The sequence below is a fragment of the Myxine glutinosa genome, chromosome 2 (assembly GCF_964187855.1).
Source record: "Myxine glutinosa chromosome 2, kmMyxGlut1.1, whole genome shotgun sequence".
Taxonomy (NCBI): domain Eukaryota; kingdom Metazoa; phylum Chordata; class Myxini; order Myxiniformes; family Myxinidae; genus Myxine; species Myxine glutinosa.
In genome coordinates this window covers 126,204,337-126,348,515 of record NC_136262.1, presented here as the reverse complement: position 1 = coordinate 126,348,515, position 144,179 = coordinate 126,204,337, and the positions used below count along the sequence as shown (strand labels likewise).

At 47.1% G+C, this 144,179-nt stretch overlaps 2 protein-coding genes and 1 non-coding gene across 7 annotated transcripts in view; 1 reads left to right on the top strand and 2 right to left on the bottom strand.

Moving 5' to 3' along the window:
- Positions 1-2,960, bottom strand: part of LOC137421287 (uncharacterized) — a 153,159-nt gene extending 150,199 nt beyond the window's left edge. For both annotated transcript variants that reach the window (XM_068107182.2, XM_068107183.2), the window contains exon 1: positions 2,785-2,960. The gene's annotated coding sequence lies outside the window, so the exon portion shown is untranslated. The remainder of the gene's footprint in view (positions 1-2,784) is intronic.
- A 33,169-nt stretch (positions 2,961-36,129) lies between these two features.
- On the bottom strand, positions 36,130-94,475 carry LOC137421288 (leucine-rich repeat-containing protein 39). 4 transcript variants are annotated; one of them, XM_068107188.2, is made up of 9 exons: positions 94,424-94,475; positions 81,374-81,739; positions 79,653-79,758; positions 79,176-79,332; positions 72,933-73,069; positions 66,692-66,837; positions 65,776-65,928; positions 54,849-54,982; positions 36,130-37,586 (listed from the first exon to the last, which is right to left on the bottom strand). In XM_068107188.2, the coding sequence occupies exons 2-9, from the start codon at positions 81,556-81,558 to the stop codon at positions 37,324-37,326; spliced, it is 1,281 nt and encodes a 426-aa protein (XP_067963289.2). In that variant the 5' UTR covers positions 81,559-81,739; positions 94,424-94,475; the 3' UTR covers positions 36,130-37,323. The 4 variants fall into 4 exon arrangements, with proteins under 4 accessions (XP_067963289.2, XP_067963288.2, XP_078627748.1 ...); XM_068107187.2 differs by lacking the exon at positions 94,424-94,475 and adding an exon at positions 83,300-83,419; XM_078771622.1 differs by lacking the exon at positions 65,776-65,928.
- Positions 83,507-83,578, top strand: TRNAG-UCC (transfer RNA glycine (anticodon UCC)). The gene has a single exon. It is a non-coding gene; the product is annotated as a tRNA-Gly (tRNA).
- Positions 94,476-144,179: the final 49,704 nt, after the last annotated feature.

Here is a 144,179-nt window from a genome sequence, read left to right as displayed (position 1 = left end):
AATGAACGTTTAATGTTTAATGAACGTTTAATGTTTACTGAACGTTTAATGTTTAATGAACGTTTAATGTTTAATGAACGTTTAATGCCCTTCGATGTCCGGGGCCGCACGCGCGCTACACTGGACGGGCCAGCGTGTACCTTGCCCTTCGCCGTCAGTCTAGGGTAAACCGCTGAGCCCCATCCTCCGTGATGGGGACTGGGGCTTGAGACAGTGTCCCACGAACGAGGAATTCCCAGTAAGCGCGAGTCATCAGCTCGCGTTGATTAAGTCCCTGCCCTTTGTACACACCGCCCGTCGCCGCACAAACATCACAATGAAACAATCACAATTCACATATTCATGCAATTCAAATAAATACGAATAAATAAATTTGAATGGTAAATAAATAAACACATCAGTGATGTGGCTTTTATTGAAATTCTAAAGATACTGTTTTGATTTTGGTGATTTACGTGTGATATGATTTGACAGATGTTTATATGAATCGTTTAAAATAAAAAAATTCTGCCTTCAATTTCTGATATTTTGCCTTTTCATTTTGGCTTCCCAATTGAAGTTTGAGGTTTGTCTGTCTGTCTGTTCCCAGGTACTGCAAAAACGGCTAAACGGATCGCAACGAAATTTTGGGTGGGTAATCCTGGGACCCACTGGAGTAAAATAGGCTATATTGTTTTTCCAATTTTCAAATTTTTCCAATTTTCCAGTTTTTCCAAACACGATGGAATAATATTGACCGATATGAACAGTGATGTGGCTTTTATTGAAATTCTACAAATACTGTTTAGATTTTGATGTGATATGTGTGATATGATTTAACGGATGTTTATATAAATCGTTTAAAATAAAATAAAAACCCTTCAATTTCTGATATTTTGCCTTTTCATTTGGGCCTCCCAATTGAAGCCCCACCCATAGGGCGGGTACCGTTGCTAGTATATTATAATTTAATAGTATAAAAAAGTCACCATCTACCTGTCTGCAATAAGAACAATACACCACGTGTTTCGGCCTTATAGCGAGAGATGCCAATAACACCGAGAGCTTTAAATTCGAGCGTCGAGAGGCTTACCCACTGCTCAGGTTGATCAATAGTGAAATCCTGAAGTTTTTTTTTTTTAACCAGGTTGTGCTAAATCTCAGCTGTTATCAGATACAAGTTGTGTAATCAGGAAACTACATCACTGTGCAACACTACTATTGTCAGAGAGAACACTCCGTTTTTGGTGCGTCAACATAAGCATTACAACATCGAGATCTCCTTGATCATTAATATATATATATATATATATATATATATATATATATATATATATATATATATATATATATATATATATATATATATTACATACGTACAAACTAAAAGCCCAACACACGTCGCTCATCGATAAATGGTGGGAACAACCATCAGCTCTGGCATGATGAATCATCCCCAGCTATGTCTAGGACTACAGTATGTATATGTATATGTGTGTGTGTGTATATATATATATATATACACATACACATACACACACACAATCATTTATTGTGAATGTCAGATTAATTTGTTTGCTGCAAACAGCAACGTAACAATATTATGATTTATTAACAAACAACATAATGTCCCGTAAACGTGGTTGAAATCTTTCAATACCTGAAAACAAAAAGGTTCCATCACAATGAATAAATAAATATATATTACTAAATAGATAAATGAATGAATGAATGTTTGCGAGTGGGAAAATGAATCGTCTGGATCTTCATCGCCAGGCCACCTTCAGCCCACATCAGCAGTTCATTCTTTATTCATTCTATTGCCAAAACAGAAAGTGTTGCAGCAAAGTTCAGAATTTTACTTCTAGTTCTAATCGTTCGGTGTGATCAAAATAGAATTTGGCTTTTGATGGTCGAATGAAAGAATAATATGGATTTTCCAACTCAAAATTCGGTCACGTGACCAATTCTGTAGTACAGTGTCCTCAACCTTGAAAACATTGAGACTTGTAGTTGAAGCGTTTTTCTCAAACTTTTCTGAACGCCCAACCATAGATGGCACCCTGACCTGTCGTGGTGGCCTTCACACCCGTGTGACCTTCATACGAGGCCAATGAATTGCAATGTGTGACCTATCAGTATCACTCACACCTTCTGGAAACCCCCTTCCTTGCGAGTGGACTAATGTCGGACAACGTTATGCAAAGCCAGGTCGCCTTCCTGTACGACTCAAAGAGGAACGGGAACTTCGGTAATCTCGGGCCACAGACCCCAACGAGCGGCCCGGGGTCTCCGGGTACCGGGCGCGAGTAACGGGGTCTTCGGGCATCACATGCAAAGATGGAATGGGATTAGAGCAACACAGACGTGGTGGGCAAGGGTAACCGCAGTGAAAGCACTAAGGGGTGGGTGGTGACGGTTCACAGGGATTACAAGACCTACAAAGGAATTCGAATTGGGTCTTGAGCGCCGGTGGTGCTTGGAACATAGATCGAGCTTTTGCATGTGATGGTGGATGAGATGTTACTGTTAGAGACCGAGTGCGATGCTCGATGCACAAGGCCTGGATGGATCAGCGCCAAGACAAGAGCGTGGTTCTGAAGGGACGATGAAGACACACGGGTAATTTATTCAGGTCGAACATTAGACACACGCATGGTAATGGCATCTAAAACTCAGGTAAGCGAAGAGCGACTATCAAAGTGAGTAAAAGCCATCGAGGTGGCAGCGCCGCCATCAGACCAACAAAGGCCTTTGTGTGGGCGCGGCGTGGCGGTCGCAAGGACATCGCCCGGACGGTCTCACCTCTGCTTACTGAGAGACCTGCTTTTCACCGGGAAGGTCAAGCGACACCGTCGACCTTCTCCCTCGGCCGAAGATCACGGATCATAGTGGGTTTACTCCAAATGATCTCGAAAGTCTCCCTTCGGTCGCCTCAACGAGGCCGCCGGGCGGGCGCCATGAGCCACTGGCTCCTCAGTACTGGCGCCGTACCCACTTTGGAGACGGGAGACGCCTTGCGGGCGGAAATGTGCCTGGACTTGGGAGAATGCCGCAGTGGGATTTAGGCCTCTAGGGCAGTTTGTATTTTTATAAAGTGTACCAAGACCGAACCTTGCTGCGTCCCCGCGATGTGTAGGGGGCGGGAGCTAGTGAAGTGAGGTGGAGAGCTAGCTGGACATCGAGGTGAAATTATTATTATTATTATTTTTAAAGCTAAAAGAAAGATTCATGTGCGAGTCTCAGAGCGGTGAAAAATCGCCATTTTTAATGAGAGATCTTGACAGAGTGCGACCTGAGAGATCTTCATATGGGAATCACGGTCATTTGATAGTAGAGTTAATGTGCACGCGGGTTTGGGAGGAGGTGGGGTGGGGGAATAGTGGGAGTTTGGGCGGCAGAAATAGGGTGGGGCACTCAAGTCGGACTGAGAAAAGGTGTGCGTGAACTGTTCACAGGTGATCACAGGTGAACTGGTTGAGAAAAGGTGTGCGTGGGCAGCACGTGAGCTTTAGGATGTTTGGGGGTGCTGAGACGATTGGGGTCTTCGTCCACCAATTATGCTTCTGGACAAAGTTCTATCATGAACAATTGTGAACCATTGTTCAAACTTTATTATTATTTCGACCAGCCCACATAGTGCTTTATTTATTAATAAAATAACTATTCGCTTTGGAAATACTTCAAGCAAAAAGAGAAATAGCAACACATGTTGTAACTACCATATATATATATATATATATATATATATATATATATATATATATATATATATATATATATATATATATCTGTGCAGTGTCTGTGACTGTGTTGTCACTGAACTACTCCCTCAAACTTTTGTGAAATCGTACCAAACTTCTGGTATGCACATATCTCTCCCGTCGGTATGTCCTAAGGGTATTGTTTTTGAAAAAAATTTCCAATATATTATTTTTCTTTTTGGAATTTTTTTGGGAAAGAATTTTTTGTTTCAACTTAAGTTTTCAACTCCAGTTGTTTATAAAAGGTAATATCACGTATATTACAAATACATTTGTGCAAAATAATTGTTTGAATTATGATTGGTGTAAACCATGACAAAACGGCAACTCGGGTACAGTCATTTATCTGTATATCTACATATCTGGGCAGTGTCTGTGTTGTCACTTAACTACTCCCTCAAACTTTTGTTTCCGTGGTTGTGAAGTGTTTTTAATAACGTGGTGGTGAGGTGTTTTTAATTCTGTGGTGGTGTGTTTTTAACTATGTGGTGGTGAGGTGTTTTGAATTAGTTGATGAGGTGTTTTGAATTACTTTGGTGAGGTTTTTAAAATTACGTGGTGGTGAGGTATTTTAAATTACGTGGTGGTGATGTGTTTTAAATTACGTGGGGGTGAGGTGTTTTAAATTACTTGGTGGTGATGTGTTTTAAATTACGTGGGTGTGAGGTGTTTTAAATTACGTGGGGTGAGGTCTTTTAAATTACGTGGTGGTGAGGCGTTTTGAATTACATGGTGGTGAGGTGTTTTGAATTACATGGTGGTGAGGTGATTTGAATTACTTGGTGGTGAGGTGTTTTAAATTACTTGGTGGTGAGGTGTTTTGAATTACGTGGTGGTGAGGTGTTTTGAATTGGTGGTGAGGTGTTTTGAATTACTTGGTGGCGAGGTGTTTTGAATTACGTGGTGGTGAGGTGTTTTGAATTACATGGTGGTGAGGTGTTTTTAATTTTGTGCTGGTGAGGTGTTTTTATTACGTGTTTTATGTCTGAGGTGTTTTAAATTACTTGGTGGTGAGGTGTTTTGAATTACTTGGTGGTGAGGTGTTTTGAATTACGTGGTGGTGAGGTGTAATCATCCCAAACTTCCAGTCTGCACGTACCCCTCCCGTATGTATGTGCTGAGGGGTTCTTTTTTGAATTTTATATATTTTTTCAACCTAAATTGCTTATAAAAATGTAATATCACAAACACTACAAATAAATTTGTGCAAAATAATTGTTTGTATTATGATTGGTGTAAATCATGACAACACAGCAACTCAGGTACAGTCGTTATCCTCAGCTAAAATAAGCCCGTTCCTAAGTAGCAACGCTTGGTGAGGCGAGCGCAGCGAGCTGAGCCAAGCTAGTATATATATATTGTCATGCAAATCCCTCAAGGTTAACACCAGGGACCGCAGAAGACCAAACGGATTTAACGGAGGCGACGACCAAAGACGGATATTGCTATCAACCGCGGGAAGAAGAAGGGAAGAGGAAGAGGCAGCAGTGCTTACCTATGGCGAACCGACGGCATCTCCGATCCTGCAGGGGAATGAACTCAAACAGGAATCCGGGGTGAAATGTACAAAAACAATGATTTATTTGACGGAACCCGAAACAATGAAACACGACGATGAATAAATAATGAGCCTAAATTGGGATCCCACACACCTCACTTCAGAAACGAGACGGGGGCAAATGATTTACGAAAATAAATGTTTCGTCGTGGAATGTTCTGTGGGGTGCGGCCTTATCTGTCTGTGGTATGTCGTCCAACGTGGCTCCCTCCACCGGCGCGAAGAAACCCTTCGTCCGCTTCGCCCACGCCCTCCGCCAGGTCCGAGCCAACGCCACACTCCAGGCTCCTCGTCGACCACCCACGAGGTCCGTGCACCACTCCAAGCTTCAGAAGCACCGAGCACCGCTCCAAGCACCACGAGCGAACCATCAGCACGAAGAGGAGAAGCGCAGAGACCAACAGATGTCGTGCAGCCCAAGAGACCAGCGAAGAACCCAAAAGCCGCTAAAATGTCGTGCAGTGCGCCCTTTTATCACCTTGCGTCCACTCTCCGCCAATGTTCCCTTTCGCTGGCGCCCTCTCATTGGCCGAGTGCCTCCCACCTGGTATTGCTCGCCCCTCTCCCTGCCCAGTCAACAGTCCTGGGCGTGGCGCCCAGCCTTGCCACGAGGCTGGTTGCTAGGCCAGCTGGTGGTGTGGCCAGCTGCGGCCCCATCGGCGGCGCCCCGTCCTGGCTTTCTGCCTGTCTTCCACAGTCTTTGTTAGGGAAGGGAATTTATTAATGTGTGCACTAAGGACCTAACTAAGTGTTTATAGGAGTGCGTTGCCACAAGGGACAAAGGAATGATTACCAGGTCTGACTCACAGGGGTTTGTCTTAGTCCCAACACTATTTAACACCTGAACATCCTTATATGCTCACAGGTATACTCTTATCCGACAAAGCGCCTAAAACACAGAACTTATTACAGGGTGGATTCCCTATCGCGACAGTCGAAGCATGTTACCTATACAGATCAACCTGGCTCTAGATATTCCTTTACCCCCCGACATAATATATTGTTGTGGTTTTTAGAACCCTCCACTTTGTAAATATTGGTAATAATCCCTTATAAATAATCTCCTGTAAATATTCCCATTTTTGTGTAAAGATCAAAGGTCGCACCCTAGTTAGGTCATATTGCAACATGTAGAACACCATAGTGAAGGAACTGCGCTCCAACGCGAGTCGAAAGAATTGACGCGACCAAAGACGGAATTCGTCCGAGTTGCTTTATTGAAACAAAACAGCTCAGGTATTCTGACAAGCCCGTTTATCGGGCAGCAATATATATACACATTTATGTCGGGAAGTTTGCCCGGCAAAAGCTATACCGGGCATGCCCGGGTGTCAAGGGCGAGCCTTGGAAAGGCGAGTCTGGACCTGCCCGGGCGTGTTTGGCTGCGGCCTGGCAAGTCGAGGCTGGGCGTGCCCGGGCGCTCTGGGCGAGCCCTGGAAAGGCGATAGCGGGCATGCCCGGACGCTCTGGGCGAGCCCTGGAAAGGCGATAGCGGGCATGCCCGGACGCTCTGGGCGAGCCCTGGAAAGGCGATAGCGGGCATGCCCGGACGCTCTGGGCGAGCCCTGAAAAGGTGATAGTGGGCATGCCCGGACGCTCTGGGCGAGCCCTGGAAAGGCGAGAGCGGGCATGCCCGGGAAAGACGAGACCGGGCGTGCCCGGGAGGTTCGGGCGTGCCCGGGAACAGTGAGTCCGGGCATGCCCGGGAGAGGCGCGTCTGGCCGTGTTCTGGCCGGTGCAAGGCGATTGTGTGCATCCAGCGGTAACCGCTACACACGCCCCTCCAGAATCGACCTGCACCGGCAGGGTCAATTTAAGGGGGGTCCGGATGACCCGGCCGAAGCAACCCCTGGAGGGTCGTGGGGAGGGGTCCGACGTGGTGGTGGGTGGTCGAGCGGGGGGAACTGTGGACGGGGGGCGGCCTCGCCGCGGAGGAAGGGCCAACCGTGGTGGTCGGTCGACGTCCATGTGCGCCGGTTTGAGGCGGTCCACAGAAATCCGGTCCGGCCGGCCGCCGAAGTCGACGATGAAAGACTTGTCTCCCCGTCGCAGGACCCGGAAGGGCCCGTCGTACGGCGGCCGGAGTGGCCCCCGGTGCGCGTCATGACGCACAAAGACGTACTCCGCTGTGCGAAGCGCCGGGGGGACGTAGGACTGGGGGCCACCGTGGCGGGACGTCGGCACGGGGGCAAATCGTCGGGCGGCCTCCTGGAGGTCCGAGCGCTGGCGAGCGGCGGACCAGGGACTGGTAGCGTCGGGCACGAATTCGCCCGGGACGCGGAGCGGCTGGCCGTAAACGAGCTCGGCGGCGGATGCCTGGAGGTCTTCCTTGGGGGCCGTGCGAAGGCCCAAAAGGACCCACGGCAGCCGGTCGGCCCAACCGTCGTCCTGAAGGCCGGCCATGAGTGCGGCCTTCATGGAGCGGTGAAACCGCTCGCACAACCCGTTGGCTTGGGGATGGTAGGCCGTGGTGCGGTGCAGCGTGACCCCCAACGAAAGGGCGACCGCGCCCCAAAGCTCAGACGTGAACTGTGGGCCGCGGTCGGACGAGATGTCCGCTGGTGCGCCGAAGCGCGCGACCCAGGTGGCGATGAACGCCTGCGCCACGTCGGCGGTGGTGGTGGAGGCGAGGGGCACAGCCTCCGGCCACCTGGTGGTCCTGTCCACCATGGTGAGCAGGTGGGTGAACCCCCGCGAGGGGGGCAGGGGACCCACCAGGTCCACGTGGACATGGTCGAAAAGCCGTTCAGGCACGGCGAAAGGTGCCAGCGGGGCCTGGGTGTGGCGGTGGACCTTGACCCGCTGGCAGGCCGTGCAGGCGTTGCCCAGTCGCGGATGTTTCGTCGAAGGCCGTGCCAGACGAAACGCGCCGACACCAGCTTCTGAGAAGCTTTCCGGCCCGGGTGAGAAAGGCCGTGGATGGAGGCGAAGATGCGGCGCTGCCAGGAAACGGGCACGATGGGGCGAGGCTGGCCCTGGGAGACGTCGCAGAGCAGGACGGTGCCTGCGAAGGGAATGTCGGCCAGGCGGAGGCCCGTGTCCGCCGCACGGAGTGCCTGCACCGAGGCGTCGGTGGTCTGGTCGGCCGCCATGAGCGCGAAGTCCACGCCGAGGTGGACCGCGTTCGCGCTGGCCCGAGAAAGACAGTCGGCCACGGCGTTGTCTTTGCCGGCGACGTGCCGGATGTTCGTGGTGAACTCCGACACGGCGGAGAGGTGGCGCTGCTGGCGGGCCGACGGGGGGCGGCCTCGCCCCCCGTCGCTTGCTCATGGACGGCGCCCACCGCGTAGTTGGAGGCGTCCGTAGTGAGGGCAATGGGCGCGTTGAGCACCGGGTGAGCCAGCAGCGTTGCGTCGGCGAGGGCCCGTTTGGCGCTGGCGAAGGCCGCGTCCAAGGCCGCGGACCAAACAATGTCATGCTTGGCCGGCTTGCCCCGGAGGGCCTCGTAAAGGGGCCGCATGAGCTGAGCAGCGCGGGGCACGAATCGGTGATAAAAATTCACCATGCTGAGGAACTCTTGGAGGGCCTTGATGGAACGGGGACGCGGGAACGTGGTGATGGCCTCGACCTTGGTCGGCAGCGGCACGGCCCCGGTCTTGGTGATGCGGTGGCCCAAAAAGTCAACGGTCGTCGCGCCGAAGTGGCATTTGACCGGGTTGACAATTAAGCCATGCTCGCTGAGGCGACCAAACAGTGTTCGGAGGTGGAGGAGGTGCTCGGCGCGGGACGTGCTGGCGACGAGGATATCGTCCAGATAGACGAAAAGAAATGGCAGGTCGCACAGCACGCCGTCCATCAAGCGCTGGAACGCCTGGGCCGCGTTCTTGAGGCCAAACGGCATCCGCAAAAATTCGAACAGGCCGAACGGCGTGATGACGGCCGTCTTCGGGACGTCGGCCGCCCGGACAGGTACCTGGTGGTAGCCCCGTATCAGGTCAATTTTCGAAAAGATGACCCGTCCCGCCAAACGGGCGGAAAAGTCCTGAATATGCGGGATCGGGTACCTGTCGGGGGTGGTAGCATCGTTGAGACGGCGGTAGTTGCCACACGGGCTCCATCCACCCCCCGGCTTTGGCACGATGTGCAGTGGCGAGGCCCACGCGCTATCGGAGCGCCGCACGATGCCGAGGTGCTCCAACGCGTCGAACTCGGCCTTCGCCACGGCGAGCTTGGCCGGGTCGAGGCGGCGGGCCCTGGCGTAGACCGGCGGGCCCGTAGTGGGTATGTGGTGCTCGATCCCGTGCCGCACCGCGACGGCCGAAAATGTCGGCCGCATGAGGGCCGGGAATTCCGCGAGCAGGCGAGCGAACTCGTTCGCTGCCGGGAGGGCGCACGCCAGTTCGGTCGGCGCGGAGCTGCTCATCGTGCATGCCAGGGAGCTGAAGGTCTCGGCGTTGACAAGGCGACGACATTTGACGTCGACCAGCAGCCCGTGCGCGCAGAGGAAGTCGGCACCCAGCAAAGCCATGGGGACGCAGGTGGTCACAAAAGTCCATTGAAAACGCTGGCTGCCGAAGCAGAGGGTGACGACGCGTGGGCCGAAAGTGCGTATGGCCGAGCCATTAGCAGCGACCAAAGAGGGGCCGCAAACGGCGTCCCGCCTGTCCTGCTCGGAAGCGGGTATGACGCTCAGTTGGGCGCCGGTGTCACACAGGAAACGCCGCCCAGACGCTTTGTCCCGAATAAACAGCAAGTTGCCCAAGTTGCCGGCGCTCATGGCTGGGAATGAACGCCGGCCCGGCCGTTTCCCGACCTGCCGAAAGTGCACGGGGGCCGGCACGTCCGAGCCTTGTGTCCGAACCTGGCGTGGTAATAACACCACGCACGGTCAGGTGGAGGCCCCGGCCGTCGTGTCGGAAGCGGGCGGTGCGGCGTGGCGGCCGCCAGTTGCACCGGCAGTTCGGCCTACAACCGCGCAGGGCGCTCGGGCGTCGTGGGCATCGCCTCGGACGACGGCGGGCTCCAGGTAACCGCGACGATGTGCTGGCCCGCCGAGGAGATCTTATCGGCTTCCCTGGCGAGGGCGCGGGAATCCGTGATCAACGTGCCAGCCAGGGCGAGGCGTACCGGGTGAGGCAGCTGGCGAAGGAACAGCTCGCGGAACAGAAAATCCGGAGAGTGCTCACCGAGCAACGAGAGCATATAGTCCATGCGTTCTGACGGGCGCGTGTCGCCGAGCTCGGGCAGAGCGAGCAGGCGCCGTGCGCGTGCTGCCGGTGAGAGGGCGAAAGCGTCGAGGAGGAGTGTCTTCAGTGCGTCGTATTTGTCAGCAGCCGGCGGGTGCTGGAGGAGGCTCAAGGCGCGGGCCGCGGTGGCAAAACCGAGCGCCGCCACAACATGGTGGAAGCGGGTGTCGTCCGCGGTGATGCCTCGCAGGGTGAACTGAGAGTCCGCCTGAGCGAACCAAACAGCCGCGTGAGCCTCCCAGAAGGTAGGCAGTTTAAGCGTCACTGCCGTATCCATGTCGGTATGTCACCAATGAAGGAACTGCGCTCCAACGCGAGTCGAAAGAATTGACGCGACCAAAGACGGAATTCGTCCGAGTTGCTTTATTGAAACAAAACAGCTCAGGTATTCTGACAAGCCCGTTTATCGGGCAGCAATATATATACACATTTATGTCGGGAAGTTTGCCCGGCAAAAGCTATACCGGGCATGCCCGGGTGTCAAGGGCGAGCCTTGGAAAGGCGAGTCTGGACCTGCCCGGGCGTGTTTGGCTGCGGCCTGGCAAGTCGAGGCTGGGCGTGCCCGGGCACTCTGGGCGAGCCCTGGAAAGGCGATAGCGGGCATGCCCGGACGCTCTGGGCGAGCCCTGGAAAGGCGATAGCGGGCATGCCCGGACGCTCTGGGCGAGCCCTGGAAAGGCGAGAGCGGGCATGCCCGGGAAAGACGAGACCGGGCGTGCCCGGGAGGTTCGGGCGTGCCCGGGAACAGTGAGTCCGGGCATGCCCGGGAGAGGCGCGTCTGGCCGTGTTCTGGCCGGTGCAAGGCGATTGTGTGCATCCAGCGGTAACCGCTACAATAGGATCTTTAGTTATTTCATTAGTATGTGTTTCAGGTAAGGATCTGTTTCCAATAGTTGAATCTGCGTTGTATTAATTAAATAAGAGTAGGCCCCAAAGTTCCTTTCAACATCAGTGTGAGTGGTCTTCTATCCCGCAAGCCGCCATAAGCCACGTGGCAGAGTTGGAGAAGAAGGGAGGAGCGCCAGGAACGGAGGCGTGGCCCCTCAACGCAACATCAAGGGGCCCTCACGACCAATGAGGGCCGAGGCAGCTCACCAATGGGCGTATCCAAAAAGGCAAGCGGCTTAATACGCGATCGGCCAATATAAGCGGCCGCGTGGGACTACTTAGGGAGATGAGTGATACGGGAGAGGACGGCAGACGCGGAAGACCCGAGAGTGGTGAAGGAGTCCCTGCTTGCCGTTGTCACGGACCATTGGAGGCACACAACTGGCCGAAGGCTAAGGGTCAATTTATTACGTACGCCACATCCCGGTCTTCCCCTCCCACCCCCCGCGATATAATTGTCCGCTCACGTTGAACGCCACGCGAAGCTGCCGGCCGCTCGTTGCCGCGGTACGAGTGAACAACCGGAGCGTGGACCGGAGCGCGAGGTCGGAGCCGGACCTCACCGCCTACCATCGACGCCTACCTACCACCTGCCCGGACCCTTCTCTTCCTTCCCACCACCACCACCACCCTTTTTGTGTAAGTGTGTTTGTTCCGTCCTGGGAGTGATAATATAAGAGTGTATAAGCGCCCTGTGTATCTGCCTCTTCTTCCCTGTACATTCCCTTTCGTTTCTTCCTTGGTTTTGGTTTTTGTACATAATTAATAAACCTGTGTTCTTCCTTCTTATTCTTTGGGTTTCCTCTCATCCGGTCGCTTTAGTGATTTCTCCATTGATATACGTGGCACGATTTGGCCGACCGTTGTAATCGGGTTTAGTCTTTTGTTAACGGCTCGGATTTCGGACTGCTAACCGCTCAGCAAACTCCATCTTGTCCGGGTCCGAGCAGGGAATTATATATCCCTGCTTTGCGGAGAGATTGGTGAAGGTATCTGGGAACCCCTTGACCAACCACCCTGGCCAATCTCACCCCGCAATGGAGCGTGTAATTTCCAGGAACGGAGGATCGGCCAGTGTAAAAGACAAGGGGATTACTCCCCCCCCCCCCCCTTGGTAAGGGGAGCGCCGACCCCCGGTTCCGCAACAATTGGTGTCGGGGAGTGGGATTTGAAGCCCGAACCAAATTTTTTAATCCATCTAAAAAATTTGGTCAAAAATTAGGAGCGGCCAAAATTATTTTTAACAACCAAATTGAGTCGTGCCATGGATACTCAAGGCGATCGGATGCCGGTGGGGGAGATAGAAGGGGTAGAATCGACCCAGGACCCCAGGGAGGCAGTGGGAGTAATGCAGGAGGAAAGCAAAGAAGGTGCGGTAGTGGGGGTTGCAGGTGAACAAAATGGCGGCGCCTCGCACATGGCCACGAGGGCCGCGCCCATTGCGCAAATGGGGGTTGGAAAGGGTGAGGTAGCTGGCAAAGAAAATGGCGGCCTCCCGTACATGACGGCGATAGCCGGGCCCGCAGTGCCAATGGACTGGGGCCTTTTGATGGTGCATTTCAGTGCCTCTCTGAGGGGTGACAGTAAGGGATTCGATGCAATGATGGCTACCCGAGGGATAGACATGGAAAAAGTGAGGCACGAAGCAAGGTACAACCCGGATGGATTTCAGGAGCAAATGAACGCACGCACCATTCCCCAACACTATTGCCATTCGTCCACTACACTTGAGCCTCTCCGTGCGGATATACATTGTCATGGCTCGACCTCGAAAGGCCGAGCGATCCATGTGGTTGGTTGGTCGCCTGTAGGTTGGGTCCGTCCGGCATTTTCGATCCAGGGGAGGAGGCATGGATGGGCCGAGGTTCAGGGGCCCATCTCGGCGCGGGGCCTCGCGGTCCCACACACGATGACCCCAACCGCCCACGGTCGGAGCACCGCACCCGCCAAGGTGCGTGGCTCCGAAATCTCCTACCTCCCCTTGAACCTTGCCGTTCGCCTTTACCGCCACGGCGCGGCACCAACCATACAGGGCGGGGGCCGGCGCAAATCGTGCACATCGGTCCTTGTGACACGGCCGTGGCATCGATCCCCGCCGGTCCCTGCCGCACACCACTCACCGAGGGCTCAGGTCGGCTATCCGTCGCGCTAAACGCTACCCCGGTCGGTGTCGATGCTTGAGCCGCGTTCTCACCACTCGCGACCCACTCCGCGCTCGCACACCGAGGCGTCCCTGCGCCTCCCATACATTCCGTTACCGCACACTCTCCATCCACGTCTTCTGGTGTGCATTCTCCCTCGCACACCGTACTCGCACCTGCACACCTAGGCGCACTCACACCTTTCACAAACTCCGTTACACACTTTTCTGTTACACACTCTGTAACACCCATGGGTGTGCACTCTCCTGTTGCACACCCAATCCTCACACACTTTTTCTCCACGCACTCTTCTTGTGCACCTTCCGTAACACAATCGGCCATCGCACACTCTTTTTCCACACTCTCGGGTGTGCACTCTCGCTCATACTTCGGTGTGCATTCTCTCTCACTCTCCTCGGCCATCGCACACTCTTTTTCCACACCCCCAAGTGCGCACTCTCCTGTTACACACTCCATAACACACTCTTCTCTGACACACTCCGGCGCACACTTTTCTCTCTCACACCCGCGCTCCGGTGCACCTTTTCTCTCACACACGCACCAGTCGCCCTCGTACACCGCACAATGGACCTTCCACGACCGCCCGGGTTTCGTTTCTTTCCCAAGCGCGCCAAAACCCTTTTCGTGCCAAACACATTCGTGCCATTATTCCTACTCACCTTGGGGACCTCTTTTCCCGTCAGCACCTGCAAACTTTCCATTTGGTTAGCAAGCCCGACATCACGATGCAAATACAAACTTTGTGCGCATTCCATCTCCTTCTCCCGTGATATATTTTCTGACTCTGCCGTCTCTTCGGCCCCAATTGCTCCTTCAATTTGAATTATTTCTTCGATTCTAATGATTTCCTTTTCTACCCCGACCGTCGGCGCCCATAAAATTTCTTTTTTCGATTCAACCCTCGTCGGTTCCTCTACACTCCGTGTCGCTATTTCATTATCCCCGGTCAACTTAGCTGCGCTCTGCCCAAGCTCGCTCTCCATGCGCTCCTCACACCGCGTCACCTTGTCGTGTCCCAATGCGACCTTTCCGCTCAACTTGCGCCCAATATCCTCCCCCATTGTGTCCATGTTGCACCTGGATTCGATTATTTTGGTGTCCATTTTTCCACTCATCTTTTTATTCTCCTCACGTCTCGCCTCCCTCTCCCTATCCATTCGATCACTGAACTCGTTCACGAGTGCTAATACTTGTCTCATGAATTCTTGCTCGTACCCTCGTATCGCGGGCTCGGCTCTCGCCGCAACGTGCGAGGCGCCGCCATTGTCTTTGCCAGCTGCCGCCCCCTTATCAGCTTCCACTACTACCACCCTGGTACGAATACAAAATTTGGATCTTAAATTAAATTTCGTCCGCTCGCAATTTGGAGAATTTTTGGTGTCCAAAAATTTTGTCCGGGGTTCCAAATCCCCACTCCTGACGACCAAATGTTACGGTTTTCTGCCGCCCTTCTTACCCTTACCAAGGGGGGATTAAGCCCCTTGTTCTTTCTGGACCTGGCGTAACCGAGAGACTTGAAACGCCTCTTCCGGGCAAACGCAAGGTAGGGTTTTGGGACCAAGTCTCGCTAGTACCTAAATACCTGTGCCACCACGGAAGTGGGGAACCAAGCCTCGCACGAGCCACGTGTAATTTGAGTAGACCGAGCAGATTGCGTACCACGTGGTCCGTGCAGTCACCGTTAATATTGGACCCCGATTAGAGCGGTTTTACTCGTACCACGCTTAGTCAATGATGGAAATCACAAAAGTGGTAGAATCAAAGGAAGAACACAGGTTTAATTATTATTTACACGTATGTACAATTTGGTAGAAAGCAGACACAGAGCAGAACTTAAGCAGCCTTATCCTTAAAGCCCAGACTCGGGCCCGGTCACACTCACACAGGGAATTGCAGGCAGGATGATGTTCAGGCCAAACGCGCCGACTTGGTCGTCCAGGAACGGCCCCGTCCGGCTCTCCTCGGTCACATCACGTCCCGCGATGATGGCAAGCAGGCAGTGGAAGGATCCTCGTAGCGCGTCTCTCGGCCAAAGGGCAGATGATGAGGCAAGAAGGAAACGTACGCGTCTCTCAGTGCGGCTGGGCAGTTCCACAGCGCGTTTAGTAACCAGCGCGCTATCGCTCGCGTAACCCAATGCAATATAGCGGCTCGGCTTCAAGCTCAACCGAGCGTCACTTTAATATGAGCGCGTATCATGGTTCATGCGCATCTTTCTCCGATCTCGTATCTCTCAAACTCTACTGCTGACCGCGCTCCTTCAACTCCTCTTCTCTTCTGTCAGTCCTCGTGGCGGCTTTGCGTGACGGGTTATATTTGCCACGCCCTGAGCCTTCTCGAACGTTCCAACCACGCCCTGTGACGCAGTGCTGCAGCCACTCCCTGTGAGCCCTGATTGGCGGCTCGCGCTTACCGTCAGCTTCTTCGCCGCCCTCATTCGGTCCCGACCCGACCTGCTAGGCCTGCCTCATGTTAATTCGCGCCAAAAAGCCAAAGACAGCACAAAGAGGCATAAGGCAATGGAGGCGGTATAAGGCAAGGGAAGTATGAGAAGGACCTACTCTCATTATTCTACTCAATGCAAAACTAACACAGGAAAAGGACTATTCTCACACATACGTAGTGTGTTCAAAAAGTATCCGACCTTTATTTTTCGTGCGTAAAAAAAAAAGAAGCTAGGGAGGCGTTGATTGGTGCACGTATGTAGGCGATCCTAATGCGCACGCGTGAATTTTTTCCCTCCTACAGAAGCTGTCATTCGACGGCAGACCGCCGATGAGTGAGGACATGTAAGCGAGCGCCGTCGGATTTTCGTTTTTGACAAAATGACGGAAAAACTTGAACAACGCTACTGCATCAAATTTTGTGTAAAGCTTGGCGATTCCCAAGTGGAAACGATCCGCAAGATTCAACACCATTCATTCCATTATGAAGGAGGATTTGGGCTTCAGGAGAATCTCAGCGAAGTTCGTACCAAAGCTGCTAACGATTGAGCAGAAGCAACTCCGTTTGGAGATCGCACAGGACATGCTGGAGACTGTGAACAGCGATCCCAACTTCCTCAACACAGTGATCACTGGCAATGAGTCCTGGGTTTATGGGTACGACCCAGAAACCAAGTTGCAGTCATCACAATGGAAGCATCCAACATCCCCGAGGCCAAAAAACACAAAATTTGATGCAGTAGCGTTGTTCAAGTTTTTCCGTCATTTTGTCAAAAACGAAAATCCGACGGCGCTCGCTTACATATCCTCACTCATCGGCGGTCTGCCGTCGAATGACAGCTTCTGCAGGTGGGAAAAAATTCACGCGTGCGCATTAGGATCGCCTACATACGTGCACCAATCAACGCCTCCCTAGCTTCTTTTTTTTTACGCACGAAAAATAAAGGTCGGATACTTTTTGAACACAGTAGTACTATGAAATAACTGAACTATCACGAGGCTAGGTGTTGTTGTGTGACTAACTATGAGGGGGAAATTCAACCTTTATTATACAAAACTCAAAACCGCAACTATATATATATATATATATATATATATATATACTGTATATATATATATATATATATATATATATATATATATATATATATATATATATATATATATATATATATATATACATACATACATATATATATATATATATATATATATATATATATATATATATATATATATATATATATATATATATATAACGATGAGAAATAGTAGAAACTCCACAGTACGAGCAGGGCGTCTCATTTGCATTAAATAAATAATCGGGAGCTTAAATCAGATGCGACGTAGCTTCAGGATGGTCGATCTTTAATTTTCGACAAGCTTTCGTTCGACCAACAAAGGTCTTCTTCTTAGTCTACAGAAACAACAGGCATGTATATCAGACAAGTATGTATAGTGATATGTGTGTAAGATGTGTGATATGTGCAGAAAATGCATACAAAAGGAAGAGCCACGCTAAAGCTCTCACCATCCCCAAGTTCAGCGAAAGTGAAGCGCAACTTACAGTTACCGTTCGCGTTACAGTTGGTGCATGTGCAAAAAACAAATATAGAGATACATACATACATAAACACACAAGCATATATTCATATACCATTTATATTCATATAATATATTTATATATTTATTTATATATTTATATAAATGACATATAAAGGTAGAATGAGTGAATGAGTGAGTGAATGAATGAATGAATGAATTGCGGTTGGCCAAATCGTGCCACAGGTACTCGATTGGAGACAGGACAAAAGCGATTGGGTGAGAATGAATCAAAAAGAGTAAAGGAAGAACACAGGTTTATTAAGGTTGTACACTAAACACAGGTTGTACACTAAATGAAGAGGAAACGAAAGGCAAATAATATACAGAAGAAGAAGAAGCAGGACACAGGGCAGCCTTATACAGTCTTACTTAGAAAACGCCCCAGACAGAACGAACACACTTACACTCAAAGGGATGGAATGGCAGGAAAGGCAGGAATGGCAGGAATGGCAGGAAAGGAGGAGAAGGTCCAAGCAGATGGCACAGGCATCGAGGTCCACTCCAGGTCGCGCTCCGGTCCACGCTCCGGGCTTGAGCAAAAACCCGGCGGCAGCTGCGTGTATGGTTTGCACGTGGTCGGACAATGCCAATATATTTCTCGGGGAAACTGGCCTCCTGCTTATGTAATAGGTCAACACCGCGCTTCTCTCCTCTTGCTCGAACCTCTGGTGTCGCCGCCGTGCTCAGCTCTTGAAGCAGTCCCTCTTGGCCGCTTTTATTGGGCATTGTTAGATCAAGCCGCCGGCTCCCAGGACACGCCCAATGGTGAGCTTGCCTCGGCCCTGGTTGGCTCCAAGAGCTTACAGGTCCCGCCCCTCGACGAGACGTTGACAGGGCCACGCCTTGTTCTTGGCGCCCAACTTACTCCTCCCCATTTTTCCTCCAGAGGACCGAGTGCGTGATGGCGTTTCCACGGGTTGTAGAAAAGCACTCTTACTGCCATTGAAGAGATTGGGGCCTATTCTTATTTGATTGATGCAACGTAGATTCAAACTATTGGGAACACAGCCTTAATTACACACATACTAATGAGATATCTATAGAGATCCTAAGGTGTGCTACGTGTTGCTCGTGGACTAGCTATGGGTGCGATCTTTAACGTTAGGCAAATGGGGGTATTTACAGGGGATTATTTATAAGGGAACATTTACAAAAATTTACCAAGTGGAGGGTTCTAAAAACCGCAACACTGCACCCTCATTTCCTCACGGGACGTGCCGGCCCGAAAACTTTACTTTAGTGTGACACTCAGGTGTGGTAACCCTCTACTATTAACTTCACCCTGAGTGCGACATTTTTAAAACAGTTAAGTATGTCCCGCCTGCTACGTTGCATCCTACCTAACAGATTCACACCGACAGACTAACCAAATTGCGGAATTAATTTTCAAACGAAACATATACGGTGGGGAGCATGTTATTTACAAAGACTATTTGGTATTTACAATGCGAACCTGGGACCTGTCATTTTGGGAGACAAAAGCAGAACTTTTGAGAAGAGGAAGAGCATGTACTGCACTGCACCGATACACCATACCCACATGCCCGGGGATGCACAATTGATATTGCAGTGCACCCCCGAGCACGAAAGCACCAAAAGCACCAATCAGCACCAAAAGCACAAAAAGCACCATCCAGTGCTCAGTCATACATTGCAATAATAACAAACTGATGACTCTTTTCCGCTCTGCTCCTGCTCTGCTGGGCCGATGTTTCTTGATGTCTTACTCTTGATGTTCTGTGCTTGCGGCCTATTTGATGGTAATAAGCACAAAGCGCGTCCGCTGTTCTTATGGCCAGCAGGGGCCAACTAAAGGTGGTCTGCCTGCATGGCTTAAATGCCACCTCACCGTGGTCCGCAAGCAATGATTTTCTCTGGCCACAATGGCCGGTTCCATCAGAGGGGTCAGGCCCCAACCCGTAGGGTCCATGTGTGTGGTGCTTGGCCACAGAACCGTGGTCCATATGGCGGTGCTAGGCCGCAAGACGTGCGGTCCATATGTGGTGTACCAGTCCAGGCAGGCAGGCAGGCAGCGGCGGCTCGGGCACACAACTGCGGCTACCTGCGTACTCCCCCCGGGCCCAAAATAATTTTGGGAGACATTTTGGGAGATGTCGGGAGACATTTTGGGAGCTTTTGGTTATGACTAACTTCCCTGCAAATGTCTGCTGCTCTTCTTCTGCTCCAATCGGTTCTTCTGATCATGTGCTTGTTAAAGTGGACATCTCACTGGCCATTCTCAGAGAGCCTCCTCAGCGCCGACGAGTCTGGCATTTCACTCAGGCTGACTGGCACGGTCTGCAAGCAGCCATCAATCAACTGGACTGGTCTCCCATCTCTAATGCCTCTGACATCAATTCTTCCTGGGAATTCTTCCAAAGCAAACTGCTCTCTCTCATGCACAGATTTATCCCATCTCGTCTTCAGTTGTCTTACCCTTCCTCCCGTCCATGGTACACTGAATCTTGTGGTGAGGCAGTTGCCCTGAAACAACTTGCCTTTGCGTCTTGGAAGGCAAATCCAACTGAAGGCAATCTCAGTTCCTTCCACCAAGCTCGAAACAAGTGTGTTTCTACCCTCAGGAGTGCCAGGAAGCAATATCTCTCCACACTCAAGATTGAACTCTCAAACCTGTCTCCTTCCTCCAAATCCTGGTGGCGTCTGGTCAAATCCGTTTCTGGTGTTTGTTCCCCCTCAATCCCCTCCCTTACCTCAAATGGCTACACAGTTGACACCGCACGTGACAAAGCCGAATGCCTCAACTCTGTGTTTGCCTCAAAATCTTGTGTCCCAAACCCATCTCTCTCTGTTCCCACCTTTCCCAGTCGAACCCAACTGCTCCTGCACTCTGTGTCCTTCTCTCCTGACAAGGTGGAGAAGTTTTTATCAAACCTCGACTCTGATTCTGCAACTGGACCAGATGGCATCAGCCCTCGGGTCCTAAAATCCTGCTCTGCCTCTCTATCTCACCCTCTCTCTGTTCTTTTCACCCTCTCTTTTGCTCAAGGTCATCTGCCAGCATCTTGGAAATCAGCAAACATTACTGCTTTACACAAAAAAGGTGCAAAAACAGATCCTTACAACTACAGACCAATCAGCCTGCTCCCAATTATCAGCAAAGTCATGGAATCCATCATTGCTTCGGATATCAAATCCTTCCTGTTCTCCAATGGCTTGATCTCTGATCATCAATTTGGATTCAGACCAGGTCATTCTACTCTGGACATGTTGCTTCTGCTGTCTCAACAATGGATGGAGGTCCTCAATGCAAAACAGGAAATCAGAGCTGTCTCACTTGACATATCATGTGCCTTCGATACGGTCTGGCACCCAGCTCTGCTCACCAAACTCACCTCCTATGGTATTCATGGAAATCTCCACTCATGGCTTGCGGACTTCCTCTCTGGTCGTAGGCAACGTGTGGCCCTGAATGGATTTCTCTCATCTCCCCTTCCTGTTCTGGCTGGAGTTCCCCAAGGTAGTGTTCTGGGCTCTGTGCTATTTCTGGTCTTCATCAATGATCTCTCCGACTCTCTGGAAAATCCTCTCTATCTCTTTGATGATGACTCCACTATCTGCCGCTCCATTCCTCATCCCTCAGATCGGCAGTCTGCAGCCTCCTCACTCTCTGCAGACCTGGACAAAATCACAGACTGGTCAAACAAGTGGAACATGTCTTTCAATCCTGACAAATCTCACACTCTTACAATGTCTCTCCGAAAGGACCGACTGGAAAACCCTCCCATCTACTTTCTCAACAATCCTCTCCAAGAAGTTCTGTCGCTCAAGCTTTTGGGTCTCACTATCTGCCATGATCTTTCTTGGGAAAACCACATTTCCAAGCTGGCCTCCAAAGCCAGTCGCCGACTGGGCATCCTCCGTCGTGCGAAGTCCTTCCTTGGCACACCTGAGCTACTCACCACATACAAGGCTTTCATCCGCAGCTCAATGGAATACTGTTCCCCCCTCTGGGCTGGTGCTCCTGCCTCATACCTTGCTCGGCTTCATGCTGTTGAGGCCAAAGCTTTCAGAATCATTGGAATCTCCTGCAATGAAGTCAACTCCGAGGGCCTTTCACTCACTCACCGCAGGCAGGTTGGTGGTCTTTCTGTCTTCTACCGACTCCTCTCCGGCCTTGCTCCCCCAGCTCTCTCTGTGCTCTGTCCCCCCAATATTCCTTCAGGTCGCACAAGATCTGCCTGCAACCCTCTTATGGTTAAACTGCCAAAGTCTAGGCTCTCTGCTCACCTTCACTCTTTCATTCCCCTTTTCTCCCACCTCTGGAACAAACTCCCCCACTCCCTTCAATCCCACTCCTCCCTCCAGGTCTTTAAAACAGCTGTTCACCACCATCTCTTATCTTCCCCCATAGAAAACCTTGATCTTATCTACCCCCGGTAATTCACCCCAGAGTCCTTGCAGTGTTCATATGTTTTATTCCTCTCCCACCTCCCCCCAAGTCCTCCCGATGTCCCTGCTCTCAAATGTTGTGTTTGTGTCCTTTCCCTTCTCTCCCCATATTGTCTGCCGCTCCCCTTGTTTTTTGTGTTTTGTGTGTCGGTTTGACTTTTTGTGTGATTAATGTTAGCTCTTTCACGAGCCTCGATCTTGTATACAAAAAAAAAAAAAAAAAAAAAAAAGAAGAAACAAGCCGTGAGTGGGGAAGGAAAGACAAAGCAAGCATCGGGGCAAGGTCGCAAGGGTACACATCATACAAGGTAATGCAGGCAGGAAGGGCACTGGAGAGCGAGCGGAGAAAGCTCATCCCTAGCGTACTTTCCCCCCCTGTCGCCTATCCTACCCTTGCCCTTACCCCGTATTTATAAAATCTACACATTTACAAATCCGTCGCTACTGCCTCGTCTTCCCCATATCTCCCCTAATCCAAATTGGTTACCAATCCCTCTAAACCAAATTTGCCACCAACCAATTCATCATCAATCCCTCCTAAGGAGGAAGAGATGGAATAAAAACAAGCACAATGTCACCCCACGTCATGATGCGTCTTACATCCAAACATTGCAAAAATCACATGGTGTGGAGTCTTATCACCTCAGTGAGTGGATGCATATGGTGCGAAGGGATTTTTAATCCTAACTACTTTCTAAATGACTTTAATACACTTTACACTACCCGGGTACTTTCCCTGCCAAACCATTGGCCATTTTACACTATGTGGTTCTAAGAACCGAACTCCCATTGAACATACTGTGGTGCTCTCCAATTTGGGGTCTCACTCCCCCGATTCTTCACCCTGTGCCTTCGCACAATTTCAAGGCTGGGTCGTGTGGCGCTCCTAACAGGCCTACCTACCTGTGCACCTCCGCCACTGCACGTTGCCACCCGAGCTTACCTGCTCCTCACCCTAACCTACCGACCTGGGGAAGGCCCTCCCTGGCACTTACCCACTCGGTGCCCTCTCTGGCACTGGGCTACCCGGGTCCTTCCCTGGATCCTCAGGCCCCATTGAACTCTACCTGGCTCCCAGAGCCTACCTGCGGCCTCACCTGGCCGACAGACTAACAGTGGCGGAGTGCTCATTTAACCATACCTCTAACAGGCCACACGCCCAGCCAATTTACTCCATTAATGCACCGAACAAGCAGTACTCTGCTACTCTCGCACCACAGATGCCAATATCCTACCACAATTTACCTACTCCCTCTACCTACTTTTCAGCTACCCGACCCGGGTACTCGTGAAGGGGTCCATCCTTCCCCATCCACTCCTTTCGCACCAACCACTCCACTCCACATATTCCACACTACTCACTCCACACCATCCAATCCATGCTCCATTCACTCCAGACCATTCATTTCATCCAACCATTCTCCATACACCTGTGCTTCACCTGCACTTGCACACTCACCTGGTGCTCACACACACCTGGTGGCACTTGCACCCTCCTTTACTCCCAGGCTTCTTCATTCACTACAATGCCATTCACCCACACTCACAATACTCTGCTCAATACTCTTTCTACACACACACACACAGCATCATCTGATCTAACTACTCCCTTCTGAAAATCGCGCTCCCCGTCTTCCCTTATACTAAGCGCTCCCACGTCATTATAATCCAACTACCCTACTCTACGTCCGCTCCTTCCTGTACCATGTTACTACTTAAATCTTGTCACCTATGGTCATCTTTCTAAATTCAATCATTTTATCCTAACCCTCCCAGGCTAGGTTTTCACTGCCATAACCCCATAAACTATAGCTCATGTGCCCAGGTCAATGTGAGGGATGGCAGAGCCACCATCCCCCTGCACTGGGTATCAATTTCCAACCATCACTATTCCCAATTTCGAATCACTAGTAATTTCAAGCCAATTCCCTATCAATTCCAAACAATAACACTATTATCATCACAGTCCACTATATCTGAGCCTCCTCGGTACGTCCATGCATTCTTTACAGCTCGGCTTCGCAAAGCCGAGCAATGCATATGGGTGGTTTGGGTCTACTGTAGGTTGGGTCCATCCGGCACTCGATTCAGGAGAGGAGGTTTCGTCGGGCCAAGGCTCAAGGCACCATCCCTACGCAAGGCCTTGCGCTCCCATGAGCGATGGCCCAGCCTTGCCTGGTGGAGCGCCGCCACCACAAGGGGGCGCCGTTCTGACCCCTCCTCCTTCCTCTCGAACCGGCCCACCCGCTTTGCCTGGCAAAGCGCGGATTCGGCCGTGCAGGGCGGGGCCCGGCCCAGATCGTGCACGGCGCTCCGAACAGGAGTGACGCGGCACCGATCCCGGCCGGCTCCCGCAGTACACAACGCCCGGCATGGACCGGGAGCTCGCGTCGGCTATACGTCGGCCTAAACGCTGCCCCGGTCAACGTCGATGCTCCCCGTACATGCTCACACCACGCGTTCCTTTTCCTCCTCACACATCCAGGTGTCTCAGCGCCTCTCATGCAACCCATACATTCCCTGCACTCTATCACCGCACTCTCTCTCTGTGCACACTCTTCTCTCGGCACACTCACACTCTCCGTTACACACCTTTCTTCCCCCGTTACGTCCTCCGTAACATTCACCACGGGTGTGCACTCTTCTGCACACCCAATCATTACCGCACACTCTCGTGCCAACTCTTGCGCGCACACTCCGGTTACATCCTCTGTAACACTCCCCCATCACGCGCTCCAATGTGCCCTCCCGCACACGCGCCACAACCAACTCAGGTGTGCGTTCTCGCACACTCTCTCCATCCATCTCACTCTCCTGGTCACACTCACTCCTACTTCCACACTCTGTATCGCATTCATCACTCATACACTCCGACGTGCGTTCGCTCTCGCACTCGGTAACACACTCGCGCCTCGACGCCATTCGCACACGCGCGCCGTTCACCTTCACACACCTTTTCCTCACACGCGCACCATTTTCTCTCACACCACTCACAAGGGACCCTCCATAAACGCCCGGGTGCCGTCTCGATCCCAAGCCCGCGAAAAACCCTCTCGCACCAAACACTCTCCTGCAAAACCTCCCCGCACAATATACAGCCCGACTCACCTGGGCGCTTCTTCCTCCTCGCTCCAACACCACCTGCAAATCTTTATTCGGGTTACGAAGTACAGCATCACGATGTGAGCACAGACGTTGTGCATTATCCATTTCTCCCCTCAATTCTTGGACTGCCTCCGTCGTCTTTTCAATTTCAACTATAATTTCTTTGATTTCTTTTTCCTCGACGACTGCTGGCTCTACTACTATAGAATTTTCCAATTCTGCGGCCGCCGGCTTACCCATACCCCGGGTCGCGATTTCTATACCGGTCCACCTGGCTGTGCTCTGCTCCAACTCGCTTCTCCCGCGCTCCTCGAGTCGCGCTACGTCGTCGTGCACCCCCGCAACCCTTCCACCCGATCTGCGGTCTGCCTCTCCCCAATGCTTTTATCTGGCCACCCACTCTGTCCTCAAAACCCCGTTAACCCGTCCTTCATTCTTTTCACTTGATTTTCCCGAGTGTCCATCTTGCTTTTCACCCTCATTAACCCCTCGTTCATTTGGCTACTCACGTCCTCCAATTGGCCCCCTAATCCTCCCAATTTGCCTTCTAGCCCCCCAATTTGGCTTTCTAATCGCTCCCCCTGAGTATCCATCTCAATTTTCAATCCCCCAATTTGGCTGCCCAATTCATTCCTCTCCCGCATGGCTCTGTCCCCCTCCAGTTTGATGGACGCCTGTATTTGCGTCATAAATTGCTCCATGAGGGCTTGCATGTCGCCCACCCCCATTTGTGCAGCGGGCACGGCCCTCGTCGCCATGTGCGAGGCGCCACCATTTTTAACGCCTGCAACCCCCTCTACCGCCTCCTCATTGCTCTCCTCCTCCATTGTTCCCAATTGTTCCCTGGGGTCCTGGGTTGACTCTACCCCCTCATTCTCCCCTACCGGCACCCGATCGCCTTGATCATCCATGGCACGATTCAAATTTCGGATCTTAATAAAAATTTTGGGCACTCAAATTTTGACCAAATTTTTTTTTCAGATGATAAAAATTTGGTTCGGGTCCAAATCCCACTCCCTACACATTGTTACGGATCTCGGAGTACGGCACTCCCGTTAGCAAGGGGGGGTTAATCCCCTTGTCTTGTTAAGCTGGCCGTCTCCGGTCCTGGAACTATCCCGCTCCTTTGCGGGGTGAGATTGGCCAGGGTGATTGGTCAACGGGTTCCCAAATACCTTCACCAATCTCTCCGCAAAGCAGGGAGATGAGTCCCTGCTTGAACCGCGGATGTGATGGTAATTGCCGAGCGGTTTAGCAATCCACGATCCGAGCCGTTAACAAAAGGACTAAACCCGATTAAAAGCGGTTGGCCAAATCGTGCCACAGGTACTCAATTGGAGACAGGACAAAAGCGATCGGGTGAGAATGAATCAAAAAGAGTAAAGGAAGAACACAGGTTTATTAATTATGTACACTAAATGAAGAGGAAACGAAAGGCAAAGAATATACAGAAGAAGAAGAAGAAGCAGGACACAGGGCAGCCTTATACAGTCTTACTTAGCAAACGCCCCAGACAGAACGAACACACTTACACTCAAAGGGATGGAATGGCAGGAAAGGCAGGAATGGCAGGAATGGCAGGAAAGGAGGAGAAGGTCCAAGCAGATGGCACAGGCGTCGAGGTCCACTCCAGGTCGCGCTCCGGTCCACGCTCCGGGCTTGAGCAAAAACCCGGCGGCAGCTGCGCATATGGTTTGCACGCGGTCGGACAATGCCAATATATTTCTCGGGGAAACTGGCCTCCTGCTTATGTAATAGGTCAATACCGCGCTTCTCTCCTCTTGCTCGAACCTCTGGTGTCCCCGTCATGCTCATCTCTTGAAGCAGTCCCTCTCGGCCGCTTTTATGGGGCGTTGTTAGATCAAGCCGCCGGCTCCCAGGACACGCCCAATGGTGAGCTTGCCTCAGCCCTGGTTGGCTCCAAGAGCTTACCGGTCCCGCCCCTTGACGAGACGTTGACAGGGCCACGCCTTGTTCTTGGCGCCCAACTTACTCCTCCCCATTTTTCCTCCAGAGGACCGAGTGCGTGATGGCGTTTCCACGGGTTGTAGAAAAGCACTCTTACTGCCATTGAAGAGATTGGGGCCTATTCTTATTTGATTGATGCAACGTAGATTCAAACTATTGGGAACACAGCCTTAATTACACACATACTAATGAGATATCTATAGAGATCCTAAGGTGTGCTACGTGTTGCTCGTGGACTAGCTATGGGTGCGATCTTTAACGTTAGACAAATGGGGGTATTTACAGGGGATTATTTATAAGGGAACATTTACAAAAATTTACCAAGTGGAGGGTTCTAAAAACCGCAACAATATTCATATAATATATTTATATATTTATTTATATATTTATATAAATGACATATAAAGGTAGAATGAGTGAATGAATGAATGAATGAATGGGTTACGGTTAATGATTTGATTGGGTTGATGTAGGAACATTCTTTAATCATCAAAATTTATGCCATGAGGGATTTTTGTCCGAAGTTTATGTTTCCAAAAGGACTCACGTTTCAGAATCGTGGTGTGTGATCGATTTGTGATTGATTCAATGGCAGAGATCTGAATGTCATTTATAGAGTGATCCGGTTGATTAAAGTGTATCGTGTAAGGTCGAGATTTGCCCTGACTGGTGTGGAAGTTATTGATTTCTGACCGGGTGTTATTAAATCGTGTGTTGAGTGTATTCTCAGTTTTTCCAACATATTTGGTGCACTTTTGGCAAGTGATTAGGTATATAACCCATGTAGATTTGCAGTTCATGTAGGAGGTGATGGGGAATTTTTGTCCAGTGCTAGAACTACAAAATTTGTTTCCTTCTAGTAAATGCTTGTGAATAATACATTTGTTTGCTGTGCATTCATAGAAGCCAGGGATCCTAGTTTCTTTGTTGTGGGGCTGTGGGTGCTTTGCTTTTACCAAGAGGTCCTTGAGTGTCCGACCACGTCGAAATGATGTTAGTGGAGGTTGAGGAAATGTGGTGCTGAGTGTTTCTGATTGATGGAGGAGAGGAAGGGCCTTATTCAGAATACTTGGCAATTGGGATGAGGTAGCAGACAGAGTAGGTGGTTACCAGTGGGACACGGTTAGTTGCAGGTTTGGGTTTGTAAATCAGAAGGTCTGCTCTCGGTATGCGTTTTGCTCGGTTTATTGCTTCTTTCACAGAGTGAGGATCATAGTTTCTTTCAAAGAAATTCTATTCTTGCAAAGAAAAAAATATCAATTATATTTACTTCACGAACTTAACGATGTATATATATATATATATTCACGATGTATATACGATGTATACATCGATGTCGATGTATATCGATGTATCACGATGTATATTCACGATGTGTGTGTATATATATATATATGTATGTATATATATATATATATATATATATATATATATATATATATATATATATATATATATATATATATATATACATACATACATACATACATACATACATACATACATACATACATACATACATACATACATACATACATACATATCGATATCATTTCTATTGGCTAAAAATTGACGATTTACTTTGACGTTGACCTCAAAGCTTCCAGCTTCCAGGTTGTTGTCACCTCTGGTACATGGTTAAGTTCGTGAAGATTGGAATGAAAAATGTGACCTGTTTGTGAAGATCGGAGTAAAAATCTGACCTGTAAGGTGATTGACATACAAAGAGAACAATAGACCAGAACAACAAAATACTTGTGAATATTCAATTTCGCAAATAAAAATGGCATGCAATATGACCCAAAATGTAATATGATTGTACATGCAGGGCCGAATTAACAAAAGGTGTTTAGAGAGCATCGTGCTAACACACGTCTAACCCTTAAACACTGACAAAAACATATTTGCAATGCACAGCTAATTACCCGTTTAAATCGCAATTTACGAAGGGAGATTAACATCCATTTAGTTGTTTGTGTATAAACAACCGATTAGCCTGTGAAATTGCACGATACTTGAACACGATATCTCTTTTTTTTTCATTCCAAACAACATAACTCCAATCACAAATTAATCACAAAATAAACTTTTAACAACATTGTTAGTGTTTCCTTCATTGTAAAAACTACCAAGTCAACAGTTAAAAGGATTTTGAACCGATAGGTATTACGGCCTTGGCAAGATCGATGGAGACAGTGATCTGTTTGCGTATACACCACCCAAATAGCTATGTGGATTCTCTCATGGAGAGATTAAACTCATGTCGTTTGAACTTTGGCTGAGGTCATTATTTACTTTTAATGATGTTTTAAACGAATCAAAAAGAAGATAATTGGTTTTGGGTCGTCCTTTCCGCATATCTCGTGGGATTGTGAGTTGGAGAGACGACCGAGATGGCGGGGAGGGGGTTGGCATTCTCTCAAGTAGGGATTCAACCCATTTCCTTATAAAAGGTCTTTGTCCGAGGTCACCGAGTCCGATCGGTGCAGCAGTGCAGCGATCGTGCAGCCGTTTGTGCGGCCACCGGGAAAATAACGTTATGCGGGAGTCCAAACCTGAAAATGCTGGAGGCCAAAGCTGAAATTGGAAAAACAATATACTCTATTTTAGGCCGAGAAAAAGATATTTCCGGTCTCTGGTCAGCGTGCGCATCGATTTTGACCCTGCGCGTCAACATTTTTTTTTTCTTTTTCAAATTTCCATCGGTACCTACAACAGCGCGTGCCTGTTGTTGTGGGGCCGGCGCGCTGTCTCGGGAAATACGGGTCTTTGAAGGTCGCCATTGGTATCGACGTTCGCGCACGGTTCTTCCCTACAAAGCTACGTTTAGTTTGTCCAAATCCAACCAGCCGTTCCAAAGATATGAGTAGTTTTGTGTGCCGTGCCATCATGAATCCAATCGGCTGGATATTGTCATTTATTGAAACGAAGACGTTCTTTGTCAGGTTCGTGTGAAGCAACCAGAAGGCGGTAGAGAGCTGTGGGTGGTCTCGTTAGTTAGGCCTGGATCCTATCTCGTTTGTCATGAAGTTGTAAGTGTCTGTGATAATCTGGTGGACTGGGAGAAGAAATCGTGGGAGACCATCGGCCTGTTGGACCACTTGCGCATGCGCAATGTTGACGCGATCGACGCATTGGAATGTTTGACGGTACAGCGAGGCGATCTCGAGAACGAAATGGCAGTCTATGATATGCTTGAAGAACTTAATGATTTTCAGAATAAATACATTTTAAAATAACTTAAGCTTGTGTTCATTATTTTTTTTAAAGGCCGACTTGTACCATTGGCTGTCTTTAATTTCTCTCTGGATGGCGCCATGGCAGATGAGGACGGCAAGGCATGAGGACACAAAAAACAACACATTTATATGTGCAATCCATGCTTTTCAAAAAAAACCAAAAAAAAACCGCATCGCCGCATCAATTCTGGAACTTTGGTCTGACCAGAGACCAGCAATATATTTTTTTCGGCCTTACTCCAGGAGATCCCAGGATTACCCACCCAAAATATCGTTGCGATCGGTTCAGCCGTTTTTGCGGTACCTTCGAACGGACGGACAGACAGACAGATGGACGGACAGACGGACGGACAGACAGACAGATGGACGGACAGACGGACGGACATTTGGTGAATTATCGTAAGATGAGATTTCATTATCAACAATTGTCCATTATTAAGGTGAAATGAGTTTATTATCAAGAATTGTTCATTATTAAGGTGAGATGAGTTTATTATCAATAATTAATTGTTCATTATTAAGATGAGATGAGTTTATTATCAACAATTGCTCATCATTAAGATGAGATGAGTGGTGACCACTTATTAATTCAGAGGGAGTACACATAGTTGCTTTAACGTGTAAAAAAATAATTGATCGTTTTTATTTTACAAAGTGCAAAAAAAACCATTGAAATTGTTCTATTTTTGGAATACTATTCATTATTGCGAAGGAAATAAAGGAAATGAAAGACGAGGTGAATTACCTGGCCAAAGGAAAAATCAAGGTGACAACAGCAAAGCCTTTGCACTTTCAGAATAATCATTTCAACACAAAATTCCCGACGGAATCTAAGCGCAACTTATATAATGGTCACCAAGGACACTCTGGAGGTCCAGTTGCGTTTATGCTTGTAATTCACTGCAGTTCCACCAGGGGGTGCTGCATCTTGGGGGCTGTGCAATTCAGAGAGACGTGGGCTGCCCGTCCCATTTGCGTTTGGGTATAAATCTCACATATAGTATTCACACAAAACGAGAAAAATGGAATCCTCATTGAATTAAATAAATATGTTGTACATACGATGCAACGACCGCTATACCTGCACTTACACACACCTATGAGCCATGTCGTCTGTGTTTGATTCCCAACTCAATTCCCGAATTCCCAATTCCACTCTCTGCCGCTCCATTCCTCATCCCTCAGATCGGCAGCCTGCAGCATCCTCACTCTCACTGGACAAAATCACAGACTGGTCAAACAAGTGGAACATGTCTTTCAATCCTGACAAATCTCACACTCTTACGATGTCTCTCCGAAAAGAGCGACTGGAAAACCCTCCCATCTACTTTCTGAACATTCCTCTCCAAGAAGTTCTGTCGCTCAAGCTTTCGGGTCTCACTATCTGCCATGATATTTCCTGGGAAAACCACATTTCCAAGCTGGCCTCCAAAGCCAGTCGCCGACTGGGCATCCTCCGTCGTGCGAAGTCCTTCCTCGGCACACCTGAGCTCCTCACCACATACAAGGCTTTCATCCGCAGCTCAATGGAATACTGCTCTCCCCTCTGGGCTGGTGCTCCTGCCTCACACCAAGCTCGGCTTCACGCTGTTGAAACCAAAGCTTTCAGGATCATTGGAATCTCCCGTGATGAAGCTGATTCTGAGGGCCTTCCACTCACTCACCACAGGCAGGTTGGTGGTCTTTCTGTCTTCTATTGACTCCTCTCCGGCCTTGCCCCCCCCCCAGCTCTGCCCCCCCCCCCCAAATATTCCTTCATGATGCACAACATCTGCCAGCAACCCTCTTCTGGTGAAACTGCCAAAATCAAGACTCTCTGCTCACCTTCACTCTTTAATTCCTCTTTTCTCCCGCCTCTGGAACCATCTCCCTCACTCTCTCCAATCCCACCCCTCCCTCCAGGTCTTTAAAACAGCTGTTCACCACCATCTCTTATCTTCCCCCATCCAAAACCTTGATCTCTTCTGCCCCTGTTAATTCACCCCAGATACACTTTTTGAAATACCAACTTCTTTCCTGGAAGTCCTAGCAGTGTCCATGTATTTTATACCTCCCCCACCCCCCCCGCCCCCCCAAAGCCCTCTCCCCCACACAGATCTCCCGATGTCCCTGTTCTCTACTGTTGTACTTGTGTGCTTCCCTCTCTCCCCCCATCTTGTCTGCCGCTCCCTTTATTGTATGTTTTATGTGTTCGTTTATGTTTTTTGTGATTAATATTAGCTCTTACAGGAGCCTCCATCTTGTTTACAAAAAAATACAAAAAAATAAAAACTGTCAAATTTGTGTTTTACATTCAGGCCTCAGATGCATTTTAAGTTTGGTGTCACATCAACGATAATTCGTTGGCGTTAAAGACCCAACGGTGTCTTTGACGAAGAGTGGCGGAGTTATCACTTGAGCCCTGAAATGTGAATGCGATGGTCGACTCTTTAATAGAGATTGTGTGAGTGACCTAACCCTAACTGAAAGTATGGAAGTTCACGTTTCTTCTACAACAGTAAGATTTACATCAGCACAAAGTGGTCCCAATGGATGTAAAGCTGCTTGAAAAAGAAAGGGAGAGACAAAGTTCGTGAATCAAGAACGTGTTTATGTCAATCAATAAAGAGGGGGCTGGGGAGGATGGCCTCGGCCCTGGAGGTATGCACAGTCACCTCAAAGCTGTCTTGCCCGGGTTTGAATCCCGACCCATCTTGCTAGAAAAAGGCATCGTCATAATTCACAGGCATGGGATTCATCAATGTGTGTGCCATCCCTCGAGCTATCTCCGGCACCATTAACAAATTCCAAATTCCTGCCCTAACCTACAGAGGGCACTGCAGAAATGGCACAGCCAGGCCCAATGACATGCTACTTTGTGGCCTCGTGTTGCATGCAAAAGAAGTAAAGGAGACAAATCAGAAAAATAAAGAAATGTAGGACATATTGAAGAGAATCAGCCCTGGGAGTGAGTAGCCAATGTGAGGACAAGTCTTCAACCTTGGACGAAATGAAAGGAGTTGATTTACTCATATTTGCAGCTACTCATCCACATTCTCCTGACGTGCCATGTTCCGATCAACCACCAAAAACCGTCCATCCACATAGCATCTGCTGGTTGTTTATTTTGAGAAATAGGACAATATCACAAGCATGTACACAAATATTGTACTGAACTTATTTGAACGCACACGTTGTGAGTTTTCTACAGTTAAGTTGTCTTTCCCATCACACAATTCTGTTATTTTTATGCCTTCGCCGAGTTCCGTCCGTACGGGCTAAACCTCGTTTTTCTCAGCAACCATATGTCCGATTGAGACGAAACTTTCAGGGTAGGAGTGACACCCATGCAGAATGTTTTTATAATAATTGTGACGTCATAGGTCACATGGTATGGCAGCCATCTTGGATTGAAAGCAAATTAAAAAATTATTTCTCAGAAACCACTGAATGGAAAAATTTGAAACTTGGCACATTGTCAAGTACTCCAATGGGGAACAAAAGCATGATAGCCGGCGAAGCCGGTGTTGTGAATGAACACGTACGTATTATGTTGAAAAGCCAGATGTTGCTGGATCCTTTGAGAATTCCAAGCTTTGACGCACCAAATCACTCAATGGAGGCCGCCATCTTGCGGATGCGGAAGTATGCATAAACATTTGAGAAAAAGTTCAATAGGAGTTTGTTTCACCCGTCTTTGTTTGATGCACAATCTTATGCACCTCTAATTTGTAATTAAAATACTTTAAGACCAACCTCGTTCCCTGGGCCCTGGTTATCTTCAACGAAAATCGTCACCAAACACCGGAACCAATGAGATTCGAGCATTTGAAAAAATGTTTCAAAAAAGCTTATTACCGCGTTTCGGACGCTGAAAACGGCGTCAAATATTCTAAAATTGGCTGAAAACGGCGTCAAATATTCTAAAATTGACGAAGAATTATTTTTTAGAAATCTCGCGGCCGTAGGGAATAGTTTTTCGCGGCCGGAAATATCCGAAGTTGAGACGGAATTCACCGAATTAATCAAGAAGTAAATTTTATTAATTTTAATCTCATCCAGAATGCAAATGGTGTCATTTTGAACTAGTAATAATGACATCATCGGTGAAGTGGTATACCAGCCAAAAATGTTTTAATCGAATTCCTTATCTTACTATAATTCACCAAATGTCCGTCTGTCTGTTTGAAGGTACCGTAAAAACTGCTGAACCGATCGCAAAGATATTTTGCGTGGGTAATCCTGGGACCCCTGGCAGTAAAATAGGCTATTTAGTTTTCCCAATTTCAGCTTTGGTCTCCAGCATTCTCAGGTTTGGACTCCCGCATAACATTCGCGTTCGCATGACGTTCATTGTGACGATGTTCTCATTGTGACGATGTTGTGACGATGTATGTGTTCACGGTAGCGTTTGATGTGACGGTGTGAACGTAATTTCGTAATGTTTTTCGTTTCGTAATCCTTTAATGAACGTTTAATGTTTAATGAACGTTTAATGTTTAATGAACGTTTAATGTTTAATGAACGTTTAATGCCCTTCGATGTCCGGGGCCGCACGCGCGCTACACTGGACGGGCCAGCGTGTACCTTGCCCTTCGCCGTCAGGCTCGGATAAACCGCTGAGCCCCATCCGTGATGGGGACTGGGGCTTGAGACAGTGTCCCACGAACGAGGAATTCCCAGGAAGCGCGAATCATCAGCTCGCGTTGATTAAGTCCCTGCCCTTTGTACACACTGCCCGTCGCCGCACAACCATCACAATGAAACACAATCACAATTCACATATTCGTGCAATTCGATTTTGATGATTTACATGTGATATGATTTGACGGATGTTTATATGAATCGTTTAAAATAAAAAATTTCTGCCTTCAATTTCTGATATTTTGCCTTTTCATTTGGGCCTCTCAATTGAAGCCCCGCCCATATGGCGGGTACCGTTGCCAGTCCTAAAAATCTGAAATTGCTTGCACATTATCTGACCCATTTGTATTGAAATATTAAATTTATGACATCATAGGTCACATGGTTTGGCAGCCATATTGGATTGAAGGAAAATATGAAATAATTACATCTCTGAAACTGCTCACCCTATCGATGCGAAATTTTACAAATATCATCTAACGGCACTGTTGCATATAGTTTGAAAATGATTATGTCATGGGTCACGTGGTTTGGCAGCCATGTTGGATAGAAAAACGAACCTTATCCGATCAACACAAAACTTCACAAAAGTGATCCCCTGCCCATACATATGCAGAGTGATGGCATCTACCCGTTGTGGGGGGACTATGCGGAGGCATATTGGCGACACAGTCACATTGTTCTAGTTCATATATACATTATACACTACTTTTTTTTTTTTTTTTTTTTTTTTTTTTTTTTTTTTTTTTTTTTTTTTTTTTTTTTTTTTTTTTTTTTTTTTTTTTTTTTTTTTTTTGTATACAATATCGAGGCTCGTGAAAGAGCGAACATTAATCACACAGAAAGACAAACCGACACATAAAACATAGAACATATAACATAGGGAGCGGTAGACAAGATGGGGAGAGAGGGGGAAGGACACAAACACAACATTTGAGAGCAGGGACCGAGAGACATGGAGACATCGAGAGATCTGAGAGAGGGCGAGGGCTTTGGGGGGGGGGGGCGTGGGAAGGGGGCAGTGGGAGAGGTATAAAACATATGGACACTGCCAGGACTTCCAGGAAAGAAGTTGGAATTTCAAATTGGAAGTTGGAACTTGAGACATCTTGTTCCTTTGCATGGCGTCGGTGAATAGCAATTCATATCCAACATCAAGAATGGTGTAGGTGAATTTGAGAGCAAATAAAATGGAACATCGTTTTCAATTGTTCATTTTTATTATTACCCCTCGCGTGACAACGCAAAGTGAGGTTAAGCAACTGGTTCACTCTCTGTCTGTCTGACAGACATCATTCTATGATCGAGGAACTTCTTCATTTCAATAATTGAATTTTATATTTTGAACTGCAGAACACGAATCGAAAGACAAACCCGCAGTTTAGAAGTACTTTGGCTCTATCAGCCTAGGAGTCAAGGAAAATTGGAGGTCATTCCAAACAGGAAACTTACTGTTTTTAGGGAGGTCATAAAAGACACAAACACTAGACAAGAACAACTAATTTAACGTGTTAAATAAGGTGGTGTGAAGGAAAGTGCATCAGTGGCGGTAAACTTCCGATTCAACGCCTTGTTTTTTTCTACAGCCTTACAAACTTTTATTTTATTTAAATTGAATTAAATAACTCTGTAGAACACAAATCGCTTTCCAAACACCTTCAGTTTAGTCATACTTGGGCAAAATTTTATTCCGTCTCAACCAATCAAATTTGCCACGAGGGCTGAATGTGGAGCAACAGTGAGATTCAGACAAAAATGGCGGCACCTAATGATGCAACAACAACCCTGACTAAGATGTTTGTGTAGTGCATATTTTTTCAAAGATCGTTTCGAAATCGGAAGTTTATCCGAGAATAGTTTCCAGAAGGTTCAGCTCTGGCCTGTTCCATTTGACCCATCGGCTTCGTAGGGTTGCCTTTGCGCGTGTTATTCAAAGTTCATGAACAAAGCCAACATAGATTGTGCTCAGAAACGCAAAGCAAGAGTTGATAAGCTCCTTCCCACGTCCTTTTTCTCAAAACTGCATGGGGTAATGTGTTCTGGGAACTCTCCAGGACTCCAGTTATTTTTTTGAATGCAGCCTGGGGATGCTGTTTGCATCGTTGGGGGGGGGGGGGGTTAGGGGGGGCGCAGCTGTGCTGCTGATGTTTCTAGTAAGCTGGTACTGATTTTGTTGATCTCGAGTCGGTCTACCTTGTGTTATTTAATGGCATCACAGGGGCTCAAACTGAAGACCCTAAGATGTTACGCCAGCCACCTTAACCGTCAAGCCAACACCAGGCTAACTCTTCCAGTTACTTGTGTACTACAGTCTGCAGTGGCAACAAATATTTTGTCATTCTAGTTGAACGTATCAGGCAGGTGAATGGGTCAAAGTACGGGTATATGGTACTCAAGCACTGTTTGCATTGCGTGGAACATGTGGCGAATTGAGCAAATAATTCTGCCGTAAAGCATCTCTGTGACGGATAGCTCTTTCTTCAAGGTGTAAGATACGATTGTGTTGATCCTCCAGCTGTTCGGAAAGTTCATTTAACTCTCCCCGGAGTTGCTCTGTAACATTGCTTCCATCTTCTTCTTCATCCACAAGAACTTCCTCATCTGACACCCCACTCTTCTGGTCATCAGTGTCTTCTATAGTTCTCTTTGTGCTCTCTGCAAAAACGAAATTCGATTGTTCTTAGGTACTTTAACAAGACCGAAAGTCTAACAACAGCTTAGCTGAGCTTGTTTGATACTTTAGTTGAAGAGGATAGTATATGACCTGGGAGGGGATACCAGTTAGCAAATAATGTAAGTGTTAATTTTTTTTTGACTTCAGGCATGGACAGTCAGTTCGTGAATGACGTGGGTTAAAAAATGGCGAATGGCAAACGATGAACCAATAAATTCCACATTCCTGTGCCATCTTCAGTCGAACGTCATGCATTGACAGCACGTTCTCTATATTTTCATTCCAAACAGCATCATTCATCATTCCAATCACAAATTAATAATATTGTATTAATATATCAAAATATAATGTTAAATCACGGTTGTATTGAGATATTATCAAACCAGCGAACCATCATCAACTGTTCACTTCCGGATTCGGGAGCAAGATCCGTGTCAATCATATTTCAAAATCATAATTGTATGGAGGAATTTCTGAAACCTACTACATACGACACCCGCTGTGACCCCAAAACATTCCACAGAAGGTTATTATATTTACCTCGTCCACCAAAGGTGGATGGATGTTATGTTTTCACCCCTGTCTGTCTGTTTGTTTGTTTGTTTGTCTGTCCGTTTGTGAACAAAATATCTCAAGACATTGTGGACGGATTCGGACGAAATTTGGCCGAGATGTATCTTATGTGACAAGGACGAAATGATTAGATTTTGGTGAAGATCCAGATTCGGATCCGGATACTATAATTTTTAAAGTGATTCTTCACCATTGGGAGATGGGGTCAAAAACGATACATAGCAGGATATCTCAAAAACTTGTGGACGTATGTTGGACAAAACTTGGTGAATCGGTTGGGTGTCTGACAAGGACGATTCGATTAGATTTTTGTAAAGATCTGTATATGGATTCGGATATGATAATTTTTTAATTCTTAAAGTGATTCTTCACCATGGGGAGATAGGGCCAAAAACGATACATAGCAGGATATCTCAAACAGTTATGTATGGATTTGGACGACACTTGTTGGACCGGTTGTGTGTGTGACGAGGAAGAATCGATTCGATTTTGGTGAAGATCCAGATCCGGATCCAGCAAGAAGAATTTTTAAAGTGATTCTTCACCATTGAGTGATATGGCCAACCAGGCAGAGGTATGCTCTCTACTGAGTGTCGTTCTCGTTCCTTTTAGTAAAATATGCAACTGTAATGGTTACAAAACACATCCCCCTATCATGTGACCAAATCCACAGCTCTGATTGGTGTACGTTTGTGGGGACATACGGACAGACAGACGCTGTTCTAGACGGCATTGCCCTACGGGCACTAGTCACTCGAGCACAATCCCCACAAGTCCATTCGGATTCGGATTCGGATCTTGACAAATCTTGACAACAAAACTGAGAAATGGTCTTTCGTATGTCGGAAACCACACGGCTGTATCCAATTTCATTGTGGTATGAATTTGGAATGGGAATTTGTGTATATATATATATATATATATATATATATATATATATATATATCTATATATATATATATATATATATATATATATATATATATATATATACACACCCGAGGGTCACTCCAAAATTAATACACCACAATGTTTTTGCAACACTATATTTATTCTACAGCATTGTTACTTATACTGTGTGTGTATGTGTACAGGTACATCCTTCTCGCCTCATAATATGACAATTACATTGTCTTCCCACATGTGGCGTTGCTGTAGCAGTCGTCAAACATGGCTGCCCCCATGGATGTCAAACATGGCAACCCCCACAGAAGCAATGTGCTGTTATTGAATTATTGGTGTGTGAGAAGGAGACTGTTGGAAACATCCATAAACGTCTACAGAAGGCTTATGGGGATGATGATGTCGACCATGGTACAGTTGGTCGATGGGCCAAGCGGATGATATCCGCAGGACTTGAACATGCCCATATGTGGGACTGCTCTCAGTGGCAGGCCAAGATCTGCACGGATGGATGTCAATGTTGAAAAGGTAAACAACATCACTGCAGACCTTTGCATAACCCAAATGTATCACTATTCGAATGATGTCAATGTTGAAAAGGTAAACAACATCACTGCAGACCTTTGCATAACCCAAATGTATCACTATTCGAATGGGAGAATAATAAGAGAAGATGGCAATGACACCTCTGAGCTGTCATGCTCGTTTTCAAGCGGTGCAAATCATTTTAAAACCGACATTCCTAGTAAAGGAGGAATCTGTATGCAATATCCTCTGTATGCACACCTTAGCTGGTTCAGCGACTCACCTATTCATTGAAGACGACGGACCCACTTCAACCCGCTGTGCGGTGGTCTATGGAGATTCAGCTTACCCGGTGAGGTTTTCTTTGCTGAACTCCCTCTACTTGTGGAACTTACCTGTTGCACATCGCACTGCTGTTACCTCAGCAATGATTTCAAAGCTTGTGTATGTTGTTGTTGTATGTTGCAAATCACCATCCTCAAAATCACCAACGACCTTCTCCTCTCCTCTGACGCTGGCAACCTCAACATTCTCGTCCTCCTCGACCTCAGCGCTGCCTTTGACACCATCGATCACACTATCCTCCTCACCCGACTTGAATCCACCTTTAACGTCACCGGCACTGCCCTCTCTTGGATTAAATCATACCTCTCTGACAGATGCCAGTTCATCTCCATCAATAACTGCAAATCCCCCACTGCTCCCCTCCCCCAAGGTGTCCCCCAAGGTTCAGTTCTTGGCCCCCTCCTCTTCATCCTTTACCTGTCCCCGCTCGGTCACTTAATCCGCCGTCATGGTCTCCAATTCCACTGCTTCGCCGATGACATCCAGCTTTTCATCTCCACCAAGTCCGTCTCCACCGACACCCACTCTATCCTGACAAACTGCATCACTGAAATAAAATCCTGGCTTCAAATCAACTTCCTCAAGCTTAACTGTGATAAATCTGAAATAATCATCATTGGCCCAAAAACGCTCACAAAATCCACCCATAACTTTGCCCTCAACATCGACGGTATCCCAGTATCCACCTCCCCTCACATCCGGAATCTTGGCGTCATCTTTGACCAAACCCTTTCCTTCGACAAATACACTAAACAGATCACAAAGTCAGCCTTCTTTCACCTGAAAAACATTGCCCGTCTCCGCTCATCCCTCTCCTCCACGGCTGCAGAAACCCTCATCCACGCCTTCATCACCTCCCGTCTGGACTACTGCAATAGCCTCCTCTATGGTTCACCCTCAAAAATCACCAATAAACTCCAATACATTCAGAACTCCGCTGCCCGTCTACTCACTCATTCCCGGACCCGTGACCACATCACCCCCGTCCTTTACAAGCTTCACTGGCTCCCCATCCCCCAGAGAATCCAGTACAAAATCCTCCTCTTGACATACAAAGCCCTCCATAACCTGGCCCCATCCTACCTGGCTGACCTCCTCTCCAGACACACTCCCACCCGCAACCTCCGCTCTGCTGGTACCAACCTCCTGACCCCCTCCATCCGGACCAAATTCAGATCCTGGGGGGACAGGGCCTTCTCCATCGCTGCTCCCACCCTCTGGAACTCACTACCTCACACCATCAGAGACTCCTCCTCACTCACCACATTCAAAACATCACTAAAGACCCACCTGTTCAACGCTGCATTCAACATTCAACCCACAGCATTTAACCCCTGACTATCTCTTCTCCTTCTCCCTCCTTTTGCTTTAAATATTTCCCTATTGATTCTTGTCTTGTCTTTTTGATTCTTGTCTTATATATATGCCGTATATCGCTGCTGTTTGTTTTCTTGATTCTTGTCTTTTTGCAATTGTTGTTTTCATGTATTGTTATGCATTATGTTTGCCACTCTGTCAAAGCGCCTTTGGGCTTCTGGAAAAGCGCTATACAAAATAAATGAATTATTATTATTATTATTATTACCCTCGTTAGGGTAATTTTGGATGATTTACGTGCCGTTTTCCAGAAGGAACACGGCTGATTGATTGGTGCATATTCACTGAGCTTATTCTCCCGTCGAACATCTCCTATTCTTCAAGTAATACATTGTCCTTTACAGCTTGGAGTTCCCATCTCCATAAATTTGTGATACAGCTTTACCTGTGGGCTCGGGTTCTTATCCATGCTTCAGTGATACAAGGATTTCACCTTCTGAGGACTTGTAAAACGTGACTATCCAGTCGGCTTCATCCTGTGTGCACCATCTGGACTAGATCCTTTCAACCGTGCCCACCGCTGACCTATCACCCATTTATAACCCATTGGGGTTACTGCATGAACAGCTTACTTGAGATACGTTGCCACATTGAGAGTCGTGAGTTACCTTATAGCTGCACTGTTGTCTGTGACTTTTGTACTTGTTTAATTTGGGGATCCTTAGGAAAGTCATTAAGTGTTACATTTAATTGGTCGACACGTAACAACATGACCCACAAACCAAACACCACCATGGAAGCAAAGAACTGAGACAGAAAGAACTACTCAGACAAGAGACAACACAAATACAGCAAGCCAAAGCCCAAAACTAAAGTGGAGAATGTAAAAAATAAAAAATAAAAAATAAAATTGAAGATAAAGACCTCGATTTAATTTGCATTGAAAACAAACTCAAAATATAAATGACAGCAAGAAGATTTTAAAAAACTACGATGAGGCTAGTAGCAGGAGAAAACAATGCCAGATGTTTGAAAACAACCCAAAAAGATTCTCCCGAGAACTAGTCAAATGGAAGCAGAATGGCTCCTGAAAACAGGAACTAGAACAACTCTGGAAAGGAACTTATTGAAAAGAACACAACAAGGAGGTGGAATGGATCCAAAACATGGAAGAGAAAAAGCAACATCTTGAGGAAACGCCCACAGTAACAATTGATGCTGTAAAGATAAGACAACAACTTGCAAAGATGGCTAACTTCAAAAGCCCTGGCCCAGATAGCATCCCAAACTTCTGGTTAAAGCAATTGGATGCTCTCAACGTTCACTACGTTCGAGCATTCAATTAACTTATCCAAGGGGATCAGGAAATGGATGAATGGCTCACAGAAGGTAACGTCTTCTTCATCCAAAAATCTGAAAAAACCCAACTACCTCACAAATATCAGCCAATAACATGTCTACAACAACATACAAACAATTAACAGGAGTCAGGAATCACCACATAAACAATGTCCCACCACCTAACACACCAAGGAGGCCTTGAGGCAGAATAGAAGGGATGCAAGAGAGGATGTTACAGAACAATAGACCACCTACTATTAAACAAGGCCAAAATTGAAAATTGCAATGCGAGCAGAACCAAATTGTCCACAGCACGGATAGACTATAAAAAGCTTTTGACAGTGTCCGATCCTGGTGTTGGCTTAGCGGTTAGGGTGCTGGCTTGGGATCCTAGGATCCTCGGTTCGAATCCCGGTCGATCGCTGAATTAACGCCAGGAGGGTTGACTCAGCCTGTCATCCTTCCGAGGTCGGCAAATTGAGTACCAGCTTGCTGGGATGAATGGTCACGGTGTGTATCCCGGCTTAGAATAGGTACACCGTATCCCTGCGCATCGTAAGAGGCGACTAAGGGTTGGTGTCAGGAAGGGCATCCGGCCATAAAAAAAAAAACATTGCCTCAAACAGGGAACCATGATTGTCATGGGGCCCGCAAGGCTAACCCCCGCTCTAGCGGGGAAAATGGCCTTAAAACGATCATTCATTCATATTCAGTGTCCGACATTCATGCATGATAAAGTGCATGCAAATTTACAAGATAAATCCCCAGTTAATCAAGCTGATTGAGAAAGCCATAGATCTATGGAATACTATACTAACACTGCAACACTCAGAAGGAAAGATTGAAATACTAGGAATGAAAATATGATGAGGGTTCTTCCAAGGAGACAGCCTTTCCACCCTCCTGTTTTGTTCTTGCTCTGGATCCACTAAATAACCTCATCAATAAACAAGTATCAGAATTACAGAAGGATACACCCAAACATCCAATAAAATAACTTCCAAATAAACAAGAAAGGAAATGCTCCAGATATGCATTGACAAGCCCCAGATATGGCCTTCCCATCGGAGTTATAAGCAACCAGAAATCACTCAAGCTTTTCGGGTCTCACTATCTGCCATAATCTTTCCTGGGAAAACCACATTTCAAATCTGGCCTCCAAAGCCAGTCGCCGACTGGGCATCCCCTGTCATGCGAAGTCCTTCCTTGGCACACCTGAGCTCCTCACCACATACAAGGCTTTCATCTGCAGCTCAATGGAATACTGCTCTACTCTCTGGGCCGGTGCTCCTGCCTCACACCTAGCTTGTCTTCACGCTGATGAAACCAAAGCTTTCAGAATCATTGGAATCTCCGGCGATGAAGCTGATTCTGAGGGCCTTTCTCTCTCTTACCGCAGGCAGGTTGGTGGTCTTTCTGTCTTCTACCGACTCCTCTCTGGCATGCTCCCCCAACTCTATCTGTGCTCTGTCCCCCAAATATTCCTTCAGGATGCACAAGATCTGCCAGCAACCCTCTTCTGGTGAAATTGCTAAAATCTAGGCTCTCTGCTCACCTTCACTCCTTCATTCCCCTTTACTCCTGCCTCTGGAACAAACTCCCTCACTCTCTTCAATCCCACTCCTCCCTCCAGGTCTTTAAAACAGCTGTTCACCACCATCTCTTATCTTCCCCCATCCAAAACATTGATCTTTTCTACCCCCGTTAATTCACCCCAGATACACTTTTTTGAAATACCGACTTCTTTCCTGGAAGTCCTAGCAGTGTCCATGTGTTTGAAACCTCTCCCACCCCCTTTCCCATGCCTCCTCCCCCAAAGCCCTCTCCCTCCCACAGATCTCCCGATGTCTCTGTTTTCTGCTGTTGTACTTGTGTGCTTCCCTCTTGTCTCCCGCTCCCTTTATTACTTGCAAAATCTAAGATTTTTAAAGTATATTGGTCGGTTGTGTTTGTGACTCTGTCTGTCTGTTTGTTTGTTTGTTTGTTTGTCACCGGCCTACAGGTCACAATTTTCAACCGATCTTCACCAAACTTCCCCAAATGGTAGAGTTGGTCAAAAGCCAGAAGCCTATTGTTTTGGGGTCAATAGGTCAAAGGTCAACATAGGCCAAAGGTCACCAAATTTGCTAAATTTCTAAAATCCCCAATTTTCATCCGATTGACTTGAAATTTGAAGACCACTTGCATATCTCGTCACTGAATTCATCCACCAAGTATTTTTGAGGTCAACATAGGCCAAATGGTCAACATAGGCCAAATTTCTAAAATCCTCAATTTTTATCCAATTGACTTGAAATTTGAAGAGGACTTGCATATCTGGTCACTGAATTCAACCACCAAGTATTCTTGAAGTCAACTTAGGCCAAAAGGTCAACATAGGCCAAATTTCTAAAATCCTCTATTTTCATCGAATTGACTTGAAAATTGAACAGCATTTGCACATTGAGTCACTAAATAGCGAAACTAACTATTTTTGAGGTCAAAAGGTCAAAGGTCAACTCAAGGTCAACCTTCCAAAATCATCATTTTTCATCTGAAAAATCGTCACTTTTCATCCTGTTGACCCGAGCTTTGATCAAGATTGTAAATTTTTATCTTCATGAAATGGACAATTTGCTGTATCAATGGTAAACCTTTGGGGGAGGGCGTATTTTGCAAGTATCGTGCTACGCATGATGTTTTCTTGTTGTATGTTTTGTGTGTCCGTTTTTTTTTTTTGTGATTGATGTTAGCTCTTACACGAGCCTAGATCTTGTATACAAAATATATGTTTTAGAACACCTCAATTTTTCCAGTTTTTATTGAAATTTAAGCAATTCAAGTCCAGTGAATAACCTGAAATGGTACAAAGGTAAGCAGGAAGACAGACAGACCATTATAACCCTTAAAAGTGTATGTCTTTCCTTTAGAGAAATTGCAAAGAAAGCCAAGGTGTCAGTGAGTACAGTTTCCTACACCATCAAAAGGCATGTGGAAACTGGAGGAAACTCTGACAGGAAGAGGTCTGGCAGACCCAAAGCCACAACAGAATCAGAAGACAAGTTTCTGAGAGTCAACAGCTTGCGTGATAGGTGGCTCACAGGACAACAGCTTCAAGCACAGCTTAACACTGGTCGAAGTAAGCAAGTCTCAGTTTCAACTGTGAAGAGAAGACTTCGAGCTGCAGGTTTGACAGGTCGAGTGGCAGTAAGAAAGCCATTGCTAAGATGGCAAAATAAGAAAAAGAGGCTTTCCTGGGCCATGAAGCACCACCAGTCGACTACTGAAGACTGGAAGAAGGTCTTATGGACCGATGAATCAAAATTTGAAATCTTTGGTTCATCACACAGGGTTTTTGTATGCCGTAGAGTAGGCGAAAGGATGGTTCCTCAGTGTGTGACACCAACTGCAAACATGGAGGACGAAGCGTGATGGTCTGGGGCTCTTTTGCTGGATCCAGAGTCAGCGACTTGCACAGAGTGACTGACACCCTGAACCAAAAAGGCTACCACAGCATTTTGCTGCACCATGCAATACCTTCTGGTATAGTATGCCTAGTTGGTCAGGGGTTCATCCTACAGCAAGATAATGACCCTAAACACACCTCCAGGCTATGTCAAAACTACCTTCGAGGAAAAGAACAAGACGGTAGGCTTCAAATCATGGATTGGCCAGCACAGTCTCCAGACTTAAACCCCATCGAGCTGGTTTGGGATGAACTGGACAGAAGGGTGAAAGCAAAGCAACCTACAAGTGCAACACATTTGGGGGAACTTCTGCAACAGTGTTGGGAAGAACTTCCCGAACAATATTTGATTTCCATTGTCGAAAGAATGCCACGGGTGTGTTCGGCGGTTATATCTGCAAAAGGTGGCTACTTTGCTGAGTCAAAATTTAAATTAAATTTTGTTAAACAAAATGATTCTATGATTTCTTTTTTATCTCCAATTGTTTCTTTGTTCTATGCTTCATTTCAGAGAACATTGAGACATTAAACTGCGTAAATTTCAATAAAAACTGGAAAAATTGAGGTGTTCTAAAACTTTTGACCGGTAGTGTGTATGTATGTATGTATGTATGTATATATATATATATATATATATATATATATATATATATATATATATATATATATATATATATATATATATATATATATATATATATATATATACATACATATATATTATATACATACATACATACATACATACATACATACATATATATATATATACATACATACATACATATATATATATATACATACATACATACATACATACATATATATATATATATTGTTGCGGATATGAGATTGGCCTCCATCCATATCCGCTTGTAAATATTCCCCTATTTCCCCAATACTTCCCAACTATCCCCAATCCCCCATTCCCTAGTCCCATTTTCTGTAAACAACACTCTGTAGACCCGACCTCCCCCTTTTTCCCCCATTAAATGTCGCATCCAGGTCCACCGCATCTCACGTAGACAACTATAGGACATCTTGCTAGTTATTCTTAGTCTATGTCAGTTAAGGACTCGTTTCCATTAATTCTGACTCTTCGTTGCACCAGAATGTGATTGTATGGCACCGTTAGAAAGTTTAGGACCTCCCAATACCTCCCCGCAGCTCTTCCTCATGGTACAACAACAACAACAACAACAAGAGCGGCGGCGGCGCGGGGAGTGTGCGTCCTCACTCCGGCTTGGTTAGCCGCCATTGAACATGTGCTCCGACGGGGTTACCACGCAGGGGCTCGCTGTCAGCTCCTCGTCAAGGGCGGAGCCCGGTAACCCCCCCCACACCCAATAGAAGCGGCGGACCGATTCCATCTGGGGCGGAGCTAACGAGCCGAGGGCGTGTCACTCCCCGCTGAGCATGCGCAGAAAGAGGGAGGTGACGTCAGATGCGCCCACACCACGGAGAGAGAAGACGCCACCTCCAAGCGCTGAATACCTCCCCGCATCTCTGGACCGGACCGCGTTTGATTCTGCCCCTGAGCCAAGGTGCACCTTGTGCTATCGACTGCCTGCCCTTCCTTGCCATCAATCCCTGTGTAAGTCAGTCTTGTCCCGTTTGTCTGTGGTCTGTCGGGGATAGATAAGACTGTGTCTAAGTGCCCATCTTTTCTGTGCTTTACCTCTTACCGTGTAATCTACCCGTTTCTGCATCACCAATTATATCCTCCTCCGGAGGTCTTGAGAACTGTACCCCTTGTGTCGTTGCATTTATCCCAGCCGTTGTGTCCTTTCCTTCATTGATTTAGCATAGCGCGATTCGGCCAACGTTCGAGAGTAATCGGGTAAACTGTGCGAACACGGCGGCCATTCCGCTCGGTCAAGCAACATCTAAGTCGTGTCCGTAACAATTGGTGTCGGGAAGTGGGATTGGACCCGAAGCGCGCTTCACGCGCTCGAAATTATTAACGGCGAAATTTGATTTTGTTTTACAAAAATAAAAACCCGAATTTTGAAAGTCGCGCTATGGCAGATCAAGACGGCTGGGTTCCGGTAGAGGAGAGTGAGGCAGGTTCGATCCAGGACCAAATTGAGGGACAAGAGGAGAGCGAAGCAGTGAGGGTGGCAGGTTCGCAAAATAGCGTCGTCGCGCACGAGGTTACGGGCGCGCAAAATGGCGCCTCGCACATGGCCACGGCGACCGCGCCCGCGACCGTAGTAGCGCCACCGGTGGATTTGAACCTTTTTTTAATGCAAATGAAGGCCCTTATGGACAAGAATAATGAAGAAATGGAAAACAGAATGATGGGGGCCCTTATGGGACAAATGGGAGACCAAATTGGAGGTTTGAAAAACAGTATGGGGGCAATGAGGGACGAATTGGGGGGCCAAATGGGGGTAATGAGGGACGAAGCGAGGGGTACCGGTGAGGGATTAGACAAGAAATTAGAGGGGTTAGACAATGGGATAGAAGGGGTGAAACATGGGTTAATGGGGGTGGAAAATAGAATGGCTGCCCAGGAGAATCAGATAGAGGGAGTGAAAAATGGGTTAGAGGGGTTAGAAAACAGTATGGAAGGCAAATTGAGGGACATGAGGGACCAAGCGGAAAGGGAAGTTAAAAAAATGGGGCAGCAGATAGAGGGGGTCAGAATGGGGGTAGAAACTAAATTGGATGCTCACAGGGAGGAAATGGAGCAGATGAGGGTGGCATCTGGGCAGGAGATGCAAGTGATGGGAGAAGAGATCAGAAGAGGTGTGAGTGAGGAGGTCGGAGGAGTGCGCGAGGAGGTGAGGCACTGTAAGGAGCGCATGGAGAAGGAGGTGAGAAAGGGGACTGTAAAATTGCAAGGTGGTATAGAGGAGTTGACGCTGGGAGTAGAACAACTGACAGTGGGACAAAAGGAGTTGGGGGACCAGGTAAAGAAGAACACAGCGGTAATAGAGGGGTTAAAATCGACACAGAAGGAGATGAAAAAGGACGTAGGGGTAATTAAAAAAGAGTGTCAGACGGTACACGAGGACCTGACGAGGAAAATGAACAAGGTGGTAGAGGTGATGGAGGTTAAAGAGCGGGAGGTGCGGGAGCACATAGAAAAAAATAAAGTGGAGTTAGAGGAAGAACTTAAAGGGGCGCACGAGGAGATGAAGGAGGTGAAGCAGAAATTAGAAGAAGTGGAAGAAGGGGTGAGCGAAATTAAGAAGCGACGGAGAGAGGATAAGAAAGAGATAAAGGAGGAAGTAAAAGAATTGGTCCAAAGTCTGTGTTCGGATCGTGATGATGTGCTCATTAACCGGATGAGGGATTCGCAGGTGATGGAGGAGAAGCGAAGAGAAAGAGGACCCGGTGTAAGTGGTGACCAATATGGTCGTGCGTATGATGCGCCAGGGGATTTAATAAGCTTGGGGGTCGAGATGGACCCGGGTGTTCGTGAGAGGCCGCTGGTGAAGTGTGCGACAGGTCTGGTGTGCGAAAAAGGAGGTGTGCGAGAAAGTCCGACTCTGGGGTGTGTGAGGAAAAAGTGCGTGCCAAGGAGTGAGGGTGCTGTCGAGAGTGAGTCGGTCGTAGCGCGTGTGCGAGGGAGCACATGGAAGCGCGTAGTGAGGAGTGTTACGGAGGGTGTAAAGGGAGAATGCACGCCTGTGGTGAGTGTTACAGAGGATGTAACGGGAGAGGGTGTGCGAGAAAGATGTGTGACGGACAGGTGCATGAGGAAAGAGTGCGCTGTCGAGAGTAAGGGTGAGTGCGCTGTCAAGCGTGGAGGTGAGAGTAGTAAGAGTGACACGGAGCGTGAGTTGGTTGTGACAGGTGAGAAAGGAAGCACACCTGGAATGGTAGAGCGTGTGTGGGAATGCACACTTGAGTTGGTCGTGAGGCACGTGGTTGGGTGTGCGAGTAAGAGCACACCTGTGATTGTCACAGAGGAGGTGACCGAGGAAGGGGCGCGAAGAGGTGTGTTGGTGAGGTGTGCGAGCGACGAATGTGTGCCAAGGTGTTCGGTGGTCAGGTGTGTGACCAAGTCGGTGAGCGGAATGAGTGTACCTGGGTGTGTTAGAGAAGGTACGACGAGGAGCATGGAAACGGCTGGATGTATGAGCAAGAAAGGGGTAGCGTATGCATGTAAGCATGCAGGTGAAGCATCGACGGTAACCGGGTTAGAGGTTAGAACGACTTATAGCCGAATCGGGCCCTCGGTGCGTGCCGGGCTTCGCGTGCCGCGAGAACCAGCGGGGATCCGAGCCACGGCGGGTTCGAAAGGACCGCCGTGCGCGATCCACGCTGGGCCTCGCTTTGAACGGCCGCGTCCGTGCTCCACTAGGCGGAGCGGGCAGCCCGATAGGAAGAGTCGTCATGGCGACCTCTTTCTATTGAGACGTGCCGGCAGGTCGAGATCGGGACATTGGATGGCTCCACGCCGAGGTGGTGCGTGGGATCTCGGCCCGGGTAAGCCCCCGTCCCTGCCACGAATGCGGGACGTATCCAGCCGCTGGCACAAAACAACCCGTATTCATTGCTCGGCTGTACGAAGCCGGGCTGTAGACGTGAATTGGCGCACCGAGAGGATGTAATAAGTAGACTGTAATGACGAGGATAGTGTTTTGGCCCCGAAATTAGAAAAACAAAATTTGATGATTGGCAAAGGATTGGCAGTAATGATTGGCAGATGATGGGTATTGATTGGCAAATTTTTGATTTGTTGAAATTTGATGTGCAAAATTGGTAGTGGGAGATGCCCGATGTGGTGGGATGGCAACTCTGTCATCCCTCACAGAAGGGGGCAAATGCGCAATAGTTTATGGGGTGTATGGCAGTGAAAACCGAGCCAGGGAGGGCTTGGTTATATTGAGAGGGATCTAGCGAAGATGACATTAGGTGACGTTAAGGTTAGATAGTGACTGATACCTGTAGTGGGGACGCAGGTAGTTTAGTGTGGATGATAATGACGAGGGAGCGCAATAGTTAAAGGGACGACTGGGAAGCGCAAGTTTCAGAGGGGAGTAGTTAGATGAGATGATGCTGTGTGAGAACTGGACAGGTGTGTGGAGCAGTGTATGAGTAGTGAGTGTTGTGGATCAGCGCGAATGCGCTTAGGGGAGAGAAGGGTGCAGGCGGCACCAAGTATGAGAGCACAGGTGTGCAAGTACAGGTGTGTGGAATATATGGAGCAGAGAATGAGTGGTGTGGAGAGAGTTGGAGTAAGTGGTACGGAGTGGTGTGCATGGTGCGAAGGTGTGGATGGGGAAAGAGTGGACCCCTTTCACGAGTACCCGGGGCGGGTAGTGTAAGTGTTAGGTAGAGGGTATAGGTAAATTGTGGTTGGATATTGGCATCTGTGGTGCGGTTGCAGAATGGTATTGTGGATGGGTGCATTAGTGTTGTGGAAATGGCTGGGCGTGTAGCCTGTTAGTGTGTGTAGTTGGTTTGGGCACTCCACCACTGTGAGGATGTCGGCCAGGTGAGGCCGCAGGTGGGCTCTGGGAGCCGGTAGTTGTGGATGGGGCCCGAGGATCCGGAGGACGGACCCGGGTAGCCCAGTGCCAGAGGGCACCAAGGGGTGACAGAGCCAGGAGAGGGCCTTCCCCAGTTAGTTAGGTTAGGGTGAGGAGCTAGGTAAGCTCGGGTGGCAACTGCAGTGGTGGAGGTGTGCAGGTGGGTAGACCTGCTGGGAGAGCTACACGTCACAGCCCAGAAATTGTGCGAGAGCACCGAGTGTTGAATCGGGGGAGTGAGACCCCAAATTGAGAAGCACCACAGTTTGGTCAATGGGAATTGGTTTTTAGAACCCATAGTGTAAGTTGGCCAATGGATTGGCAGGGAAAGACCCTGGGTAATGTAAAGTTGTTAAAGTCATTTAGGAAATAGTTAGGATTGATGAACCTGTCGCACCATACGCAGCCACTTACCTGTGGTGATGATGACTCCACACCTGTGTTTCCTTTGTTCTGTGTTGCAGGAAATGAGAATTGCTGTTGGATTTGTGAGACGCATCACGACGTGGATAAGACATTGGGGTGATTCCATCTCTCCCTCCTTAGGAGGGACTGATGATGAATTGGTGATGGCAAATTTTGATGTTGAGTTGGAGATGGCAAATTTGATTGGTTAGGAGGGAGAGAAGACGAATTTGGTTCATGGGAGGAACGGGGAAGACAGTAGGGACGTTTGTTAATGTGTAAAGTAGATGTTTATGGGTAGTGTTGTGTTTTGTGGATACAGTAAGGGGTAAGGGAGGGGCAATGTAGGTTACCTGGTGGGGGGGGGGGGCGTACGGTAGGAACGTACCTGTCTCACCTGGTTCCCATGTGCCCCCAGTGTGCATTACCTTACATTGCATGCACTTTTGCGCCCTTACCACCTTACTCACTTGTCTTCTTTTTGTCTCCCACCTCCGAGGATCTGGCTTTGGGGCAGAGAGAGAGGAGAGAGAGGTGCTGGCTCTGCAGTTGTGGGCCTGTACTTTCGCTGCTTGCTGCCTGGATCGATACACCATATGGACCGCAATTTTTGTGGCCGCCCACAATGGACCGCAGTTCTTTTGTGGGCAAGCACCACCCGTTGATGGACCTCTGGGTCAACGTGGCACCTATGCCATACAGGTGCACCACTTATAGTTGGCCCCCCTGACGGCCACAATTTAGAAATGGACGCGGTTGGCGCCTTTCTTTATTTATAAGGAAGCCAGAAGGCCAAGTGCTCCATGAAGGCAAGACCAGCGGCAGAACATCGGCCGGCTGCGACACCACCGGTGACGATGAACACTTTATTGGTGCACCGGATGGTGCTGACTGTGTGTAGGGGGTGGTGCTTTTGGTGCTTGGATGGGGTGCTCTGCACATTATTAAAGGCCGTAAGGCCACAGAGCACTCGTGGGTTGGTGTATCGATGCTGGCATGCGTGCTCTCTCTCTATGCATAACATCTGCATGTGTTCCTCAAAGAACAGGTCCTGGATCGTAGTGTAAATATCAGTCTTGTGTAAATAATGCTCCCTACCGGCTGTATGTTTAGTTTGAGGATTCTTTCCGCGATTCGGTTATCCTGTGGGTGTGTTTCTGTGAGGAGAAGGGTGCAACGTCGCAGGGGGACATATTTACTCATTTGTGAACATCTGTAAAACTGTCGCACTCAGGGTTGAGTTAATAGTAGAGGGAACTACATCTGAGTGCCACACTAAAGTAAGTAAAAATTTATCGGGTCGGGACGCCCCGAGGTAGAGAAGGGTGCAATGTTGCGGATATGAGATTGGCCTCCATCCATATCCGCTTGTAAATATTCCCCTATTTCCCCAATACTTCCCAACTATCCCCAATCCCCCATTCCCTAGTCCCATTTTCTGTAAACAACACTCTGTAGACCCGACCTCCCCCTTTTTCCCCCATTAAATGTCGCATCCAGGTCCACCGCATCTCACGTAGACAACTATAGGACATCTTGCTAGTTATTCTTAGTCTATGTCAGTTAAGGACTCGTTTCCATTAATTCTGACTCTTCGTTGCACCAGAATGTGATTGTATGGCACCGTTAGAAAGTTTAGGACCTCCCAATACCTCCCCGCAGCTCTTCCTCATGGTACAACAACAACAACAACAACAGCGGCGGCGGCGCGGGGAGTGTGCGTCCTCACTCCGGCTTGGTTAGCCGCCATTGAACATGTGCTCCGACGGGGTTACCACGCAGGGGCTCGCTGTCAGCTCCTCGTCAAGGGCGGAGCCCGGTAACCCCCCCGCACCCAATAGAAGCGGCGGACCGATTCCATCTGGGGCGGAGCTAACGAGCCGAGGGCGTGTCACTCCCCGCTGAGAATGCGCAGAAAGAGGGAGGTGACGTCAGATGCGCCCACACCACGGAGAGAGAAGACGCCACCTCCAAGCGCTGAATACCTCCCCGCATCTCTGGACCGGACCGCGTTTGATTCTGCCCCTGAGCCAAGGTGGACCTTGTGCTATCGACTGCCTGCCCTTCCTTGCCATCAATCCCTGTGTAAGTCAGTCTTGTCCCGTTTGTCTGTGGTCTGTCGGGGATAGATAAGACTGTGTCTAGGTGCCCATCTTTTCTGTGCTTTACCTCTTACCGTGTAATCTACCCGTTTCTGCATCACCAATTATATCCTCCTCCGGAGGTCTTGAGAACTGTACCCCTTGTGTCGTTGCATTTATCCCAGCCGTTGTGTCCTTTCCTTCATTGATTTAGCATAGCGCGATTCGGCCAACGTTCGAGTGTAATCGGGTAAACTGTGCGAACACGGCGGCCATTCCGCTCGGTCAAGCAACATCTAAGTCGTGTCCGTAACAATATATACATACATACATACATACATATATATATATATATAAAACCTTCCCACATTGGGCAATGTCCAGCAATATAAACCACTGTAGCGGTCCAATGAAAGTGATGGATGAACCTACAGGTACTTTGTGTTCCATCATAATACTCACATACGGTGAATGGTGTTGGAGAATAAGTGGTAATGCTGTGCCAGTTTATCACCGACGAATGGTATAAAATAATATGGGTATAAAACATAACATGACGGGTATAAACATGACACATATAAACATGATATAAACATGACATGGGTATAAAAAGGTGAGGTGTGTTTACACATTGACAACACAGTATTTAGTGTTTTTAACTTACTGTATTGCATAATACAATTGTTTTTTTAAAGTCGGACCACATTCTGTGTGTACATTTCACGTCGAATATGGAATGTTGTCAAAGACTCAATGTTACAATTTCACATACAGTACATGTATTTCATTCAAAATGAGCAGCGTGTTGCATCTACAGTTTACCGCTGTTGTAAAGTTCATCGAGATAGAGGGACAGGAATTCCATTCCAAACTCCTCTCTATCCATGATGTCTTCATCTTCTCGAAGAGGAAGCTCAACTTGAGGCTCAAGTGGATTGTCTGTGAGGTTTACAAACCTGGGAAGACGAAAAATTATGGGTAATCAGATGTTGTTTCGTATATGGTATTTGTTTCATATTCTGGTGTTATTCTGCAAAGCAGTTTCTTCGGCAAGGGTTATGCTGGGTGGTTTGCCTTTGCCTTCCCAGTCGTGGTTAGGGCATGAATTTTGAATTTGTTCATGGTGCCGGTGATAGCTCGCCTACTCTTTGTGAACGACACAGTGGGATCTTTAACGTCCATCAACTAATGTTGACAGACGGGCAACCCAGTTTAACATCCATCTGATGGATGGCACACACATTCATGAATCACCCTGACTGTGAAATACCGGGATGACAGTTTATAACTGAGTCAGGTTAAACTTCCAAAATCCAGCTGACTGCACACCTCAACTCTTTTATTCCTCGCTTCTCACATCTATGGACTGGCAGGATGGCATAAACCCTAGGGGTATGCACACCCACCTGTAAGCTGTTTCACCTGGGTTCGAATCCTGAGCCAGCTATAAATTGTCATCCTGGTGTTTTACAGGCAGGGTGCTTCATCAATGTGTGTGCCATCGATCGGATGGACGTTAAACTGTGTAGTCCGTCTGCCAACATTAGTTGGTGAATGTTAAAGATCCCACTTTGTCCTTCGCGAAGAGGAGGCGAGCTTTCACCAGCATAGTGAGCAAGTTCCAAATTCCTGCCCTAACTACTGCTGGGAAGGCAACGGCAAACGGCACCTAGTGCATTCCTTGCCAATAAACTGCTTCGGCAGCACCAACACCTGGTGACAGAGTACATCAGATCAGATCAGAGAGATCTTCCATCTGAAGAACCACCTTCCAGAGGCTGTTTTATCTCACTCTTCTCTCCAGGGCTTCAAGCAGATAGTGCACCACCACCCCATGTCATCCCACATCCTGATCCATGATATTTACCAACCCATTAATCCAACCCTTACTCACTGATTTCAGTCTCTCTGCGTCTCTCTCTCTCCGTCTCTCTCTCCGTCTCTCTCTCTCCGTCTCTCTCTCTCCTTCTCTCTCTCTCTGTCTCTCTCTCTCCATCTCTCTCTCTCCGTCTCTCTCTCTCCGTCTCTCTCTCTCTCCATCTCTCTCTCTCTCTCTCCGTCTCTCTCTCTCTCTCGCCGTCTCTCTCTCTCTCTCTCCGTCTCTCTCTCTCTCCGTCTCTCTCTCTCTCTCTCCGTCTCTCTCTCTCTCCGTCTCTCTCTCTCTCTCCGTCTCTCTCTCTCCGTCTCTCTCTCTCCGTCTCTCTCTCTCTCTCTGCGTCTCTCTCTCCGTCTCTCTCTCCGCGTCTCTCTCTCTCCGTCTCTCTCTCTCCGTCTCTCTCTCTCCGTCTCTCTCTCTCCGTCTCTCTCTCTCTCTGCGTCTCTCTCTCTCCGTCTCTCTCTCTCTCTGCGTCTCTCTCTCTCTGCGTCTCTCTCTCTCTCAGCGTCTCTCTCTCAGCGTCTCTCTCTCAGCGTCTCTCTCTCTCTCTCTCTCTCTCTCTCTCCGTCTCTCTCCGTCTCTCCGTCTCCGTGGAATGGTTTTATACTTTTATAATAAAAAGATACAAAAGTCTCTCTCCGTCTCTCTCTCTCTCTCTCCGTCTCTCTCTCTCCGTCTCTCTCTCTCCGTCTCTCTCTCTGCATCTCTCTCTCTGCGTCTCTCTCTCTCAGCATCTCTCTCTCTCAGCGTCTCTCTCTCTCAGCGTCTCTCTCTCTCTCTCGCGCCCCCTGCTGGTCGTTGGTGAGTCGTGCGTGGGTGTGACAATCATGGCTGCTGTGTGTGAGGAGCTGTGAGTACTGTGTTGTGTTGTTTGCCTTTCCCATCCCCCATTTCACTCCCTCTGTGTCCTTGTACGTGCTTGTGAAGTTTTCCCCGTGTTTTTCCTTCTTTGTTGAGACAAGAGAGAGAAAGAGAGCGCGCACGGTGAGTTTGGTGCGAGTCCTAAAGAACCTTGTGTTCTTCAGGCCTGTGCTCTGTTTGCCGTGTTCTTCATCATCGTCGTTTATCGGCTCCCTTATTCTATTTCTTTTCATTTTACCTTCGCCTGCAGGTTTTGCGCGCGACAGGTTCTCTTTTATTTCGAAACCGTTTCTTTAGTTTCATTTATTTTTAGCTATGGCGAACGTTCGTTTGCACAATAGCAGGTATGAGTCATTGACTCGCAAACACGGGCTTATTGCTTGCCCGCCTGACGGAGTGAGCGTCGAGGACGTGGTAACCAGTATTGGTAACATTGTCGGCCTGGATAATGTCCTCGCTGCCTCCAGGATGAACCACAGAATTGTGGTTTTTGTATCAAAGGAACACCTCGTTAATGAGGTGGTGGAACACGGTTTGTCCTTATCCCAGGGCATTTATTTAAGTGTTAGTCCGATGGACACACCGGCGGTCCGAATCATTTTGTCGAACTTACCGCCGTTTATAAAGAGCGAGCACATTGTCTCTTCGCTTAATCGTTTCGGCACCGTCGTGTCCCGGATATCGATGATCCCCCTGCGACTTCGAGCAGACGCCTCGCTCCGACACGTCATGACCTTCCGGCGTCATTGTTATATTATCCTCAAAGACAACGGTCAGACGCTTAATGCGACCATGACGCTGTCGCTCAATGGTCATAACTATCAAATATATGTGTCGACCGAAACGACGACCTGTTTCATTTGCGGGCAACACGGACATGTTAAAGGTGCCTGCACGAAGGTAACTGTCCCCGTGAGAACAACCGAGCAGGCAGAACCTGGTAATGCTGTGGACGATCAGCCGTCCACATCGGCGGCAGCAGCGAGAGATACCTGTACGAAGGTAACTGTCCCCGTGGGCACGCCTAAACAGGCGGCACCTGGTAATGCTGTGGACAATCAGCCGTCGACATCGACAGCAGCAGTGAGGGATTCCTCCGTGAATGATGAAGGTTTCACTGTTGTTACTGCTCGGAAGAAGCACAAACGGCCGAACGTTAATGACGAAGCAGCAACGAGGGATTCAAAAAAGATTGTGTTGACTGGAAGCGACAATGGACCCCTCACTGAGGTGGCTCCTTGTGTTACCGGCATAGCCTTACACAATAGATTTGCATCTTTAACTCCTGATGATGATAAAGAATTAATGAATCAGAGTGAAAGAGCTGCTTGTGATGACAATAATGGACCTACAGAGCCCATTTTAGCCTCCGCCTCTGCGGGGCGTGAGGAACCTGAGGAGGTCGTGCCTCAGAATGGCCTGGGCTGTGCGGACATGGAATGCACAGTTTCTGTCTGTGCGGGGCATGAGGCACCTGAAGAGGTCGTGCCTCAGAATGCCCCGGGCTGTGCTGACATAGAATGTACAGTCTCTGTCTGTGCGGGGCGTGAGGCACCTGAGGAGGTCGTGCCTCAGAATGTCCAGGGCTGTGCGGAATGTACAGTTTCTGTCCGTGCGGGGCGTGAGGCACCTGAGGAGGTCGTGCCTCAGAATGTCCCGGGCTGCGCAGACATGGAATGCGCAGTTTCTGTATCAGCTGGGCATGACGCACCTGAGGAGGTTGTGCCTCAGGATGTCCCAGGCTGTGCCCTCAAGACATATACAAGTTCTGTCGTTGAAACACCTCATATAATTCCGGAGCGTGGCATGACCATAGCGGGTCATGAAGAGGTGAATCTCGCAACACCTGTTGCATCATTGTCTGATTTGCAGACGTGTCCAAAACCTGCAGACATTCAGGGGATGGCACACACAGCATCTGCTGCACCGGCACCTGCTTTATCGTTGGAGGGTGAGACTCACGCTGATCAATTGGACTATGACTCCGATGGAGCCTCATCCCTCACGTCTGGCATCAGCATCGAGGCTTGGAACGAAGTGTTGTTGTCTCATGGGCCGGAGGGTGACCCGGGCATCACACCTGCAGAAATTCTAAAATTCCTGAAAGACACTTTTCGGAAGAGGCGAGTAAAGGTGAAAGATTTCTTTCCAGACCTAAAAATCTTCATAACATCCGCGAAATATCTCGTCCTGAAGTCCAGCCAGTTCGGAGTTGGGGAACGAGAAGTATTCCGCCTCAAGAAGTACATCGTCAAAGCGAAGGAAGAGCTACAAGTAGACCAACCTTCCGCTATATAACCCCTTCCCCTTCTTCTTCACATGACCTTTTCTGTAGCTACCTTGAATATCAATGGGGGGCGGTCCCCATTGCGCAAGACCCAGGTGAAATTACCCACTGAGGAAAAGCATATTGATGTCATGCTTTTACAGGAGACGAGATGCAGTCCTTCGTGCGAAAGCCAATGGCGAAGGTTGATGAACGGCCAATGGTTTTTCAGTAGCTTGGCTTGCCCTAGAGCCGGGGTAGCTATATTCTTCTCATCTTCTTTTTTCCTCCAAACTGACATTGTTTTTGAAGACATAATTAAGGGGTATCTAATTTCTGTGTCTTTCACCTTCAATGGTTACAGGCACACACTTTTTAATGTCTACTCACCCAGTGACAGCACTGACAGGGTCACCTTCTTCACACAGTTAGAAACATCACTCACTCATGCAGATTTTAATAATCTTGTTTGCTTGAGTGGGGATTTTAATTGTACTCTAGACTCTGCCATGGACCGGAACGGTAAAGAACCTCATCTAGCTAGTACCATCCCACTGGCAAGGGTTTTATCTAAATTCTCTTTCGTTGATGCGTGGAGACTTCACAACCCCCTCATACGCCAGTATACATGGTGTCGCTGTCTTGACGGTCGGCTTTCCTTCGCTCGGCTAGATCGTGTTTACATAAATAGTAACTTTCTTAACATGATGGGCAATGTGCAAATTTTACCAATCGGTTTCTCCGATCATCACATGGTCACCTTTTCTCTTCTCTCTCCGATACGGAACTATGGAGCTGCACATTGGATTTTTAATGTGGACCTTTTAGAGGATCAAGCTTTCCTTAAAGCCTTCCGGGTTTTCTGGGGTACACTGCTTTTGCGGAAACCTTCTTTTTCTTCCCTCAATCAATGGTGGGATAATGCCAAGGTGCAAATTAAAACCTTTTGTCAGCAGTATAGATTCTTTTGTACAAAAGATGAGTCTCTCTTTAAAAGTGTTATTGAAAAAGAAATTTTAGCTTTTTGCAAAGCCATCTGTCACCTTCCAACACAATGGAAACGAATCTTTCATTGGCCAAAAAAGAAAGCTATTCTCAACAGGCTATGTGTAAAACAAGCGAGAGGTGCCATGGTTCGTCTCCGTGTGGAGAATTTGCGTCATCTGGACGTGCCTTCTAGTTTCTTCTTTCGACTTGAACACACTTCAAAGGGTAGCGAGCAGCTCACCTTGTTACGGACTGTGCAGGGCAATATGATAAAGGATCACAAGGGCATTAGAACCCTGGTTAAAGATTACTTCTCTGATCTGTATTGTAGGAAAGACATTGATGACGAAATGGTGCATTCTTTAACCGCGTCCTTGCCCACCTTGTCAGCTACTGCACGTCAAGAGCTGGACAGAAAGATAACTATGGAGGAACTGTTTGTTGCACTACAAGCCTTGCCGAATGGAAAAGCCTCTGGCTTGGATGGACTCCCCGTAGAGTTCTACAAAGCTTTCTGGGATCTCTTTGGGACGGAACTGTTGGAAATATTTTCTGACAGTTTGCGACTCAACCAACTGCCACTCAGCTGCCGTAGAGCGGTGCTTGCCCTAATACCCAAGAAGGGAGATCTGCATCGGGTGGAAAATTGGCGTCCGATATCCTTGCTATGCGTGGATTATAAAATCTTTTCCAAGGCTCTCACCAACCGGCTCAGAGTCGTGATTGGGGAGATCATACACCCAGATCAATCTTACTGTGTCCCTAAAAGGTCAATTCACGACAGTATCTTTATTGTACGTGACATGATTGATATCTGCTCTCTCGAACAAAGAAATGTTGGTCTGGTGTTCCTCGATCAAGAAAAGGCCTTCGATGCCATCGATCACTTTTATCTTTTCTCTGTTTTACAGGGGTTTGGTTTTGGTGAATTTTTTATCTCTCACATACAGCTACTGTATAATAACATTTTTAGTTTAGCAAAAGTTAACAACATTTTATGTCAGCCTTTCCCGGCTAGTAGAGGCATTCGTCAAGGTTGCCCTCTTTCCGGCCTCCTGTACTCCCTCGCGATTGAGCCTTTGCTCGTTCGTTTGCGCGCACGTCTTCCCGGTTTCGTTCCTCAACCAACTGCGAACCCGTTCAAGGTGATTGCTTATGCAGACGATCTTTGTGCAATCGTTCACTCGGATGAGGACGTTTTGGCCTTGGTCCAATGCGTCCATGAATTCAGTTTGGCAAGTTCGGCAAAAGTGAATTGGAAAAAGAGCAGAGCTCTCTACCTTGGTCCGCAAAATGGCGCCACTCCTCCGACTCTGCCGGAGCAACTCGAATGGGCATGGGATGGCGTTCTTTACCTTGGTGTCTTTCTTGGTACCGAAAACTTCATTTTGAGAAACTGGGAATCTCTCATAATGAAAACTGAGAGGCGGCTGCTAAAATGGAAGGGCTTACTCTGCCAACTCTCCTATCGGGGCCGAACCCTCATTATAAATAACCTTGCAGCATCGATGCTTTGGCACGTTTTTATGGCACTGCAGCCCCCGGATTTTATTCTTAAAAAACTGCAATCTATTTTTATTGACTTCTTTTGGGGGGGGAAGCACTGGCTCAAACCTGGTGTGTTAAACCTACCCGTTGCTGAAGGAGGACAGGGTCTGATTGCCATTACCAGTAAAGTTATGGCTTTTCGCCTCCTGTCGCTTCGTCGACTGCTGTACACAGACGTCCCGTGGAAGGCATTGGCTCACTGCCTGCTTCGGCAGGCAGGGAGACTCGGCTACGATCAGGAGCTGTTCCTTATTGGCAGCAAGAAAGTCGATATGGCATCAGTCCCCCTGTTCTACAGGAGTGTGCTGGAGGCATGGCAGGCGGTTACCGTTCGCCGTGATAACAGTAATTATTCTCTTGAAATGTTCTTAAACGAGCCAATTTTTTTAAACCCCATTTTTGAAGGGGTCTGCAGTGATCGTACTTTTATGCAAAAGTTTATTGATGCTGGATGCACCAAGGTTAAAGATTTTAGAACCCCTCCTCCTTACAAGTGGAAACCAGCTGCTGACGTCGCTGTTGCCACTGGAGTTAGGTCCATTCGGGTCATTGGGAGGATATTCTCTGTGATTCTGCGCTTTTTCAAGCAAACCAAGCTAAAATGGGCTCCACAGGTGGAAGCTGGCCCTCTCTCATCCCAACACCCCTTTCCAGAGCTTTTGCTTCTTTTTCAAGGTTTCACTTCCTTTAAGTTGATGGAAAAATCCTCTGTTTATGGCATGTGTGTCAAAACCCTTGTTTCTGATAGACCTGCAGAACCACAAGCGCACTGGAGGAGAATGCTCCAGACTACTCATTCTACTTCGATAAACTGGCTTGTTATGTACAAGGTACCCATTGCCAAACGCTCCGGAGACTTGCAGTGGCGATTGGCACATCACATTTTACCCTCAAACGTTTTGATACACCGAATGTGTCCACATGTCCTTGAAAAGTGCCCTTTTTGTGATGCCCAGGAAACTCTTTTTCATGCCTTTGTTGGATGCCCAAGATTGACACCACTTTTTACTGTTTTATCGCATGTCATTCAAGGGTTGGGGTTGGTTTTTACACACTGTGTTTTTATATTTGGTTTTAGTATTAAACCCAGATGTAGGCACGAATGTTTTTTAGCCAACTTTTTAATTTCTGAGGCAAAACTTGCTATATATGTGTCCAGGAAAAGGAAAATCCGGAACAGTGTTGTTCCAGTGGATGACGCTGTAGTCTTTCTTAGGTCATTGGTGTCGTCTCGGCTGAACCTGGAATTGTCTTTTGATAACTGTGGGGACTTCCAGAAACGATGGTGTGTTCGGCGTTCCTTGTGCAGTTTAACTGACGGAGTCCTTACATTAAACTTGTAATATAGCATTGCTCTCTTATTTGGTGTAATGTGAAATGCTTCGAAATGGTACCTTTTTATGACTGTATATATCAACTTTATTTGCTGTCTGTTTTGATTTGTAACCATGGTTTTCTTTTTCTCACTGTCTGTATTTGTAGAAATGCTCTCATGACCTGTAAATATTTTTTGTTTTACCTGTCTGCATTGGTGGAAAAGGTTTTTTCCTTCAAAAAAAGGAATGAAATCTCTCTGTCTCTCTCTCTCTCTCTCTCTCTCTCTCTCTCTCTCTCTCTCTCTCTCTCTCTCTCTCTCTCTCTCCCTTTCTCCCTCTCTCTCCCTCTCTCAATGTTTCGCTTAATTTAATTAAACGCTTAATTTTGCTCTTGATGTGGTCATAGCTCTTGCATGAGCATTTCCTTTGAAATTGTTTGTGGTTTTGTTTGTGTCTTCACCTTTGGTTTGTAAAATTTTTATACTTGCTGGTTTCCTTTAAATATCCTTTGCTCCTTTTGGTGAATTCATGATCCTTACGAAATGTTTTTTTTAAACTGGTTGCTTTGCTTACAACCGCTTTGTGGAATTGCTTGTATTTTTATAATAAAAGGGCACAAAAGTCTCTCTCCGTCTCTCTCTCTCCGTCTCTCTCTCTCCGTCTCTCTCTCTCCGTCTCTCTCTCTCCGTCTCTCTCTCTCCGTCTCTCTCTCTCCGTCTCTCTCTCTCCGTCTCTCTCTCTCTCCGTCTCTCTCTCTCCGTCTCTCTCTCTCTCCGTCTCTCTCTCTCCGTCTCTCTCTCTCCGTCTCTCTCTCTCCGTCTCTCTCTCTCCGTCTCTCTCTCCGTCTCTCTCTCCGTCTCTCTCTCTCTCTGTCTCTCTCTCTCTCCGTCTCTCTTTCTCTCCGTCTCTCTCTCTCTCTGCGTCTCTCTCTCCGTCTCTCTCTCTCCGTCTCTCTCTCTCCGTCTCTCTCTCTGCGTCTCTCTCTCTCCGTCTCTCTCTGTGTCTCTCTCTCTGCGTCTCTCTCTCTCTCTGCATCTCTCTCTCTCAGCGTCTCTCTCTCAGCGTCTCTCTCTCAGCGTCTCTCTCTCAGCGTCTCTCTCTCTCTCTCTCTCTCTCTCTCTCCGTCTCTCTCTCTCTCTCTCTCTCCGTCTCTCTCTCTCCGTCTCTCTCTCTGCATCTCTCTCTCAGCGTCTCTCTCTCTCAGCGTCTCTCTCTCTCTCTCTCCGTCTCTCTCTCTCCATCTCCCTCTCTCTCTCCGTCTCTCTCTCTCTGCGTCTCTCTCTCTCTCTCTCTCTGCGTCTCTCTCTCTGCGTCTCTCTCTCTGCGTCTCTCTCTCTGCGTCTCTCTCTCTGCGTCTCTCTCTCTGCGTCTCTCTCTCTGCGTCTCTCTCTCTCTGCGTCTCTCTCTCTGCGTCTCTCTCTCTGCGTCTCTCTCTCTGCGTCTCTCTCTCTGCGTCTCTCTCTCTCTGCGTCTCTCTCTCTGCGTCTCTCTCTCTGCGTCTCTCTCTCTGCGTCTCTCTCTCTGCGTCTCTCTCTCTGCGTCTCTCTCTCTGCGTCTCTCTCTCTCTCCGTCTCTCTCTCTGCGTCTCTCTCTCTGCGTCTCTCTCTCTGCGTCTCTCTCTCTGCGTCTCTCTCTCTGCGTCTCTCTCTCTGCGTCTCTCTCTCTGCGTCTCTCTCTCTGCGTCTCTCTCTCTCTGTCTCTCTCTCTGCGTCTCTCTCTCTCTGCGTCTCTCTCTCTGCGTCTCTCTCTCTCTGCGTCTCTCTCTCTCTGCATCTCTCTCTCTGCGTCTCTCTCTCTGCATCTCTCTCTCTCTCTCTGCGTCTCTCTCTCTCTCTCTGCGTCGCTCTCTCTCTGCGTCGCTCTCTCTCTGCGTCGCTCTCTCTCTGCGTCGCTCTCTCTCTGCGTCGCTCTCTCTCTGCGTCGCTCTCTCTCTGCGTCGCTCTCTCTCTGCGTCGCTCTCTCTCTGCGTCACTCTCTCTCTGCGTCACTCTCTCTCTGCGTCTCTCTCTCTCCGTCTCTCTCTCTCCGTCTCTCTCTCTCCGTCTCTCTCTCTCCGTCTCGCTCTCTCCGTCTCTCTCTCTCCGTCTCGCTCTCTCCGTCTCTCTCTCTCTCCGTCTCTCTCTCTCCATCTCTCTCTCTCCATCTCTCTCTCTCTCTCTCTCTCTCTCTCTCTCTCCGTCTCTCTCTCTCCGTCTCTCTCTCTCCGTCTCTCTCTCTGCATCTCTCTCTCTGCGTCTCTCTCTCTCAGCGTCTCTCTCTCTCAGCGTCTCTCTCTCTCTCTCTCCGTCTCTCTCTCTCCGTCTCTCTCTCTCCGTCTCTCTCTCTCCGTCTCTCTCTCTCTCTCCGTCTCTCTCTCTCTCTCCGTCTCTCTCTCTCTCCGTCTCTCTCTCTGCGTCTCTCTCTCTGCGTCTCTCTCTCTGCGTCTCTCTCTCTCAGCGTCTCTCTCTCTCAGCGTCTCTCTCTCTCAGCGTCTCTCTCTCTCAGCGTCTCTCTCTCTCTCAGCGTCTCTCTCTCTCTCTCTCTCTCCGTCTCTCCCTCTCCATCTCTCTCTCTCTCTCCGTCTCTCTCTCTCTGTCTCTCTCTCTCCCTCTCCGTCTCTCTCTCTCCGTCTCTCTCTCTCTCCGTCTCTCTCTCTCCGTCTCTCTCTCTCCGTCTCTCTCTCACTCTCTCTCTCTCTCCCACTCTCCCGTTCTCTCTCTCTCTCTCCCCCCCGTTCTCTCACCCTCACTCTCTCTCCCACTCTCTCACCTTCCTGTTCATTTATCACCATGCCAGTTGTGCCCAATTGTTGTCTCGCTTGCTACCACATTTTCAATTTAACCTTGCTCTTCCATGAGCCCCGCTCTTGTAGGAAAGAAAAAGAAAATGCATTTAGAATACAGAAAAGAGACCTACATGAGGTTGGGGATGTGTCGAAGCGCATAGGGCAAGCTGGTGAGCCTATTGCTAGCTAGCACGAGTGTGCTGAGCTGAGGCAGGGTGCAGAGGGAAGAAGGAATTTCCACCAGTCTATTTCTCTGAAGCCACAGTGAATGGAGCTTTTGGAGCCTGGGAGAAGGAGAAAAATATATCAAACTAGAACGGCACTCAGTAGGGAGCATACCTCCACCTGGTTGGCCATATCACTCAATGGTGAAGAATCACTTTTAAAAAAAATGTATCATATCCGAATCATATTCAGATCTTCACCAAAATCGAATCGATTCTTCCTTGTCGCACACCCAACCTGTCCACCAAGTTTCGTCCAAATCCTTCCATAACTTTTGAGATATCCTGATACGTATCGTTTTTGGCCCCATCTCCCAATGGTGAATAATCACTTTTTAAAAATTCTAGCATCCGAATCCGGATCCGAATCCAAAATCTAATCATTTCATCCTTGTGAGATACGCTAGATATCTGCTAAATTTCGTCCGAATCCGTCCACAACGTTTTGAGATATTTTGTTCACAAACGGACAAACAAACAGACAGGGGTAAAAACAACCTCCATCCACCTTTGGTGGCAGAGGTAAAAAGTATTCTTAATCAGGATTTTGTTTCTTATTGTTGTACAATCATCTTGCAAATGCATGGTGCATCCTATAGGTCCCAGGGTGACTTTTGAAGCAGCACGTCATATGTGATAAAGCAATTTCACTAGGTAAAGTTGAAATTCTCTGTCAAGGGGCTAATCTCGCTTGATATTGAGAATTCCATTCCATTAGACCATTCTAAAGTTACTCCATTCAATGCCAACCCCAGTGGGTCCTCATCACGAAGCTCTAATGAGCGACGAATTTTAAAATAACCACAAAAGGCGTCAAACTCACTGTCCTATCTTGTCAGGCAGAGATTCCAACTGGTTGCTGCTCATATCCAACCACTCTAGGGCAGGCAAGTTGCAGATGGCAGGTGGGACGTCAGAGAACATGTTCACAGACATATCCAGATGGTAGAGTGAAGAAAGGTTGGACACCTGCAGACATCGAGTGGGGTGTATCAGGAAGGTGAGATCTGTACAGGCAGTTTGCACAGTCTCATGAGATAACAAAAGACCATCAAAATCCTGCCTTGAAAATAGTTTTCTCACACTTTGCTCACTGTGAAAGCCACATTGCAGGAGATTTTGTGTTTAATTATTTTAGCCTTCATATAATGCAGCTCTTCATACCTAGTCGACATAGTTTGGGGAATTGTTTACTGGAGAGAGGAGTGTTTGTAAAGACAGTCAACTGATTACAACGTTATAACAAGAAGGAGCAATCAGAGATTGCAGACCCTCACTAGGACGTGTTTGTATGGTGTATTTTGTGTGGTATTTATTATCTGCTGTTTGTGTGGTTTATTGAGGATGTCGATTTATGTTCAATCCAATATGGCTGTCAAAACACGCGACCAATGACGTCATCAATTTACTTCTCCCATACAATTTTAATGTAGATCATGCTCAAGAAATTTCAAACTGATCGGATCAAGCGTTTTACTTGTCTAATTATGATGACATCATCCAAAGACATCATCAGGAATATATGTTATCCCCATAGGCAGTGCTTAACAAGGAGCCATGTTTCAATTTTTTTCATGGAGCAGTTTCAGAGATATAGAGGTGTGAAGTTTTTCCAATATGGCACCCATACCACGTGACCTATGACGTCATAATTCTCACAAATTGTACAGGCCGAGGCGCTCCGACGGTGAAAATTTCGTGTCAATCGGATCAACAATTGCAGAGAAAAAAATTCATACCGATCAGATCAAGTGTACTTATCGAATTATGACGTCATAATAAAGGTACCGATGACAACATCATTAACATACCTTATTCCCCATGGGGAGTACTTGACAACGCACCATGTTTCAATTTTCTCCATGGAGTGGTTTCGGAGATATAGAGGTGCAAACTTTTTGGGGTTTTCCAAGATTGCGCCTGTACTAAGTGACCTATGACGTCATAATCATCATTAAAAAATATATAGGAGGAGGTGCTCCTATGGTGAAAATTTCTTGGCAATCAGACCAATAGTTGCAGAGAAAAGCATACTCACGTTCTGTGTGGACAAGCAAAAAGACAAACAAATGGACCCAAATGCAATACCCTTTGCCTCTTGGAAGGCAAATCCAACTGAAGGCAATCTCAGTTCCGTCCACCAAGCTCGGAACAAGTGTGTATCTACCCTCAGAAGTGCCAGGAAGCACTATCTCTCCACACTCAAGATTGAACTCTCAAACCTGTCTCCTTCCTCCAAATCCTGGTGGCGTCTGTTCAAATCCGTTTCTGGTGTTTGTTCCCCCTCCATCCCCTCCCTTACCTCAAATGGCGACACAGTTGACACCGCACGTGACAAAGCCGAATGCCTCAACTCTGTGTTTGCCTCAAAATCTTGTGTCCCAAACCCATCTCTCTCTGATCCCACCTTTCCCAGTCGAACCCAACTGCTCCTGGACTCTGTGTCCTTCTCTCCTGACAAGGTGGAGAAGTTTTTATCAAACCTCGACTCTGATTCTGCAACTGGACCAGATGGCATCAGCCCTCGGGTCCTAAAATCCTGCTCTGCCTCTCTATCTCACCCTCTCTCTGTTCTTTTCACCCTCTCTTTTTGCTCAACGTCATCTGCCAGCATCTTGGAAATCAGCAAAAATTACCGCTTCACACAAAAAAGGTGCAAAAACAGATCCTTGCAACGACAGACCAATCAGCCTGCTCCCAATTATCAGCAAAGTCATGGAATCCATCATTGCTTCGGATATCAAATCCTTCCTCTTCTCCAATGGCTTGATCTCTGATCATCAATTTGGTTTCAGACCAGGTCATTCTACTCTGGATATGTTGCTTTTGCTGTCTCAACAATGGATGGAGGTCCTCAATGCCAAACAGGAAATCAGAGCTGTCTCCCTTGACATATCATGTGCCTTCGATACGGTCTGGCACCCCGCTCTGCTCACCAAACTCTCCTACTATGGTATCCATGGAAATCTCCACTCATGGGTTGTGGACTTCCTCTCTGGTCGTAGGCAACGTGTGGCCCTGAATGGATTTCTCTCATCTCATTTTCTTGTTCTGGCTGGAGTTCCCCAAGGTAGTGCTCTGGGCCCTTTGCTATTTCGGGTCTTCATCAATGATCTCTCCGACTGTCTGGAAAATCCTCTCTATCTCTTTGCTGATGTCTCCACTATCTGCCGCTCCATCCCTCATCCCTCAGATAGGCAGTGTGCAGCCTCCTCACTCTCTGCAGACCTGGACAAAATCACAGACTGGTCAAACAAGTGGAACATGTCTTTCAATCCTGACAAATCTCACACTCTTACTATGTCTCTCCGAAAAGACCGAATGGAAAACCCTCCCATCTACTTTTTCAACAATCCTCTCCAAGAAGTTCTGTTGCTCAAGCTTTTGGGTCTCACTATCTGTCATGATCTTTCTTGGGAAAACCACATTTCCAAGCTGGCCTCCAAAGCCAGTCGCCGACTGGGCATCCTCTGTCATGCGAAGTCCTTCCTTGGCACACCTGAGCTCCTCACCACATACAAGGCTTTCATCCGCAGCTCAATGGAATACTGTTCCCCCCTCTGGGCCGGTACTCCAGCTTCTCACCTAGCTCGGCTTCACGCTGTTGAAACCAAAGCTTTCAGAATCATTGGAATCTCCTGCGATGAAGCTAACTCCGAGGGCCTTTCACTCACTCACCGCAGGCAGGTTGGTGGTCTTTCTGTCTTCTACCGACTCCTCTCCAGCCTTGCTCCTCCAGCTCTCTCTGTGCTCTGTCCCCCCAATATTCTTTCAGGTCGCACAAGATCTGCCAACAACCCTCTTTTTGTTAAACTGCCAAAATCTAGGCTCTCTGCTCACCTTCACTCTTTCATTCCCCTTTTCTCCCACCTCTGGAATAAACTCCCCCACTCCCTTCAACCCCACTCCTCCCTCCAGGTCTTTAAAACAGCTGTTCACCACCATCTCTTATCTTCCCCCATCCAAAACCTTCATCTTTTCTACCCCCGGTAATTCACCCCAGATACTTTTTTTTTGAAATTCCAACTTCTTTCCCGGACGTCCTTGCAGTGTTCTTATGTTTTATACCTCTCCCACCTCCCCCCAAGCCCTCCCCCTCACACAGTTCTCTCGATGTCCCTGCTCTCAAATGTTGTGTTTGTGTCCTTCCCCCTCTCTCCCCATCTTGCCTACCGCTCCCCTTATTTTGTGTTTTATGTGTGGGTTTGACTTTTTGTGTGATTAATGTTAGCTCTTTCACGAGCCTCGATCTGGTATGCAAAAATAACAAAAAATAAAATAAAATAAAAACCCTCTCCTCTGGCAAAGGTAACTGGAGAGTTCAAAGAACACCTTACTCCATGCAGTCTTAATAAAAGGAAGGGTCCTTTAAACTCTTGCTTTGTGTTTCCGAGCATAATCTATATTTCCTACAAGCCCCAATTTTGTCGAAATCTCTATATACCTCTCGATTTGTCTAAATCTCGGCACTGCTAGTGCGAGTGGAATACTTATTTGATTGGTTGAGATGGGGTAATATTTTGTCCAAGTACTGCTAATCTAGAGGTTTTTGTAAGTGCAAAGAAGTCGATTTATGCTCAACAGTGCTCAACAAATATATAATTCAATTGAAATGATTTTTTTTTTTAAAGTCTGTAAAAAAATATATATTTTTTTTTTTTCCGGAAGTTTACTGCTGTTGATGCATCGTCTATTACACCACCTTATTTAACACATTGCATTAGTTCTTCGTGCCTGTTGTTTGTGTGCTTTATGACATCCCTAAAAACAGTAAGTTTCCTGTCTGAAATGATATTCAATTTTGTTTGACTGCCAGGCAGGCAGGCAGAGTAAAGAAAAATACCTTACTATTCACTGTGCATGCATGCTCAGGATGGGATTCCGTACAATTTGCCAAATTCAGAGCTAAAGTACTGCTAAACACAAATTTGTCTTCCGATTCATGTCCCGATTCGTGTTCCACAGTGTTCCAAGTATCCAATTCAATTGAAATTTCTTTGTTTCTCTATTATAGACTGATGTCTATAGACAAACAGAAGAAGAGAACCAATTGCTTAAAGCTGCAAAGAAGGGGGGAGGTATTCCTACTAAAATATGCAATGCAGTGTCTGTCTGTCTGGCCATGGCAGAATTAAAAAAAAAATTCAGGTCAATTGGATGAAAATTGATTGATGATTTTAGGTGATGCTGACCTTTTACCTTTTGACAAATTAATTAATTTGGCTTTTTCAAATTCTCATAATAAAGCTTTGTTGAAAATTTTATGACAAAAGCTCAAAAGGTAAAAAAGTTACAGCACGGACACACACACACACACACACACACACACACACACACACACACACACACACACACACACACACACACACACACACACACACACACACACACGTGATTGCAAAACCCCGTCTCTCACTGTGCAGAGGACGGGCTAATAACAACACTAATGATAATAGAATAATATTAATGTTATTACAAAACAATATTAATACTAATATCCCCTTTCCCACAAGGGTTTTTCCTCCTTAGACACACCATGTTGACGTGAATAAATAGCTTATCGTGGTGTTTCACACCAACTAGAAGTAAAACATATTATAAACCACAAACATGTATGATTACCTTTTTAAACAGTCGCTACTGCTGTTTAACATTCAACTACAAGGGAGAAATCCCAACGTTTTTTGAGTACCCGAGCCAAGATCTACTGTAATCTACATATCCCAGAGAGGGTATAATAACATGACTCTTCCTTCCACTTCCATAGGGAGCAAGTGTACTACTAGTTGGACAAATACAGAGAGGTTGCACAAATAGAAGGATATAACTGGCGAGGGAAAGTAGGCAGGCAAAAGTATGTATGGCGGTGGGAAGAAGGGAGAGCTTGAATGTGCTTGTGTGAGACCAGTTGATTTTGTGATCAGTGGAATGTGTGCATCACTTACATTTCAAATTGAATGCCATAAAATACATTTCACAGTGCATAATAGGTAATGCCGTTGTGGAGGAGAAAGCTGCATTACTGATGTGTACAAATAACAGGGTATATTTTGCACCAGTGTAGTATAATTGTTCAGATGCCTGCTTGAGTCTGGGAGGTCAGTGGTTCGAACCCTGACCAGGTCATATCAAAAACCACCCAGTATAACCCTTGCCAAGAAACTGCTTCGCCAGCACTGACGCTCTGTAAATAGAGTATGGTACAGGTTTTTATTCGTTTGGCAAAGTTTTAATTCCCAGCATGTCTAGTTGTGACAGTCTGAATATCAATAGCTTGGCCAAACCTCAGTAAGGATGCCGAGTTCACCCCCAACCACAAATGTAAATATTCTCATGAATAACTTGGCTGTCAAAGAGACAGGACAATAACAAACAAACTAGAGCTGCACTCCACTCGATAGAGCACATACCTCCACCAGACCGAACAGGTTACCTTTTGTGCCCCACTCATAGGCCGGATCTGCATCCGGATAATAACCAAAATCGAATCGGTTTGTTCTTGCCACATACCCAACTCATCCACAAAGTTTTGTCATAATCGACCCATAACCTTTTGAGATATCGTTTTTGGCCCCATCTCTCAATGGTGAACAATCATTTTAAAAATATATAATTCCTCGTATCCGAAACAGGATCTTCATCAAAATCAAATAATTTCGTCCTTGTCACATACCCAAACTATCCACCAACTTTCGTCCCAATTTGTCTATAACATTTTGAGATATTGTGCTATATATCGTTTTTAGCTCTATCTGATCTTAATGGTGAATGATCACTTAAAAATTATAGTATCTGGATCCGCATCTAGATCATCACCAAAATCAAATCAATTTGGCCTTGTCACAGACCCAACCTAGTTTCGTCCGAATCCGTCTGTAACTTTTTGAGATATCCTACGTATAAACAGACAGGCAGACAGACGGGGGTGAAAACAACCTCTTTCCACCTTTGGTGCCAGAGGTAACAAAGAAGAGATAATTATACTGTAGCAAATAAACAATGACATATATACTTCTTTTTTTTTTCCCTTCAGACTATCTGTCAGGAAGTTCAGTATTTACAACCTCCAATGGCAAATCCTGGAGCTCATGATTGGCAGCGAGTTCAAGGCGCTGGAGTGATTGGCACTGCCCAAGCTCAGCAGGCAAATGGAGAAGGCGGTTGTAGCTCAGGTTTAGTTCTTCCAGCTGCCGTAGCTCACCTGCAAACAACAGTGAGACTGGATTTATGTGGGCAAATCGATTTGACTTTCTCGGTACCCTTTGACCATGTTCCTCTGAGTCCCTGGTGTACAACCCATGTGATATTTCCACTCCTATTGCAACAAGCATTCTGAGTATTGCGCTGCAACACATGTCCCCTACCGGCAGTCTGTCGTCTGGAAAACTGTTGGGGAAATTACCAAGCGTTATTTACCCACAGGTTCTGAATCGTTCCCAATCACTAATTACCTCAGGACGGGCTCACCTGTGATTCGCACTCGGGACTTCGATTTATACACCTTGCACACAGGTCAGCAGAAGCACAAGAAAATAAGTTGTTGATAAAGAACCTTTCGAGTCGCTAAATATCAGTAATTTATTATATTTTTCCGGTTCACGATCAATGATCGATGTGTATATATATATATATTGCTTGACTTGGCTCCGCCCCTCCTGAAAGCGCGCGCTGTGTCGCGCTTTTGACGTTCGCGAGACGAGGCTGAGGGTGCGCGGTGCGGCTTGAGGAGAACTCTAGAATTAACAAGAGATATCCATTTTTAAAATATTTTCGTGTAATTAACGATATCTGCCAAACCACGTGCCCTATCGCAAATTCCAAAAAGACATTTTAGTAGACTGACATGCTGAACAGATCTGTGAAGTTTCCCCTCGATTGGATAAAAAATGAGGGAGGAGCTCGGTTTTAAAGGTTCATGCTTTAAAACGTCATAACTCTGAAACCATGTGACGCATGACGTCATGCTCGTTGACTTTTTTGTTCGTAATGGGTATGTGATTCTGCCTGCAAAGTTTGGCCTCGATCTGTTCAGCCGTTGCAGAGAAAAAGGGGTTTTCGTGTTTTCACAAAAAACAATATGGCGGCCGAACTACGTGACCTGTGACGTCATAATTACCATTAAAATATTCTACAGACCGAGTGTCCCTTACGGTGAAAATTTGATCTCAATGCATCCAATTATTGCAGAGAAAATCTTTTTAAAAGGAAATTAAAACTTAAAATGGCACTGAGTTAAGGATCATCAGAATTATCAGAATTCCCAAAGTTCAAAGTGCCATAACTTTGTCAAAATGATCGAAACGTCGTGAAGTTCGAACTCGATCTGTAACTTATCATGAGGAAACCATATGCCAAGTTTGAAATCATTAGCGTTAAGCGTTTAGAAAAAAAGTCCGGAAAACTGTTCTTTGCATGACGAACTGACAGACGGACAGACTGACTGACTTACGGAGGGACGGCGTGCAAACCTATAGTCCCCTCCGGAAGGGAACTAATAACTAACAGAGTATCCAGGTTCCAAGCATGGATACTCTGTTAGTTATGGCTATGTTGTTCCAAGCATGCGACATGTTCTTCTGACACATCCCTTTATTTGGGCAGTGTATAGGCAACATGTCACTGTCTCAATTGCTCCCGAAAATAAAAACAACCCAGGTTACGTATATGGAGAAAACATGTTTACTGCTTATGTGCATATATATTGTGGTTATATAGCTCGGATAATTCCAATTACACTGCCCTCTCACCCCCCAAATGAAGAGACGGCCAAAATATTTTATGGCATAGCCCATAGGGCAAAGCCGTCTGAACAGTGTTTGTCCGTCTGTTTGTATGCATGTCCCCTCAAATGTATACCAATCAGAGCTGAGGATCTGGTCACATGACAGGGTGATGTGATTACGTCTGATGTCATTACGGTGGTGCGGCGGCTGACTTTCCACACTCCGGCATTTTTATTCCAATTTGATCAAGCCGAACATATTGTCGAACCCGTCATATATCACAATCGCCATGCTCTCGTCGTCAGGCAGGGCATCCGGCCATAAAAACATTGCCTCAAAAAGAGAACCATGACAATTACAACTACATATGGGCAGGGTACAGCCCGAAGTGGAGATCGGTTTCTGGGGTTTGGGACATGGAATGTAGGGACAATGACAGGGAGATCAGGAGAAGTGGTGGAAGTATTGGTCAGAAGAAGAATGGACATATGTTGTGTGCAAGAGACGAGATGGAAGGGAAGTGTTGTGAGAATGGTGAAGGGTAGGCAGGGACAGAAATACAAGTTTGTGTGGCAAGGGTGCCTGGAGGGCGTGAATGGTGTTGGTGTACTGTTTTCTGAGGAGTTTGTAGACAGTGTGGTGAGTGTGACTAGAGTGAGTGATAGGTTGATGATGGTGAAAATGATGATTGGAAAGCTCTTGGTGAACGTCATCTCGGGATATGCTCCGCAGGTTGGTCGGAGCGATGAAGAGAAGGACAAGTTCTGGTGTGCGATAGAGAAGCTCATGGAAAACGTGAAAGATGAGGAAGTTGTTGTGGTAGGAGGAGACCTAAATGGACATGTGGGAAGGAGTATTGGTTTTGAGGGAGTTCATGGGGGTTACGGATATGGTGTGAGAAATGGAGAAGGTGAAAGTATTTTGGAGTTTGCTGATGGAGCTGATTTGTTGATTTGTAATACTCAGTTCCAGAAAGAGGATAATAAGCTTGTTACATACACGTCAGGTGGGTCGACGACAACCGTTGACTACCTGATGGTGTGTAGGCGAGATAGGGGGCACCTCCGGGACACAAAGGTGATCCCGGGGGAGGAGGCTGTTTCACAGCACCACTTGGTTGTCTGCGACATAAGGGTGAAAGGTGCGAGGAGAGCTCGGCGGGTGAAGTACCAACCGAGAATGAAGGTGTGGAGGTTGAAAGAGGTGACAGTAAGGGAGGCATTAAAAGAGAGGCTGAGTAGGGTAGAGGATGATGTGGTTGAGCTTGAAAGCAGTTGGATGTCAATGAAAGCTAGTCTGTTGGGAGCCGTTGGTGAGGTATGTGGATGGACAAAAGGACCACCGAGGCACTCGGAAACATGGTGGTGGGATGATGAAGTTGGAAAGAGGATTGACGACAAGAGGAAGAAGTTCAAGGAGTTGCAGAAGGCGAAGGGTACGGGAGCAGAAACAGCAGAGCATGAAAGTTATAAGGCAGCCAAGAAGGCTGCAAAGAAAGAGGTAGCAAAGGCGCAGGAGGCATGTAGGAAAATGTTCGGAAAACGCTTGGATTCGGAAGAGGGTCAGAGAGCAGTATTCAGGATTGCAAAGCAGATAGCGAAAGAGAGGTGTGATGTGATGGGGGTGAGTTGCTTGAAGGATGAAGTGGGACAAATCGTTGTGGACCCAGATGGAATTAAAGGAAGATGGAAAAGATATATGGAAATGCTGTTGAATACAGAGAATGAATGGGATGGCAACATAGAGAGTACCCCAGTTTTAGGACCGGCAGAGAAGATAACTGAGAAGGAAGTTGAGGAAGCGATAAAAGCAATGAAGAGTAGAAAAGCGGGAGGGCCGACGGAAGTTGTGGGAGATATGTTGAAGGCAGCAGGAAGTTGGGGTGTGAAGAGAATGACAGAGATCTGTAATCTGGCGGTGAAAGAAGGCCGCATTCCAGTGGATTGGGAACTGAGTACCCTCGTCCCTCTATACAAGGGGAAATGTGACCCTCTGGGGTGTGGCTCGTACCGAGCGATAAAGTTATTGGAGCATGGAATGAAGGTATTGGAAAGGGTGTTGGAGAGGAGGATAAGGAAGAAAGTGAAGATCGACGAAATGCAGTTTGGATTTATGCCAGGAAGAGGAACGACAGACGTGCTTTTTATTGTGAGGCAGTTGCAGGAGAAGTACATGGAGAAGAGGAAGAAGTTGTTTCTTGGGTTTGTTGATCTGGAGAAAGCATTCGATAGGGTTCCACGCAAAATATTGACATGGGCAATGAGGAAGTTAGGAGTGGAGGAATGGTTGATCAGAGTAGTGATGGCAATGTACAAAAGAGCACGCACAGCTGTAAGGACGAAGGACGGGAACAGTGGTGAGTTTGAGGTGAAGGTGGGAGTGCATCAGGCGTCAGTACTAAGCCCACTACTATTTGTAGCTGTGATGGGGTGCTGGCTCAGAACGTAAAGGAGGGTTTACCGTGGGAGTTGTTGTATGCAGATGATCTGGTGTTGATTGCGGAAAGTATGGATGGACTGAAGGAAAAGATGAACAAGTGGAAGGAATGTATGGAGACAAAAGGTCTGAAGGTGAATATCGGAAAGACGAAGGTGATGGCAAGTGGTAAAGCATGTGGTGAGGTGGAAAGAACTGGGAAGTGGCCCTGTGCTGTGTGCAGGAAGGGTGTCGGAGTGAACTCCATTCAATGTACAATGTGCGTTGAGTGGGTTCATCAAAAATGTTGTGGTCTGAGAGGGTCATTAACCAGTGTGGCAGCTACATTCAAATGTAAGGTGTGCACAGAGGGAGCTGCAGATGGAGGAAATGTTGAGTTGGATCTTGGAGACGGCGTGAAGCTGGAAGGTGTGAAAACATTTTGCTACCTCGGAGACATGCTGAATGGAGAAGGTGGATCAGACTCGGCAACGGTTGGTCGAGTGAGATGTGCATGGAAGAAGTTTCGGGAACTGAGTGGCGTGCTGATGAGGAGGGGAGTGTCGTTGAAGCTGAAGGAAAAGGTGTATGCTGCATGTGTGAGAAGTGTTATGATTTATGGGAGCGAGACATGGGTAATGAACGTAGAAAAGCAACGAATGTTGGAAAGGGTGGAAATGCGAATGGTTCGATGGATGTGCGGAGTATCGGTGAGAGAGAGGAAGACAAATGATGAATTGCGAAAGATTATGGGAATAGAGCCTGTGGTTGATGCTGTGAAGAGGAACAGGTTGAGATGGTTTGGTCATGTGTTGAGGAAGGATGAAAGTGACTGGTTGAGAAGAGTGATGGAAATTAATGTAGAAGGAAGTAGAGGACGGGGAAGACCGAGAAAGACTTGGCTAAAGATGGTGGAAGAAAAAATGCGGGCAAGGGGGTTAACAAGGAGAGATGCAGAAAATAGAGCAAGATGGAGAAGGTTGTCATGGGGACCGCAAAGCTAACCCCCGCTCTAGCAGGGAAAATGGCCTTAAAATGCATGTTGTTGTTGTTGTTGTTGCCATGCTCTACCTTTACGTTTTTCATTCTGTGTGAAACACAAGCAAACCGATTGTTAAAATGACCATCAAATATCGAAAGCATCTGCGTTACGTCTCTTCCAACAAAACGGTACATATAGGCCTTAGGCTTCATGCCTCACCTTCGGGCCGTTTCGGACAAATTAAGCCCAGGTTTCTTAATACAGTAGTGTATCGTTTCAGTAGTAGCGTTTTTGTAATAGTAAAAAAAATAATATAGTAAATATGACAATAACACTTTAATCCCAATGTCGTGAATACAAAGTTAATAGATTGAAGCGGTGTATGGTTCATGAATCAATGATAAGCATTGTACGGACTAACAACCGCGGAAGTAAGAAATTCGCCTCGGTTTTTTGATAGCATGTTATTAACCCAATCCTTGTGGGGTATATAGATTACAGTAGATCTTCACTCAGTTCTGTAAGTAAAACTTAACTCACGGATGTCAGGATTCCTCCAACTTTATTTTTTTTATGTTATAAACAGCATTAGCGACTGTTTAAAAAGCTAATCATGTGTGTTTGTGGTTTATAATATTTTACAAGCACAGACTGTCAGACTTTCGGTCTTGTTTTTCAAAACTTGATGGAATCAAACTAAACTTGCACAGGCACAACTTCAGGATGGCGTCATTAATCCCTGAAAGTTTCAGCTTCCTAGGTCAAATCCTCTTGGAGAAGTGGGTGAAACATACAACATACATACAACTTGTACCAACTTGTACTTTTCCTCCATTATACTGTATATAATGGTATACAGTACATTTATTATACTGTACTGTATATCGATTGGTTCCATGTGGCACTTTTGCAGCAAATTAATGAACGCAGCTTCATTGGCAAAGGAGATGAAAAGGAGACATTGGTCGCTCCATCCAAAGTCTTCGCAAGAGGAAAAAATAGGGAAAGATTGCAAAAACAGATGATAAGAAGCTAAACCTTATATCAGAGGGGAAAAAAATGAAATAAAAATCTTAAATTTAAAATCACTTCCATGGTCAGAATAATTATGCAAGCTATTGCAAAACTCCACATTCCATTATCGTGCATGCGATGAAAGATGTCTCGTGGGTACTGGGTGGCCTCACCGATCTCCGGTGGAATCTGTCGCAGACCATTCCGAGCCAGGTCCAATGAGCGGAGTGAGCCACAGGATCCTAGCCAGGATGGGAGAGCTCGCATGATGGTGCGGTGGACAGTCCATCCCCAAAGCTCTCCAAGTTTTAAAATGGATCCTGGAAGGACCTGGTGAAAAATGAAAGGAGCAGTATTCGTGAGAATTACAAGGCACGGCACCGTTCCCATTGGATATTTACATTTCTGAGCCAAAGACTTTGGTCTACAGTGTTAAATTGCAACCTGGCTCAACAAATTGTGAACCATATGGGCCATGGCCACAGCGATATTTCCTGTCCACTCAAATTCCGATAATGCTAATCTCTCCTCTCAAGTCCCTTTATCGTCGCTTTTAATCTCAAAATGTTTTTTTTCAATCTTCCACATCAAAATGCATACATAATATGTAGATACTCTGCAAGTATAAAGCACATCAGCTGCTTCCTCACCGTCCATTTTTCATTGATAATTTTCAGGATGAGCCGGCCATCTTCACAGAACACTTTCTTCTTCAACTCCGCCAGCGTGATGCGTTCCTCCCAAACACCAGCCAACCTGCAAGTCCTTTCACTGACATCTCATATGCACTCAACTTTGCACTCCATACATTAATATTTGCACTCCATCCATACATTGAGGTAAATGCTCTCAGAATGCAGAATATAATGCAAATAAACATCAGAGAGCATTTACCTTTACATGCCACTACTACTTATTTTTCTAACTTGGGCACAAGTCTTTCACGAATCAGCTGATCAAGCCTGACGTTTGACAGGAAGGTATATTTGATGAGACTAGGGTGCCGGTGATAGCTCGCCCACTCTTCGCGGAAGGTGCTATGGCGGCATATGGGACACACAGTCTAACGTCCATCTGAGGAATGGCCGACGCACACGTTGATGCCTCGCCCTGCCTGCGAAACACCACGATGGGTTGGGATTCGAACCCAGGCTGGATGGCTCAAAGGTGAGTGTGCGTACCTCAAAACCTATTCTGCTAGGCCTCTTAGGGTCGCGAAAAAAGTAAGTACAGAAGAATCATGGATTATAAAACTACTCGTCTTTTCACAGCCACCTTTGCTTGTCCACACTGGTTAGTGTAAAATAGTGAGCATTTTATGGTGGTGCACATCAGACTCACATTTTGACCTTGTTATTGCTCAACAGTTCCTATTCTGATGTGTCACTCTGACCAAAATGAGAAATTTGTTGGTGTGGTGATGAATATGGTGGTGGCTGAGTGGTGATCCCAGAGGTTACAAGATCAAATCCAGCTGAAGGCAGCTGTATTAAAGGATTTGGAAATTCCAAACATTTTGAAATCGAGTTGGTATTCGGAGAATCAGCATGTTGCTCATGGATTTCTGGTTAAAACGCCATCTGGTTGAATGACCATCAGGAAGGATTTGATTGATCTACCTGGTCTGGTGTGCACGTGTGATACCAGTTCATGCTTTGTGGTTGGGTCTCAACACACTCGAGGCAACTTGGGAAGGCCAGAAGGTAGCCATGCCCATAATCCACCTGACCCCAAAAGATAAAAGGTGGATTATGGGCAACGCTACCTTTTCTTGCTACCTGCTAAACCATGCGCCCACAAACTTCGACAGCTTATCGGGTTACCTTATCTCTTTCACCCAACAGATGTTCAGGTAGGGCTACGTCACAATATTGAGCTATATTATAGTGTAAGCTATCTAATTTCAAATTAGCCAAAATCCTTTTTATTTATTTACTTTTTCTATAGTTGAGATCTGACAAAATCCATAGTCGAGGCTTGTGGAAGAGCTTGTAGTAGTAGTAGTAGTACGCTGAAGGGATCAGGACGCAACAGGACAAAAGGAACAACAGAGAGAGAGAGAGAGGGGAAAACACCAACAGTAGAGCACCAACAACAGTCGAGCCAGGATTTAGGAAGACTTGGACAAACAATGGGTGTGGGGAGGAATGGGGGGCAGGAGAGGATGCGTCGGGTGGACAAGGTGGATACAGAAGGAGACTCTCAGGAGGGGGTACTAGAAATTTGGAAAGAGGATTTGGGGGATTGGGGTGAGGGTTAAAAGGGTAGAAAAGATCAAGATTTGGGACGGGACAATGTGAGATGGTGGTGAACAGGTGTTGTGAAATGTCATCATACTGTATATATTCTTTCACCCGTTTTCACTCCATACCTTGCCACAGTTGTCCTCTTCCTTTGCTCCTTCGCCCTTTCTGCCTCCTTCTCGCTCGCCTTGATCCTCCTCTCCCACACAGCTCTCACAGACGCCACGGCAATCCATCCTCCGCCGCTCAGCACCAGCATCCCGTCCTTGGCCTTCCGCTCTTCGATCTCCTCGCGAATCTCTCGACCAAGCATCCCTTCTTACCCCGTTAATGTTCACTCTCTAATTTTTTTTGTTACCCTCTCCTTCACTCACCCCCTGCAACCAACGTTGCTCATTTGCTTGCCTTCATTTCTTGCCAGGTGATCCCTCGTGCTTCTGTAAACATCGCTTGCTGACTTGTCTGAGCATGAACCCTCGTTGCCTTCCTTGGGACTGCAGACAAACATAAAGATGGCTGTTAATTTTCCAAAATTATGTCAATGAAGCTTTAGCAGAAGCAAAATGCTGCCAGATATATTGAATAAATATCTGTTTGAGTCCAAGGTACCTGGGATACCGGTACCTGTTAATCAACTTATTCTCAAGTTATTGCGTTGCTACAATCATGTTTTCAGTTCATTTTACTTTGAAAACCGACAACACATACCCGAATGTCAGGGTGGAATCTATTTATTACGTACGCCAACATGGCGGGATTGTTTTTTTTCACCAACTCTTCTTGCATGCATCACTTTTCACTCCTTACTCTGAGCTCTTCCCAAACTTATTTTCCATCTTTCTAGAATCCCCCAACTCTTGAATTTTCTTCGTTTCCCCTACACCGATTCCCTCATTCCCCTACACCGACTCCCTCATTCCCCTACACCGACACCCTCATTCCCCTACACCGACTCCCTCATTCCCCTACACCGACTCCCTCATTCCCCTACACCGATTCCCTCATTCCCCTACACCGATTCCCTCATTCCCCTACGCCGATTCCCTCATTCCCCTACACCGATTCCATCATTCCCCTACACCGATTCCCTCATTCCCCTACGCCGATTCCCTCATTCCCCTACGCCGACTCCCTCATTCCCCGACGCCGATTCCCTCATTCCCCTACGCCGATCTCCTCATTCTCCGACACGCCTACAGCTACACCGATCCCCTCATCCACCTACACATGATCCCCTCATCCCCCTTCACACGATCTTCTCTTCCCCCCCACACCGATCCCCTCAACCCTCATTCACCTCCACCGATCTCCTCATTCTCCGACACGCCTACAGCTACACCGATCCCCTCATCCACCTACACATGATCCCCTCATCCCCCTTCACACGATCTTCTCTTCCCCCCCACACCGATCCCCTCATTTCCCGATACACGATCCCCTCATTTCCCGATACACGATCCCCTCATCCCCTACACACGATCCCCTCATCCCCTACACACGATCCCCTTATCCCCCTACACACGATCCCCTCATCCCCCTACACACGATCCCCTCATCCCCTACCCACGATCCCCTCATCCCCCTACACACGATCCCCTCATCCCCTAAACACGATCCCCTCATCCCCTACACACGATCCCCTCATCCCCCTACACACGATCCCCTCATCCCCTACACACGATCCCCTCATCCCCCTACACACGATCCCCTCATCCCCTACACACGATCCCCTTATCCCCCTACACACGATGCCCTCATCCCCTACACACGATCCCCTCATCCCCTACACACGATCCCCTCATCCCCTACACACGATCCCCTCATCCACTACACACGATCCCCTCATCCCCCTACACACGATCCCCTCATCCCCCTACACACGATCCCCTCATCCCCTACACACGATCCCCTCATCCCCTACACACGATCCCCTCATCCCCTACACACGATCCCCTCATCCCCCTACACACGATCCCCTCATCCCCTACACACGATCCCCTCATCCCCTACACACGATCCCCTCATCCCCTACACACGATCCCCTCATCCTCCACCTCAGGACTCGTGTCTGAGCTGAACCACGGCAGCATCCAGAACACCCTGTCGGCCTGTTGCGCACTTTCATTGTTGCGCACTTTCATCCATACATACTAAAACACATGACCTCTTTATCTTTATATCAGTCACATATCTCAATATATGTGCCAGAGATATGAGACAATTTCTGTTATGAATAATTTGTGATATCACATTCTCATCGTGCGATGGTGGTATAGTGGTGAGCATAGCTGCCTTCCAAGCAGTTGACCCGGGTTCGATTCCCGGCCATCGCAAGTATCGTTTTACTCCCTTATTTATATTCTGTCACTTTTTTTCTTGTTTAATACTCAAAAATGCCCAAAAAACGTCTTTTTGTTGGTTTTTTTTGCTATGGATCATTTCAACTAAAGTCGTTCGATTTTTTATTTCAAATATAAATGTCATTTTAGACAGATACGTTTACATGCCATTTGCATACGCGCTTATAAAATGCAATTTCGTTCCAGAATAAACCACATAAAGATGGCAATTGAAGCGCGGATGTTTATACACCGCCCAGTCGAACCCCCGAAGGTTTTCGCAAACTGGAGGAAAGATCCGTCAAAATTCGAATGTTGCCTCCTCAGAAAACGAATTACTGTCAGGATGCTTATTGCTGAAGGTATTACTTTCATTATAATCTGATTTTGTCACATTATCGGCTCATTGGTAATAATCAGAGTACTTCTCTGAATGTACGTACCGTGAAATGGGGTGAATAGGGACACAAACTGAAAAAAAGTTCGGAAACCTTTTTCGCTGAAAATTGACAACCATACTGATTTGTTGATATTTGGGTTGAAAGTGTTCTCTTGTTTTTTTAAAAAGCAACTTATGGTCCCTATTAACCCCATATATGGGTTAAATAGGAATAAATAGGATTTTTATGGCTGTCCCTATTCACACCGTTTTACGGGTTAATAGGGACAGTCACTAATACAAAAAAAAATAATCAAGAAATAGGGACAGTTTGGAGAAACTTTTTATCCCATATTTTTTTTCATTGGCACCGTGGTTTATATTGTGGGTGCATATTATGTGCATCCATCTGAGCTATCAATTTAGCAATAAGTTGGAAACTCAGGATTGTTTCTTGATTGTTATTTTTTGTATTAGTGACTGTGTGGCGGCCACGAAAGCTCACTGGCGTGATGGCATCATTCCGCGCACCAAGTGGGCGGCGGCCACGCCCGAGGGGTAGGCGTGGCCTCGGGATATACGCCGGGTGCGCAGCCCGGACCGCTCCAGTGCTACAGTGGAGCTCTTGCAATAAAGACTCTTTTAACTTACCGCGTTGTCCGCTTCCTCCTTGCTAAACAAGTAGCGCGCGTAGCACCGCGCTTCATTGGTGACCCTCCGACATTCTGGTCAGCCGTCGCTGACCACCCGAACACGCCACAGCAATGGCAACCAACGCGGTCACAATCAAACTCCCCGAGTTCTGGTAGGCTCAGGCTGAAGTTTGGTTCCTGCAGGCAGAAGCCCAGTTCCGACTTCGAGGCATCACGGTGGACGAGACCATGTACTGCCACGTGGTCGCCTCCCTCGGGCCCGGCACGGCTGCCCGCGTCGTGTCGGTCCTGAGGAAACCACCGGCCGACGGCAGGTACGAGGCGATCAAGCGTCTCCTCCTCGCCACGTTCGGCCTCACGGTGGACGCACGGGCCGACCGCCTCCTGGACCTCCCCGAGCTCGGTGACACGCGACCGTCGGTCCGAATGGACCATATGCTGTCGCTGCTGGGCGGCGAAACCCCGGATTTTCTGTTCCGAGCACTATTTCGACACCAGCTGCCGGCACGAGTACGCCTCGCGTTGGCCGGTTCCGCGATAACGGAACCCCGAGCTCTCGCTGCCGAGGCCGACAAGTTCTTCGTGGCTTTGGACACACAGGCGAGTTTTGGCACGGCCGTCGCGCATCCCGAGGCTGATGCACACCTCGTGGCTGATGCTGATGCACACCTCGCGGCCGCCGCCGCTGCGAAAACCGCGGCCTCTGCGGCCCCCGCCGCCTCCGCCGCCAACCTGGTGTTTTTTCCAGGCCCAGTTCGGACACGAGGCTCGGCAGTGTCGCCTGCCCTGCTCATTCGGCAAGTCGGGAAACTCCCGGGCCGGCGCTCGGTAGAGTCCCTGAGCGCCGGCCGGTCAAACAGCCTACTGTTCATCAAGGACACCTTGTCCGGGCGCCATTACCTGTGCGACACAGGAGCGCAGGTGAGCGTCGTCCCCGCCGGTACGTCGGACAAGCAACCCGCGGGCCGGGGCCCCGCGCTGCTTGCCGCCAACGGTACGTCCATACGCACGTATGGAAAACGTTGCCTCTCCCTGCGGTTCGGAGGGCAAGTTTTCCGGTGGTCGTTCGTCACTGCCGACGTGCCCATGGCATTGCTCGGCGCGGACTTCCTGTGTGCTAACGGGCTGTTGGTCGACGTCAAGCACAGACACCTTATCCAGGCTGAAACGTTCAGCTCGCTCGCTTGCGCGCTGCCTAGCTCGTCGAGCAGCTCCCCGAGCGGCTCACCGAGCGGCTTGCTGAACGGTTCGGTGCCGGCGAGGTCGATCTGTACGCTTCCGGTGGCGGACGAGTTTGCCCGCCTCCTTGCCAGCTTCCCGGCCCTCACGCGGCCCACCTTCTCGGCGGGGGCCGTCAAGCACGGGGTGGAACATCACATCCCCACTGCCGGGCCACCGGTCTACGCCCGGGCACGCCGCCTCAAGCCGACGAAGCTCGCGGTAGCTAAAGCGGAGTTCGCTACGCTGGAGCGGCTCGGCATCGTGCGGCGCTCCGAGAGTGCTTGGGCGTCGCCGCTCCACATCGTGCCAACGCCCGGCGGGGGATGGCGACCGTGCGGGGACTACCGGCGCCTCAACGACGCCACCACCCCCGACCGCTACCCCGTCCCCCACATTCAGGACTTCCGGTTCAGGACCGGTTGGCGGGCATGTCCTTCTTTTCGAAGATGGACCTCATACGCGGCTACCATCAGGTCCCCGTCAGGCCGGAGGACATCCCGAAGATGGCCGTCATCACGCCATTCGGACTTTTCGAATTTCTTCGGATGCCCTTCGGGTTGAAAAATGCGGCTCAGGCGTTCCAGCGACTAATGGACAGCGTCTTGCGCGACTTGGATTTCATGTACGTCTACCTGGACGACATCCTCGTCGCCAACGCGTCCCGCGAAGAGCACCTCCACCATCTCCGCATGCTCTTTGAACGCCTGGGCCAGCATGGCCTCATCGTGAACCCCACCAAGTGCCGGTTCGGCGTCGCCGACATCGACTTTTTGGGGCACCGCGTCACCAGGCACGGGGCCGTCCCGCTACCGGCCAAGGTGGAGGCGGTGAAGGGGTTTCCGCGCCCCCGCACGATTAAGGGGCTCCAGGAGTTCCTGGGCATGGTAAACTTTAACATTGGTTCCTGCCCCGCATCGCCCAGCTCCTGCGCCCCCTGCACGAGGCCCTCCGAGGGAAGCCGGGCAAAGGTGACATTACCTGGACCGAGCAGATGGACGCGGCGTTCGTGGGCGCGAAGCTCGCCTTGGCTAACGCCACCATGCTCGCGCACCCGGCGCCCGATGCACCGATCGCCCTCACCACCGACGCCTCGGACTACGCGGTGGGCGCGGTGCACGAGCAATGGGTGCGTGGTGCCTGGCAACCGCTGGCGTTCTTCAGCCGGCAGCTTCGCCCGCCCGAATGCCGCTATAGTACCTTCGACCGCGAGTTGCTCGGGCTTCACCTGGCGGTCAGGCACTTCCGCCATCTGCTCGAGGGCCGTGCGTTCACGGCCTTCGTCGACCACAAGCCACTGGTCTTAAGCGATGGGCAAGGTCACCGAGCCGTGGTCGGCCCGGCAGCAGCGTCACCTCTCGGCCGTGTCCGAATATACGGCGGACATCCGGCACGTCGTGGGGAAGGACAACCCAGTGGCGGATTGCCTTTCCCGGTCCGTTGCCCACGCAGTCCACCTCGGCATCAACTATGCCCGGATGGCGGCGGACCAGGCCGCCGACCCCGGCGTCCAGGCCTTGCGGACCGCCGTCATGGGCCTCCGCGTCACCGAGGTGCCGTTCGACGGTGCGGCCCTCTTGTGCGACGTCTCCCTCGGGCGGCCTCGCCCCATCGTGCCTGCAGGCTGGCAGCGCTGGGTTTTTAACGCCATCCACGGCCTGTCCCACCCGAGCACGAAGGCCTCCCAGAGATTGGTCGCCGACAAGTTTGTCTGGCATGGCCTCCGGAAGGCCGTCCGCGGCTGGACCAGGACGTGCCTCGCGTGCCAGTGCGCGAAAGTGCACCGACACACCCAGGCCCCATTGGCCCCGTTTACGGTGCCGGAACGTAGGTTCGACCACGTTCACGTGGACCTGTTGGGACCTCTGCCCCCCTCGCGAGGTTTCACCCATGTCCTCACAATGGTGGACTGCACCACCCGGTGGCCGGAGGCCGTGCCTTTGGCGGCGACGACGGCGGCGGACGTCGCGCAGGCGTTCATCGCCACCTGGGTCGCCCGGTTCGGCGCCCACCGGACACCACTGCGGCCCCCGTACGACGGGCCTTTCCGCGTGCTGGAGACCGGGGTGAAACATTTCACCTTGGACATCGGCGGTACTCCCGACCGCGTCTCAGTGGATCGCCTCAAGCCGGCCCACCTCGACGTGGACCACCCACCGCCGGTGGCTCGGCCCCCCGCGTCGAGGCCGCCCCCCTGCGGGCGGACCCCTGGCACCGTCCAGCCCCGCCGGCATGCCGCCCCCCGGTCCTGCACCCATCCCGGGTGCAGCCGGAGGCATCCCAGCTGGCATCCCTGCACCCCGGACGCCGCCAGTCGCCAGAGGGCGCTTCGGCCGGGTCATCCATTTGCCCCGCAAACTGGCCCTCCAGGTTCGCGGGAATTCTGGGGGGGCGCGTGTGGCAGACACGAAAGCTCACTGGCGTGATGGCATCATTCCGCGCACCAAGTGGGCGGCGGCCACGCCCGAGGGTAGGCGTGGCCTCGGGATATACGCCGGGCGCGCCGCCCGGAGCACTCCAGTGCTACAGTGGAGCTCTTGCAATAAAGACTCTTTTAACTCACCGCGTTGTCCGCTTCCTCCTTGCTATACAAGTAGCGCGCGTAGCACCGCGCTTCAACTGTCCCTATTAACCCGTAAAACGGGGTGAATAGGGACAGCCATAAAAATCCTATTTATTCCTATTTAACCCATATATGGGGTTAATAGGGACTATAAGTTGCTTTTTATAAAAACAAGAGAACACTTTCAACCCAAATATCAACAAATCAGTATGGTTATCAATTTTCAGCGAAAAAAGTTTCCGAACGTTTTTTTCATTTGTGTCCCTATTCACCTTGCGGTCCCTATTCGCCCCATTTCACGGTACCGTTCACATTTTGCTCTGGCTCTGGGAATCAGTGTTTGGGAATTATACATATCGTGAAGGTGAAGATAGATATCCAACTTCGAACTGGATGGAGGAAGTTCAGGTAGATGGATAAAGGGTCTTGGAAATTGTGGATTGGTGGTGGGAAGAGTGTAGTAGGGGGTGTGGACAGCGGGATGGACTGGAGGGGAGGGGAGGGTAGTGCAGGAGATGGGGCGGAAGGGACTGGAGGGGAGGGCAGTGCAGGAGATGAGGCGGGAGGGACTGGAGGGGAGGGCAGTGCAGGAGATGGGGCGGGAGGGTAGTGCAGGGGACAACGATAGTGCAGGGGAGGGGTGGGTAGTGCAGGGGAGGGGTGGGTAGTGCAGGGGAGGGTGGGTAGTGCAGGAGATGGGGCGGGAGGGTAGTGCAGGGGACAACGATAGTGCAGGGAAGGGGTGGGTAGTGCAGGGGAGGGGTGGGTAGTGCAGGGGAGGGTGGGTAGTGCAGGAGATGGGGCGGGGGGGTAGTGCAGGGGACAACGATAGTGCAGGGGAGGGGTGGGTAGTGCAGGGGAGGAGTGGGTAGTGCAGGGGAGGAGTGGGTAGTGCAGGGGAGGGTGGGTAGTGCAGGAGATGGGGCGGATGGGTAGTGCAGGAGATGGGACGGGAGGGTAGTGCAGTGGAGAACGATATTGCAGGGGAGAACGATAGTGCAGGGGAGAACGATAGTGCAGGGGAGGGGGTGGGTAGTGCAGGGGAGGGGTGGGTCGTGCAGGGGTAGGGTGGGTAGTGCAGGGGTAGGGTGGGTAGTGCAGGGGAGGGGAGGGTAGTGCAGAGGAGGGGAGGGTAGTGCAGAGGAGGGGAGGGTAGTGCAGCAGCGGGGAGTGAAGGAGCAGGAGGGGAGTGCAGGGGCCGGAGGGGAGTGGAGGAGCAGGAGGGGAGTGATTGAGCACTGTGGAATTTGTGAATTGGTGGGGGGAAGTGTGTGGTAGGGGTGTGGACAGCGGGAGGGACCGGAGGGGAGGGTAGTGCAGGAGATTGGGCAGGAGGATAGTTCAGGGGAGGGGACAGTTGTGCAGGGGAGGGGATGGTAGTGCATGATAGGGGAGGGTACTGAAGGATAGGGGAAGGTAGTGCAGGATAGGGGAGGGGAGTGCAGGAGAGGGGAAGGTCGTGCAGGATAGGGGAGGGTAGTATAAGGGAGGGTAGGGCTGGGTAGTGCAGTGGAGGGTTGCGTAGTGCAGGGGAGGGGTGGGTAGTGCAGGGGAGCGGTGGGTAGTGCAAGGGAGGGGAGGGTAGTGCAGGAGAGGGGAAGGTAATGCAGGATAGGGGAGGGTAGTATAGGGGAGGGTAGGGCTGGGTAGTGCAGTGGAGGGTTGCGTAGTGCAGGGGAGGGGAAGGTAGTGCAGGTGAGGGGAGGGTAGTGCAGGTTAAGGGAGGGTAGTGCAGGAGTGGGGAGTGCAGGGGCCAGAGGTGAGTGGAGGAGCAGTAGGGGAGTGGATGGGCCCTCTCCTCCCTTCCCCACCCCCAAGCCCTCTTCCTCCCACAGATCTCCCGATGTCCCTGCTCTCAAATGCTGTCCTTGTGTGCTTCCCTCTCTCTCCACATCTTGTCTCCCGCTCCCTTTATCATATATTTTATGTGTCAGTTTGTCTTTTTGTGATCAATGTTAGCTCTTACACAAGCGTCGATCTTGTATACAAAAAAAAAAAAACTTCCTTTCCCCCTCTCAAACCCCAAGTCCTCAAACCTCCGTCACCTCTTAAACTCACTATCCCACGAGAAATGCGGAAGAGATATGTGACCATGAGCAGGCGTGCATCCACACATTGTTAAAAGTAAGAAATGGCCTCGGACAAATTTAAAACGACATCAATGGCTGAGGCTGATCTGCACAAGGCCGTAACACCTATCGCCTCAAAATCTTTTTAACTGTCACTTTGGTAGTTTTACAATGAAGGGAATACGTATGGCGAGTGCAATGTGAGAACTCTGAGGCGTCGTTGGCTTCGTATTGCAGTGAGCACCAACATGGTGGAATTCGCAATGGAAACAGGAAGTGGATGTCTGACAGGTCATGGTTTATTATGCTCGGTCGTTTGTCTATCCGTGTAATTCTTTAATATGTGATTTTGAGTCTCCTAATTGTGTTAATAAATGATTGTAAATTAATTATTACGTTAGTGAAGCATCTTATGTACACATCAAAATTACAACTGTGGGTGGAGTCGGGGCAGCTGTCCAACCAATTATTGGGTGGAATGGTTACAGACACACACACAAACAAGCATTGGCATTGTACGTGGTACATGATTGGGAGTGTCAATGGTGCGCGTTTCTGTCTATGCTGTCACTGATGACTCACCAACTAGTGATGAAACCAGTCTGGAGACTGAGGAGGGCCTGGAGCATTGGGATTCTCATTTATGTACTACGTGTGAATGTTTTGCAGCTGTAGAGGAAATCGGGTGGGATTTCAAACAGCAGAGGATACCTTTTTACATTGTGTAACTTTTCTTGGTTGCCTTGGACGATTTGCATCGTCTTCACATTTTAAGTTAATCGAATGAAAATTGACAATTTTAGAAATTTGGCCTATATTGACCTCAAAAATAGTTGGTGGTTGGTGTCAGTTAGCTGATATGCAAATCCTATTCAAATTTCAAGTCAATCGGATGAAAATTGAGGATTTTACAAACTTGACAGAAAGTGGTTGACCTTGTGACCTACGTTGACCTCAAAAATAGGTGTTGGTTGAATTCAGTTAACTGATAGGAAATTCCTATTCAAATGTCAAGTCAATCGGATGAAAATTGAGGATTTTAGAAATTCGAAAAAGTGGTTGACCTTTGTTTGGCCTATGTTGACCTTGTGACCTCAAAAATATATAGGATTTTTGTCAGACCACGAACTCTATTGTTTGGTGAAGCTTCGTGAAGATCGGTTTGAAATTGTGACCTGTAGGCAAGTATAAGTGAGCGGACAGAGAAACACACACACAAATACACACACAGACAGACACAAACAAACACCCACACACAAACACACACACACACACACACACACAAACACACTCACACAGACAAACACACTCACACAGACAAACACACACAGACAAACACCGACACACACAAACAAACACACACACACACACACACACACAAACAAGCAAACACACACAAACAAACAAACAAACACACAGACACACAAACACACACACACACGCAAACAAAAAACACACACAAACAAACAAACAAACACACACAAGCAAACAAACACACTCACACAAACACACACACACACACACACACAAACACAAACACACAAACAAACACACACACACAAACAAACACACAAACACACAAACAAACACACAAACACAAACACAAACAAACACACAAACACACACAAACACACAAACAAACACAAACACACACAAACACACACACACACACACACACACACACACACACAAACAAGCAAACACGCACAAACAAACAAACAAACACAGACACACAAACACACACACACACGCAAACAAAAAACACACACAAACAAACAAACAAACACACACAAGCAAACAAACACACTCACACAAACACACACACACACACACACACAAACACAAACACACAAACAAACACACACACAAACAAACACACAAACACACAAACAAACACACAAACACAAACACAAACAAACACACAAACACACACAAACAAACACAAACACACAAACTCACACACACACACACACAAACACACACACACACAAACACACACAAACACACAAACAAACACACAAACAAACAAAAACACACACACACACACAAACCCAAGTGATCAACATACTTGTCAAAAAACTTTTTTTTTGCCAAGTAATAAAACATCTCACACACTACCTGCTCCCCATCTGGATGCATCCCCTGTAAAGGGGTTAAAACAGGGGTTTTGCCCCAAATATTGGTATATTTCATTCAAAAAATCTTGCCAGAAACTGCCAGAAATATCTATACCAAACTCGCCACGAGTCATCGGGACAATGCGTTGACCTTAAGTTGTGCTCCCCATGGCCGTGTCCCCCCTGGAAAGGGGGCCACGATCTCCCTCCCCTCATCCATTATATTCACTGAAACATACTTTCCTCACAAGCTACATGATTGATATGCATAAACTTTGGTACGATACATTAGGACATTAAGATATCATGGGGTTGTGCTCCATCTGCATCCGCCCACAATAAGAGGCTGAAAAGTGGGGGGGGGGGGGGGGGGGGTTCCCTCAAATTCAGGTGATTTATTTTGAAATCCTCCAAAACTATGGGGGAAATAACCGTCAGTCCCCTACCGTACTATCTTTTATCTTTGGTGGGTGGGGTTAATGGGGGTTGAAAAGATTATGGTTTTGGTTTGGGAACAATCTGAGATGGTGGTGAACATCTGTCTTGAAGACTTGGAGGGAAAAATGCGATTGAAGAGAATGAATTTTCGGTCTACATGTAGGACAAAAAAGAGGATCGAATGAGTCGAGGTGAGCAGTGATCCTGGATTTAGGGAGTTTCACCAGAAAGGGGTTGATGGTGGACCGTGTGAGCCCTGCAGGACCTGGGGAGGGGGGGGGGGGAAGCATGGAAAGAGCAGAGGGTGAAAGACCAGAAAGGAGGTAGTACAAGACAGAGAGACCACCGACCTGTCTACGATGTGAAGGTGATAGATCCATCGACTCAGCTTCAGCGTGTGAGATTCCAATGATCTTAACCCTATATAGGAGCATTTCCTGGTTTTACCCAGGGATGCACCTATCGAGGGTAAAAAGGCCCTTGGTCTCTAAGGCATCAAGATGAGCAAGGTGTGAGACAGGGGGAGCCAGCCCAGTTGGGAGAGAGCAGTACTCCATCAAACTGTGGATGAAGGTCTTGTAGGTGGATAGGAGTTCAGGTATCCTGAGGAAAGATTTTGCATGACCTGGAGCCAACTTGGAAATGTGGCTTGTCCAAGAAACATCATGGCTAATGGTAAGACAGAGTTTGGGTGACGGAACGTCTCCAAGATGATCGTTAAGAAAGTAAATAGGAGGATTTGCCATACAGTCCTTTCAGAGAGAGAGAGAGAGAGAGACAGAGACAGAGAGACACAGAGACAGAGAGTCACAGAGACAGACAGACACAGAGACAGACAGACACAGAGACAGACAGACACAGAGACAGACAGACACAGAGACAGACAGACACAGAGACACAGAGACAGAGAGACAGAGACAGAGAGACACACAGAGAGACAGAGACAGAGAGAGAGACAGACAGACAGAGACACAGAGAGACACAGAGACAGAGTGTGAGAGTGTGAGAGTGTGTCTGTGTGAGTGTGTGAGTGTGAGAGTGTGAGAGTGTGAGAGTGTGTCTGTGTGAGTGTGAGAGTGTGAGAGTGTGAGAGTGTGAGAGTGTGTCTGTGTGAGTGAGAAACTTTTATACCAAAACTGCAATTATCGTCAATTAAATCCAAATCGGTTGGTATCGCAGCCCCATACACTCGGACCCAACACTCCAGTCTATATACTAATACACTCTATAATAGTAAATATATAATAGCAAACAAGTAGAAAAAGTTTTATCAACGCGTCAGCTCTACGTTTTACGCTGTATCAACTTATCAACTATTACATCATTATATATCAAAGATTGCCATCACTGTACTCATAAATCACGTTGCTATGATGTTCTTTTGCGAGAGCGTGTGCCTCACCTGAGCTCGTGCGCCCGACTGCGGGGTGGCTGCGGATCACGCGCCTCGCGCTGGAAATAGACCCGGTGTCGGCGACAGACATTCCAGGGCAGTCACAGGTTGCGTGCTCGGTGCTCCTGGCCCGTTTCGTATACTATGTCTGCCCAACTCTTCCTCTTAGCAAAGCCCCGACTTCAACGGTTTGAACATAGGCTGGGGACTGTGGTTATTTAAGGATAAGGTAAAATATTTTAAGTTAGGACTGAAAACCTGAATATTAATTTGAACCTCTTAACCCCGACAACTTATGTACGATACATTACTTATTAATAGCCACAATTATTACCAACTAGAAGGGTCGGTATGGGAACAATCTTGGCACAAGTCTTTCACGAACCGGCTGCGCAGACCTGCCGTTCGACTGAAGTTAGTTTGGGCAGGAATGTTTAATTTGTTCAGGGTACTGCTCATAGCTATGGTGGAAGGTAGTGCATGTGAAGGAAGGCAGTTTATAGTTGGGGCAGCAATCAAAGCCACCTTAGATGGCTCAAAGGCGAAAGACGATATTTCATGTTACGGACACAAAATAGCAGAAAACTGCTACTTTTATCTCATTCTGATATCATTGATCCGATATACATTCGCTTTCATATCTACCCCCTTCTTTCCACATAGTGACGCAGCGATTGTGTTTAGAGAGAGTTCAGAAGCAGGGCAGCATCGAACTTTTCTTGGGAATCGAGGTGTTGTTGAGAAAGATGGAAATTACATCTTTCTGATTCTGATGTAGCATATATAATGCGATGCAGAGGGTCAGTGCTGCCAAGGCTGTTTCTTGGCAAGGATTATACTGGCTGGTTTGCCATTGCCTTCTGAGCAGGAGATAGGGCAAGAATTTATAATTTGGCTATGGTGTCTGCGATATCTCACATACGCTTCTTGAAGGACAACATGGGATCTTCAACATCCACAAACCAACTTGCTGGCAGATTGATGGATCACCCGACCTGTAAAACACCAGAATGACCGTTTATAGATGGGTCAGGATTCCAACACAGGCCACACAGCTTAGGGCCAAGTGTGCATACCTCTCGGCCATCCTTCCCACCATATTCATACACACAACAACAACAACAACAACAACAACAACAACATGCATTTTAAGGCCATTTTCCCTGCTAGAGCGGGGGTTAGCCTTGCGGTCCCCATGACAATCTTCTCCATCTTGCCGTATTTTCTGCATCTCTCCTTGTTAACCCCCTTATAATAATAATAATAATAATAATAATAATTCATTTATTTTGTATAGCGCTTTTCCAGAAGCCCAAAGGCGCTTTGACAGAGTGGAAAACATAATGCATAACAATACATGAAAACAACAATTGCAAAAAGACAAGAATCAATAGGGAAATATTTAAAGCAAAAGGAGGGAAAAGGGGAAGAGATAGTCAGGGGTTAAATGCTGTGGGTTGAATGTTGAATGCAGTGTTGAACAGGTGGGTCTTTAGTGATGTTTTGAATATGGTGAGTGAGGAGGAGTCTCTGATGGTGTGAGGTAGTGAGTTCCAGAGGGTGGGAGCAGCGATGGAGAAGGCCCTGTCCCCCCAGGATCTGAATTTGGTCCGGATGGGGGGGGGGGGGGGTCAGGAGGTTGGTACCAGCAGAGCGGAGGTTGCGGGTGGGAGTGTGTCTGGAGAGGAGGTCAGCCAGGTAGGATGGGGCCAGGTTATGGAGGGCTTTGTATGTCAAGAGGAGGATTTTGTACTGGATTCTCTGGGGGATGGGGAGCCAGTGAAGCTTGTAAAGGACGGGGGTGATGTGGGCACGGGTCCGTGAATGGGTGAGTAGACGGGCAGCGGAGTTCTGAATGTATTGGAGTTTATTGGTGATTTTTGAGGGTGAACCATAGAGGAGGCTATTGCAGTAGTCCAGACGGGAGGTGATGAAGGTGTGGATGAGGGTTTCTGCAGCCGTGGAGGAGAGGGATGAGCGGAGACGGGCAATGTTTTTCAGGTGAAAGAAGGCTGTCTTTGTGATCTGTTTAGTGTATTTGTCGAAGGAGAGGGTTTGGTCAAAGATGACGCCAAGATTCCAGATGTGAGGGGAGGTGGATACTGGGATACCGTCGATGTTGAGGGCAAAGTTATGGGTGGATTTTTTGAGCGTTTTTGGGCCAATGATGATTATTTCAGATTTATCACAGGTAAGCTTGAGGAAGTTGATTTGAAGCCAGGATTTTATTTCAGTGATGCAGTTTGTCAGGATAGAGTGGGTGTCGGTGGAGACGGACTTGGTGGAGATGAAAAGCTGGATGTCATCGGCGAAGCAGTGGAATTGGAGACCATGACGGCGGATTAAGTGACCGAGGGGGGACAGGTAATGGATGAAGAGGAGGGGGCCAAGAACTGAACCTTGGGGGACACCTTGGGGGAGGGGAGCAGTGGGGGATTTGCAGTTATTGATGGAGATGAACTGGCGTCTGTCAGAGAGGTATGATTTAATCCAAGAGTAGGCAGTGCCGGTAACGTTAAAGGTGGATTCAAGTCGGTTGAGGAGGATGGTGTGATCGATGGTGTCAAAGGTGGCGCTGAGGTCAAGGAGGACGAGAATGTTGAGGTTGCCAGCGTCAGAGGAGAGGAGAAGGTCGTTGGTGATTTTGAGGAGAGCAGTTTCAGTACTGTGGTTGGAGCGGAATCCGGATTGGAATGTTTCATACAGGTTATTGGCAGAGAGATGATGTTTGAGTTGAGTGGCTACAGCACGTTCCAAAACTTTTGACAGAAAGGGGAGGTTGGAGATGGGTCTGAAGTTGTTTAGGGTGTCAGGGTTTAGACCAGGTTTTTTTAGAATGGGGGTAACAGCAGCAATTTTGAGGGAAGGTGGGACGATGCCTGTAGACAGGGAGGAGTTTATTGTTGCAATGATAAGTGGAGAGAGAGCAGGGAGGGAGGCCTTGACAAAGCTGGAGGGGATGGGGTCAAGAGTGCAGGTGGCAGTTTTCATTCCTATGAGGAGTTCAGAGAGGTCAGTAGGGGAGATTGGGGAGAACCGAGACAGGGGATGGCAGGACAAGGGGGGGCAGGTGGTTGGAGGGGGAGCGGGTGCGGTGGTGGTCAAGCTGTTGTAGATGTTGTCAATTTTGCGTTGGAAGAAAGAGAGGAAGGAGATGCAGTTGTCTACTGTGAATGACAGGGTGGTGGTGTTCAGGGGGCGGAGGAGTTTGTTTATTGTCGAGAAGAGTGCTTTTGGGTTTCCGGAGCCAGAGTGGATAATTTGAGAGTAGTAGGCGGAGCGGGCGCAGGAGAGGGCATCTTTGTAGTGTTGTAGGTGGTCCTTGTAGGCTTGGGAGTGAACTGTGAGACCCGTTTTATTGCGGAGTCTTTCAAGTTGGCGAGCACGAGTTTTCATCAGGCGGAGTTCAGGGGTAAACCAGGGAGCAGAGTGGGTGAAAGAAACTGTTTTGGTTTTTACAGGCGCAAGCTGGTCAAGGCAGGAGGAGAGAGTGTGGTTGTAGTAGTCAGTGAGGTCGGAAGGGGTGTGGAGGTCAATGAAGGGAGAAGTGGACATTTTTTCAGAGAGGGTGGATGAGAATGAGGTAGGTGAAAGAGCGTTTAGCTTACGGAAGTTGATAGTGCGATAATGCCTTGGTGTTGGGGCGGGGATGTTGATGGTCAGAGTGATGGCTAAGTGGTCAGAGAGGGTGAGGTCGGAGCCAGAGAGATGGTGCAAATTTAATCCAGTGGAGCAGACAAGGTCCAAAATGTGACCATGGATATGGGTAGGAAAGTCGACATGTTGAGTGAGGTTAAAGCAGGTGAGTAAATCCGTGAAGTCAGTGGTTATTGTGGAGTCAGTGGAGTCCATGTGGATATTGAAATCACCAAGGAGGAGGATTGAGGGGGAGAGGGAACAGAGCTGGGTCAGAAAGTAGGAGAAGTCAGACAGGAATGATGGGTGTGGTTTGGGAGGGCGGTAGACGACAGCCATGACTGACTGCGTGCGACCAGAGAGTTTAAAAGCCACGTGTTCAAATGATGAGGATGAGGCGATGGGGATGAGGCTGGTCTTGATGTCTTGACGGTGGATAACGGCAATTCCACCACCTCGGCCCCCCGAGCGTGGTTTATTGACGTAGGAATATCCATTGGGTGTGGTGAGGTTGAGTGTGTCGTAGTCCAGAGGTTGTTGCCAGGTTTCGGTGAGACAGAGAAAGTCCAGTTTGTTATCCAGGATGTATTCGTTCAGGATGAGGCATTTGTTGTTGAGGGACCGGGTGTTGAACAGGGTGAGCCTGATGTTGTTTTGAACAGCAGGGATGAATTTAGGTGATTTAGCCAGGGTTCGTAGGCAGGAGGTGCGATCGTGTGCGTTGCTGTGACCAGGTGCGCTGGGACGAAGAGTGAGAGTGCGCTGAGCCGACCAGAGGACGGGGATGGAGTGACCTGATTGCAAATATACAAACTTACGACCGGAGCCACGGTGAATGTACCTGGGTCGTCGGAGGAGTCCATTTGATTTGATGGCAGAGATGCATGATGGGGCGGAGCGGGTATTGAGCAGAAGGAGCCTTGCGGCGGAGTACCGCAGAGCCATGTCAGGCAGGAGCGAAGGGACGAGACGAGGCCAAGGTTGAGGAGGTGAAACAATGGTCCCAACCCACGGGAGCGGGCCTGAGGAAACGAAGGAGACAGGTAGGTGAAGGCCAGGAGCAGAGCCGGGACCAGGCAGAGGGCAGGCAGGAGCAACGAGACGATCACGAGGCCAAGGTTGATCACGGCAAAGCGGCAAATGCAGCGGCACTCGACTGCCGCCGCTACAAGTCTAGATCACGGCGAGAAACCGCCACCAAACCGCTGCGATGGTCACAACCCACGAGAGCGCGCCCGAGGAAACAGCGAGCAGGCGAAGGAGCCGGGCAGGCGAGGCAGGGAGCAGAGCCGGGGCTATGCAGAGGGCAGACTCAATGGCCAAAAAATCCGCACGACCACCAAAAAAGAAAGCAACTGACAGTGGCCCGTTCGAAGAAGCGGCGAGCATGTGACGCCTGCGTCCTCTTCAGACCGGACCGGAGACCGGACTCAGCAGCCCTTGCCCGCATTTCTTCTTCCACCATCTTTAGCCAAGTCTTTCTCGGTCTTCCCCATCCTCTACTTCCTTCTACATTCATTTCCATCACTCTTCTCAACCAGTTACTTTCATCCTTCCTCAACACATGACCAAACCATCTCAACCTGTTCCTCTTCACAGCATCAATCACAGGCTCTATTCCCATCATCTTTCGCCACCATCTTTTGTCTTCCTCTCTCTCAATGATACTCCACACATCCACCGAACCATTCGCATTTCCACCCTTTCCAGCCTTCGTTGCTGCTCTACATTCATGACCCATCTCGCTCCCATAAATCATAACACTTCTCACACATGCAGCATACACCTTTCCCTTCAGCTTCAACGACACTCCCCTCCTCATCAGCACGCCACTCAGTTCCCGAAACTTCTTCCATGCACATCTCACTCGAGCAACCGTTGCCGAGTCTGATCCACCTTCTCCATTCAGCATGTCTCCGAGGTAGCAAAATGTTTTCACACCTTCCAGATTCACGCCGTCTCCAAGATCCAACTCAACATTTCCTCAATCTGCAGCTCCCTCTGTGCACACCTTACATTTGAATGTAGCTGCCACACTGGTTAATGACCCTCTCAGACCACAACATTTTTGATGAACCCACTCAGCGCACATTGTACATTGAATGGAGTTCACTCCGACACCCTTCCTGCACACAGCACATGGCCACTTCCCAGTTCTTTCCACCTCACCACATGCTTTACCACTTGCCATCACCTTCGTCTTTCCTATATTCACCTTCAGACCTTTTGTCTCCATACATTCCTTCCACTTGTCCATCTTTTCCTTCAGTGCATCCATACTTTCCGCAATCAACACCAGATCATCTGCATACAACAACTCCCACGGTAAACTCTCCTTTACGTTCTGAGCCAGCACCTCCATCACAGCTACAAATAGTAGTGGACTGAGTACCGACCCCTGATGCACTCCCACCTTCACCTCAAACTCACCACTGTTCCCGTCCTTACAGCTATGAGCGCTCTTTTGTACATTGCCATCACAACTCTGATCAACCATTCCTCCACTTCTAACTTCCTCAATGCCCATGTCAATACTTCGCGTGGAACCCTATCGAATGCTTTCTCCAGATCAACAAACCCAAGAAACAACTTCTTCCTCTTCTCCATGTACTTCTCCTGCAACTGCCTCACAATAAAGAGCACGTCTGTTAATTCCTCTTCCTGGCATAAATCCAAACTGCATTTCGTCGATCTTCACCTTCTTCCTTATCCTCCTCTCCAACACCCTTTCCAATACCTTCCTTCATTCCATGCTCCAATAACTTTATCGCTCCGTCCGAGCCACACTCCAGAGGGTCACCTTTCCCCTTGTATAGAGGGACGAGGGTACTCAGTTCCCAATCCACTGGAATGCGACCTTCTTTCACCGCCAGATTACAGATCTCTGTCATTCTCTTCACACCCCAACTTCCTGCTGCCTTCAACATATCTCCCACAACTCCCGTCAGCCCTCCCGCTTTTCTACTCTTCATTGCTTTTATTGCTTCCTCAACTTCCTTCTCAGTTATTTTCTCTGCCGGTCCTAAAACTGGGTTACTCTCTATGTTGCCATCCCATTCATTCTCTGTATTCAACAGCATTTCCATATATCTTTTCCATCTTCCTTTAATTCCATCTGGGTCCACAACGATTTGTCCCACTTCATCCTTCAAGCAACTCACCCCCATCACATCACACCTCTCTTTCGCTATCTGCTTTGCAATCATGAATACCGCTCTCTGACCCTCTTCCGAATCCAAGCGCTCTCCGAACATTTTCCTACATGCCTCCTGGGCCTTTGCTACCTCTTTCTTTGCAGCCTTCTTGGCTGCCTTATAACTTTCATGCTCTGCTTTTTCTGCTCCCGTACCCTTCGCCTTCTGCCACTCCTTGAACTTCTTCCTCTTCTAGTCAATCCTCTTTCCAAATTCGTCATCCCACCACCATGTTTCCGAGTGCCTTTGGTCCATCCACATACCTCACCAACGGCTCCCAACAGACTATCTTTCATTGACATCCAACCACTTTCAAGCTCAACCACATCATCCTCTACCCTACTCAGCCTCTCTTTTAATGCCTCCCTCACTGTCACCTCTTTCAACCTCCACACCTTCATTCTCGGTTGGTACTTTTTTTCTTTTTTTTTTTTTTTTTTTTTGTATACAATATCGAGGCTCGTGAAAGAGCGAACATTAATCACACAGAAAGACAAACCGACACATAAAACATATAACATAGGGAGCGGTAGACAAGATGGGGAGAGAGGGGGAAGGACACAAACACAACATTTGAGAGCAGGGACCGAGAGACATGGAGACATCGAGAGATCTGAGAGAGGGCGAGGGCTTTGGGGGGGGGGGGCGTGGGAAGGGGGCAGTGGGAGAGGTATAAAACATATGGACACTGCCAGGACTTCCAGGAAAGAAGTTGGAATTTCAAACAAGGTGGATCTGGGGTGAATTAGCGGGGGTAGAAAAGATCAAGGTTTTGGATGGGGGAAGATAAGAGATGGTGGTGAACAGCTGTTTTAAAGACCTGGAGGGAGGAGTGGGATTGAAGGGAGTGAGGGAGTTTGTTCCAGAGGCGGGAGAAAAGAGGAATGAAAGAGTGAAGGTGAGCGGAGAGCCGAGATTTCGGCAGTTTAACCATCAGAGGGTTGCTGGCAGATCTTGTGCGACCTGTAGGAATATTTGGGGGACAGAGCACAGAGAGAGCTGGGGGTGCAAGGCCGGAGAGGAGTCGGTAGAAGACAGATAGACCACCTACCTGCCTGCGGTGAGTGAGTGAAAGGCCCTCAGAGATAGCTTCATCGCGGGAGATTCCAATAATTCTGAAAGCTTTGGTTTCAACAGCGTGAAGCCGAGCTAGGTGTGAGGCAGGAGCACCGGCCCATAGGGGAGAACAGTATTCCATTGAGCTGCGGATGAAAGCCTTGTATGTGGTGAGGAGCTCAGGTGTGCCGAGGAAGGACTTCGCACGACGGAGGATGCCCAGTCGGCGACTGGCTTTGGAGGCCAGCTTGGAAATGTGGTTTTCCCAAGAAAGATCATGGCAGATAGTGAGACCCAAAATCTTGAGCGACAGAACTTCTTGGAGAGGATTGTTGAGAAAGTAGATGGGAGGGTTGTCCAGTCGATCTTTTCGGAGAGACATAGTAAGAGTGTGAGATTTGTCAGGATTGAAAGACATGTTCCACTTGTTTGACCAGTCTGTGATTTTGTCCAGATCTTCAGAGAGTGAGGAGGCAGCAGACTGCCGATCTGAGGGAAGAGGAATGGAGCGGCAGAGAGTGGAGTCATCAGCAAAGAGATAGAGAGGATTTTCGAGAGAGTCAGAGAGATCATTGATGAAGACCAGAAAAAGCACGGGGCCCAGAACACTGCCTTGGGGAACTCCAGCCTGAACAGGAAGAGGAGATGAGAGAAACCCATTCAGGGCCACACGTTGACGACGACTAGAGAGGAAGTCCGCCAGCCATGCGTGGAGATTTCCATGGATACCAAAGGAGGAGAGTTTGGTGAGCAGAGCGGGGTGCCAGACCGTGTCGAAGGCACGTGATATGTCGAGGGAGACAGCTCTAATTTCCTGTTTGGCATTGAGGACCTCCATCCATTGTTGAGACAGCAGAAGCAGCATGTCCAGAGTGGAGTGACCTGGTCTGAAACCAAATTGATGATCAGAGATCAAGCCATTGGAGAAGAGGAAAGATTTCATATCAGAAGCAATGATGGATTCCATGACTTTGCTGATAATTGGGAGAAGGCTGATTGGTCTGTAGTTGCTAGGATCTGTTTTTGCACCTTTTTTGTGCAAAGCGGTGATGTTGGCTGATTTCCAAGCAGATGGCAGTTGACCTTGAGCAAAAGAGAGGGTGAAGAGAACAGAGAGAGGGTGAGATAGAGCAGCAGAGCAGGATTTTAGGACCCGTGGGCTGATGCCGTCGGGTCCAGTTGCAGAATCAGAGTCGAGGGTTGACAGAAACTTTTCCACCTTGTCAGGAGGAAAGGACACAGAGTCCAGGAGCAGCAGGGTACGACTGGGTATGGTGGGTACAGAGAGGGATGGGTTTGGGACACAAGATTTAGAGGCAAACACAGAGTTGAGGCATTCAGCTTTTTCACGTGCGGAGTCAGCTGTGTAGCCGTTTGAGGTAAGGGAGGGGATGGAGGGGGAACAAACACCAGAAACGGATTTGACCAGACGCCACCAGGATTTGGAAGAGGGAGACAGATAAGAGAGTTCGGTCTTGAGAACGGAGAGATATTGTTTCCTGGCTCTCCTGAGGGTGGACACACACTTGTTTCGGGCTTTGTGAAAGGAAATGAGATTTCCTTCCGTTGGATTTGCTTTCCAGGAGACGAAGGCAAGTTGTTTCTGGGCAACAGCCTCACCACAAGATTCCGTGTACCATGGACGGGAGGAAGGGTATGACAACTGAAGACGAGATGGGATAAATCTGTGCATGAGAGAGAGCAATTTACTTTGGAAGAATTCCCAGGATGAGTTGATGTCAGAGGTGGTAGAGATGGGAGACCAGTCCAGATGATTGATGGCTGCTTGAAGACCGTGCCAGTTGGCCTGAGTGAAATGCCAGACTCGTCGACGCTGAGCAGGCTCCCTGAGGATGGTCAGAGAGATGTCCACTTTAACAAGGACATGATCAGATGATCCGATCGGAGCAGAAGAAGAGCAGCAGACATTTTCAGGGAAGTTAGTCATAACCAAGTCCAGAAGAGAAGATGTTCCGTTGACTGAGATCCGCGTCGGGAAATTGACAGATTGTGTCAGTCCCAGTGAGTCGCAGAAGTCCTTTGCTGAGGAGCCATGGCTGGTGAGAGAGGTACCCACACCCAGCCAACTGGCATGATGACAGTTGAAATCACCACATATGAGGAAGAGAGAGTTGGGATGAGTAGATAGAAGTTGGTCCATATCATCAGACAGCGAGATGTAGATGGAGTCATCACTGTTTGGTGGACGGTACAACACACATATGAACAAGAGGTGGGAGCGAAGGGGAAGCCGTAGCCAGAGGCCGAGCTTCGTACTTCACCCGCCGAGCTCTCCTCGCACCTTTCACCCTTATGTCGCAGACAACCAAGTGGTGCTGTGAAACAGCCTCCTCCCCCGGGATCACCTTTGTGTCCGGGAGGTGCCCCCTATCTCGCCTACGCACCATCAGGTAGTCAACGGTTGTCGTCGACCCAACTGACGTGTACGTAACAAGCTTATTATCCTCTTTCTGGAACTGAGTTTTAGAAATCAACAAATCAGCTCCATCAGCAAACTCCAAAATCCTTTCACCTTCTCCATTTCTCACACCATATCCGTAACCCCCATGAACTCCCTCAAAACCGTCCATACTCCTTCCAACGTGTCCATTTAGGTCTCCTCCTACCACAACAACTTACTTATCTTTCACGTTTTCCATCAGCTTCTCTATCGCACACCCGAACTTGTCCTTCTCTTCATCGCTCCGACCAACCTGCGGAGCATATCCCGAGATGACGTTCACCAAGAGCTTTCCAATCATCATTTTCACCACCATCAACCTATCACTCACTCTAGTCACACTCACCACACTGTCTACAAACTCCTCAGAAAACAGGACAGCAACACCATTCACGCCTTCCGGGCACCCTTGCCACACAAACTTGTATTTCTGTCCCTGCCTACCCTTCACCATTCTCACACCACTTCCCTTCCATCTCGTCTCTTGCACACAACATATGTCCACTCTTCTTCTGACCAATACTTCCACCACTTCTCCTGATCTCCCTGTCATTGTCCCTACATTACATGTCCCAAAACTCAGAAACCGATCTTCACTTCGGGCTGTACCCTGCCCATATGTAGTTGTAATTGTCATGGTTCTCTTTTTGAGGCAATGTTTTTATGGCCGGATGCCCTTCCTGACGCCAATTTTCCATATTCCATATTCATACACACACACACACACACACACACACACACACACACACACACACACACACACACACACACACACACACACACACACACACACACACACATATATATATATATATATATATATATATATATATATATATATATATATCTGAGACATTATAAAGCTTGCAGTGTTCGTGTGAGAAATTCCTGAGGTGAAACTGAACTCAAGAGCTCATTTGGCTATCGCCACATTGCCGATCAGGTTCTTGGGTTGGAATTCTGAATTGAGTCGAGACTTTTTCACATTTGCCCCATGCAAGAATTCATTCCTGTTTATTATATTGTCTAATGCATACATATATTTCTGAAATTCCTGAATGCAAACCTCCTAACTGGTGATGAGCAGGGCAGAGACAATTTGTTCACGTGTCAGGCGGCACTTGTTGCTAACAGCAGGTCATGCAGCAATTGCTGGGGTGAGACTCGATCTGTGCCTTGCTTCCTCGTCAAATTAGGGGGTTCGATCTGTGTTTATTAGTGTTAGATTATATTAGGGTTAAATTTAGGGTTTAATTCAGATTGTATTAGGGTTAAATTATATTATGTATCCACATATATATATATATATATATATATATATATATATATATACATATATATATATATATATATATATATATATATATATATATATATATATATATATAGATATATATATATAAATATATATATATATATATATATAAATATATATATATATACATATATATATATATATATATATACATATATATATATATATATATATATATATATATATATATATATATATATATATATATATATATATATATATATATATATATATATATATATATATATATATTGTTATGAATTTTGGGTCGGGGCATATATAGATTTAGGTAGATCTGCATAGGTAGGTGCTCTGGTGTCGTGAAGAAGAAGAACCATCTCGATGTAAGTCAGTGAGGGATCTGTCGAGCCCGGTTTGTCGGATTAAGAGTATACCTGTGATCATACAAGGATGATTGGGTGATAAATAGTTGTGATGATTATGCTAATTCCCATGTGTGTGAAACCTGTGATCATCCCGGTGTCCCGTATGGCAACGCACTCATATACATTAGTTAGGCCCAATAGCACACCACATTAATTAATTCCCCCTCCACCACAATAACAAAGGAACTGACGGAAAACAGACCGGAACGACCACACACTATGGCGCCATGGCTAGCAGACATCGCACAGGCAGACCGGGAACCACACCCAGGAAGGCTCGTGACTGGCCGGGGGGAGGGGCGAGTAACAACTCACCGATTGGAGAGTAAGGAAGGTGAAGGACGTGCCACACTGATTGGCCACCGACCGATGACACCAACACCAAAGCCGCGAGGTGCTCGGCCAATCAGTGAGTAGGGCACGAAGGACCACGAGGAAGCGATGCACTGATTGGAAGAGAGGGAGAGCTGACGTCAGATGACGAGTGACAAAACGACTCGTGCGCCGGCATTTTCCTTCTTCTCATTTTTGGATTCTTCTTGGCCGGACCTCCCTCTCTCTCTCTCTCTCTTCCCTTCTTGCCTTCTCATTCCCGTTTGGACTTTCGCTTGTTGGACGTTGGAAAGACGGTGGGGTGCCGACGATCATCCTCCCCTGGTGTTCTGGCTCCTGGTGCCTGCGTGTGAGTGCTGTGGCTTGGGACGGACCATGCAGCGAGGCCGGTGTTCGCACCAACGCCTGAGCGGTTCACGCCGACCAGAGCCGCGTCGGACGGAGACTGACCAACCCGACATCCAGACAGATAAGACGCACCACAGAACACAATGTTTGCTTTATTTCATTCTTCATGTGTCCTGCAGTCGAAGTCTGTGTGGAGACGTCCCGAAAAAGGGGATTAGTTATTACCGTCGTGTTCATTGTTCTCAGGTTCCGTTAATAAATATTCCTTTTGTGCATTTTACATCCGTCTCGGGTTGAATTGAGTTGCAGGTTGAAGACGCCTGCGCGCGGGGCCGTGAGGGTAAGTCGGTATCCTCAATTGGAAACTCCTCAAAGTAAGCTTGATTAGCCATCCGTGGACGCCCTGTCTTAATAGAGCCATCCACAGGATAATATATACAGAAAATTACATTCTGTATCCATACATATACATATACTGTATACACACACACACACACACACACACACACACACACACACACACACACACACACACACACACACACACACACACACATATATATATATATATATATATATATATATACATACACTACCGGTCAAACGTTTTAGGACACCTCAATTTTTCCAGTTTTTATTGAAATTTACGCAGTTTAATGTCTCAATGTACTCTTAAATTAAGCATAGAACAAATAAACAATTGGAGATAAAAAAGAAATCATATAATCATTTTGTTTAACAGAATTTAATTAAAAATTTTGACTCAGCAAAGAAGTCACCTTTTGCAGATATAACCGCCGTACACACTCGTGGCATTCTTTCTACAATGGAAATCAAATATTGTTCGGGAAGTTCTTCCCAACACTGTTGCAGAAGTTGCCACAAATGTGTTGCACTTGTAGGTTGCTTTGCTGTTACTCCGAGGCGTTTCATCAAATATGGCGGAGTTAATACACGTGGGAGAGGGAGGGGGGGGGGGTACCTTAATGTGGTGGTGACGTCACAGCATGCGCCAATTAGGTTGGAGAACTGAAATTATATTCTGATTGGTTACTCCCAACCGCATCCAGGCGACTCCATATTATGAGTGGATACCAGAGATAATGTACGTGTGGCAGGCAGTGATTATCGCTCCCATTAAGGTACAGCGATAGCTGGATGGGATAGTGGGATACCTTAATGGCGGTTCACCACTGATAGTATGGAGTTGCATAATGACTGATATATATATATATATCAGTTTTTTCTTTTTTATAAATCTGCAAAACTTTCTAAAATCCTGTTGTTTTTTTGGCATTATGGGGTATTGAGTGTAGATTGATGAGGAAAAAAATGAATTTAAACGATTTCAGCATAAGGCTGCAACATAACAAAATGTGAAAAAGTGAAGGGGTCTGAATACTTTCTGAATGCACTGTATATATATATACATATATATATATACAGACTTGGCATTTAATATGGAATTTTTTTTTCCTTGACTTGGGTTTACTTTCTTAACTCAGTATATCAATCTGGTGAGTTTCTTTTACACTTTGGTGATTTATTTGTTGAAAGAACCATGTCACTGATTGTCTGTCGCAGCAAGAAGTCAACAACAGGATTATATCACAGGTGGCGTGGCAAAATGTACGGACAGGTGCATTTGATGATTGGCTTCACAGTCGGGTATACAAGGGTTGTTGCGTTCTGTATTAGTGGAAAACAACTGCTGCACGTCTCCAAAAGTTATTGCCGCTTCCTCTGGAGATGGTCCGTCAACTCGACAATGCTGTTTGTCATGGAGTGGTGGCTTTACGAAATTACGGCGTGAAACAGCGTGCTGTTGCTCGGCAGTATGGCATCACTCAAGGTCAGGTGTCATAGATCCTGAAACGAAATGCTCAGAGGGGTGTCCCTACTCCAATACCGAGGCCAGGACGTCCCCGCAGAACCACAAGGAGGGATGATCGCCAGCTGCACCGGTTAGTCCGCAATGGCCGTACCAAGTCAGCTAATCGGCTTAGGGCTGAGTGGCAGCAACTGACAAATGTGCCTGTATCCAGAAGGCCAGTCAACCAACGACTGGTTCAAGCAGGCTATCGTGCCAGGCGTCCCATGAGAAAGCCACGCCTGACCAGACAACACCGCCAGCGCCGATTGCAGTGGGCCAGAAAGCACCATCAATGGCAGCCAGGACACTGGAATCACCTGATCTTCATTGACGAGTCTAGATTTCTGGTCTATCGTCAAGATGGCCGCGTCCGAGTGTGCAGACAAGTGCATGAAGCCTACAACAAAGATTGTATAGTGCCAAGAGTCCAAGCTGGAGGTGGTGGGGTGACCGTTTGGGCTGCTTTTCATAAAACCACCGTTTAGAGGCCATTTTTCCCCGCAAAGCGGGGGTTGGCCTTTTCGGGGACCGTGGTAGTTGTTGTTTTTTGGTCCCCTTTTTGAAGCAATGTTTAACGGCCGGATGCCCTTCCTGACGCCAACCCTTTTTGCCGCCTTCAACGACAAACAGGGAATTACCAGTGAACTGGTACTCAATTAGCCAACCTCGGAAGGATGACAGGCTGAGTCAACCCCCCTGGCATTAATTCAGCGATCGACCGAGATTCGAACCCAGGATCCTAGGATCCTAAGCCGGCGCCCTAGCCGCTAGCCCAACACCAGGCTTTTCATGCAGGGGGCAAAACTGACCTGGTTGTTCTGAATGGAAACCTGAACCAGTTCAAGTACAGGGCCATTCTGGAAGAAACATTGCTTCCATTTGCTCGTGCAGCCTTTCGAGGAAACTTTGTCTTCCAAGATGACAATGCACGGCCTCATCGTGCTCGCATGATCCAACACTTTCTTGCTGACCGTGTTGTAGAGCATATGGAGTGGCCTGCCATGTCCCCGGATATGAATCCGATAGAGAACTTGTGGGCAGAATTAACGCGTCAAATCGACCACTTGGACCAGCAGCCGACTTCTGTGCGTGAATTGCAGCAGGCTATTGTCACTGCATGGCAAGCGATTCCTGTCCAAACCTTGGCAAATCTCGTGAACAGCATGCGTCAACGTGTACATGATCTCCTGAATGCTCGTGGGGGTTACACGAAGCACTGAACTGTAATTTTACTGTCCGTAATCCCAGTCGTAATTTAACTTTTGAATTTGTGAAAAATTTTTTTTTGCTCATGTGCAAAATAAAGAGATACTTCTGGAAAACGTACAGAAGTTTAACAGTACTGTCCATGAATTGAGTTCGATATCAGCTTACATCACTTTCAAGGATCAATTTATTTGCTTCGAAATGTCAAATGTGGTTTTTGTTTCTTTTAAAGGTCACATTAACAAAATCGAGAATAATTTCAACATAATTCCAATGAACTTTTGGTTCTAAGACATCTTGAAAAGTAAGTTCACCCCCACAAAAAAAATATTCCATATTAAATGCCAAGTCTGTATATATATATATATATATATATATATATATATATATACACACACACATATATATAAAAGAAAGATAATGATAAAATTACACCGTTTTAAAAGTAACACGATCAACGTTCTGGCATAACCCTTTGTCAAAAGAACCAGTGTTTTTGACAAATGGTGTTTCTTTTAAAACATTGTATTTTTCACCCTTATGTTTCTTTTATGATATTTCACCGACGCAGATTATCCCCTTTATAAATACATATATATATATATATATATATATATATATATATATATATATATATATATATATATATATATATATATATATATATATATATATATATATATATATATATATATATACAGTCACGTGAAAAAGTAAGTGCACCCCATGTAAAGTTTTGACTTTTTCAACATATTTGAACATACAGCTATTTGATCTTCATTTCAACAATATTGATAGATAAAGGTGATATAATATAACAAATATCATGAAACATTCACATTTTGTAGTCCATTGTATAATTTAAATAAACATAAATGCAAATTTCGCATGTGGAAAAAGTAAGTACACCCTTGGCTCTAAGAGGTGGTATTGCCCCTTTGGCAGAAACAACCTCAAGTAGGCGTTTCTTATAACTGTCTTCCAGTCTCTGACATCGACTGTTTTTTTTTTGGACATCGAAATTTTTACCCACTCCTCCATGCAGAATTCTTTCAGCTGTGCGATGTTTGAGGGGTTTCTTGCATGCACAGCTCGTTTCAAATCCCCCACAACATCTCGATGGGATTGAGATCCGGGCTTTGACTTGGCCATTCCAGAACCCTCCCTTTCTTTCTTTTCAGCCATTCCTTGGTGGATTTACTGGTATGTTTAGGGTCATTGTCATATTGCAATGTTCAGCTTCGGTTGAGCTTCAACTTCCCGACAGATGGCCTCACATTATCCTCAAGCACCCTCTAGTACAATGAAGAATTCATAGTGGATTATATGATGGTGAGCTGCCCAAGCCCCGATGTAGCAATACTGCCCCAAACCATAATATTTCCACCACCATGCTTTACAGTTGGTATCAGGTTCTTGTGGTCAAATGCTGTCCTTGGTTTTCGCCAAACATGTCTTCTGGTACTGTGGCCAAATAGCTCTAACTTTGACTCATCTGTCCAGAGCACATTGTTCCAGAAGTGCTGGTCTTTGTCTCGGTGTTCATTGGCAAACTTTAGTCTTGCCCTGATGTTCTTTCTGGACAGCAAAGATTTCCTTCTGGCACACCTCCCAAGTAGATCAAATTTGTGCAGCCTTTTTCTGATGGTAGACTCGTGCACTTTGACATCAACAGTGGCAAGAGCTACCTGTGGGTCCCGTGATGACATTCTGGGGTTCTTAGAGACTTCTTTCAGCATCTTGCGGTCTGCTCTCGGGCTGAACTTGCTGGGGCCGCCTGGCCGGAACAAGTTGGCAGTTGTTTGGAGTCTGCTCCACTTGTAGATGATCTTCCGGACAGTCGAATGATTGATTTCAAATTGTTTGGAGATCTTTTTAAATCCCTTCCCAGACTCGTAGGCTTCTAGAACCTTCTTTCTGAAGGCCTCAGAGAGCTCTTTTGATCGAGGCATGGTGACACCGCTCACTTCAACAACAAAGAGCAAACCAAACTAAATGTCTGAGGTTTAAATAAGACAGGTTCCTCCAAGATCCTCTCTAACGATGTTCTAATAATTTGCACCTGAGCTGGTGCACGTGATTCTAATTTGAGGTATTTGAAGTCGTGATAAATGTTGGGGTGTACTTACTTTTTCCACATGTGAAATTTGCATTAATGTGTATTTAAATTATACAATTGATGACAAAATGTAAATGTTTCATGATATTTGTTATATTATATCACCTTTATCTTTCAATATTGTTGAAATGAGATCAAATATGAGATCTTGAGGACAAAGGTAAGCCCCTCGGCTTACGTCGGGTGAGCGAGGCTTCGCCAAAGAGTCCCGTCTTCTTTATCTCTGTCTATCTTGCCGCTTCCGCTTCCGGTCTTGCCGGCGAGGTTTTCGTTTATTCGCAGCTGTCCACACTCTCCATCGAAATCGAAGTTAAGTAATTGTTCCCATTTGTATTTTCGTTATAATTGTATTTATTTTATGGTGTTGTACGTATCGTGTGTCCCGAGGAAGATTTTCGGTGCAAATCTTTCATACCTGTAGAGAAAATCATGTTAAATCGTGCCGTGTCTTTTGAGGCCTTGTACAGTGTCCAACCTTGAGGCTTCGTTTTCCTCTCAGCGGTCCTTCTTATGTGCTCCAATAACTTTCGTTCTCTGCTTTTCCCAGTCTTTTCACCCCATAGCCTACTTCCTTGTTTAAAACCAACTCAAAAAAACCCCAAAAAAACATTTCCTTCTCTGTTCTTATTATTTGTTCTCATTCGTTTATTCGTTCGTTCGTTCTTCGAACAACGTTCACTGTTATTACTGTTACTGTAATAACAGTTATTACTGTTCACTGTTAACGTTCACTGTTATTAACCTAAACATGTTTACACTTTCCCCTCAAGTTCTGTATTCCGTCATCTATTATAACACCTTTTTCTTCTTCTTCTTCAAAAGGCTGCTTTCGACTTTCTCACCAAATCTATTCATCCCCCAAAAAAATTCCATCTCTTACAGTGTCTCTTTTCTACATTACCTAAACTCTACTGCACTCCTTCCTCCCTCCAGCGTCCTTAAACGTATTTTTGACTCGAAGGTCACAAGAAACTCATTTTGCAATAAATGTTCGTTTCCCATAAATCGTACACTTTCTAAAATCCAATCTCACCCCTCCCCTCCAAATCTTCCCCATAACCCCTCCCATCCAAATCTTCCCCATCACTCCTCCCCTCCAAATCTTCCCCCTTGCCACTCCCCTCCTAATCCTCCCCATCACCCATCCCTTTCAAATCTCCCCCCTTGCCCCTTCTCTCCTAAACCCCCCCACACCCCTCCCCTCCAAGACTCCCCCTCGCCCCTCCCCTCCTAGACTCCCCCCTCACCCCTCCCCTCCAAATCTCCCCCATATCCCATCCCTTTCAAATCCCTCCCCTTGTCCCTTCCCTCCTAAACTCCCCCCTCGCCCCTCCCCTTCAAATCTCCCCACCCTCATTTCTTCTCAATTTCCCCCCTCTCACTCCCCCTCCTCAAAGCGTCCTCCCTGCTTCTTCCCTCTTCCAACTCTCACCTCCGTCTCCCCCAACCTTCTGCCTCGCTCTACCCCCTCCTCAAATAACACCTCATTGTGCCTCACCCAATCACCATCAAACCTTTTGTCCGCCCCATCCTTCCCTTTCTCCGAGCTATTCTGAAATCTCTGACACACCTTCAACAGCTCTCCCTACCTCTTCCACCTCTTCCACATCTTACCCTACCCCTCCTCCCCCCCTGTTCTGTATCCGATGCTCCCCCTTCCTCTTCATTAACGGTATGGACCTCAAACATCTGGGGCCTTCGTTCAAACTCAACTGATGTCTCCATACAGGTTTCTTCTATCAAACCAGACGTGATCTGCTCAACAGAAACTTTCCTCCTTTATGATGTCTCCGATTCCTCAGTATCTCTCCCGGGTTACTCCCTCCTCCGGTATGATAGACCTGAGCCTCGTCCTGGAGGTGGGGTTGCTATCTTTATCAAAAACTCTCTTCCTCACTCGCCCTGCACTGCACTCTCTCCACCTCACCCCCAGGAATACCTCTGACTACGGCTTCCCCTTCGCTCCCACCTCTTGTTCATATATGTGTTGTCCCGTCCACCAAACAGTGATGACTCCATCTACATCTCGCTGTCTGATAATATGGACCAACTTCTGTCTACTCATCCTAACTCTCTCTTCCTCATATGTGGTGATTTCAATTGTCACCATGCCAGTTGGCTGGGTGTGGGTACCACTCTCACCAGCCATGGCTCCTCAGCAAAGGACTTCTGTGACTCACTGGGACTGACACAATCTGTCAATTTCCCGACCCGGATCTCAGTCAACGGAGCATCTTCTCTTCTGGACTTGGTTATGACTAACTTCCCTGAAAATGTCTGCTGCTCTTCTTCTGCTCCAATCGGCTCATCTGATCATGTGCTTGTTAAATTGGACATCTCTCTGACCATTCTCAGGGAGCCTCCTCAGCATCGACGAGTCTGGCATTTCACTCAGGCCAACTGGCATGGTGGTCTTCAAGCAGCCATCAATCATCTGGACTGGTCTCCCATCTCTTCCACCTCTGACATCAACTCAGCCTGGGAATTCTTCCAAAGTAAATTGCTCTCTCTCATGCACAGATTTATCCCATCTCGTCTTCAGTTGTCATACCCTTCCTCCCGTCCATGGTACACGGAATCTTGTGGTGAGGCTGTTGCCCAGAAACAACTTGCCTTCGTCTCCTGGAAAGCAAATCCAACGGAAGGAAATCTCATTTCCTATCACAAAGCCCGAAACAAGTGTGTGTCCACACTCAGGAGAGCCAGGAAACAATATCTCTCCGTTCTCAAGACCGAACTCTCTTATCTTTCTCCATCTTACAAATCCTGGTGGTGTCTGGTCAAATCTGTTTCTGGTGTTTGTTCCTCTTCCTTCCATCCCCTCCCTTACCTCAAACGGCTACACAGCTGACTCCGCACGTGAAAAAGCTGAATGTCTCAACTCTGTGTTTGCCTCTAAATCTTGTGTCCCAAACCCATCCCTCTCTGTACCCACCGTACCCAGTCGTACCCAGCTGCTCCTGGACTCCGTGTCCTTTCCTCCTGACAAGGTGGAAAAGTTTCTGTCAACCCTCGACTCTGATTCTTCACCTGGACCTGACGGCATCAGCCCAGCCCACGGGTCCTAAAATCCTGTGCTTCCGCTCTTTCACTCCCTCTCTCTGTTCTCTTCACCCTCTGTTTTGCTCAAGGTCAACTGCCATCTGCTTGGAAATCAGCTTTGCACAAAAAAGGTGCAAAAACAGATCCTAGCAACTACAGACCAATCAGCCTTCTCCCAATTATCAGCAAAGTCATGGAATCCATCATTGCTTCGGATATGAAATATTTCCTCTTCTCCAATGGCTTGATCTCTGATCATCAATTTGGTTTCAGACCAGGTCACTCTACTTTGGACATGCTGCTTCTGCTGTCTCAACAATGGATGGAGGTCCTCAATGCCAAACAGGAAATTAGAGCTGTCTCCCTCGACATATCACGTGCCTTCGATACGGTCTGGCACCCCGTTCTGCTCACCAAACTCTCCTCCTTTGGTATCCATGGAAATCTCCACGCATGGCTGGCGGACTTCCTCTCTCGTCGTAGTCAACGTGTGACCCTGAATGGGTTTCTCTCATCTCCTCTTCCTGTTCAGGCTGGAGTTCCCCAAGGCAGTGTTCTGGGCCCTGTGCTTTTTCTGGTCTTCATCAATGATCTCTCTGACTCTCTTGAAAATCCTCTCTATCTCTTTGCTGATGACTCCACTCTCTGCCGCTCCATTCCTCATCCCTCAGATCGGCAGTCTGCAGCCTCCTCACTCTCTGCAGACCTGGACAAAATCACAGACTGGGCAAACAAGTGGAACATGTCTTTCAATCCTGACAAATCTCACACTCTTACGATGTCTCTCCGAAAAGACCGACTGGACAACCCTCCCATCTACTTTCTGAATAATCCTCTCCAAGAAGTTCTGTCACTCAAGCTTTTGGGTCTCACTATCTGCCATGATCTTTCCTGGGAAAACCACATTTCCAAGCTGGCCTCCAAAGCCAGTCGCCGACTGGGCATCCGCCGTCGTGCGAAGTCCTTCCTTGGCACACCTGAGCTCCTCACCACATACAAGGCTTTCATCCGCAGCTCAATGGAAACTGCTCTCCCCTCTGGGCTGGTGCTCCTGCCGCACACCTAGCTCGTCTTCACGCTGTTGAAACCAAAGCGTTCAGAATCATTGGAATCTCCCGCGATGACGCTATCTCCGAGGGCCTTTCACTTACTCACCGCAGGCAGGTTGGTGGTCTTTCCGTCTTCTACCGACTCCTCTCCGGCCTTGCTCCCCCAGCTCTCTCCGGGCTCTGTCCCCCAAATATTCCTGCAGGTCGCACAAGATCTGCCTGCAACCCTCTTATGGTTAAACTGCCAAAATCAAGACTCTCTGCTCACCTTCACTCCTTCATTCCTCTTTTCTCCCGCCTCTGGAACAAACTCCCTCACTCTCTTCAATCCCACTCCTCCCCCCAGGTCTTTAAAACGGCTGTTCACCACCATCTCTTATCTTCCCCAATCCAAAACCTTGATCTTTTCTACCCCCGCTAATTTCACCCCAAATCCACTTTTTTGAGGTGACTTTTGTCTTCTTTCCTGGAAGTCCTTGGTGTCCTTGCGTTTTATACCTATCCTGCCTGCCCCCAGGCCCTCTCCCTCCCACACATCTCCCGATGTCCCTGCCCTCAAATGTTGTGTTTGTGTGCTTCCTCCCCTTCTCTCCCCATCTTGTCGACCGCTCCCCTTTTTATATACTTTGTTTGCTTGTTTGTTTGATTTGTTTGTTTGATAAATGTTAGCTCTTTCACGAGCCTCGACTCTGTATACAAAAATAAAAAATAAAAAAAATAGCTGTATGTCGAAATATGTTGAAAAAGTCAAAACTTTACATGGGGTGTACTTACTTTTTCACATGACTGTATATATATATATATATATATATGTTGGACAGCTTGAGGGTTTCCAGATATGTATGTGTATGTATGTTATGGCTAAACAAACCATACATCCACACACATACATACAATTCGATAAAGTTCTGCTGTGCACAGTGTTCAATCTGGAATTCCCAATGAGCTGTTATTGCAACCCGACCTTTAATTGAACGGAAGGAATTGCAGAAGGAATTTTAATGGAACATATTCGAAGTATTCTGTTCCATTGTAAATACCATTGTAGATTGTAGGAAAGTCCCTTGCAGATCATACAAGACCAAGTTATCTTTCATCCACAGCCCTCAATTGGGCATTTTATCTTTCTCTGTACAACCATAATACCAACACAAGAAACAAGAGTGAAATCATAAGAATGCAGAAAGATGAAGAGATAGAGAGAGAAAGAGGCTGGAGTTCCCCCACTGCAGTGTTAGGCCTTGTGTTGTTCATCATTTATATTAATGACCTCTCAAATGCTTTGGAAAACCTTCTCTTCCATTTTGAAGAAGAATCCACATTGTGTCATATAGTACCCCCATCCCATTGCTAAGCAGACAGCAGCTGCATCATTCTGCTGATTTGTAACTGATTCGATGCTGGTCTGAGAAATGGCACCTGTCCTTCGATCCTAGAAAATCTCGTTGTCTCACCCTGTCACTCGGAAGGATCGTCAAACTAATCTAGCTGTCTATTCCCATGGTCAACTGGAAGAGGTTCAGTCTCTTGAACTTGTAGGCCTCACCAGCAGTCATGACCTCTCTTCGGCTATCCACATAGCAAAGCTGGTGTCTAAACCTAGCCACAGATGTGGGCATCCTCTGTCGATCAAAGTCTTTCCTTCGAAAATCAGAGCGACCGGTACTCAAAGTATACAAAGCCTTTGTCCATAGATCAATGGAATTTTACTTTCCATCCGAGCTGCCACCGCAGCATCACATCCGTCTCTCCTGGATTATGCGGAATCTAAAGCTCTCAACATTAATGGAATCCCTGCCACAAGTCTGAAGCACAAGGTATGTTGCGCCCAATTGTTGTCCCACTTCCCCACTGTCAACTTAATCTTGTACTTCCATAATCCTCTTAAAATGATGTCTCAAAAAGTTGTGCACGGATTTGGACGAAACTTGGTGGATAGGTTTGGTACCTACATGGTGACAGGAACAAGCTCATTAGATTTTTGTTCATGTCCGGATCCAGATCCAGCCTATCAGCTGGGCCAGATCTAAGCCTACTAAGTCCCAATTAGTTCCTGACACATCCCCTGATTTTTTTGTGACTTTCTACTTGATTGTTATTCCTCAGTTTTTTATGGTGCACTTCACATTACTAATTTATTTGATAAAATCGAATTGCCATATTTGGATCCAAATAACTACTTTATACCCAAGGATGGATATCCTGGTTTTTCTTTCAAATCAATTTTCTGTATTTTGAAAGAGGTTTCTGAGCAATATGGCTTAAAACGCTGTAATTACATCATCGATTGTGCATCTATTCTTTGATACAACCATATAACAAGAATAGTGTCGCATGTACAGCCCGCCAGACGGTAGGGTATGTGGGAGTATGTGGCACCGGGCACACACAATATAGCACAATCAGCGAGAACGGTACTTGGTAGAGGGCATATCTCCGCTGGGATGAACAGTTTGCATTTTGTATCCCACCGATAGGCCGGATCTGAATTTTGACCTGAACCAAAATCTGTATTAGGCTATGAGCCAGACCCCCCAAATTGACCGGTCGGTACCATACAGATGGAGTAAGGCTCATTGTGATTTTTAGCAAGATATATGTCCCTAGATATGAAAAAAAAGTGATAGCATTGTATAACTCTCGGCCATCTCTGTGTTATCACCCGAAATATTATTATACGCCTGCTTCGCTTCGCCAAAAAATGTGATATTTGCTAAAATTGGAATAAATATGTTTTTAAGGACCACAGAGTGTCGAGATCGAGATCGTATTTGTTCGAGAGATCATGACAAACCTAGAGTGTGGAGCAAGTTTGCATGCATTGTGAAATATAATGTAGCTGATGTTACAAACCTACTTTAGGATACTAGCTAATACCAAAAATTACACTGAGATACCAAAAGTAGTAGACGAATAAACCTAAAATGTTCAAAAGCTATGTTTCGTTCCAAAATATCAAAATTAGGGGGTATGGTTGAACATATTTTGAACTTCGCCAAAATATGTGCCCCAAACAACCACCATATTACAAAGTAATGATATATTCCAATGCAGTGGTTCCTTGCGAAGATTTTGAGGGGTCAAATGTTACTCTGGGAGTTTTCATTTTTGAAATATTGACAAAAATGTACAATGTGAATTCTGAACTCGAAGCGATTTCGACCACTTTTTCACTAAATTTAACATATTTTTTGTCATTATATCAATATTTTGATAAATAACCCCCACAAATGTTCTATATTTCCATTACTATATTAGTTGGCATCCAGTATGCAAATTATTGGCACTCTGTGGGCCTTAAAAACATATTTATTCCAATTTTAGCAAATATCACATTTTTTGGCGAAACGAAGCAGGCGTATAATAATATTTCGGGTGATAACACAGAGATGGCCGAGAGTTATACACTGCTATCACTTTTTTTTCATATCTAGGGACATATATCTTGCTAAAAATCACAATGAGCCTTACTCCATCTGTATGGTACCGACCAACCCCCTTGGCTCATAGCCTATATCGCTTGTTCTTGTCGCCTAACGAACTCATCCGCCTAGTTTTGTCATAACTCGACCACAACTTTCAGGAATATCGTGCTACATATCGTTTTGGCCCTATCTCTCAATGGTGATGGATCACTTAGAAATTGAGAAATTATAGTATCCGGATCCACATCTTCACCAAAATCGAAATGCTTCTTCCTTGTCACACACACAACCTGCCCACCAAATTTCGTCTGAATCTGTCCACAACTTTTTGAGATATCGTGCTCACAAACAAACAAACGAACAGACAGACAGATGGATGGGGGTGAAAACATAACCTCCTTCCACCTTAGGTGATGGAGGTAGTTGTATCATGATGTAAGTGGGTTTTAATCCTCTTAATTACGTTAATCCTCTTAATTAATTTAAATGGCCTCCAGGCAAACCCAATGAGCCCAACATAAACGTAACCATATCTACATTGTACACATTATTCTCCAACACAGGGAATTGTCGGTGATATTTCTGAGACGTGATTTTAGTTGAATTTTTTGAATCGGTAGGAATCATTTGAATCGTTATAGTATTTTATAAATAAAACTAATACTAATTACAACAAATATTGGTTTTCTGATATAATTGTTTAATACAAATCATACTAAAATATGCAATTTGGCGTCTGTCTGTCTGATGATTTTTTGACCGCGATACATTCCATCAATACTTATCCAATCTCAACCAAAGTTGACAGGATGACTAAGTATTACACAATGAAAATTGTCGCTCATTAATTTGCCCCCCATCCCTAAGGGGTTTTCTCTCCCGAGCATGTTTTCCCCGCCATTGCCGTCAATGGGGTTTCGTGTTGAGGTGTATGTCAATGTTAAATTAGCTTTATCGTGGCGTTTTTCCAAGGCCGCTTCTAATAACAAAACTAACGATAATAGTGTCGTGTGAATCCCTCCGGTTAATACCAGGGACCGCGGAAGGCTCAAAAGGATTTAATGGAGGCGAAGACCAAACACGGATTTGACTATGAAGCACGGGAAGAAGAATGGTAGAGGAAGAAGCAGGAAAGCGCTTACCTGGAGCGCGCCGACTACAGCTCCGGTCCTGTTGGGAATTAACGTACTCGAACACCAAATTAGAATGTACAAAAATAGAGATTTATTCACGGAACCCGATAACAAGGAACACGACGGTAATAAAATAATGGTCCTATATTGGGATCCCACACACCAGACTCAACAACAGGACACAGGAATGAATGAAAGGAAAATAAGCGTATGGCATGTATTTGTGAAATGTGGTGCGTCTTAACTGTCCGTCGTCTTGTCGTGTCCGCCGTCCAAACGCGGCTCCGCTCGGCCCCGCTCGTGCGCCACCAGGCCTCGAACGACCCGCTCACCCCAGCCTCGTCTGTTCAGCGGCACGCCTCGCTCCAAGCTCCAAATTGATCGCACACGAGGTCCCACCCGCTCACAGCAACAAAAGCACCGAGCACTGAGCACCGCTCCAAGCACCACGAAGATGGCGAACCAACGACCACCTTGGACCTCCCAAGACCAAGAAGGGAAGCGCAGAGACAAGAGACCAGTGAGGAAAGAGAGAGACAGAGCCCAGACGAGTCAGAGAGAGAAAATGTCATCCAGCGCCCCCTTTTATAACCTTCCTCGACTCTCCTCCAATGTTCTGTTTTGCTGGCGCCCTCTCATTGGCCGAGTGCTTCCCGCACCGATATTGCTCGCCCTGATTGGCTGGAGGTTCGCGCCTTCCACGCCAACCAATCACACGTTCCCTGTAGCGTGGTTATAGCTCGTGTCACTCGATGTTGCTAGGCCTGCCGGAGCTGTAGCTGGCGGCGGCCATCCGGCAGTGCCCCAATCTGGCTTCCTGCCTGTTTTCCAATGTCGTTGTAAGGGAAAGGGATTTAATTACTGTGTGCACTAAAGGGCCTGTCTAAGTGTTTATATGTGTATGCAATGCCATAAGGGACAAAGAAATGATTACCAGGTCTGACGCACAAGGGGTGTTATCTTATTCCCTACACTATTTAACACCCGAACATCCTTGTATGTTCACAGGTATACTCTTATCCCGACAAACCGCCTAAAAACACAGAACTGATTACAGGGTAGATTCCCTATCGTGACAGTTGAATACCTACCTATACAGATCTATCTGGCTCTAGATATTCCTCTACCCAAATTCATAACAATAGCATAATATTAATGTCATTACGAAACAATATTAATACCAATAATAATCCACTTCCCCAAAGGGTTCTTCCTCCTCGAACAAACGTCGAGTCAACGTTTATAAATAGCTTATCATGGCGCTTTCGTGGAAGCAACGGCCCAACAGCCTCCACCAGAAGTAAAAAATATTATAATAATAATAATAATAATAATTCATTTATTTTGTATAGCGCTTTTCATGAAGCCCAAAGGTGCTTTGGCAGAGTGCAAAACATAATGCATAACAAAACATGAAAACAACAATTGCAAAAAGACAAGAATCAATAGGGAAATATTTAAAGCAAAAGGAGGGAGAAGGAGAAGTGATAGTCAGGGGTTAAATGCTGTGGGTTGAATGTTGAATGCAGTGCTGAACAGGTGGGTCTTGAGTGATGTTTTGAATGTGGTGAGTGAGGAGGAGTCTCTGATGGTGTGAGGTAGTGAGTTCCAGAGGGTGGGAGCAGCGATGGAGAAGGCCCTGTCCCCCCAGGATCTGAATTTGGTCCGGATGGGGGGGGGGGGGGGGGTCAGGAGGTTGGTACCAGCAGAGCGGAGGTTGCGGGTGGGAGTGCGTCTGGAGAGGAGGTCAGCCAGGTAGGATGGGGCCAGGTTATGGAGGGCTTTGTAGGTCAAGAGGTGGATTTTGTACTGGATTCTCTGGGAGATGGGGAGCCAGTGAAGCTTGTAAAGGATGGGGGTGATGTGGTCACGGGTCCGGGAATGGGTGAGTAGACGGGCAGCGGAGTTCTGAATGTATTGGAGTTTATTGGTGATTGTTGAGGGTGAACCATAGAGGAGGCTATTGCAGTAGTCCAGACGGGAGGTGATGAAGGTGTGGATGAGGGTTTCTGCAGCCGTGGAGGAGAGGGATGAGCGGAGACGGGCGATGTTTTTCAGGTGAAAGAAGGCTGTCTTTGTGATCTGTTTAGTGTATTTGTCGAAGGAGAGGGTTTGGTCAAAGATGACGCCAAGATTCCGGATGAGAGGGGAGGTGGAGACTGGGATACCGTCGATGTTGAAGGCAAAGTTATGGGTGGATTTTGTGAGCGTTTTTGGGCCAATGATGATTATTTCAGATTTATCACAGTTAAGTTTGAGGAAGTTGATTTGAAGCCAGGATTTTATTTCAGAGATGCAGTTTGTCAGGATAGAGTGGGTGTCGGTGGAGGCGGACTTGGTGGAGATGAAAAGCTGGATGTCATCGGCGAAGCAGTGGAATTGGAGACCATGACGGCGGATTAAGTGACCGAGGGGGGACAGGTAAAGGATGAAGAGGAGGGGGCCAAGAACTGAACCTTGGGGGACACCTTGGGGGAGGGGAGCTGTGGGGGATTTGTAGTTATTGATGGAGATGAACTGGCGTCTGTCAGAGAGGTATTATTTAATCCAAGAGAGGGCAGTGCCGGTAACGTTAAAGGTGGATTCAAGTCGGGTGAGGAGGATGGTGTGATCGATGGTGTCAAAGGCAGCGCTGAGGTCGAGGAGGACGACAATGTTGAGGTTGCCAGCGTCAGAGGAGAGGAGAAGGTCGTTGGTGATTTTGAGGAGAGCAGTTTCAGTACTGTGGTTGGAGCGGAATCCGGATTGGAATGTTTCATACAGGTTATTGGCAGAGAGGTGATGTTTGAGTTGAGCGGCTACAGCGTGTTCCAAAACTTTTGACAGAAAGGGTATGTTGGAGATGGGTCTGAAGTTATTTAAGGTGTCAGGGTTTAGACCAGGTTTTTTTAGAATGGGGGTAACAGCAGCAATTTTGAGGGATGGTGGGATGATGCCTGTAGACAGGGAGGAGTTTATTGTTGCAGTGATAAGTGGAGAGAGAGCAGGGAGGGAGGCCTTGACAAAGCTGGAGGGGATGGGGTCAAGAGTGCAGGTGGCAGTTTTCATTCCTATGAGGAGTTCAGAGAGGTCAGTAGTGGAGACCGGGAGAATTGAGACAGGGGAAGGCAGGATAAGGGGGGGCAGGTGGTTGCAGGGGGAGCGGGTGCGGCGGTGGTCAAGCTGTTGTAGATGTTGTCAATTTTGCGTTGGAAGAAAGAAAGGAAGGAGATGCAGTTGTCTACTGTGAATGACTGGGTGGTGGTGTCCAGGGGGCGGAGGAGTTTGTTTATTGTCGAGAAGAGTGCTTTTGGGTTTCCGGAGCCAGAGTGGATAATTTGAGAGTAGTAGGCGGAGCGGGCGTGGGAGAGGGCATCTTTGTAGTGTTGTAGGTGGTCCTTGTAGGCTTGGGAGTGAACTGTGAGACCTGTTTTATTGCGGAGTCTTTCAAGTTGGCGAGCACGAGTTTTCATCAGGCGGAGTTCAGGGGTAAACCAGGGAGCAGAATGGGTGAAAGAAACTGTTTTGGTTTTTACAGGCGCAAGCTGGTCAAGGCAGGAGGAGAGAGTGTGGTTGTAGTAGTCAGTGAGGTTGGAAGGGGTGTGGAGGTCAATGAAGGGAGAAGTGGACATTTTTTCAGAGAGGGTGGATGAGAATGAGGTAGGTGAAAGAGCGTTTAGCTTACGGAAGTTGATAGTGCGATAATGTCTTGGTGTTGGGGTGGGGATGTTGATGGTCATAGTGATGGCTAGGTGGTCAGAGAGGGTGAGGTCGGAGCCAGAGAGATGGTGCAAAATTAATCCAGTGGAGCAGACAAGGTCCAAAATGTGACCACGGATATGCGTAGGAAAGTTGACATGTTGAGTGAGGTTAAAGCAAGTGAGTAAATCAGTGAAGTCAGTGGTTATTGTGGAGTCAGTGGAGTCCATGTGGATATTGAAATCACCAAGGAGGAGGATTGAGGGGGAGAGGGAACATAGCTGGGTCAGAAAGTAGGAGAAGTCAGACAGGAATAATGGGTGTGGTTTGGGAGGGTGGTAGACGACAGCCATGACTGACTGCGTGCGACCAGAGAGTTTAAAAGCCAGGTGTTCAAAGGATGAGGATGAGGCGATGGGGATGAGGCTGGTCCTGATGACTTGACGGTGGATAACGGCAATTCCACCACCCTGGCCCTCCGAGCGTGGTTTATTGACGTAGGAATATCCATTGGGTGTGGTGAGGTTGAGCGTGTAGTAGTCCAGTGGTTGTTGTTGTTGCCAGGTTTCGATGAGACAGAGAAAGTCCAGTTTGTTATCCAGGATGTAGTCGTTGAGGATGAGGCATTTGTTGTTGAGGGACCGGGTGTTGAACAGGGTGAGCTTGATGTTGTTTTGAACAGCGGGGATGAATTTATGTGATTTAGCCAGGGTTCGCAGGCAGGAGGTGCGATTTTGTGCGTTGCCGTGATTAGGTGCGCTGGGACGATGAGTGGGAGTGCGCTGAGCCGACCAGAGGACGGGGATGGAGTGACCTGATTGTACATATACAAACTTACGACCGGAGCCACGGTGAATGTACCTGGGTCGTCGAAGGAGTCCATTTGATTTGATGGCAGAGATGCATGATGGGGTGGAGCAGGTATTGAGCAGAAGGAGCCTTGCGGCGGTGTACCGCAGAGCCATGCCAGGCAGGAGCAGAGAGGCGAGCACGAGGCCAAGGTTTAGGAGGTGAAACAATGGTCCCAACCCACGGGAGCAGGCCCAAGGAAACGAAGGAGACGAAGGAGCCAGGTAGGTGAAGCCAGGAGCAGAGTCGGGACCAAGCAGAGGGCAGACAGGAGCAAAGAGACGATCACGAGGCCAAGGTTGATCACGGCAAAGCGGGAAATGCAGCGGCAATCAACCGCCGCCGCTACAAATCAAGATCACGGCGGGAAAACCGCCGCCACACCGCTGCGAAGGACACAACCCACGAGAGCATGCCCGGTGGAAACAGCGAGCAGGCGAAGGAGCCGGGTAGGCGAAGCAGGGAGCAGAGCCGGGACTATGCGGAGGGCAGACTCAATGGCCAAAAAATCCGCACGACCACCAAAAAAGTAAGCCACAGACAGTGGCCCAGTCGAAGAAGCGGCGAGCATGTGACGCCTGCGTCCTCTTCAGACCGGACCGGAAGCGGTATCAATTAGCGGTATCAATAATCCACAAACATGTATAATTAGCTTTTTAAACAGTCGCTAATGCTGTTTATAACACTAAAGAAAGAAATATGGAGGAATCCCAACATCTGTGAGGTAAGTTTTACTTGCAGAACTGAGCGAAGATCTACTGTGCTCTATATACCCCACAAGGATTGGGTTAATAACATGACCCTTCCTGCCGCTAACATGGCGTTTTTCATGGCGAACTTTTGAAACTCACTCCTGCTATTTAACACGAAACTGAAAGGGAGGAAGCCCAGGTTGTGCTCATTTACCAAGCAGCTAGCTTGTGCTTGCCAAGCCAGCCGTTCCTTAACGGTTTTGAATGGAGTGTTTGCTTGAATGCTTAAACCACTTGACCGTCTTCACAAGAAACTTGGTAAATCCGATGGACGGTGCAAACATTTATGCATCGGCCTACATGGGAAATACCAGTCGAGATTTGAACCCAGGCTAGACAGTTCAAAGGTGAGTGCACATACATCTAATCCATCCTGCAGAAGCCTCTCCACTGCAAAAAAAATTGACCAAAACAAATTCGCATGGGTTATGTGAACTGCCTTCTTTGGATAAGAAGATCAAACAGCAAGCTATCCTGCCAACCATAACCTGAGAACATCTAACATGTAAAGCTCATTCTAACCACTGACTCATTCACTGACTGATATTAATGTTCGATACCTTCCAGGTGTTGTAGAAAACTGAAATTTTGCGTGCCAACGGAACCGATAAACCGGGGAAAAAATCCCAGAACCATCAAAAAGTGTTCGTAAATTAAAATTTACATTGAAAAAAACGCCATAAACACGTCCTTAAAAAAATCCTCAATCAATATCTACCATTTCAAAATTGTAATTTCTACTGTATAACCGTAAACTGTGAAATAAAAACCTCAATGAAAATTTACGTTAAAAACCGTAAACTCGTCCGTAAAAAACCCACTATTGATATCTAGCAATTGAAAATTGTAATTTCATTAACCATAGACTCTGAAATAAAAAACCTCAATGAAAATTTACGTAAAAAACTGTAAACGGGTCCATAAAAACACTATTGATATCTAGCAATTGAAAATTCTAATTTATATAACCATAAACAATGAAATAAAAACCTCAATGAAAATTTACGTTAAAAACCGTAAACTCGTCCGTAAAAAACCCACTATTGATATCTAGCAATTGAAAATTGTAATTTCATTAACCATAGACTCTGAAATAAAAAACCTCAATGAAAATTTACATAAAAAACTGTAAACGGGTCCATAAAAACACTATTGATATCTAGCAATTGAAAATTCTAATTTATATAACCATAAACAATGAAATAAAAACCTCAATGAAAATTTACGTTAAAAACCGTAAACGCGTCCATAAAAAACACTATTGATATCTCGCAATTGAAAATTGTAATTTATATAACCGTAAACTGTGAAATAAAATCCTCAATTCAAATTTACATAAAAAACCGTAAACTCGTCCGTAAAAAACCCACTATTGATATCTAGCAATTGAAAATTGTAATTTCATTAACCATAGACTCTGAAATAAAAAAACATCAATGAAAATTTACGTAAAAAACTGTAAACGGGTCCATAAAAACACTATTGATATCTAGCAATTGAAAATTCTAATTTATATAACCATAAACAATGAAATAAAAACCTCAATGAAAATTTACGTTAAAAAAACGTAAACTCGTCCGTAAAAAACCCACTATTGATATGTAGCAATTGAAAATTGTAATTTCATTAACCATAGACTCTGAAATAAAAAACCTCAATGAAAATTTACGTAAAAAACTGTAAACGCGTCCATAAAACGCACTATTGATATCTAGCAATTGAAAATTCTAATTTATATAACCATAACAATGAAATAAAAACCTCAATGAAAATTTACGTTAAAAACCGTAAGCACGTCCATAAAAAAAACACTATTGATATCTAGCATTTGAAAATTGTAATTTATATAACCGTAAACTGTGAAATAAAATCCTCAATTCAAATTTACATAAAAAACCACTATTGATATCTAGCAATTGAAAATTGTAATTTCATTAACCACAGACTCTGAAATAAAAAACCTCAATGAAAATTTACGTTAAAAACTGTAAACGCGTCCATAAAAAGCACTATTGATATCTAGCAATTGAAAATTCTAATTTATATAACCATAAACAATGAAATAAAAACCTCAATGAAAATTTACGTTAAAAACCGTAAACACGTCCATAAAAAAAACACTATTGATATCTAGCATTTGAAAATTGTAATTTATATAACCATAAACTATGAAATAAAAACCTCATTGAAAATTTATGTAAAAAACCGTAAATGTGTCCATAAAAAACCACTATTGATTTCTAGCAATTGAAAATTGTAATTCATATAACCGTAAACTGTGAAATAAAAACCTCAATTAAAATTTACATAAAAAACCATAAACGCGTCCATAAAAAAACCACTATTGATATCTAGCAATTGAAAATTGTAATTTCATTAACCATAAACTGAAATAAAAACGTCAATGAAAATTTACGCTAAAAACCGTAAACGCGTCCATAAAAAACACTATTGATATCTAGCAATTGAAAATTGTAATTTATATAACCGTAAACTGTGAAATAAAATCCTCAATTCAAATTTACATTAAAAACCACTATTGATATCTAGCAATTGAAAATTGTAATTTCATTAACCATAAACTGAAATAAAAACCTCAATGAAAATTTACGTTAAAAACCGTAAACGCGTCCATAAAAAACACTATTGATGTCTAGCAATTGAAAATTGTAATTTATATAACCGTAAACTGTGAAATAAAATCCTCAATTCAAATTTACATTAAAAACCGTAAATGCGTCCATAAAAAAACACTATTGATATCTAGCAATTGAAAATTGTAATTTCATTAACCATAGACTCTGAAATAAAAACTTCAATGAAAATTTACGTAAAAAACCGTAAACGCGTCTATAAAAAAACACTATTGATATCTAGCAATTGAAAATTGTAATTTCATTAACCATAGACTCTGAAATAAAAACCCAATGAAAATTTACGTAAAAAACCATAAACGCGTCTATAAAAAAACACTATTGATATCTAGCAATTGAAAATTCTAATTTATATAACCGTAAACTGTGAAATAGAAACCTCAATTAAAAGTTACGTTAAAAACCGTAAACGCGTCCATAAAAAAACCCAATAATCATAAAACTTCTATTTATTATCATGTACCTCCGTACGATCAAAGCACGGTTCCTTATTCTCTAGTTTGGCCTCTTCTGGCTGGTTTGGCTTATAATGCAATTGGCTTCTTCTGATTCTGATGTACCGTGCTCGATTTATACAGGGCGTCAGTGCTGACGAAGCAGCTTCCGGAGCAAGGGTTATGCTGGGTGGTTTGTCATTGCTTTCCCAGCAGTAGTGAGGGCAGGAATTTCGAATTTGGCTAGGATGCCGGCGATAGCTCACCTACTCTTCACGAAGGACACCATGGGATCTTAAAGTCCACCAACGAACGCTGGCAGATGGGACACCCAGTTTAACATCCATCCGAGGGACGGACGGCACACACGTTGATGAATCACTTGCCTGTGAAACACCGGGATGACAGTTTATAACTAGGCCGGGATTCGAACTTCAATGCGAATATGCTTACCTCTAGGCCATCCTGCTAGCCCTGCAATTAGCTTAGCCAACCTTAAAAATCCCCACATATTTATTTACTTTTTACAAACATTTACTTTTTACAAACTTTTAAAGTAAAACACTTTAGTTAGATAGTCAATCATGCAATAGCTTTTTGGGTCTTACCTTACTCACTCTGGTTAAGTCTTCCAGGAAAATCATCGTTCAATATTGAGAAATACCTTACATAATATCGAGATCAAATATTTAAGTATGATGCAAGTTGAATGTCATTCCTCCTTCCTGATAAAAGTTTTAACATGCCGATGAGAAAGTTAATTTTTAAATGGATTCAGTTATGCAATCAACATTTATAGATTTTGTCATTGGCTTTACATCTGATGAGCAAGTACATTTTAAAATGGATTCAGTTATGTCATCAGCATCTCGAGTGGCCTTAAAGGCTTTGTGGCGGGCCATTTTATCTCATTTAAAAAAAAACTAAAACGGCACTCAGGAGAGGGCATACCTCCGCCAGGCGAACAGTTTACATTTTGTATACCAGAGTAGACCAGAAAATCACAATACAGAATCACATTTAATCAAAATCATCCGTCCACAACGTTTTGAGATATCCTGCTATATATAGGTTTTGGCCCTATCTCCCAATGGTGAAGAATCACTTGGAAAGTTCTACTATCCGGATCCGGATCTTCACCAAAATGGAACAGATTCTTCCTTGTCACACACACAATGTGTGCACAAAATTTCGTCCAAATCCGTCCATAACTTTTTGAGATAACCTGCTATGTATCGTTTTTGTCCCTATCTCCCAATGGTGAAGAATCACTTAAAAATTCTAGTAGCCAGATCCGAATCCGGATCTTCACCAAAATCTAACCATTTCATCGTTGTCACTTACGATACATCTCGGCAAAATTTCGTCCGAATCCGTCTGCAACTTTTTGAGATATCTTGCTCACAAACAAGGGGTGAAACACAGACAACAGACAGACAGGGGTGAAAACATAACCTCATACCTTTGGTGGCGGAGGTAAAAAAAAACATTTCATGGGAAAGTCTCACATCCACTCTGACCAAATTACGTCCCTCCTTCAATGACCATACTGTACCGTTTCCATTGTTCTGGATAGATTCTGGATAGATCAATTCTGGATAGCTTCTGGATAGATCAATTCTGAATAGATTCTGGATAAATCAATTCTGGATAGATCAATTCTGGATAGATCAATTCTGGATAGATCAATTCTGGATAGATCAATTCTGGATAGATTTTGGATAGATCAATTTTGGATAGCTTCTGGATAGATCAATTCTGGATAGATTATGTATAGATTCTGGATAGATCAATTCTGGATAGATAAATTCTGGATAGATCAATTCTGGATAGATTCTGGATAGAGCAATTCTGGATAGATCAATTCTGGATAGATCGATTCTGGATATATTCTGGATAGATAAATTCTGGATAGATAAATTCTGGATAGATTCTAGATAGATTAATTCTGGATAGATCAATTCTGGACAGATCAATTCTGGATAGATTCTAGATAGATCAATTCTCAATAGATCAATTCTGGATAGATTCTAGATAGATTAATTCTGGATAGATTACTTTTGGATAGATAAATTCTTGATAGATTAATTCTGGATAGATTAATTCTGGATAGATTAATTCTGGATAGATTACTTCTGGATAGATTAATTCTGGATAGATTAATTCTGGAAAGATCAATTCTGGATAGATTCTAGATAGATTAATTCTGGATAGATTACTTTTGGATAGATAAATTATTGATAGATTAATTCTGGATAGATTAATTCTGGATAGATTAATTCTGGATAGATCAATTCTGGATAGATCAATTCTGGAGAAATTCTAGATAGATTAATTCTGGATAGATTAATTCTGAATAGATAAATTCTGGATAGATTCTTGATAGATTAATTCTGGATAGATTAATTCTGGATAGATCAATTCTGGATAGATCAATTCTGGATAGATCAATTCTGGATAGATCAATTCTGGATAGATTCTGGATAGATTAATTCTGGATAGTTTCTGGATAGATTAATTCTGGATAGATCAATTCTGGATAGATTCTGGATAGATCAATTCTGGATAGATCATCATTCTGTCACAGACTGATCCACTTACCTGAAACAAAATACACAATCTTGGAATAAATCACACAATAACGTTCATTAATAAGGGATCCTATGGACATTTCAAAAACAATATCAGTGAGTTATTATGGTGACCAGGGAGATACCCGTGCGAGGCACAGGTGGGAGGCCAGAAGCAAACAGGCAATGCAGATACGGCGAATGCTAAAGCATGAAGCCAATAAATTCCACATTCCTGTAGCACCCTCAGTCGCACGTCAGACATGGACAGCAAGTTTGTTAAGGACTTCCATGAAAAACGTACCCATTCGCAAACAAACTGGTACGTTCACGTATAGAAACATCGATTGTGGGACCGTGGCGAATCTGCATGTGGCGATCCGCGAAGTTCATGTTCGGACAGTAGAAACCATCACGGCATGTCGTCATTCACTTGAACTCGATATCTCTTTTTTCATTCCAAACAACATAACTCCAATTAATCACAAAATAAACTTTTAACAACATTGTTAATGTTTCCTTCATTGTAAAAACTACCAAATCAACAGTTAAAAGGATTTTGAGCCGATAGCTGTTATGGCCTTGGCAAGATCGATGGAGACAGTGATCTGTTAGCGTATTCACCGCCCAAATAGCTATGTGGAATTCTCTCATGTAGAGATTAAATGCCGTTTGAACTTTGGCCGACGTCATTATTTACTTTTAATGATGTTTATATACGAATGATGTTTAATGATGTTTATATTGGTTTTGGGTCGTCCTTTCTGCATATCTCGTGGGATTGTAAGTTGGAGAGACGGCCGTGATGGCGGGGAGGGGTTTGGAATTCTCTCAAGCAGGGATTCAACCCGTGTCCTTATAAAAGGTCTTTGTCCGAGGTCACCGAGTCCGATCGGTGCAGCCATGCAGCGAACGGTGCAGCCATTTGTGCGGCTCCCGGGAAAACGTCACAATGAAAACATCGTCACAATGAACGTTATGTGAACGCGAATGTTATGCGGGAGTCCAAACCTGAGAATGCTGGAGACCAAAGCTGAAATTGGGAAAACTAAATAGCCTATTTTACTCCTGGAGATCCCAGGATTACCCACCCAAAATATCGTTGCGATCGGTTCAGCAGTTTTTACGGTACCTTCGAATGGACAGACAGACAGACAGACAGACGGATGGACATTTGGTGAATTATAGTAAGATACAATTTGGAACATGAAATTGCCGTGTTCAGCAGGTTGATGACGTGAGATCAGTTTTCTGAAGCTGATATATTATTTTCTATTGCCATTTACTCTTGCTTGCACATTTATTAGTTTGCCATCACCATGGGAGAAGTGGGGAACATGACATCAGCATCTACATAAGTGAATCCAAGCATCATTAAACAAGGTAGTGTTTCATTTGAATTTGGTAATTTGTGTAACTTTAGGGTTTACTTCCATCATGATATAATAATATTCTTTTAATTTTGGATTTCCAGGTTAAAGGATAAATCCAATATGGCTGTCAAACCATGTGACCTATGATGTCATAAACTTAATATTTCAATACAAATGGGTCACTGATCATGTGCATGCAATTTCAGATTTTTAGGATAAGGAATTCGATTTAAACAGTTATGGTTGATACACCACTTCACCGGTGTTGTCATCATTATCATGACTTAGTTCCCCATTGGGAGTACTTGACAATGTGCAAAGTTTTAAAATTTCACCTTCAGCGGTTTCTGAGAAATATATATTTTATTATTTGTATTTAATCCAATATAGGTGCCATACGACATTGCCGATGACATCAGAATTATCATAAAAAACATTCTATATGGGTATCGCTCCTACCCTAAAAGTTTCATCTCAATCGGACATGTGGTTGCTGAGAAAAACGAGGATTTCCCATTCAGACGGACGCACGGACGGACGGACAACCCGAAAACATAATGCCTCCAGCCACCCTTGGGGGTGGAGGCATAAAAACACACGTCACGTTTTCTCCGACAAACAGAAGAGCTTTCAATAATCACGAGGAAGAGGATAACCACCTTCGATAGGATTCGATAGGATTCGATAGGATCCAAGCTACATATCCTGAAAACGTCACCAGGATCTTTATTCCGTTTGTAAGACCAAAGCTGGCACACTTACCTGAGAGCTTTTGAGAGAGAGAGTTTTTGATGTTTAAACTGGGTGTGAAGCTGTTATACTGATGATATCATTGGTAGAAGTCTTAACATTCCCCCCAACACGCCCTGTCCGCTTTCCATAAACTATGAAGGAATGGTCGTGCACAACAACATTTGGATTCAACACACACACACACACACACACACACACACACACACACACACACACACACACACACACACACACACACACACACACAATCTGACAGGATGTTGCAGAGGTAGCACACTTACCTTCACCTCGTGCCACCGAGTCATGGCCAACTCCTGGTGACCCTCAAGGTCAGCGCCTCACACCAACTACATGTATCCTAGAAGTCAGTGATTTGCACACTTCGGCCTACCATAGAGTTGTCTAATTTTTGTTTAATTTTCAAGCGAACACTAAACTATCAGATTGGTACTTCACAGGCAGGATATTGCATCACAAAGCGTGCTGTCCCTCGGATGGACTTTCAGCCGAGTCTCCTATCTACCATCACTTTTTTAACGCTAAATATCCCACAGTGTCTTTCACAAAGAATAGGTGAGTTATCGTTGGCACGCTGGCCAAATATTTCAAATTCCTGCCCAAAATCAGCTTCAGCATCAGCTTCAGTTGATTGTCAAGACGAGCAAGCTGCTTCATGAAAAACGTGGGCCAACACTCATGCCCATTGGCTGAACCTACAAGACAGTGGCATTAATTGGGGATGTTAAAAAGTGGAAGTAGATACATGCAAACACCCATATGTACAGTCACGTGAAAAAGTAAGTACACCCCATGTAAAGTTTTGACTTTTTCAACATATTTCAACATACAGCTATTTGATCTTCATTTCAACAATATTGATCGATAAAGGTGATAAAATATAACAAATATCATGAAACATTTACATTTTGTAGTCCATTGTATAATTTAAATAAACATAAATGCAAATTTTGCATGTGGAAAAAGTAAGTACACACTTGGCTCCAATGGGTGGTATTGCCCCCTTTGGCAGAAACAACCTCAAGTAGGCGCTTCTTATAACCGTCTACCAGTCTCTGACATCGACTGGGAGAATTTTTTTCCCACTTCTCCATGCAGAATTCTATCAGCTGTGCGATGTTTGAGGGGTTTCTCGCATGCACAGCTCGTTTCAAATCCCCCCACAACATCTCGATGGGATTTAGATCCGGGCTTTGACTTGGCCATTCCAGAACCCTCCATTTCTTTCTTTTCAGCCATTCCTTGGTGGATTTACTGGCATGTTTATGGTCATTGTCATGTTGCAAGGTCCACCTTCGGTTGAGCTTCAACTTTCCGACAGATGGCCTCACATTATCCTCAAGCACCCTCTGGTACAATGAAGAATTCATAGTGGATTCTATGATGGTGAGCTGCCCAGGCCCTGATGCAGCAAAGCTGCCCCAAACCATAATATTTCCACCACCATGCTTTACAGTTGGTATCAGGTTCTTGTGGTCAAATGCAGTCTTTGATTTTCGCCAAACATGTCTTCTGGTACTGTGGCCAAATGCTGGTCCTACCTACCTTTGACTCATCTGTCCAGAGCACATTGTTCCAGAAGTGCTGGTCTTTGCCTCTGTTTTCAGTTGCAAGCTTTAGTCTTGCCCTGATGTTCTTTCTGGACAGCAAAGGTTTCCTCCTGGCACACCTCCCATGTAGATCAAATTTGTGCAGCCTCTTTCTAATGGTAGACTCGTGCACTTTGACATCAACAGTGGCAAGAGCTACCTGTTGGTCCCGTGATGAAATTCTGGGGTTCTTAGAGACTTCTTTCAGCATCTTGCGGTCTGCTCTCGGGCTGAACTTGCTGGGGCGGCCTGGCCTGAACAAGTTGGCAGTTGTTTGGAATCTTCTCCACTTGTGGATGATCTTCCGGACAGTCGAATGATTGATTTCAAATTGTTTGGAGATCTTTTAAAATCCCTTCCCAGACTCGTAGGCATCTATAACCTTCTTTCTGAAGGCCTCAGAGAGCTCTTTTGATCTAGGCATGGTGACGCCGCACACTTCAACGACAAAGAGCAAACCAAACTAAATGTCTGAGGTTTAAATGAGACAGGTTCCTCCAAGATTCTCTCTAACGATGTTCTAATCATTTGCACCTGAGATGGTGCACCTGATTCTAATTTTAGGTATTTGAAGTCGTGATAAATGTAGGGGTGTACTTACTTTTTCCGCATGCGAAATTTGCATTAATGTTTATTTAAATTATACAATGGACTACAAAATGTAAATGTTTCATGATATTTTTTATATTATATCCCCTTTATCTATCAATATTGTTGAAATGAAGATCAAATAGCTGTATGTTGAAATATGTTGAAAAAGTCGAAACTTTACATGGGGTGTACTTACTTTTTCATGTGACTGTATATGGAATTGACTATCTATGACCATGACATGGTTGTGAATATTCTCTCCTAATCCTGTAGCAGTTCAGTCCTAAAGTATGTTTGAGAGAGAGCTTTTGATGCTTGAGCATGTGAGGTTATTGTTGGTGTGTGTCCACATTGAGAATGTTGGTGTTGACCACCTCCTCCCTTGGATGAAGCTCAATACTCAAACACTTGTCCCATGGAAAGCAACAATCTCACATACCTTTCACAATCTTTTTTCTGGCTGCAATATCTTCACTGATTGCCACTTCTTTCTTCAATTTAGTCTCGAAATCGTGCCGCATTTTCTCATCTCGAGCTTGCTGGAATAGCAGTTTCTCAGGGAGAGCTCTGCAACAATGGAGAGCAATATGTTATCAGTTATCACAATAGAATGAACATTACCTATTGATGTCTGTATTTTTACCTCCACCACCGAAGGTGGATGGAGGTTATGTTTTCACCCCTGTCTGTCTGTTTCTCTGTGAACAGGATATCCCAAAAGGTTGTTGATGGATTCTGAGGAAATTTGGCGGAGATGTAGCGTATGTGACAACGACGAAATGATTCGATTTTGGTGAAGATTCGAATCCGGATCCTGATCAGAGAATATTTAAAGTGATTCGTCACCATTGAGTTATGGGGCTAAAACCGACATATAGCACAATATCTCAAATAAGTTTTGGACGGATTTGGACGCAACTTGGTGGAGAGGTTGTGTGTGTGACAAGGATGAATCGATTCGATGTTGGTGAAGATCTGAATATGGATTCGGATACGGTAATTATTTAATTTTTAAAGTGATTCTTCACCATTGAGAGATTTGGGCTAGAATCAGTACATAACCTTTTTTTTAAAAGTTGTGGACGAGTTATGACTAAACTTTGGGGATGAGTTGGTTAGGTGACAAGAACAAGCCGGTAAGATTTTGGTTCAGGTCCGAATCCATATCTGGCCTATCAGTGGGATACAAAACATAACCTGGCGGAGGTGTGCGCTCTACTGAGTGCCGTTCTAGGAAACAAGGTGATCACCAAGATAACCCTCATCAGAACACTAAGGACCAATTTGTACCCCAAGACTATTTTAAAAGTTTATTGAGTATTAACACAACAATTCACCCATTCAAGATCAAAATGCTTGAGCCCCTTCACCCCCCACCCCCGCCCCCAAATTTCACAATTTCTCAGTAACCCCAACAAATTGCAAATACTGTTTCATGACTTCTTCATTTGAAGTCTGACACACCTTATGATACTAAATTTATGCAAATCGGTAATCGGTGAGAATATGCATAAAACGATCATACTTGCTTAATAAATAAATCGATAATCTCTTTTAATCAGACATTTTATCACAAATTCAATGATACAGGATATCAGTAAGAAAATTTTCTATTTACACATCGAATTTCATGTCAATTGAATGGTCCAATCCCCGAGATATTGGGGGGAGAATGGGGTTCAAAATGACCCTCCCTGATCCCCCGCCCCTCCTCCCTCCCACCCTCAATATGCCATGAAAAAGCCCAGCCTGAATAGGGTTAAAGGCACTCAACGAGGCAAATGGTCCTCTGGCTTGATGACCTTCCAATGGATGGCACATACAATGAACCCTAACTATGCATGTCAAAAACCAAAATTGCATTTTATAGCTGGGTCGAAATTCCAACCCAGGTTAGACATCTCAAAGGCAGGTGTGAATACATCAAAGCTATTGTGGTAGCACATGTGTGCTGCACCATGTACAGTGGTGAGAGAACGTTTGTAAACCCTTCAGAATTTTTTGTACTTCTGCATAAATTTCATCTAAAATGTGATCAGATCTCACTCCAAGTCCAAATAATAGATAAAGAGAACCTGGTTAAAGAAATAGCACACAAAAAAATCTACTTTTTCATTTATTTATTGAGCAAAATGATCCAACATTCAATTTCTTTGTTGGAAAAAGTATGTGAACCTTTACGTTCAGTAACTGGTGGCACCCCCTTGGGCAGCAAAAACTTCAACCAAACGGTCCTGTAACTCTCGATCAGTCCTGCACATTGGCTTGGAGGAATTTTGATCCATTAGGGTGGCCCTTACTAAACTGCGTCAACTCAGAGATATGTGTGGGCTTTCTTGCATGAACTGCTTGCTTCAGGTTTGCCACAACATTTCAGGTGGGTTAAGGTCTGGACGTTGACTCGGCCATTCCAAAACAGAAAGTCTCCTCCGCTTCAGCCACTCTGGTGTAGATTTGTTAGGGTGTTTCGGATCGTTGTCTTGCTGCACGACCCACTTTCTGTTAAGCGTCATCACATGGACGGATGCCCTGACATTCTCCTGTACAATCCAGAATTCATGCTTCCGTGAATTATGGCAAGCCGTCTGGGTCCCGAGGCAGCAAATCAGCCCCAAACCATGATACTCCCACCACCATGCTACTCGTTTGGGATGAGGTTCTTGTATTGGAATGCATTGTTTGGTTTTCGACAAACATGATGTTTCTCATTTAAGCCAAAAGGGTTCCACTTTAGACTTATCTGTCCACAGAACATTCTTCCAATAGCCTTCTGGATCATCCAGGTGGTGTTTGGCAAACTAGAGGATGGGCGGCAATGTTCTTCTTGGAGAGCAGTGGTTTCCTCCTTGCTATTCTCCCATGCACACCATTCCTGTTCAGTGTTTTCCTGATGATGGACTCATGAACATGACCCATGATGCTCATGAACATTATCCAATACAAGAGAGGCCTGCTGGTCCTTAGACGTTACTGTGGGGTTCTTTGTGATCTGGATTACTGTAAGCCTTGCTCTTGGAGTTATTTTCTTTGGACAACTGCTCCTGGAAAGAGTATCAATGGTGTTGAAATTTCTCAATTTGCACACTATATGCCTGACAGTGGATTGGTGGAGCCCAACATCTTTAGAAATCGTTTTGTAACCCTTTTCAGACCGATAAGCATCACCAACTCCTTTTCTGAGGTCCTCAGAAATCTCTTTTTCCTCAGAAAATCCTCAGAAATCCTCAGATCCTCAGAAATCAGATCCTCAGAATCTTCAGAAAATCCTCAGAAATCTTTTATGTTTGATATTTGCTTAATCAGGCTCTCTTTAGCTTAATCGTTGCAGCATCATGTTCCATTGGGATGAAGAGGATGAGTGAGTGAGTCTTTAGCTATTATTAGCTCACCTGGAACGTAGTTCCCAGGTTTGACCCCCCCCCCCCTCCCAAAAAATGCGTATTTGCTTTCTTCTCAAAAAACTACATTTACAACTCCGATAAAACTTGACCACAACATTCTGTTCATGGCATGAAAAATATCGGGGTCTGAGGTGGTCGATGGGAGGAAAAGGAGGCGGCTGGAGAGTTGCCCCCAAAAGAGGTATTTCCTTTCTTCTCAGACAGTAAAGCAGTATACTACAAAGACTAAAGGTATTTAAAATAGTATCACGGTATTTTAAACCAATTTCAATGGTTGCTAGGAGATGGGGCATGTAGAATCATATTAACGCAATCATAAGACTTTGAACAAACAAACAAACAAAAAACATTTTGGGGTGCAATCCCCCACCCCCCTGCTCCATCCCCGCCTCCCTAGTAGGTCCCCTTAGACACAGATTTTTCCAATGCTGTGAACAAACTTTGGTACATCACAAGCGATGAAGGTTGTGGTCAAGTTTCATCAAAATTGTGTTTGTAGATTTGGAGAAGAAAGCAAATACCTATTTTAGGGGGTCAACCCCCCCGCACACCTCCTTAAACCCTGATTTTTTACACCGTGAACAAACTTTGGTACATCACAAGCGATGAAGGTTGTGGTCAAGTTTCATCAAAATTGTGTTTGTAGATTTGGAGAAGAAAGCAAATACCTATTTTAGGGGGTCAACCCCCCCCCCTTCCCCCCCCCCCCCCCGCACACCTCCTTAAACCCTGATTTTTTACACCATGAACAAACTTTGGTACATCACAAGCGATGAAGGTTGTGGTCAAGTTTCATCAAAATTGTGTTTGTAGATTTGTAGAAGAAAGCAAATACCTATTTGTGGGGGGGGGGGGGGGGGGGGAGGGGGACGGCGGGAGGGGTGGTAACTCCTCCTTCACCCCTCGTAGACCACCTGAGAAATCGATTTTTCTTTTAATGCCATAAACAAACGTTGGCACATCATGTGTGATGCACGGATCGTTGTGGTCAAGTTTCATCAGAATTGTGTGCGTAGCTTCTGAGAAGAAAGAAAATACCTATTTTGGCTCGACTAAACCTGGACCCACTTTGACCCCCAGTAAAATCCATTAGACCCCGATTTTATTTTTTTAAGGCCGTGAACAAACCTGAATTGCAACATAACAAATATCATTTTCGCCAAGTTTGGTCAGCAGTTTTGAAAAAGTTACAAGTTTTTACAGATGATGGACAAACGAGGCACCATCCTATAAGCTCCTGGAACTACTTTGCAGGTGAGCTAAAAATCAGGGTTGAGGGGGTGTATTAGGGGTGGGGGGTGGTTGACCCCCTAAAATAGGTACTTGCTCTCTTCTCCAGAACTACAAATGCAATTTTGATGAAACTTGATCACATCCTTATCACCTGTGATGTACCAAAGTTTGTCCACAGCATTGGAAAAATCAGGGTCTAAGTGGACCTATGGGGGGGGAGGTGGGCAAAATAGTTTTTTTTTTCTTTCTTTTTCTTATTTATGATTACATTAGTATGACTCTACATGCTGCACTGTCTCCTAGCAACCATTACAATTGGTTTAAAATACCGCGATACTGTTTATAATACCTTTAGTCGGTGTAGTACAGTATACTGCTTTTTTTCTACCAGGTGAGCACCCATGGGTATTGCCCCTATTGTTAGGACTTGAATGAAAATATGATCACATTTTAGGTCAAATTTATGCTGAAATACAGACAATACTAAAGGGTTCAGAAATTTTTCTTACCACTGTATAATATGACCCTAAAGCGCGGTGTTACGCGCGCTGTTTGTAAACAAGGAGGAAGCGGCCAACGCGGTAATTTGTAAGTCTTTATTCAAGAGCTCACTGTAACACTGAACTCTCAGGGCTGCGCGCCCCGTGTATATCGTGAGGCCACGCCTCTCTCCCGGGCGTGGCCCACCCCCACTCGGTGTGCGGGGTCACCACGTCGGTGCTTTCGTGTCCGCCACACGCGCCCCCCCAGAATCCCCGCGCACCTGAAGGGCCAGTTTGCGGGGCAAACGGATGACCCGGCCGAAGCGCCCCCTGGCGACTGGCGGCGTCTGGGATGCAGGGATGCCATCTGGGATGCCTCCGGCTGCCCCTGGGATGGGTGCAGGACCGGGGGGCGGCGTGGCGGCGGGGCCGGGCGGTGCTGGGGGTCCGCCCGCAGGGGGGCGGCCCTGACGCGGGGGTCGGGCCACTGGCGGTGGATGGTCCACGTCGAGGTGGGCCGGCTTGAGGCGGTCCACAGAAACGTGGTCAGGAGTACCGCCGATGTCCAGGGTGAAGTGCTTCACCCCGGTCTCCAGCACGCGGAAAGGCCCGTCGTACGAGGGCCGCAGTGGTGTCCGGTGGGCATCGTGGCGGACGAAGACGTACTCCGCCGTGCGAAGCTCCGGGGCGACGTGCGTCGGTGGGTGCCCGTGGCGTGCCGTTGGCACCGGGGCGAACCTCTGGGCGGTCTCTTGCAGAGCGGAGCGCTGCTGTGCCGCGGACCATGGTGCCGTGGAGTCGGGGAGGAACTCGCCCGGCACCCGCAGCGGTTGCCCGAAGACCAACTCCGCCGCGGATGCGCGCCGGTCCTCCTTGGGCGCCGTCCGGAGGCCCAGCAGGACCCAGGGGAGCCTGTCGACCCAGCCGCCGTCGCGGAGGGTGGCCCGGAGCGCGGCCTTCAATGAGCGGTGAAATCGCTCACACAGGCCGTTAGCCTGGGGGTGGTAGGCCGTGGTTCGGTGCAGCCGGACCCTGAGCCCCTGCGCGACCGCCCCCCAGAGCTCCGAGGTGAACTGGGGGCCGCGGTCGGACGAGATGTCTGAGGGGGCGCCGAACCGGGCGACCCAGGTGGCGATGAAAGCCTGCGCGACGTCCGCCGCCGTCGTCGACGCCAAGGGCACAGCCTCCGGCCACCGGGTGGTGCGGTCCACCATGGTGAGGACGTGGGTGAAACCCCGCGAGGGGGGCAGAGGTCCCACCAGGTCCACGTGGACGTGGTCAAACCGGCGTTCCGGCACCGTAAACGGGGCCTGGGTGTGCCGGTGCACCTTGGCGCGCTGGCACGCGAGGCACGTCCTGGCCCAGCGGCGGACGGCCTTCCGGAGGCCATGCCAGACGAATTTGTCGGCGATCAACCTTTGGGAGGCCCTCGCGCCCGGGTGGGACAGGCCGTGGATGGCGTCAAACACCTGGCGCTGCCAGCCCACGGGCACGATGGGGCGAGGCCGCCCGAGGAAGACGTCGCACAAGAGGGCCGCGCCCGCGCCGTCGAACGGCACCTCGGTGACGCGGAGGCCCGTGACGGCGGTCCGCAAGGCCTGCACATCAGGGTCAGCGGCCTGGTCCGCTGCCATCCGGGCATAGTCAATGCCGAGGTGGACTGCGTGGGCGACAGCCTGGGAAAGGCAATCCGCCACCGGGTTGTCCTTCCCCGCGACGTGCCGGATGTCCGTCGTGTACTCGGACACGGCCGAGAGGTGACGCTGCTGCCGGGCCGACCACGGCTCGGTGACCTTGCCCATCGCGAAGACCAGCGGCTTGTGGTCGACGAAGGCCGTGAATGCACGGCCCTCGAGCAGATGGCGGAAGTGCCTGACCGCCAAGTGAAGCCCGAGCAACTCGCGGTCGAAGGTACTGTAACGGCGTTCGGGCGGGCGAAGCTGCCGGCTAAAGAACGCCAGCGGTTGCCAAGCTCCACGCACCCATTGCTCGTGCACCGCACCCACCGCGTAGCCCGAGGCGCCGGTGATGAGGGCGATCGGCGCATCAGGCGCCGGGTGCGCGAGCATCGTGGCGTTGGCCAAGGCGAGCTTCGCGCCCGTGAACGCCGCGTCCATCTGCTCGGTCCAGGTGACGTCGCCTTTGCCCGGCTTACCTCGGAGAGCTTCGTGCAGGGGGCGCAGGCGCTGGGCGATACGGGGCAGGAACCGATGGTAAAAGTTCACCATGCCCAGGAACTCCTGCAGCCCCCTGATCGTGCGGGGGCGCAGAAACCCCTTCACTGCCTCCACCTTGGCCGGCAGGGGGACGGCTCCGTGCCTGGTGACGCGGTGCCCCAGAAAATCGAGTTCGGCGACGCCGAACCGGCACTTTGCGGGGTTCACAATCAGGCCATGCTGGCCCAGGCATTCGAAGAGGGTGCGGAGGTGGTGTAGGTGCTCTTCGCGGGACGCGCTGGTGACGAGGATATCGTCCAGGTAGACGTATACAAAATCCAAGTCGTGCAGGACGCTGTCCATCAGCCGCTGGAACGCCTGAGCCGCATTCTTCAGACCGAAGGGCATCCGCAGGAATTTGAAGAGTCCGAACGGCGTGATGACCGCCGTCTTCGGGACGTCCTCCGGCCTGACGGGGTCCTGATGGTAACCGCGTATGAGGTCCACCTTCGAGAAGAAGGACATGCCCGCCAAACGGGCGGAAAAGTCCTGAATGTGGGGGACGGGGTAGCGGTCGGGGGTGGTGGCATCATTGAGACGGCGATAGTCCCCGCACGGTCGTCATCCCCCGCCGGGCTTCGGCACGATGTGCAGCG

What these genes read in the sequence shown, in the direction of transcription:
- LOC137421288 (XM_068107188.2), bottom strand. Translation starts at nt 81,558, where the DNA reads ATGCTTGGTCGAGAGATTCGCGAGGAGATCGAAGAGCGGAAGGCCAAG. An exon ending in TTATCAATGAAAAATGGACG is followed by an intron (nt 79,333 to 79,652) that starts GTGAGGAAGCAG and finishes ATTTTTCACCAG; the next exon opens with GTCCTTCCAGGATCCATTTT. An exon ending in CGACACATCCCCAACCTCAT is followed by an intron (nt 54,983 to 65,775) that starts GTAGGTCTCTTT and finishes TCGTCTTCCCAG; the next exon opens with GTTTGTAAACCTCACAGACA.